At 49.5% G+C, this 142599-nt stretch overlaps 2 protein-coding genes, 1 long non-coding RNA gene and 1 pseudogene across 9 annotated transcripts; all 4 read right to left on the minus strand.

Annotated features, from left to right (window-relative positions):
* Positions 1-41124: 41124 nt before the first annotated feature.
* On the minus strand, positions 41125-50028 carry LOC144262301 (uncharacterized). Of its 3 annotated transcripts, XR_013345513.1 has the most exons (8): positions 49804-50028; positions 48955-48996; positions 48427-48532; positions 46499-46663; positions 43996-44098; positions 43513-43635; positions 42313-42718; positions 41125-41760 (listed from the first exon to the last, which is right to left on the minus strand). It is a non-coding gene; the product is annotated as an uncharacterized LOC144262301 (long non-coding RNA). The 3 variants fall into 3 exon arrangements; XR_013345512.1 differs by lacking the exon at positions 49804-50028 and having other exon boundaries at positions 42613-42718; positions 48955-49220; XR_013345511.1 differs by lacking the exon at positions 49804-50028 and having other exon boundaries at positions 48955-49220.
* Positions 50029-50723: 695 nt separating this feature from the next.
* Positions 50724-56588, minus strand: LOC144262302 (uncharacterized). 2 transcript variants are annotated; one of them, XR_013345514.1, is made up of 4 exons: positions 56330-56588; positions 55329-55457; positions 51512-51673; positions 50724-50816 (listed from the first exon to the last, which is right to left on the minus strand). XR_013345514.1 is itself a non-coding variant. In XM_077812033.1 (4 exons), exons 1-4 carry the CDS (start codon positions 55848-55850, stop codon positions 50757-50759), a joined length of 381 nt encoding a protein of 126 aa, XP_077668159.1. In that variant the 5' UTR covers positions 55851-55892; the 3' UTR covers positions 50724-50756. The 2 variants fall into 2 exon arrangements, 1 of the variants encoding a protein (XP_077668159.1); XM_077812033.1 differs by lacking the exon at positions 56330-56588 and adding an exon at positions 55821-55892.
* A 7295-nt stretch (positions 56589-63883) lies between these two features.
* LOC144263205 (butyrophilin subfamily 1 member A1-like) lies at positions 63884-110873 on the minus strand. 4 transcript variants are annotated; one of them, XM_077814004.1, is made up of 13 exons: positions 110032-110873; positions 106690-109203; positions 99531-99628; positions 98876-98975; positions 92149-92496; positions 75735-76016; positions 74777-74893; positions 73203-73223; positions 72530-72550; positions 67335-67355; positions 66627-66647; positions 66495-66521; positions 63884-64606 (listed from the first exon to the last, which is right to left on the minus strand). In XM_077814004.1, the coding sequence occupies exons 4-13, from the start codon at positions 98973-98975 to the stop codon at positions 64101-64103; spliced, it is 1464 nt and encodes a 487-aa protein (XP_077670130.1). In that variant the 5' UTR covers positions 99531-99628; positions 106690-109203; positions 110032-110873; the 3' UTR covers positions 63884-64100. The 4 variants fall into 4 exon arrangements, with proteins under 4 accessions (XP_077670130.1, XP_077670132.1, XP_077670129.1 ...); XM_077814006.1 differs by having other exon boundaries at positions 106690-108196; positions 108988-110873; XM_077814003.1 differs by having other exon boundaries at positions 106690-110873.
* Positions 110874-123994: 13121 nt separating this feature from the next.
* LOC144262303 (S-phase kinase-associated protein 1 pseudogene) lies at positions 123995-124756 on the minus strand (annotated as a pseudogene).
* Between the last annotated feature and the right edge of the window lie 17843 nt (positions 124757-142599).

The following is a 142599-nucleotide window of genomic DNA, read 5'->3' on the forward strand; positions in this document are numbered from 1 at the left end:
ACTTACTCGGTTAGACCTCAGCAAAACCAATATTCCCATTGTTATTACTGCTCGCTCTGCGCTCCACAATATCTGTGAGAGTAAGGGGGAGACGCTTCTGGCGGGGTGGGAGGTTGAGGCAAATCGCCTGGCCGCTGGTTTCGCACAGCCAGACACCAGGGCGGTTAGAAGAGCACAGGAGGGAGCGGTGCACATCAGAGAAGCTTTGAAAACCAGATGCATGACTGGCTAGGCTACGGTGTGACAGTTCTGTTTGTTTCTCCTTGATGAAACCCCCTGCCCCTTGGTTCACTTTACTTCCCTGTAAGCTAACCACCCTCTCCTCCTCCCTTTGATCACCCCTTGCAGAGGCAATAAAGACATTGTTGCTTCACATTCATGCATTCTTTATTCATTCATCACACAAATAGGGGGATAACTGCCAAGGTAGCCCAGGAAGGGTGGTGGAGGAGAGAAGCACCAGGAGGGGTGGTGGAGGAGGGAAGGACAAGGCCACACAGCACTTTAAAAGTTTAAAACTTTAAAACTTATTGAATGCCAGCCTTCTGTTGCTTGGGCAATCCTCTGGGGTGGAGTGGCTGGGTGGCCAGAGGTCCCCCACCGCGTTCTTGGGCGTCTGGGTGTGGAGGCTATGGAACTTGGGGAGGAGGGTGGTTGGTTACACAGGGGCTGTAGCGGCAGTCTGTGCTCCTGATGTCTTTCCTGCAGCTCAACCATATGCTGGAGCATATTAGTTTGATCCTCCAGCAGCCTCAGCATTGAATCCTGCTTCCTCTCATCACGCTGCCGCCACCTTTCAGCTTCAGCCCTCTCTTCAGCCCGCCACTTACTCTCTTCAGCCCGCCACCTCTCCTCCCGGTCATTTTGTGCTTTCCTGCACTCTGACATTGTCTGCCTCCATGCATTCATCTGTGCTCCATCAGTGTGAGAGGACAGCATGAGCTCACAGAACATTTCATCGTGAGTGCGTTTTTTTCGCCTTCTAATCTTCGCTAGCTTCTGGGAAGGAGAAGATCCTGTGATCCTTGAAACACATGCAGCTGGTGGAGAAAAAAAAAGGGACAGTGGTATTCAAAAAGACACATTTTATAGAACAATGGGTACACTCTTTCACGGTAAACCTTACTGTTAACATTATATACATAGCACATGTGCTTTCATTACAAGGTCGCATTTTGCCTCCCCCCAGCGCGTGGCTAACAGTGGGGAACATTTCTGTTCAGCCACAGGCAAACAGCCCAGCAGGAATGGGCACCTCTGAATGTCCCCTTAAGAAAAGCACCCTATTTCAACCAGGTGACCATGAATAAGATCACGCTTCTTAGGATAACACAGAGAGATAAAGAACGGATGTTGTTTGAACGCCAGCAAACATACACTGCAATGCTTTGTTCAACAATGATTCCCGAGTACGTACTACTGGCCTGGACTGGTAAAGTGTCCTACCATGGTGGATGGAATAAGGCTGCCCTCCCCAGAAACCTTTTGCAAAGGCTTTGGGAGTACATCCAGGAGAACCGCGAATGCCAGGGCAAATTTTTCATTCAACATGCTTGCTTTTAAACCATGTATAGTATTTTAAAAGGTACACTCACCAGAGGTCCCTTCTCTGCCTGGTAGGTCCGGGAGGCAGCCTTAGGTGGGTTTCTGGGGGGACTAGCTCCAGGTCCAGGGTGAGAAACAGTTCCTAACTGTCGGGAAAACTGGTTTCTCCGCTTGCTTGCTGTGAGCTATTTACAACCTCATCATCATCATCTTCTTCATCCCCAATACCTGCTTCCGTGTTGCCTCCATCTCCATTGAAGGAGTCAAACAACACGGCTGGGGTAGTGGTGGCTGAAGCCCCTAAAATGGCATGCAGCTCATCATAGAAGCAGCATGTTTTGGGCTCTGACCTGGAGTGGCCATTTGCCTCTCTGGTTTTCTGGTAGGCTTGCCTCAGCTCCTTAAGTTTCACGCGGCACTGCTTCGGGTCCCTGTGATGGCCTCTGTCATTCATGCCCTGGGAGATTTTGAAAAATGTTTTGGCATTTCGAAAACTGGAACATAGTTCTGATAGCACGGATTCCTCTCCCCATACAGCGATCAGATCCTGTACCTCCCGTTCGGTCCATGCTGGGGCTCTTCTGCGATTCTGGGACTCCATCATGGTCACCTCTGCTGATGAGCTCTGCATGGTCACCTGCAGCTTGCCATGCTGGACAAACTGGAAATTGAAATTCAAAACTTCGCAGGCCTTTTCCTGTCTACCTGGCCAGTGCATCTGAATTGAGAGTGCTGTCCAGAACGGTCACAATGGAGCACTCTGGGATACCTCACGGAGAGCAATACTGTCTAATTGTGTCCACAGCACCCCAAATTTGACCCAGCAAGGCCGATTTCAGCGCTAATCCCCTTGTCGGGGGTGGAGTAAGGAAATTGATTTTAAGAGCCCTTTAAGTCGAAAAAAAGAGCTTCGTCGTGTGGACAGTGCAAGTTTAAATCGATCTAACACTGCTAAATTCGACCTCAACTCCTAGGGTAGACCATGGCTTACTGATGCTGTGTCTCCTCCCAATCCCGCTCACGGCTCTGCTCCTACGTCTAATGATGCCTTTAGCCCTGTTCACCACAACATCACACTGGGAGCTCATGTTGACGGGCTTCTCCACTATGGCCCCGAAAACCCTTTCAGAGTCACTGTTTTCCTGGACACACTTCCCCATTCTGGAGGTGTGACCGGCATGCCCTGTTGCTAGCTATTGGACCTTGCATTTGGCTCTGGTCAAATTTCTTTGCTTTGAATGGGTCCAGTTTGCCAAATGAGCCAGATCCCTCTGTATCACTGCCCTCTCCTCATCAGTAATTACCACGCTGCCAGTATTTTCTCACCCATCAATATTATCAGCAGGGATTCTATGTTTGCTCCTAAATCACTGATAAAAATTATTTTAAAAAATTTGTCCTTGAGAGCTTCTTCAGACGCTTAGTACCCAGGACCTGCGCCACACAGCACAGTGAGAAACGGACCCCTGCCCCTCCCCTGTCTCTGTCCTCCCTCCAGCAGCTGGGCGCTGTGTCTCGCTCACCATAATCCTCTCCACCACAGCCGCCTTCCAGCAGTGCAGCTCCAATGTGTCCTGTCTGCTCTGCTATGCAGGGAGACACGCAGGGTGGATGGCATGCAGGAACATGAGTTGCTGGGCCTCATCCTGCACCCACCAGGAGTGGGGTTAGGGGACAGAGAGCCAGTGAGCCAGGGACCTCCCTGCCCCACCCACACCAGCTGCAGGACTCAGGCCTGAATGGGGGACAGTGGGGTCCCGGCCATTGTCCAAATCACCCACAGCTCCTACACAAACAGGGTCAGGAACTGGGACAGTGCATGTTGGGGTAGGAGACTCTGACTGGTCTGTGACAAACACTCCTATTTTGGGGGTCCACGATCATAGTGGAGAAAAGTCCCTGTTAGAGATGGTGGATCATCAGAGACAAGATGCTCTGCAGGGGGTCAGGGTGCTGGGAAGGGGAAGGAAAATCTCAGTTCCAGCACAGCTGGGGAAGGTTTCTACCTTTTCTCGGACTTGGAACTGCTCTCGCATGTTCTTGAGAGCAGCCTCCTCATGGCCATGTCCACGGCTACCTACTCCTCGTCCTCTGGGTCCCTGGCGGTCCCTGCACCAGGGAGAGAAGGGGACAGGGTGACTCCTGTTGCCACGCAGGGGAAGGACAGGAGTATGGTGGGGCAATGTGCCCCCTTCCCACCTGCGGGACCCAGGGCAGATCAGGAACCACACTTCCCCCTCTCAGTGATGCCTTCAGCCCCCAACTCCTTCAGAAGCCCATACCAAAGAGACCCTCCCTCCCCCACAATGTCCTGGACTCCCTGCGTGGTGTCTCACCCACCCCACCTGGAGCATCAAGGACCAAAGTGGCAGCATCTAGTATCAGTGGCGTTCATGTGGCTCAAGCCAGACACCTGGGCTGGGGACCCATCCCCACAGCACTGGTCGAATGCCTGGGCCCAGGGTGTTCACAGCCCCCTCCTCACCCCTCCCTGAGCCCAGCCTGGTTACTCACCTGGAACAAAGCAGCGGCGCACCTCGGCCTCACTGCTTCCTGATTCCCAGGTGCTGCTGCTGTCCCATTGGGAGCGGGCTGAGTTGCTGGTGCTGGGACAGAGATCCTCCACCTTCTGCCCTGGGGAGGCTGGAATCTCCTCAGTGACTGGGCAGGGCAATGCCTCCTGCTGGGAATCAGGGCTGGGCTCCTGGGGCCCGTGCTTCCCACACAACAAACCCCAGAGCCACCCAGCCCGGCTCCCCTCCTTGTCTGAGTCTTGCCTGCCCAACCGCATCCTGGGACAGCTCCGTTTCGGCCTGGCCTCTGCCCCTCCCATCTCAGCGCTTATGCCGGGAGCGGGTTTCCTCCGCCAGAAAGCTGGGCGCTTCCACCTCCTGGCTCGGCCGGGAACTCCTTCCCCGCCAGAGAGGACAAAGGGACAGCTCTGTTCCTGCGGAAGATGGCAGCTGCTTCCCTCAGACTCTGAGGCCACCTGCAGAGCCTTCTTCCTCAACATCATCAGGAGCCTGGCCAGAATGGAACCGAGCGGGGAGCAGGCGTGAGTCTGGGCTCAAGGCAGCCTCTCACTAACCAGCCTTTTTGTCCCTCCCCATCCCTGTCTCTGCCAGAGCAGCTCCTCATCCCCCCACAGGGGTGCAGGGAGTGCAATCTACACACACTGCCAGGAGTTCATTGCATCATCTGCTCCCAAAGTTCCCCTTCCTCATCCCTGGTGAAGCAATACCCTCAAGGGGAGTCTCCTCCTTTTCCAGCACTGGGGTCAGTCACAAAGACCACCTGTCACTTTGGACAAGCAGCTCCCTCCTGCTGTCCCAAGCCACACTCCCGCTCCAGGCTAGAGAAGGAACAGAATCCAGGAGTCCAGACTTCTCCTGGGAAACCATTCCCCATGTCAAAGTCCCTAGGCATAGCAAGCCCAGGGGTTGACGAAGCGGGACTGTTCTTAATGTTTCCTCTGAATATTAAGGGGGTGCCTCAGCTTCCCCTATGCAGTTCTTAAGTATCTAGGTGGTGGGAGAAGGGTGGAAGATCGTTGCAGAGCCCTAGAGGGCAGGTGCGTGCAGGGGTCTGGACACAGAGAATGGCCGACATCCTGTTTCCTGGCAACTGATGGCCTGGCCCTTCCCCCCTGCAAGGTGAGAGCTAAAGGGTTGGAGAACAAAGGAATCAGGTGACCTCCTGACCTGGGAAAGGAACAAAGCCCAGAGGAGGAGGGGCTGGAGAGAGTTTCAGTTTGGGGCTGGCTGGGGACATGGAGTGAAGTGCAGATGGGGTTGTCTGGCTCACTGACCCCCAAAATGGACCCAGCTGAGGGGTCCTGTTCTCTGCACCTACAAGCTCTGGTTTAGACCATGTTCCTCTCATCTAATAAACCTTCTGCTTTACTGGCTGGCTGAGCGTCATGTCTGACTGCGAAGTTGGGGTGCAGGACCCTCTGGCTTCCACAGGACCCCGCTTGGGCGGACTCGCAGTGGGAAGCACATGGAGGGGCAGAGGAGGCTGAATGCTCCGAGATCAGACCCAGCAAGGTGGAAGCTGTGTGAGCTGTGTGTCCTGAAGACAGTCTGCTCACAGAAAGAAGACTTCCCCAGAGTCCTGACTGGCTTCATAGGGAGTAGTTCCAGAGCACCGCCCAGGGACTCCATGACACAGGGTCCCCTTGTTTCCCATTGATTTCCATGCTCAGCAGTTCACAGGGTCTGGCCCAGTTCAGAGACTCTCAGGCTTGGGAACAGTCTCCCAAAAGGGAAGGGCTGGGAGCCCCATTGCTGGGACCTTTCCAAACACACTGGAGATGGCTCTGGAGAGACTCCTGGGGTCGGTTTGCAAACCCAATCTCCTTTGGGAGAAGCCCCTCCCTGGACTGAGAGCAAGGGTCTCCTTGGGTCGGTTTGCAAATCTGGTCTCCTTTCGGAGAGATTCTCTCCCCCTCTTTCTGCCTCTCCCCAGACAGACGGGGGACGCCACAGGGGAACCCTAATGCCACTCACTTCCTCTAGGTGATGGAGCGATGAAGGGCGGATGTTCAGGGTCGCCAGCTATCGCTCGCCCTCCTCCTCATTCTCCAAGCTCAAGGCAGGCTGGAAAGGGTGGTGACCTGAGGAGTTCCCCTGCCCAGCCAGCAGGCAGGGTGATGACACTGGGTGATCGACTGGCTGTGAAAACAAGAGTCTGTCTTATTGCCAAGGACGGAGGAACTCAGCCAGCAGCAGGGGGTGTAAAACACTACCCTAGTGAGGGGGGGACAGCGCCTTCGAGCTCCTGACATCCCAGCACTTTACACACCTTCCTGGAGCCTGCAGCTCTTAACAATTTCAAAATAATAAAATACAAAGAGACTATTTCAGCTCTTCTATTATCTCATAATCTGATTTGAGGAAACGTGATAGGACACCTCTTATTATGCCCTGCTCTGAGTGACACTCTCCAAAGGATCCCCATCCTCTCCCCACCGTGAGGTAGGTAGGAGCGGATTGTTATCCCTACTTGAAAGAGGGAGAAGCTAAGGCTGAGAAAGGAGAATTGACTTGTCTTAGGTCACACAGCCAGTCAGTGGCAGAGTGGGGAATAGGACCCAACAGCCCCGACTTTCAAACTAACCTTCGGACCTTGAATTTCATACATTGAATGACCTGAATAAAGTGCTCTCAAATGACCAACCACAGTTCATAGTAATTATTCAGAAAATATTTTAGAAGAGCTGGAATGTTAGGGAGAATCATGAACTGCTCAGAGACAATTAATGCAGAGAAGCAGCAAAATTTGTCAACCATATGACTGGTTATGACTTATTCCTTGGTCTTAAAAGGGACCAGCAAGGACCTGAGTCTCCTCCCCGTCAATAACGCCCTGCTCAGCCAATCAGGGTAGAGGGGTGGGAGGCTGCAGGTTCTCACCAGAGAGCCCAAAGGATGGCCCTGGTCACCAGTGGGGATCACTGTCCGAGCACTATTTCAGTCCCACATTTTTGGGTGGACTTCCCACAATGGGAGCTGCAGAGCACCCCCCCCCACACACACACACACAGAAACCCCTCTGCTGGTGGTGGGATGGGGAACAGGGGTAAGGACAAAAGTAGTAAGAGATGAAGAGAAAGGAGGGAGGAGGGAGGAAAAGGTAAAACCCAAAGGACAAATCCTAATGTCCCCAGTGATTCTAAGGGACAAAATCCTAGGTGGGGAATAAAATTCTGCCACCTTAAACTAGTGTTTTCCATGCCTAGATTTCAGCTGGCACCAGATGGATCAGACTGAACAGGTTCCAAACCTCTCAGAGGCTCTTACCTTCTCAACAGGAACATCTGTTTTCTCGTAAAATCTGGAAAAGGAAAGGAGGAAACTCCAAGGGGATTTCTCCTCGCGCTCACGAACGTAAACCCTAATACTCTCTCAGTCCTCAAAGAGAGACCTTGAGGAGGAATCTTGCTGAAGCAAAGCCACGGGGATCTCTGACGTTCCCCTGGCCCTGTGCCCCTGTCCTGTCTGGATGATGTCAGCATCTCTCTGTGAGGTCACCACCTCCCCATCACCTTTGACCAATAGGCTGAGCTCCTGCAAAAGGCCTTTGTGATCTCACTGCCACAACCACCCCGCCCCTGCACAGCTAATCTTCTGACGCTGGCCAGACACTTTGGAGGTTTGAATTACTCCCTGTGGAATACCCCACTCAATGAGGGGTCATTCTGGGAAGCAAGCCGGCTCGACAGTAAAACATCAGAGGCTACTTCCAATGCTACACTCAGTTTTTCAGAAATTAGGAGACTTTATGGCCAGAAGAGGCCATTACAGCATCTCAGCTGACCCCCTGCATATCACAGGCCTCCTGTAGACCACAATAGCTCCTTTTGGGACAAACACATTCCAGAAGGGCATCTAGTCTTCATTAAACGACATCAAGAGATGGAGAATCCACCACTTTCCTTGGCAGCTAGTTCCTGTGGTGAATCATCCTCGCTGTTGAATATTTGTTCCTTATTTGAAATATGAATTTCTCTCTTTTCACCTTCCAGCCATTGGGTCTTGTGATGCCGTGCTCTGTTAGATTAACGAGCCACTTCATAGCCAATATTTTCTCTCCATTAAGGCACTTCAACACTTCAATGAAGTCACCTTTCAATCTTCTTTCAATAAGCTAAACAGGTTGAGCTCTTTCAATAGCTCACTAGAAGGCATTTTTCTCCAGCCCTCAGAACATTTCGTGGCTCTTTGATGCCCCAGCTCCAGTGTCTCAACATCTTTTTCAAATGAGGACACCAAAACTGGATGCCGTATTCCAATCTCAGTCTCACTCCTGCTCTGTCACCTCCCTATCCTACTCACCGCTCTGCTCCTACGTCTAATGATGGCTTTAGCCTTGTTTACCACAGCATCACACTGGGAGCTCATGTTGACGAGGTTCTCCACTTTGGCCCCGAAATCCCTTTCAGAGTCACTGCTTTTCTCGACACACTTCCCCATTCTGGAGGTGTGACCGGCATGCCCTGTTGCTAGCTACAGGACCTTGCATTTGGCTCTGGTCAAATTTCTTTGCTTTGAATGGGTCCAGTTTACCAAATGAGCCAGATCCCTCTGTATCATTGTCCTCTCCTCATCAGTAATTACCACGCTGCCAGTATTTTGTCACCCATCAGTCTTCTCAGCAGGGATTGTATGTTCGCTCCCAAATCACTGATAAAAATTATTTTAAAAAATTTGTCCTTGAGAGCTTCTTCAGAGCCTTAGTACCCAGGACCTCCTCCCCACAGCACAGTGAGAAAAGGCCGTCCAGCCCTGCTGGTACATAGTGGAGAAGCACAGAACAAACACACCTTTAAGACCTGTGCTGTCCATAGGCTCTGAAAAACATGTGGGGGTCAGCAGCTTACAAATGCACTACAGGCCTGTGTTGTAGACAGGTCCCAATGGTGTCTCGGTTTCCCACCCTCTAAAATGGGGAGAGCCAACAAAACCTTGATTAGCTCTATTTGATAGTTGGGGAAACCGAGGCACTCAGCATTGAAGAGACTCACTCATAAGCCCAAATGCAGGAATACAAAACAGCAAGTCTTCTGATAGCCAATCCTGGGACCTAGCCCCGCTTATCCTGGCCTCACTACTCTAACTTTGGTCACAGCCTCCTTGGCTTTTCCTCCATGTCCCTTAACCCCACGTCACTGCAGAAGAAAGATTTTCTGTTAGCCAGCTGGCTCTAATACACATGGATGTCATTCCAAAAGACGTGGTCTTGCTCAGTTCCATGTTATGGTTGGCGGAAGGAACCACTTGGTGACATTCTAGGGCCTGAGTTATACGGGCCAAAGGATTTCCTCTTCCATTGTGTCGTCAGCACCTTTGAGAGGAAGAAGTTGCTGTTAGCCCACAGGTTTCCGGTTTCAACCTGTCCCAGGGTGACATGGCCAGGAAAGGGGTTGGAGCTGAACTGCACCTAGCCCAGGTTATGCAGCTCCCTAGGGTGAAGGGAATAAGTGTGCGGGTCACGTGACAAGAAGCAGTATATGATTCAGACTCAGGCCTCTTGAGAGATATAAGGGCAGCCTGTGCTCAGCCAGGAGAGAGACCCCAAGGGGCGTAGGCATGGGAGGGGCTTGGATAGTCCTTGTAAGGTCAGGGACAAGCCAGCTAGGGGACAGGCTGAGAACTTAGGACAAGACCCTAGGAGGGAACGACATGGTAGTTCAGGTGACGGGGCAGACAGTCCACTTGGGTTAGGCTTCCAGGGCCAGATACCCACAGGTGAAGGTGATTGTCAGGGCTCCTGGTCTTCTTCCCCAGGGTAGATTTGACAGGGGAGAAGACTGATGCCGTAAGGGGGAAATGAGTTAACTCCTAGGTCACCCAGTGAGTTTATATCACGAATGCATAATCGGAAGGAGCCAATAGAAACATAGATTGCCCACAGAGGGACAATGGAATGTCCCATGGAGGAAAGAGGCTCTCCCCGCCATTTCTTAACCTCGTGGGCTGTTCTCATGATTCCTTTCCTCCTTGCCTCTTTTGAAAGCAAGGTGCTCCTTGTTCCTCACTGCCCCATCTCCAAAAACTACTGCATGGTTCTCCTCATTCTGGCCCACTGCTAGCCACTTGTAGCACCCGCAGTCCCAGGCAGCAGGCTTGACACAGCAGGTCTGGAAGTGTCTTCCAATGGAATGAAATAGGGGATATTTTCATTATATTGCCATGGGGGGAGGAAGAAAGAATAACCCACTTTCCTTTCTGTCTGTCCACAAGGCCATGATTTCCAACTTTGTGGAATGGGTCGATATCACTCATAAAGTCTCAAGTACACTCCATCTCATTTCTGCCCTTGGAGGATTCACACACGCACACCCTATGCAGGTGTGTGAGTAACATTGATTTTACTTTTAATCAATACCAAAGAAATTAAGAGGCTGGATCTGACTGATGCAGGGGAGGCTCAAGTCGTCTTTTGGGGACTTTTACCAGTACTGACTCTCACTTTGTTTAATACTCCATCAAAAACTTCCAAACATCACCTTCCGGGAGCAGAACAAAATCAGGACCCAAAGTAATATACTTTTGGTTAGAATGCAGCGTTCTGCAGGCAGCAGAGTGGATTCTCACCAACCCTCCTCTCGAATCCAGCAACAGAAAAGCCCGGACGACACAGGGCAAAAGAATGCCTGCTGCACGAAGCATCATCTAAAGTCGCCTTCCAAGGAGTTAAAGAGAAGCCAGGATAAAAAAGGATTCAAAATTTACATTGTCACTGCTTCATGAGATAATAATTCGCTACCCAAAATATGCATCTGCAGCATTAGATCCACGTCTGCAAGATAACAAAAAGCTCTCCTTGGCAAAATACGCCCTCAGGCCTCCTCGGCCTTTTAGCCATTAACAGTATGAAAAGCTGTATCTTCAAGGTTTTTTCCCCTCTGTGTGGACTTGTGATGGGGAATACAAACCCCACATTCGGGAAGAAGGGGTTAAGAAGCTGCTCTGGCCTCAGCCACCCCAGCTCCATCACACCTGCACGGGGTGCACAGACTGGACGAGGACTTGTGGGCAGACCAGGCAAGAGGAAGGACCTCTACCTTGAAGGCTCTGAAGGAAGGCAGGATCTCTCCCTCAGCAACTGCCTGAGGGAAGGGATGACCTGCTCCTGTTGCACCAGGGTTTAGTGTTCTGCCGCATCCACGAGGCAGCCACTGCAGAGGACCCAGCCACTGTCCCCCTCAACTCCCTGAGCTGTCTCATGCCCTGGCAGAGTGTCCTTACCTCCCCGACCCTGGCTGCGTTCCTGTAGCCCAGAAGCCTGCTGTCCTGGTGCCAGGCCCAGCACCACAGGTCTTCGGCCTCATGGATGGTCAGCCCCGGGAAAGAGACACACACCCACATCTGTCATTCTGGTTGCCGTGCTTGTGTCCTTCCAATCCCATTGGTGGCTGCACAGTGGGCAGAGTCCTCGCTGCGTGCCTGGCCCAACAGAATTGCAGGGGGTGGTGAAGAACGGAGATACAGAGAGACTCAACATCCAGACGGGGTCAGTCTGAGAGAAACTGCCTGGGGTCCCAGTCTCACTCTTCTATGGGGTGCCTTTTCCCAGATGGGTTCCTTACCCCTCTGGTGCAGCAGCAGCTGGTAGAGCCGGTAAACCCCCTCCCTGGCCTGCCGGCTCATGTCCTTGGCTGGGTCACTGATGAACAGAGCCAGCTCTGCCACATGGTGACCCATCCTGGGGAATTCTGCTGCGTTCTAATGGAAGGGAGAGGGAGAGGGGACTCCATCAGCATTTTCCTGTCAGCTCCCAGTCCCCCCTGGGACAGGACTCTCCTTCCCCTCAGCCCCTCTGCAGGAAATGCTAGAGATAGAAGCTAGAGCTAGACCCTTAATTTCCTCTGCTCCGAAGGGAGCCTGGAGCACAGGGATGTGGGCAGGGCCCTCCATGAGGACTTGCTTCCCCAGCTGCTCCAGGATGACACGAAGGCATGAGCCTGGAGCATGGTCCCCTTAAAAGCCCAGAGTCACCATTAACCAGAACAAGAAGAACTTGACTCAAGCCAAGCTCATTCTCTGCTCTCACTCTGCCTCCCCAAGAGGAACACTCCTAACCCACAGCCCCTGCAGCACCAGATCCTACAGCCAGTTGGAGCCAGCCCACCTCTGCCTGGAGTCAGGAAGCTGGGGTCACAGGTCACTTACATCTAACTCAGGGAGGGTGATGGTGAATCTGAGGAGGGCTGTGCTGCTCCTATTAGCCCTGACTCTCTCCTGGGACACTCTGGACAGGATCCAGTAGTTCATGGGCTGCGGGGAAAGGAGGCAGCTCAGAATCAATGGGCAGGTGCATGTATTGTGCAAATGCGACCCCCGCGTCCTGCATCCCCAGAGGGCTGAGACATTGTGTGCAGGGTGGAATATCTAATTCTTTGATTGCAGGGCTTTAGAAAGGGATTGTTGCCCCCAGGACTATGCTTGTATCCTGCAGGTCACAACTTGTCATTGTCTCTCTAGATTGGAAGAATGTCTGGTGTCGGGGCTGGTCCCATCCGCCCTAAACTCCCTCCCTGGCTCTCAAATCCTTGGTTGGGTGAAGGGACTGAGTGTGAGCACAATCCTCCTGTTTCTCTCGAAAGGAGCCCATGACTCTTCTCTGAGGACGATCTTCTGGATCTTATAGGAGGGGTTCAGACTCTCACTCTCCAAGCCAGCCAGGAGCCCTGTGGTTACTGCGCAACAGAACCAGGCAGAGCTCTGGCTTGAAGTCCCAGCTCCTTCCTCAGTCCATCAAGGAGGAAGGGCCCGACACTGCATTGCACTGACTGCCCTCACCAAGGACAGACCCTGGGGGCCCAGCTAGGAGGACACACTGGAGAATGAATTGAAGAGTTAAGGTAAAATTGCCCCCACTTCCTCTCATCGGGCTCACCTCCAAGATGTCGTGGAGCCTGTCGATGTCTGGGGACTCTACCAGCAGGTTCCCCAGCAGGGCATCCATGAGGTTTGGCAAGACCCTATGCAGATCCTGCAAAGCAAGGGAGAGCCATGGCTCAGAGCTAGGGAAACTGGGGCTACACCTGTCACAGGGTGGGAAGAAGGGTCTCTGGGAAGTGCTGGTGAGACCCCCAAAACACATATCCTGGCCTCCCTCATTCACATCCCACTGCAGGCAATTAGCCAATTAGGATGACAGCAGGCCCTTCGATCCATGACTTAAGCATGATCTACCTGGAGGTGGGTGGTGTCCTTCTCCGTGCCCAGGGTGAAGACGGCATGCGGGGCAGCTCGAAGGAGGTGGGTCTCTAGCTCTGGCTCCAGGGCATCTGTCGTGGTGCTGGCAGGAGAGAGGAGCTGGTATTAGACCGTGCAGTGCGGAGGCGGCACTGGTACCAACCCCGACGTGAAACTGCAGGGAAATAGGCCCAGACTGGCGAGAATGGAAACTGAGGCACCGAGCCAGGGAATGACAAGGCCAAGGTTTCCCAGACAGACAGTGGCAGGGTAGGAATAGAGCCTGTTCCCTGGACCCTGTGTCACAGCACGCAGGTCCCCCCACCTGCCTGCTGCTCCTCCGATTCCTACGCAGTAGTGACCAATCTCAGAATTTCTCCCATCTCTTCTACCCAATCTTCAGCCCCAGCAATCCCTGCCCTCAGCTACGCCCCCAGCACCAGCCATCCCCCATCCATTAGGCCGGGGTGACCCCTGCCCCTCCCATATCTCTGTCCTCCCTCCAGCGGCTGGGCGCCGTGTCTCTCTCACCACAATAATCTCTACAACAGCCGCCTGGCAGCAGTGCGCCTCCAATGTGTCCTGCTCTCTCTGCTGTGCAGCGAGACACGGAGGGTGGATGGCATGCAGGAACATGAACTGCTGGGCCTCGTCCTGCACCCATCAGGAGTGGGGTTGGGGGAGACAGAGCCAGTTAGCCAGGGACCTCCCTGCCCCACCCACACCAGCTGCAGGACTCAGGCCTGAATGGGGGGTACTCCAAATCACACACGACTCCTACACAAGCAGAGTCAGGAACTGGGACAGTGCCTGTGGGGGGAGGAGACCCTGGCTGGTGTATGACAAACACCCCAATCGTGGGGGTCCCAGATGATGGTAGAGAAAAGTCCCCGTTAGGTATGGTGGATCATCGGAGACAAGACCCTCTGCAGGGGGTCAGGGTGCTGGGAAGGGGCAGGACAATCTCAGTTCCAGAACAGCTGGGGAATGTTTTCACCTTTTCTTGGCCTTGCAATTGCTCTTAGGTGTTCTTGACAGCAGCCTCCTCCATGGCAACGTTCACCCATTCCTCCTCCTCGTCCTCTGAGTCCCTGGCGGTCCCTGCACCAGGGACAGAAGTGGGGAGGGGAACTCCTGTTCCACTCAGAGGAAAGACAGGAGCATGGTGGGGCAATGTGCCCCCTCTCCACCTCTAGGACCCGGGGGGGGATCAGACCCCACACTCCCACCTCTCAGTGATGCCTTCAGCCCCCAACTCCTTCAGGAGCCCAAAGCAAAGAGAGCCCCCCAGACTGTCCTGGACTTCCTGCGTGCTGCTTCACCTGCCCCAACCTGGAGCATCAAGGACCAAAGTGGCAGCATCTAGTATCAGTGGGGTTTATGTGGCTCAGGCCTGACACCTGGGCTGGGGATCTGCCCGCAAAGCACTGGTCGAGTGCCTGGGCCCAGGGTGGCTTCTCACAGTCCCCTCCTCACCCCTCCCTGAGTCCAGCCTGGCTTCTCAGCTGGAACAAAGCAGCAGCGCCCCTCCCTGAGTCCCAGGAGCTGCTGCTGTTCCATGGGGAGTGGGCCAATTTACTGGTGCTGGGACAGAGACCCTTCACCTTCTGACCTGGGGAGGCTGGAATGTCCTCAGTGACCGGGCAGGGCAATGCCTCCTCCTGGGAATCAGGGCTCAGCTCCTGGGACCTGTGCTTCCCACACAACAAACCCCAGAGCCACTCAGCCAGGCTCCCCTCCTGGGTTGGGTCCTGCCTGCCCAGCCGCATCCTGGGACAGCTCCATTTCGGCCTGGCTGGTGCCTCTCCCACCTCGGTGCCTGAGCTGGGAGCGGGTTTCCTCCACCAGAAGGCTGGGCGCTTCCACCTCCTGGCTCGGCCGGGAACACCTTCCCCGCCAGAGGGGACAAAGGGACCGCTCTGCTCCTGGGAAAGATGGCAGCTGCTTCCATCAGGCTCTGGGGCCACCTGCAGAGCCTTCTTCCTCAACATCCTCAGGAGCCTGGCCAGAATGGAACCGAGCGAGGAGCAGCCGTGAGTCTGGGCCCAAAGTAGCCTCTCACTAACCGCCCTGTTTGGTCCCTCCCCATCCCTGTCCCTGGCAGAGCAGCTCCTCCTCTCCACACAGGGGTGCAGGGAGTACAATCTACACACACTGCCAGGAGTTCATTGCATCATCTGCTCCCAACGTTCCCCTTCATCATTCCTGGTGCAGCAATACCCGGGGAGTCTCCTCCTCTTCCAGCACTGGGGTCAGTCACAAAGACCACCTGTCACTTTGGATGAGCAGCTCCCTCCTGCCGTGCCAGGCCACACTCCCTGTCTGGACTACAGAAGGAACAGAATCCAGGAGTCCAGACTTCTCCTGGGAAACCGTTTCCCACGTCAAAGATCCTAGGCATAACAAACCCTGGGTCCCCTTGTTTCCCACTGATTTCCATGCTCAGAAGGTCACAGGGTCTGGCCAAGCTCAGAGACTCTCAGCCTGGGGAACAGGCTCCCACAAGGGAAGGGCTGGGAGCCCCATTGCTGGGATCTTTCCAAACACACTGGAGACAGCTCTGGAGAAGCCGCTCCCTGGACTGAGAGTGAAGGACTCCTGGGGTCGGTTCGCAAATCCGATCTCCTTTTGGAGAGATTCTCTACCCTCTTTCTGCCTCTCCCAAGACAGACAGGGGATGCCACAGAGGAACCCTAATGCCACTCACTTGCTCTAGGTGATGAAGAGATGGATGACAGATCTCCAGGGTGGCCAGCTTTCGCTCGCCCTCCTCCTCATTCTCCAATCCCAAGGCGGGCTGGAAAGGGTGGTGACCTGAGGAACTACCCTGCCGAGACACCAGGCAGGGTGATGACACTGGGCGATAGACTGGCTGTGAAAACAAGAATCTGTCTTATTGCCAAGGGACGGAGTAACTCAGCCAGCAGCAGAGGGTGCAGAAAACTGCCCTAGTGCAGGGGGGTGGGGGAAACTGCGCCTCTCAGCTCCTGACATCCCAGCACTTTACACACCTTCCTGGAGCCTGCTGCTCTTATCAATTTCAAAATAATAAAATACAAATCAAATAGAATATTTCAGCTCTTCGATTAGGTCATAATCTGATCTGAGTAAACGTGATAGGACACCTCATACTATGCACTGCTCCGAGTGACACGCTCCAATGGATCCCCATCTTCCCCCCACCGTGAGTTAGGTAGGAGCGGATTGTTATCCCTACTTGAAAGAGGGAGAAGCTAAGGCTGAGAAAGGAGAATTGACTTGTCTTTGCCACAGACTGGCTGTGTGACCTCAGTTGGGAATAGGACCCAAGAGCCCCGACTTTCAAACTAACCTTCGGACCTGGAATTTCATACATTGAATGATCTCAATAAAGTGCTCTCAAATGACCAACCACAGTTCATAATAATTATTCAGAAAGTATTTTAGGAGAACTAGAATGTTAGAGAGAATCATGAACTGCTCAGAGACAATTAAAGCAGAGAAGCAGCAAAATTTGTCAACCATATGACTGGTTATGACTTATTTCCTTGGTCTTAAAAGAGACCAACAAGACTTGAGTCTCCTCCCTATCAATAACCCCTGCTCAGCCAATCAGGTGAGAGGGATCGGAGGCTGCAGGTTCTCACCAGAGAGCACAAAGGATGGCCCCGGTCACCAGTGGGGATCACTGTCCGAGCACTATTTCAGTCCCACATTTTTGGGTGGACATCCCACAATGGCAGCTGGAGAGCACCCCCCGGGGGACACACAAACACACACACACACACACACACCCCTCTCCTGGTGGTGGGAAGGGAACAGGGGAAAGGACAAAAGATGTAAGAGATGAAGAGAAAGGACGGAGGGATGGAGGGAAAGGTAAAACCACCCAAAGGACAAACCCTAATGTCCCCAGTGATTCTAAGGGACAAAATCCGAGGTGTTTGGCTGAATATTCTGCCATCTCAAACTAGTGTTTTCCATGCCTAGATTTCAGCTGGCACCAGATGGATCAAATGGAACAGGTTCCAAACCTCTCAGAGGCTCTTACCTTCTCAACAGGGACGTATGTTTTCTAGTAAAATCAGTAAAAGGAAAGGAGAAAACTTCAAAGAGGTTCCTCCTCGTGCTCACGTACGTGAACCCTAATACTCTCTCAGTCCTCAAAGAGAGACCTCGAGAAGGAGACTTGCTGAAGCAAAGCCACAGGGATCTCTGACGTTTCCCTGGACCTGCACCCCTGTCCTGCCTGGCTGATGTTAGCATCTCTCTGTGAGGTCACCACCTCCCCATCACCTTTGACCGATAGGCTGAGCTCCTGCAAAAGGCCTTTGTAATCTCACTGCCACACCCACCCCTCCCCTGCACAGCTAATGTCCTGCTTCTGGCCAGACACTTTGGAGGTTTCAGCTACTAGTACCCTGTGGATCATCCCACTCAATGAGGGTTCATTCCAGGAAGGAAGCCGGCTAGACAGTAAAACATCAGAGGCTGCTCCCAATTCTACACTCAGTTTTTCAGAAATTAGGAGACTGTATGCCCAGAAGAGGCCATTAGAGCATCTCATCTGACCCCCCTGCATATCACAGGCCTCCTGTAGACCACAATAGCTCCTGTCGGGGCAAACACATTCCAGAAAGGCATCTAGTCTTCATTAAATGACATCAAGAGATGGAGAATCCACCACTTTCCTTGGTAGCTAGTTCCTGTGGAGAATCATCCTTGCTGTTCAATATTTGTTCCTTATTTGAAATATGAATTTCTCTCTTTTCAGCTTCCAGCCATTGGGTCTTGTGATGCCGTGCTCTGCTAGATTAAGGAGCCCCTTCATACCCAATATTTTCTCTCCATTAAGGCACTTCAACACTTCAATAGCTCACTAGAAGGCATTTTTCTCCAGCCCTCAGAACATTTGGTGGCTCTTTGATGCCCCAGCTCCAATGTCTCAACATCTTTTTCAAATGAGGACACCAAAACTGGATGCCGTATTCCAATCTCAGTCTCACTCATGCTCTGTCACCTCCCTATCCTACTCAACGCTCTGCTTCCATGTCTAATGATGGCTTTAGCCCTGTTCACCACAGAATCACACTGGGAGCTCATGATGACGGGCTTCTCCACTATGGCCCCAAAAACCCTTTCAGAGTCACTGCTTTCCTGGATATACTTCCCATTCTGGAGGTGTGACCGGCATGCCCTGTTGCTAGCTATAGGACCTTGCATTTGGCTCTGGTCAAATTTCTTTGCTTTGAATGGGTCCAGTTTGCCATCCACCAGTCACCCACCAGTGTATTTTGTCACCCACCAGTCTTCTCAGCAGGGATTGTATGTTTGCTCTCAAATCACTGATGAAAATTATTTTAAAGATTACTCCTTGAGAGCTTCTTCAGAGCCTTAGTACCCAGAACCTGCGCCCCGCAGCACAGTGAGGAAAGGACCCCTTCCCCTCCCATGCCTCTGTCCTCCCTCCAGCAGCTGGGCGCTGTGTCTCGCTCACCACAGTCCTCTCCACCACAGCCGCCTTGCAGCAGTGCGACTACAATGTGTCCTGTGCTCTCTTTCGTGTAGCGAATCACGCGGGGTGGATGGCATCCAAGAACATGAGCTGCTGGGCCTTGTCCTGCACAAACCAGTAGTGGGGTTAGGGGAGAGCGAGCCAGTGAGCCAGGGACCTCCCTGCCCCACCCACACCAGCTGCAGGACTCAGGCCTGAATGGGGGATAGTGGGGACCCGGCCATTGTCCAAATCACCCACAACTCCTACATAAACAAGGTCAGGAACTGGGACAGTGCATGCTGGGGGAGGAGACCCTGGCTGGTCTGTGACAAACACCTCTAATTTGGGGGTCCACGATCATAGTGGAGAAAAGTCCCTGTTAGAGCTGGTGGATCATCAGAGACAAGATGATCTGCAGGGGGTCAGGGTGCTGGGAAGGGGAAGGACAATCTCAGTTCCAGCACAGCTGGGAAAGGTTTGTACCTTTTCTCGGCCTTGGAACTGTTCTCGGATGTTCCTGAGAGCAGCCTCCTCATGGCCATGTCCACGGCTACCTCCTCCTCATCCTCTCAGTCCCTGGAAGTCCCTGCACCAGGGAGAGAAGGGGACAGGGTGACTCCTGCTGCCACATGGGGAAAGGACAGGGGCATGGTGGGGTAATGTGCCCCCTTCCCACCTGCGGGACCCAGGGCACTTCAGAACCCACACTTTCCCCTCTCAGTGATGCCTTCAGCCCCCAACTCCTTCAGGAGCCCCTCACCCCTCCCTGAGCCCAGCCTGGTTCCTCACCTGGAACAAAGCAGTGGCGCATCTCGGCCTGGCTGCTGCCTCAGTCCCCGGCACTGCTGCTGTCCCATGGGGAGCGGGCCGAGCTGCTGGTGCTTGGACAGGGATCCTCCACCTCCTGCCTTCGGGAGGCTGGAAGGTCCTCAGTGACCGGGCAGGGCAATGCCTCCCCCTGGGAATCAGGGCTGGGATGCTGGGGCCCGTGCTTCCCACACAACAAGCCCCAGGGCCACCCTCCCCAGCTCCCGTCCTGGGTTGGGTCCTGCCTGCCCAGCTGCATCCTGGGACAGCTCCATTTCGGCCTGGCTGGTGCCTCTCCCACCTCGGTGCCTGCACTGGGAGCGGGTTTCCTCCACCAGAAGGCTGGGCGCTTCCACCTCCTGGCTCGGCCAGGAACTCCTTCCCCGCCAGAGGGGACAAAGGGACCGCTCTGCTCCTGGGGAAGATGGCAGCTGCTTCCCTCAGGCTCTGAGGCCACCTGCAGAGCCTTCTTTCTCAACATCCTCAGGAGCCTGGCCATCCTGGAACCGAGCAAGGAGCAGCCGTGAGTCTGGGCCCAAGGCAGCCTCTCACTACCCGCCCTGTTTGCTCCCTCCCCATCCCTGTCCCTGACAGAGCAGCTCCTCCTCTCCACACAGGGGTGCAGGGAGTGCAATCTACACACACTGCCAGGAGTTCATTGCATCATCTGCTCCCAACGTTCCCCCTCGTCATCCCTGGTGCTGCAATACCCGGGAGTCCCCTCCTTTTCCAGCACTGGGGTCAGTCACAAAGACCACCTGTCACTTTGGACAAGCAGCTCCCTCCTGCTGTCCCAAGCCACACTCCCCCTCCAGGCTAGAGAAGGAACAGAATCCAGGAGTCCAGATTTCTCCTGGGAAACCATTCCCCACGTCAAACTCCCTCGGCATAGCAAGCCCAGGGTCTCCTTGTTTCCCACTGATTTCATGCTCAGCAGCTCACAGGGTCTAGCCCAGTTCAGAGACTCTCAGCCTTCGGAACAGTCTCCCACAAGGGAAGGACTGGGAGCCCCCTTGCTGGGACCTTTCCAAACACACTGGAGATGGCTCTGGAGAAGCCCCTCCCCTGACTGAAAGCGAGGGACTCCTGGGGTCACTTTGCAAATCCGATCTCCTTTCGGAGAGATTCTCTCACCCTCTTTCTGCCTCTCCCCAGACGGACGGGGGATGCCACAGAGGAACCCTAATGCCACTCACTTGCTCTAGGTGATAAAGCGATGCATGGTGGATGTTCAAGGTTGCCAGCTGTTGCTCTCCCACCTCCTCATTCTCCAAGCCCAAGGCAGGCTGGAAAGGGTGGTGACCTGAGGAATTACCCTGCCGAGACACCAGGCAGGGTGGTGACACTGGGTGATCGACTGACTGTGAAGAAAGAGTCTGTCTTATTGCCAGGAGACGGAGTAACTCAGCCTGCAGCAGGGGGTGCAGAACACTGCCCTAGTGCAGGGGAGACAGCGCCTCCCAGATCCTGACATCCCAGCACTTTACACACCTTCCTGGAGCCTGCTGCTCTTATCATTTTCAAAAGAATAAAATACAAATCAAATAGAATATTTCAGCTCTTCGATTAGGTCATACTCTGATCTGAGTAAATGTGATAGGACACCTCTTATTATCTCCTGCTCCAACTGATACTCTCCAATGGATCCCCATCCTCCCCGCACCGTGAGGTAGGTAGGAGCGGATTGTTATCCCTACTTGAAAGAGGGAGAAGCAAAGACTGAGAAAGGAGAATTGACTTGTCTTAGGTCACACAGCCAGTCAGTGGCAGAGCTGGGAATAGGACCCAAGAGCCCAGACTTTCAGACTAACCATTGCATCTTGAATTTCATACATTGAATGACCTGAATAAAGAAAAGGAGTACTTGTGGCACCTTAGAGACTAACCAATTTACTTGAGCATAAGTTTTTGTGAGCTACAGCATCCGATGAAGTCAGCTGTAGATCAAGAAAGCTTATGCTCAAATAAATTGGTTAGTCTCTAAGGTGCCACACGTACTCCTTTTCTTTTTGCGAATACAGACTAACATGGCTGTTACACTGAGACCTGAATAAAGTGTTCTCAAATGAACAACCACAGTTCAAAGTAATTATTCACAAAGTATTTTAGAAGAACTGGAATGTTAGAAAGAATCATGAACAGCTCAGAGACAATTAATGCAGAGAAGCAGCAAAATTTGTCAACCATATGACTGGATAGGTCTTATTTACTTGGTCTTAGAAGAGACCAACAAGGACCTGAGTCAACTTCCTATTAATAATCCCCTGCTCAGCCAATCAGGTGAGAGGGGCGGGAGGCTGCGGGTTCTCACCAGAGAGCACAAAGGATGGCCCCGGTCACCAGTGGGGATCACTGTCCGAGCACTATTTCAGTCCCACATTTTTGGGGGACATCCCACAATGGGAACTGCAGAGCACCCCCGGACACACACATACACACATCCCTCTCCTGGTAGTGGGATGGGAAACAGAGGTAAGGACAAAAGAAGTAAGAGATGAAGAGAAAGGAGGGAGGGATGGAGGAAAAGGTAAAACCACCCAAAGGACAAACCCTAATGTCCCCAGTGATGCTAAGGGACAAAATCCTAGGTGGGGAATAAAATTCTGCCACCTTAAACTAGGGTTTTCCTTGCCTAGATTTCAGCTGGAACCAGATGGATCAGACTGAACAGGTTCCAAACCTCTCAGAGGCTCTTACCTTCTCAACAGGAACATCTGTTTTGTCGTAAAATCTGGAAAAGGAAAGGAGGAAACTCCAAGGGATTCCTCCTCGCGCTCACGAACGTAAACCCTAATACTCTCTCAGTCCTCAGAGAGAGACCTTGAGTAGGAATCTTGCTGAAGCAAAGCCACGGGGATCTCTTGACGTTTCCCTGGCCCTGTGCCCCTGTCCTGTTTGGATGATGTCAGCATCTCTCTGTGAGGTCACCACCTCCCCATCACCTTTGACCAACAGGCTGAGCTCCTGCAAAAGGCCTTTGTGATCTCACTGCCACACCCACCCCTCCCCTCCATAGCTAATGTCCTGCTGCTGGCCAGACTCAAAGAGGGTTCATTCTGGGAAGCAAGCCAGCTAGACACAGGGGTGCAGGGAGGGCAATCTACACACACTGCCAGGAGTTCATTGCATCATCTGCTCCCAACGTTCCCCCTCGTCATCCCTGGTGCAGCAATACCCGGGGAGTCTCCTCCTTTTCCAGCACTGGGGTCAGTCACAAAGACCATCGGTCACTTTGAACAAGCAGCTGCCTCCTGCCATCCCAGGCCACACTCCCAAACCAGGCTAGAGAAGGAACAGAATCCAGGAGTCCAGACTTCTCCTAGGAAACCATTCCCCACGTCAAGGTCCACCTCAGTCAATCGGGGTAGAGGCTGAAGGGCGGGAGGCTGCGGGTTCTCACTAGAGAGCCCAAAGGATGGCCCGGTCACCGGTTGGGATCACTTTCCAAGCACTATTTCAGCCCCACATTTTTGGGTGGACATCCCACAATGGAAGCTGCAGAGCACCCCCCAGGGGACACAAACACACACCCCTCTCCTGGTGGTGGGATGGGGAACAGAGGTAAGGACAAAAGAAGTAAGAGATGAAGAGAAAGGAGGGAGGGATGGACGAAAAGGTAAAACCACCCAAAGGACAAACCCTAATGTCCCCAGTGATCCTAAGGGACAAAATCCTAGGTGGGGAATAAAATTCTGCCACCTTAAACTAGGGTTTTCCATGCTAGAATTCACTTGGCACCAGATGAATCAGATGGAGAAGGCTCTTACCTTCTCAACAGGGACGTCTGTTTTCTCGTAAAATCTGTAATTCCCTGTAGAAGGAAAGGAGAAAACTCCAAAGAGGTTCCTCCTCGTGCTCACGTACGTGAACCCTAATACTCTCTCAGTCCTCAAAGAGAGACCTCGAGAAGGAGACTTGCTGAAGCAAAGCCACGGGGATCTCTTGACGTTCCCCTGCCCTGCACCCCTGTCCTGCCTGGCTGATGTCAGCATCTCTCTGTGAGGTCACCACCTCCCCATCAGCTTTGACCAATAGGCTGAGCTCCTGCAAAAGGCCTTTGTGATCTCACTGCCACATCCACCCCTCCCCTGCAGAGCTGATGTCCTGCCGCTGTCCAGACACTTTGGAGGTTTCAGCTACTAGTACCCTGTGGATCATCCCACTCAATGAAGTTTCATTCCAGGAAGCAAGCCGGCTTGACAGTAAAACATCAGAGGCTGCTCCCAATGCTACACTCAGTTTTTCAGAAATTAGGAGACTGTATGCCCAGAAGAGGCCATTACAGCATTTAATCTGACCCCCTGCATATCACAGGCCTCCTATAGACCACAGTAGCTCTTTTCGGGGCAAACAGATTCCAGGTAGGCATCTAGTCTTCATTAAACGACATCAAGAGATCGAGAATCCACCACTTTCCTTGGTAGCTAGTTCCTGTGGTGAATCATCCTCGCTGTTGAATATTTGTTCCTTATTTGAAATATGAATTTCTCTCTTTTCACCTTCCAGCCATTGGGTCTTGTGATGCCGTGCTCTGCTAGATTAACGACCGCCTTCATACCCAATATTTTCTCTCCATTAAGGCACTTCAACACTTCAATGAAGTCACCTTTCAATCTTCTTTCAATAAGCTAAACAGGTTGAGCTCTTTCAATAGCTCACTAGAAGGCATTTTTCTCCAGCCCTCAGAACATTTCGTGGCTCTTTGCTGCCCTAGCTCCAAGGTCTCAACATCTTTTTCAAATGAGAACACCAAAACCGTATTCCACTACGAAATTAGGTCGAATTTATAGAAGTTGGTTTTGTAGAAAGTGTTTTTATACAGTGGATTGTGTGTGGCCCCACCCAAATGCTCTCAGTGCATGTAGTTGGCGGAGTGTGTCCACAGTACCGAGGCAACCGTCCCCTTCCGGAGCATTGCACTGTGGGTAGCTATCCCACAGTTCCCACAGTTCCCGCTGCCCATTTGAATTCTGGGTAGAAATCCCAGTGCCTGATGGGGTTAAAACATTGTGGCGGGTGGTTCTGGGTACATATCGTCAGGCCCCCCTTCCCTCCCCCCTTCCGTGAAAGCAAGGGCAGACAATCATTTTGTGCCTTTTTCTTGAGTTACCTGTGCAGATGCCATATCACAGCAAGCATGGAGCCCGCTCAGCTAACCTTCACCGTATGTCTCCTGGGTGCTGGCAGACGTGGTAATGCATTGCTACACAGCAGCAGTTTATTGCCTTTTGGCAGCAGACAGTGCAGTATGACTGATAGCCGTCGTCGATGTAGTCCTGGGTGCTCTTTTAACCGACCTCGATGAGGTCGGGGCGCCTGGGCAAACATGGCAGTGACTCAGCCAGGTCATTTCCCTTTTAAGTTTCGTCTCATGGCGATTCAGTCCTACCGGCAGTGCACTTTTAATCTTTTAATCTTTTTAGTCTTTTAATCAGCAGCCAGTAGATGATGGCCAGCAGTCATACTGCACCATCTTTTGCTGAGCAACCAGGAGATGATGATGGCTAGCGGTCGTACTGCACAGTCTGCTGCCAGCAAGATGTATAAAGAGAGATGAAGTGGCTCAGAACAAGAAATAGACCAGATTTGTTTTGTATTCATTTTCTCCTCCCTCCCTCCGTGAAATCAACGGCCTGCTAAACCCAGTTTTGAGTTCTATCCTTGAGGTTTTGAGTTCTATCCTTGAGGGGGTCATTCTGTTTCTCGCAAAGCCACCCCCTTTGTTGATTTTAATTCCTGTAAGACAACACCGTAAGCCATGTCGTCTCATGTGATTCCTCCCTCCGTCAGAGCAATGGCAGACAATCGTTCCGCGCCTTTTTTCTGTGCAGACACCATATCACAGCAAGCATGGAGCCCGCTCAGATCACTTTGGCAATTAGGAGCACATTAAACACCACATGCATTATCCAGCAGTATATGCAGCACCAGAACCTGGCAAAGCGAAACCAGGCAAGTAGGCAACAAGAGCGCGGTGACGAGAGCAATGAGGACATGGACACAGACTTCTCTCAAAGCACGGGCCCTGGCAATGTGGGCATCATGGTGCTAATGGGGCAGGTTCATGCCGTGGAACGCCGATTCTGGGCTCAGGAAACAAGCACAGACTGGTGGGACCACATAGTGTTGCAGCTCTGGGACGATTCCCAGTGGCTGCGAAACTTCTGCATGCATAAGGGCACTTTCATGGAACTTTGTGACTTGCTTTCCCCTGCCCTGAGGCGCACGAATACCAAGATGAGAGGAGCCCTCACAGTTGAGAAGCGAGTGGCAATAGCCCTGTGGAAGCTTGCAATGCCAGACAGCTACCGGTCAGTCGGGAATCAATTTGGAGTGGGCAAATCTACTGTGGGGGCTGCTGTGATGCAAGTAGCCAACGCAATCAAAGATCTGCTGATATCAAGGGTAGTCACCATGGGAAATGTGCAGGTCATAGGCGATGGCTTTGCTGCAATGCGATTCCCTGACTCTTGTGGGGCCATAGATGGAACCCATATCCCTATCTTGGTACCGGAGCACCAAGCCGGCAAGTACATAACCAAAAGGGGTACTTTTCAGTAGTGCTGCAAGCACTGGTGGATCACAAGGGACGTTTCATCAACATAAACGTGGGATGGCCGAGAAAGGTACATGACGCTCGCATCTTCAGGAATTCTGGTCTGTTTCAAAAGCTGCAGGAAGGGACTTTATTCCCAGACCAGAAAATAACCCTTGGGGATGTTGAAATGCCTATTGTTATCCTTGGGGACCCAGCCTACCCCTTAATGCCATGGCTCATGAAGCCGTACACAGGCAGCCTGGACAGTAGTCAGGAGCTGTTCAACTACAGGCTGAGCAAGTGCAGAATGGTGGTAGAATGTGCTTTTGGACTTTTAAAACCGCGCTGGCGCAGTTTACTGACTTGGTTAGACCTCAGCAAAACCAATATTCCCACTGTTATTACTGCTTGCTCTGCGCTCCACAATATCTGTGAGAGTAAGGGGGAGACGTTTCTGGCGGGGTGGGAGGTTGAGGCAAATCGCCTGGCCGCTGGTTTCGCACAGCCAGACACCAGGGCGGTTAGAAGAGCACAGAAGGGAGCAGTGCGCATCAGAGAAGCTTTGAAAACCAGTTGCATGACTGGCCAGGCTACGGTGTGACAGTTCTGTTTGTTTCTCCTTGATGAAACCCCCTGCCCCTTGGTTCACTTTACTTCCCTGTAAGCTAACCACCCTCCCCTCCTCCCTTTGATCACCCCTTGCAGAGGCAATAAAGACATTGTTGCTTCACATTCATGCATTCTTTATTCATTCATCACACAAATAGGGGGATAACTGCCAAGGTAGCGCAGGAGGGGTGGTGGAGGAGAGAAGCACCAGGAGGGGTGGTGGAGGAGGGAAGGACAAGGCCACACAGCACTTTAAAAGTTTAAAACTTTAAAACTTATTGAATGCCAGCCTTCTGTTGCTTGGGCAATCCTCTGGGGTGGAGTGGCTGGGTGGCCAGAGGTCCCCCACCGCGTTCTTGGGCGTCTGGGTGTGGAGGCTATGGAACTTGGGGAGGAGGGCGGTTGGTTACACAGGGGCTGTAGCGGCAGTCTGTGCTCCTGCTGTCTTTCCTGCACCTCACCATATGCTGGAGCATATTAGTTTGATCCTCCAGCAGCCTCAGCATTGAATCCTGCCTCCTCTCATCACGATGCCGCCACCTTTCAGCTTCAGCCCTCTCTTCAGCCCGCCACTTACTCTCTTCAGCCCGCCACCTCTCCTCCCGGTCATTTTGTGCTTTCCGGCACTCTGACACTGTCTGCCTCCACGCATTCATCTGTGCTCTGTCAGTGTGGGAGGACAGCATGAGCTCACAGAACATTTCATCGTGAGTGCGTTTTTTTCACCTTCTAGTCTTCGCTAGCTTCTGGGAAGGAGAAGATCCTGTGATCCTTGAAACACATGCAACTGGTGGAGAAAAAAAAAGGGACAGTGGTATTCAAAAAGACACATTTTATAGAACAATGGGTACACTCTTTCACGGTAAACCTTACTGTTAACATTATATACATAGCACATGTGCTTTCGTTACAAGGTCGCATTTTGCCTCCCCCCAGCGCGTGGCTAACAGTGGGGAACATTTCTGTTCAGCCACAGGCAAACAGCCCAGCAGGAATGGGCACCTCTGAATGTCCCCTTAAGAAAAGCACCCTATTTCAACCAGGTGACCATGAATAAGATCACTCTTCTTAGGATAACACAGAGATAAAGAACGGATGTTGTTTGAATGCCAGCAAACATACACTGCAATGCTTTGTTCTACAATGATTCCCGAGTACGTACTACTGGCTTGGAGTGGAAAAGTGTCCTACCATGGTGGATGGAATAAGGCTGCCCTCCCCAGAAACCTTTTGCAAAGGCTTTGGGAGTACATCCAGGAGAGCCGCGAATGCCAGGGCAAATTTTTCATTCAACATGCTTGCTTTTAAACCATGTATAGTATTTTAAAAGGTACACTCACCAGAGGTCCCTTCTCTGCCTGGTAGGTCCGGGAGGCAGCCTTGGGTGGGTTTGGGGGGGTACTAGCTCCAGGTCCAGGGTGAGAAACAGTTCCTAACTGTCGGGAAAACTGGTTTCTCTGCTTGCTTGCTGTGAGCTATTTACAACCTCATCATCATCATCATCTTCTTCATCCCCAAAACCTGCTTCCGTGTTGCCTCCATCTTCATTGAAGGAGTCAAACAACACGGCTGGGATAGTGGTGGCTGAAGCCCCTAAAATGGCATGCAGCACATCATAGAAGCAGCACGTTTTGGGCTCTGACCTGGAGCGGCCGTTTGCCTCTCTGGTTTTCTGGTAGGCTTGCCTCAGCTCCTTAAGTTTCCGTGGCACTGCTTCGGGTCCCTGTGATGGCCTCTGTCATTCATGCCCTGGGAGATTTTGATAAATGTTTTGGCATTTCGAAAACTGGAACGTAGTTCTCATAGCACGGATTCCTCTCCCCATACAGAGATCAGATCCCGTACCTCCCGTTCGGTCCATGCTGGAGCTCTTCTGCGATTCTGGGACTCCATCATGGTCACCTCAGCTGATGAGCTCTGCATGGTCACCTCTGCTGATGAGCTCTGCATCGTCACCTGCAGCTTGCCATGCTGGACAAACTGGAAATTGAAATTCAAAACTTCGTGGGCCTTTTCCTGTCTACCTGGCCAGTGCATCTGAGTTGAGAGTGCTGTCCAGAACGGTCACAATGGAGCACTCTGGGATACCTCACGGAGAGCAATACTGTCTAATTGTGTCCACAGTATCCCAAATTTCACCCAGCAAGGCCCATTTCAGCGCTAATCCCCTTGTCGGGGGTGGAGTAAGGAAATTGATTTTAAGAGCCCTTTAAGTCGAAGAAAAGGGCTTCGTCGTGTGGACAGGTGCAAGTTTAAATTGATTTAACACTGCTAAATTAGACCTCAACTCCTAGGGTAGACCAGGGCTTACTGATGCTGTGTCACCTCCCTATCCTGCTCACGGCTCTGCTCCTACGTCTAATGATGCCTTTAGCCCTGTTCACCACAACATCACACTGGGAGCTCATGTTGACGGGCTTCTCCACTATGGCCCCGAAAACTGTTTCAGAGTCACTGCTTTCCTCGACACACTTCCCCATTCTGGAGGTATGACCGGCATGCCCTGTTGCTAGCTATAGGACCTTGCATTTGGCTCTGGTCAAATTTCTTTGCTTTGAATGGGTCCAGTTTGCCAAATGAGCCAGATCCCTCTGTATCACTGCCCTCTCCTCATCAGTAATTACCACGCTGCCAGTATTTTGTCACCCATCAATATTATCAGCAGGGATTGTATGGTTGCTCCTAAATCACTGATAAAATTATTTTGAAAAATTTGTCCTTGAGAGATTCTTCAAAGGCTTAGTACCCAGGACCAGCACCCCACCAGCACCCCACAGCACAGTGAGAAACGGACCCCTGCCCTGGAGTGGGGTTAGGGGAGAGAGAGCCAGTGAGCCAGGGACCTCCCTGCCCCACCCACACCAGCTGCGGGACTCAGGCCTGAATGGGGGATAGTGGGGACCCGGCCATTGTCCAAATCAACCACAACTCCTACACAAACAAGGTCAGGAACTGGGACAGTGCATCTTGGGGGAGGAGACCCTGGCTGGTCTGTGACAAACACCCCTATTTTGTGGGTCCCAGATCATGGAGAAAAATCCCTGTTAGAGCTGTTAGAGCTGGTGGATCATCAGAGACAAGACCCTCTGCAGGGGGTCACGGTGCTGAGAAGGGGAAGGACAATCTCAGTCCCAGCACAGCTGGGAAAGGCTTCTACCTTTTCTCAGCCTTGGAACTGCTCTCGGATGTTCTTCAGAGCAGCCTCCTCATGGCCATGTCCACAGCTACCTCCTCCTCGTCCTCTGAGTCTCTGGAGGTCCCTGTACCAGGGAGAGAAGGGGACAGGGTGACTCCTGCTGCCACGCGGGGAAAGGACAGGGGCATAGTGCGGCAATGTGCCCCCTTCCCACCTGCGGGACCCAAGGGAGATCAGGAACCACACTTCCCCCTCTCAGTGATGCCTTCAGCCCCCAACTCCTTCAGTAGCCCATAGCAAAGAGACCCTCCCTTCCCCACAGTGTCCTGGACTCACCTGCCCCGACCTGGAGCATCAAGGACCAAAGTGGCAGCATCTAGTATCAGTGGGGTTCATGTGACTCAAGCCAGACACGTGGGCTGGTGACCCGTCCCCACAACACTGGTCGAGTGCCTGAGCCCAGGGTGTTCACAGCCCCCTCCTCACCCCTCCCTGAGCCCAGCCTGGTTCCTCACCTGGAACAAAGCAGCGGCGCACCTCGGCCTGGCTGCTGCCTCAGTCCCCGGCGCTGCTGCTGTCCCATGGAGAGCGGGCCGAGCTGCTGATGCTTGGACAGGGTTCCTCCACCTCCTGCCTTCGGGAGGCTGGAAGGTCCTCAGTGACTGGGCAGGGCGATGCCTCCTGCTGGGAATCAGGGCTGGGATTCTGGGGCCCGTGCTTCCCACACAACAAACCCCAGAGCCACCCTGCCGGCTCCCCTTCTCGGCTGAATCCTGCCTCCCCAGCCACATCCTGGGACAGCTCCTGGGGAAGATGGCAGCTGCTTCCCTCAGGCTCTGAGGCCACCTGCAGAGCCTTCTTTCTCAACATCCTCAGGAGCCTGGCCATCCTGGAACCGAGCAAGGAGCAGCCGTGAGTCTGGGCCCAAGGCAGCCTCTCACTAACCGCCCTGTTTGCTCCCTCCCCATCCCTGTCCCTGACAGAGCAGCTCCTCCTCCCCACACAGGGGTGCAGGGAGTGCAATCTACACACACTGCCAGGAGTTCATTGCATCATCTGCTCCCAACGTTCCCCCTCGTCATCCCTGGTGCAGCAATACCCGGGAGTCTCCTCCTTTTCCAGCACTGGGGTCAGTCACAAAGACCACCTGTCACTTTGGACGAGCAGCTCCCTCCTCCATCCCAGGCCACACCCCCCCTCCAGGCTAGAGAAGGAACAGAATCTAGGAGTCCAGATTTCTCCTGGGAAACCATTCCCCACGTCATAGTCCCTAGACATGGCAAGCCCTGGGTCTCCTTGTTTCCCATTGATTTCCATGCTCAGCAGCTCACAGGGTCTAGCCCAGTTCAGAGACTCTCAGCCTTCGGAACAGTCTCCCACAAGGGAAGGGCTGGGAGCCCCATTGCTGGGACCTTTCCAAACACACTGGAGATGGCTCTGGAGAAGCCCCTCCCCTGACTGAAAGCGAGGGACTCCTGGGGTCGCTTTGCAAATCCGATCTCCTTTCGGAGAGATTCTCTCCTCCTCTTTCTGCCTCTCCCCACACAGACGGGGGATGCCACAGAGGAACCCTAATGCCACTCACTTGCTCTAGGTGATGGAGAGATGGATGGCGGATGTTCAGGGTGGCAAGCTTTCGCTTGCCCTCCTCCTCATTCTCCAAGCCAAAGGCAGGCTGGAAAGGGTGGTGACCTGAGGAATTACCCTGCCAAGCACCAGGCAGGGTGATGACACTGGGCGATCGACTGGCTGTGAAGAAAGAGTCTGTCTTATTGCTAAGGGATGGAGTAACTCAGCCAGCAGCAGAGGGTGCAGAACACTGCCCTAGTGCAGGAGAGACAGCGCCTCCCAGATCCTGACTTCCGAGCACTTTACACACCTTCCTGGAGCCTGCTGCTCTTAACAATTTCAAAATAATAAAATACAAATCAAATAGAATATTTCAGCTCTTCGATTAGGTCATAATCTGATCTGAGTAAACGTGATAGGACACCTCATACTATGCACTGCTCCAAGTGACTCGCTCCAATGGATCCCCATCTTCCCCCCACCGTGAGTTAGGTAGGAGCGGATTGTTATCCCTACTTGAAAGAGAGAGAAGCTAAGGCTGAGAAAGGAGAATTGACTTGTCTTTGCCTCAGACTGGCTGTGTGACCTCAGTTGGGAATAGGACCCAAGAGCCCTGACTTTCAATCTAACCTTCGGACCTGGAATTTCATACATTGAATGACCTGAATAAAGTGCTCTCAAATGACCAACCACAGTTCATAATAATTATTCAGAAAGTATTTTAGGAGAACTAGAATGTCAGAGAGAATCATGAACTGCTCAGAGACAATTAAAGCAGAGAAGCAGCAAAATTTGTCAACCATATGACTGGTTATGACTTATTTCCTTGGTCTTAAAAGAGACCAACAAGGACCTGAGTCAACTCCCTGTCAGTAACGCCCTGCTCAGCCAATCAGGGTTGAGGGGTGGGAGGTTGCAGGTTCTTACCAGAGAGCCCAAAGGATGGCCCCGGTCACCGGTGGGGATCACTGTCCGAGCCTTATTTCAGTCCCACATTTTTGGGTGGACATCCCACAATGGGAGCTGCAGAGCACCCCCCCAGGACACACACACACAGACACACACACACACATACACACACACAGACACCCCTCTCCTGGTGGTGGGAGGGGAACAGGGGAAAGGACAAAAGAAGTAAGAGATGAAGAGAAAGGACGGAGGGATGGAGGGAAAGGTAAAACCACAAAAGGGCAAACCCTAATGTCCCCAGTGATTCTAAGGGACAAAATCCTAGGTGTTTGGCTGAATATTCTGCCATCTTAAACTAGTGTTTTCCATGCCTAGATTTCAGCTGGCACCAGATGGATCAAATGGAACAGGTTCCAAACCTCTCAGAGGCTCTTACCTTCTCAACAGGGACGTATGTTTTCTAGTAAAATCAGTAAAAGGAAAGGAGAAAACTTCAAAGAGGTTCCTCCTCGTGCTCACTTACGTGAACCCTAATACTCTCTCAGTCCTCAAAGAGAGAACTCGAGAAGGAGATTTGCTGAAGCAAAGCCACAGGGATCTCTGACGTTTCCCTGGACCTGCACCCCTGTCCTGCCTGGTTGATGTCAGCATCTCTCTGTGAGGTCACCACCTCCCCATCACCTTTGACCAATAGGCTGAGCTCCTGCAAAAGGCCTTTGTGATCTCACTGCCACACCCACCCCTCCCCTGCACAGCTAATGTCCTGCTGCTGGCCAGACACTTTGGAGGTTTCAGCTACTAGTACCCCGTGGATCATCCCACTCAATGAGGGTTCATTCCAGGAAGGAAGCCGGCTAGACAGTAAAACATCAGAGGCTGCTCCCAATGCTACACTCAGTTTTTCAGAAATTAGGAGACTGTATGGCCAGAAGAGGCCATTAGAGCATCTCATCTGACCCCCTGCATATCACAGGCCTCCTGTAGACCACAATAGCTCCTGTCGGGGCAAACACATTCCAGAAAGGCATCTAGTCTTCATTAAATGACATCAAGAGATGGAGAATCCACCACTTTCCTTGGTAGCTAGTTCCTGTGGTGAATCATCCTCACTGTTGAATATTTGTTCCTTATTTGAAATATGAATTTCTCTCTTTTCACCTTCCAGCCATTGGGTCTTGTGATGCCTTGCTCTGCTTGATGAACGAGCCCCTTCACACCCAATATTTTCTCTCCCTTAAGGCACTTCAACACTTCAATAGCTCACTAGAAGGCATTTTTCTCCAGCCCTCAGAACATTTGGTGGCTCTTTGATGCCCCAGCTCCAATGTCTCAACATCTTTTTCAAATGAGGACAGCAAAACCGGATGCCGTATTCCAATCTCAGTCTCACTCATGCTCTGTCACCTCCCTATCCTACTCACCGCTCTGCTCCTACGTCTAATGATGGCTTTAGCTCTGTTCACAACAGAATCACACTGGGAGCTCATGATGACGGGCTTCTCCACTATGGCCCCGAAAATCCTTTCAAAGTCACTGCTTTCCTGGATATACTTCCCCATTCTGCAGGTGTGACCGGCATGCCCTGTTGCTAGCTATAGGACCTTGCATTTGGCTCTGGTCAAATTTCTTTGCTTTGAATGGGTCCAGTTTGCCACCCACCAGTCACCCACCAGTGTATTTTGTCACCCACAAGTCTTCTCAGCAGGGATTGTATGTTTGCTCCCAAATCACTGATAAAAATTATTTTAAAAATTACTCCTTGAGAGCTTCTTCAGAGCCTTAGTACCCAGAACCTGCGCCCCCCAGCACAGTGAGAAAAGGACCCCTGCACCTCCATGCCTCTGTCCTCCCTCCAGCGGCTGGGCGCTGTGTCTCACTCACCACAGTCCTCTCCACCACAGCCGCCTTGCAGCAGTGCAACTCCCATGTGTCCTGTGCTCTCTTCCGTGTAGCGAATCACGCGGGGTGGATGGCATCCAGGAATATGAGCTGCTGGGCCTCGTCCTGCACAAACCAGGAGTGGGGTTAGGGGAGAGAGAGCCAGTGAGCCAGGGATCTCCCTGCCCCACCCACACCAGCTGCGGGACTCAGGCCTGAATGGAGGATAGTGGGGACCCGGCCATTGTCCAAATCAACCACAACTCCTACACAAACAAGGTCAGGAACTGGGACAGTGCATGTTGGGGGAGGAGACCCTGGCTGGTCTGTGACAAACACCTCTATTTTGGGGGTCCACGATCATAGTGAAGAAAAGTCCCTGTTAGAGCTGTTAGAGCTCTGCAGGGGGTCAGGGTGCTGGGAAGGGGCAGGACAATCTCAGTTCCAGCACAGCTGGGAAAGGTTTCTACCTTTTCTCGGCCTTGGAACTGCTCTCGGATGTTCCTGAGAGCAGCCTCCTCATGGCCATGTCCACGGCTACCTTCTCCTCGTCCTCTGAGTCCCTGGAGGTCCCTGCACCAGGAAGAGAAGGGGACAGGGTGACTCCTGCTGCCACGCGGGGAAAGGAGAGGGGCATGGTGGGGCAATGTGCCCCCTTCCCACCTGCGGGACCCAGGGCAGATCAGGACCCACACTTCCCCCTCTCAGTGATGCCTTCAGCCCCCAACTCCTTCAGGAGCCCATAGCAAAGAGACCCTCCCTCCCCCACAGTGTCCTGGACTCACCCGCCCCCACCTGGAGTATCAAGGACAAAAGTGGCAGCATCTAGTATCAGTGGGGTTCATGTGGCTCAAGCCAGACACGTGGGCTGGGGACCCGTCCAAAGAGCACTGGTTGAGTGCCTGGGCCCAGGGTGTTCACAGCCCCCTCCTCACCCCTCCCTGAGCCCAGCCTGGTTCCTCACCTGGAACAAAGCAGCGGGACACCTCGGCCTGGCTGCTGCCTCAGTCCCCGGCACTGCTGCTTTCCCATGGGGAGCGGGCCGAGCTGCTGGTGCTTGGACAGGGTTCCTCCACCTCCTGCCTTCGGGAGGCTGGAAGAACCTCAGTGACTGGGCAGGGCGATGCCTCCTGCTGGGAATCAGGGCTGGGATTCTGGGGCCCGTGCTTCCCACACAACAAGCCCCAGAGCCACCCTGCCCGGCTCCCCTCCTCGGCTGAATCCTGCCTGCCCAGACACATCCTGGGACAGCTCTATTTCAGCCTAGCTGGTGCCCGTCCCACCTCACCACCTGCATCCGGAGCAGGTTTCCTCCTCCAGAAGGCTGGGCGCTTCCACCTCCTGGTTCTGGCGGGAACTCCTTCCCCGCCAGAGGGGACAAAGGGACCACTCTGCTCCAGGGGAAGATGGCAGCTGCTTCCCTCAGGCTCTGAGGCCACCTGCAGAGCCTTCTTTCTCAACATCCTCAGGAGCCTGGCCAGAATGGAACCGAGCGAGGAGCAGCCGTGAGTCTGGGCCCAAGGCAGCCTCTCACTAACCGCCCTGTTTGGTCCCTCCCCATCCCAGTCCCTGCCAGAGCAGCTCCTCATCCCCACACAGGAGTGCAGGGAGTGCAATATACACACACTGCCAGGAGTTCATTGCATCATCTGCTCCCAACGTTCCCCCTCGTCATCCCTGGTGGAGCAATACCCGGGAGTCTCCTCCTTTTCCAGCACTGGGGTCAGTCACAAAGACCACCTGTCACTTAGGACAAGCGGCTCCCTCCTGCTGTCCCAAGCCACACTCCCGCTCCAGGCTAGAGAAGGAACAGAATCCAGGAGTCCAGACTTCTCCTGGGAAACCATTCCCCACGTCAAAGTCCCTAGGCATAGCAAGCCCAGGGTCTCCTTGTTTCCCATTGATTTCCATGCTCAGCAGCTCACAGGGTCTAGCCCAGTTCAGAGACTCTCAGCCTTCGGAACAGTCTCCCACAAGGGAAGGGCTGGGAGCCCCATTGCTGAGATCTTTCCAAACACACTGGAAACAGCTCTGGAGAAGTCCCTCCCTGGACTGAGAGCGAAGGACTCCTGGGGTCGGTTTGCAAATCCGATCTCCTTTCGGAGAGATTCTCTCCCCTCTTTCTGCCTCTCCCCAGACAGACAGGGGATGCCACAGAGGAACGCTAATGCCACTCACTTGCTCTAGGTGATGAAGAGATGGATGACAGATGTCCAGGGTGGCCAGCTTTCGCTCGCCCTCCTCCTCATTCTCCAAGCCCAAGGCAGGCTGGAAAGGGTGGTGTCCTGAGGAATTACCCTGCCGAGCCACCAGGCAGGGTGATGACACTGGGCGATCGACTGGCTGTGAAAACAAGAATCTGTCTTATTGCCGAGGGACGGAGTAACTCAGCCAGCAGCAGAGGGTGCAGAACACTGCCCTAGTGCAGGGGAGACAGCGCCTCCCAGATCCTGACATCCCAGCACTTTACACACCTTCCTGGAGCCTGCTGCTCTTATCAATTTCAAAATAATAAAATACAAATCAAATAGAATATTTCAGCTCTTCGATTAGGTCATAATCTGATCTGAGTAAACGTGATAGGACACCTCTTATTATCTCCTGCTCCAACTGATAGCAAAGACTGAGAAAGGAGAATTGACTTGTCTTAGGTCACACATCCAGTCAGTGGCAGAGCTGGGAATAGGACCCAAGAGTCCAGACTTTCAGACTAACCATCGCATCTTGAATTTCATACATTGAATGACCTGAATAAAGAAAAGGAGTACTTGTGGCACCTTAGCGACTAACCAATTTATTTGAGCATAAGTTTTAGTGAGCTACAGCATCCGATGAAGTCAGCTGTAGATCACGAAAGCTTATGCTCAAATAAATTGGTTAGTCTCTAAGGTGCCACAAGTACTCCTTTTCTTTTTGCGAATACAGACTAACACGGTTGTTACTCTGAGACCTGAATAAAGTGTTCTCAAATGAACAACCACAGTTCAAAGTAATTATTCACAAAGTATCTTAGAAGAACTGGAATGTTAGAGAGAATCATGAACTGCTCAGAGACAATTAATGCAGAGAAGCAGCAAAATTTGTCAACCATATGACTGGTTAGGTCTTATTTACTTGGTCTTAGAAGAGACCAACAAGGACCTGAGTCAACTCCCTGTTAATAATCCCCTGCTCAGCCAATCAGGGGAGAGGGGCGGGAGGCTGCGGGTTCTCACCAGAGAGCACAAAGGATGGCCCCGGTCACCAGTGGGGATCACTGTCCGAGCACTATTTCAGTCCCACATTTTGGGGGGACATCCCACAATGGGAACTGCAGAGCACCCCCGGACACACACATATACACATCCCTCTCCTGGTGGTGGGATGGGGAACAGGGGTAAGGACAAAAGAAGTAAGAGATGAAGGGAAAGGAGGGAGGGATGGAGGAAAGGTAAAACCAAAAGGACACACACTAATCTCCCCAGTGATTCTAAGGGACAAAATCCTATGGGGAATAAAATTCTGCCACCTTAAACTAGTGTTTTCCATGCCTAGATTTCAGCTGGCACCAGATGGATCAGACTGAACAGGTTCCAAACCTCTCAGAGGCTCTTACCTTCTCAAAAGGAACATCTGTTTTCTCGTAAAATCTGGAAAAGGAAAGGAGGAAACTCCAAGGGGATTCCTCCTCACGCTCACGAACGTAAACCCTAATACTCTCTCAGTCCTCAGAGAGAGACCTTGAGTAGGAATCTTGCTGAAGCAAAGCCACAGGGATCTCTTGACGTTTCCCTGGCCCTGTGCCCCTGTCCTGTCTGGATGATGTCAGCATCTCTCTGTGAGGTCACCACCTCCCCATCACTTTTGACCAACAGGCTGAGCTCCTGCAAAAGGCCTTTGTGATCTCACTGCCACACCCACCCCTCCCCTCCACAGCTAATATCCTGCTGTTGGCCAGACTCAATGAGGGTTCATTCTGGGAAGCAAGCCAGCTAGACACAGGGGTGCAGGGAGTGCAATCTACACACACTGCCAGGAGTTCATTGCATCATCTGCTCCCAACGTTCCCCCTCGTCATCCCTGGTGCAGCAATACCCGGGGAGTCTCCTCCTTTTCCAGCACTGGGGTCAGTCACAAAGACCATCGGTCACTTTGGACAAGCAGCTGCCTCCTGCCGTCCCAGGCCACACTCCCAAACCAGGATAGAGAAGGAACAGAATCCAGGAGTCCAGACTTCTCCTGGGAAACCATTCCCCACGTCAAGGTCCACCTCAGCCAATCGGGGTAGAGGCTGAAGGGCGGGAGGCTGCGGGTTCTCACCAGAGAGCACAAAGGATGGCCCCGGTCACTGGTGGGGATCACTTTCCGAGCACTATTTCAGCCCCACATTTTTGGGTGGACATCCCACAATGGAAGCTGCAGAGCACCCCCCGGGGGACACAAACACACACCCCTCTCCTGGTGGTGGGATGGGGACCTGGGGAAAGGACAAAAGAAGTAAGAGATGAAGAGAAAGGAGGGAGGAATGGAGGAAAAGGTAAAACCACCCAAAGGACAAACCCTAATGTCCCCAGTGATGCTAAGGGACAAAATCCTAGGTGGGGAATAAAATTCTGCCACCTTAAACTAGGGTTTTCCATGCCTAGAATTCACTTGGCACCAGATGGATCAGATGGAACAGGTTCCAAACCTCCCAGAGGCTCTTACCTTCTCAACAGGGACGTCTGTTTTCTCGTAAAATCTGTAATTCCCTGTAGAAGGAAAGGAGAAAACTCCAAAGAGGTTCCTCCTCGTGCTCACATACGTGAACACTAATATTCTCTCAGTCCTCAAGGAGAGACCTCGAGAAGGAGACTTGCTGAAGCAAAGCCACAGGGATCTCTTGACGTTCCCCTGGCCCTGCACCCCTGTCCTGCCTGGCTGATGTTAGCATCTCTCTGTGAGGTCACCACCTCCCCATCACCTTTGACCAATAGGATGAGCTCCTGCAAAAGGCCTTTGTGATCTCTCTGCCACACCCACCCCTCCCCTGCACAGCTAATGTCCTGCTTCTGGCCAGACACTTTGGAGGTTTCAGCTACTCGTACCCTGTGGATCATCCCACTCAATGAGGGTTCATTCCAGGAAGGAAGCCGGCTAGACAGTAAAACATCAGAGGCTGCTCCCAATTCTACACTCAGTTTTTCAGAAATTAGGAGACTGTATGGTCAGAAGGGGCCATTAGAGCATTTCATCTGACCCCCTGCATATCACAGGCCTCCTATAGACCACAGTAGCTCCTTTCGGGGCAAACAGATTCCAGGTAGGCATCTAGTCTTCATTAAACGACATCAAGAGATGGAGAATCCACCACTTTCCTTGGTGGCTAGTTCCTGTGGTGAATCATCCTCGCTGTTGAATATTTGTTCCTTATTTTAGTTCCCTGTAAGCCAACCCCGTAAGCCATGTCATCTCATGTGATCCCTCCCTCCGTCAGAGCAATGGAAGACAATCGTTCCGCGCCTTTTTTTCTGTGCAGACACCATATCACGGCAAGCATGGAGCTCGCTCAGATCACTTTGGCAGTTAGGAGCACATTAAACACCACATGCATTTTCCAGCAGTATATGCAGCACCAGAACCTGGCAAAGCGAAACCAGGCAAGTAGGCAACATCAGCGCGGTGACGAGAGCAATGAGGACATGGACACAGACTGCTCTCAAAGCACGGGCCCTGGCAATGTGGGCATCATGGTGCTAATGGGGCAGGTTCATGCCGATTCTGGCCTCAGGAAACAAGCACAGACTGGTGGGACCACATAGTGTTGCCGCTCTGGAACGATTCCCAGTGGCTGCAAAACTTCTGTATGCATAAGGGCACTTTCATGGAAATTTGTGACTTGCTTTCCCCTGCCCTGAGGCGCACGAATACCAAGATGAGAGGAGCCCTCACAGTTGAGAAGCGAGTGGCAATAGCCCTGTGGAAGCTTGCAACGCCAGACAGCTACCGGTCAGTCGGGAATCAATTTGGAGTGGGCAAATCTACTGTGGGGGCTGCTGTGATGCAAGTAGCCAATGCAATCAAAGATCTGCTGATATCAAGAGTAGTGACCCTGGGAAATGTGCAGGTCATAGGTGATGGCTTTGCTGCAATGCGATTCCCTAACTCTGGTGGGGCCATAGATGGAACCATATCCTATCTTGGCACCGGAGCACCAAGCCGGCGAGTACATAACCAAAAGGGGTACTTTTCACTAGTGCTGCAAGCACTGGTGGATCACAAGGGACGTTTCACCAACATAAATGTGGGATGGCCGAGAAAGGAATATGACGCTCGCATCTTCAGGAACTACGGTCTGTTTCAAAAGCTGCAGGAAGGGACTTTATTCCCAGACCAGAAAATAACCCTTGGGGATGTTGAAATGCCTATTGTTATCCTTGGGGACCCAGCCTACCCCTTAATGCCATGGCTCATGAAGCTGTACACAGGCAGCCTGGACAGTAGTCAGGAGCTGTTCAACTACAGGCTGAGCAAGTGCAGAATGGTGGTAGAATGTGCTTTTGGACTTTTAAAAGCGCGCTGGCGCAGTTTACTGACTCGGTTAGACCTCAGCAAAGCCAATATTCCCATTGTTAGTACTGCTTGCTCTGCGCTCCACAATATCTGTGAGAGTAAGGGGGAGACGTTTCTGGCGGGGTGGGAGGTTGAGGCAAATCGCCTGGCCGCTGGTTTCGCACAGCCAGACACCAGGGCGGTTAGAAGAGCACAGAAGGGAGCAGTGCGCATCAGAGAAGCTTTGAAAACCAGTTGCATGACTGGCTAGGCTACGGTGTGACAGTTCTGTTTGTTTCTCCTTGATGAAACCCCCTGCCCCTTGGTTCACTTTACTTCCCTGTAAGCTAACCACCCTCCCCTCCTCCCTTTGATCACCCCTTGCAGAGGCAATAAAGACATTGTTGCTTCACATTCATGCATTCTTTATTCATTCATCACACAAATAGGGGGATAACTGCCAAGGTAGCCCAGGAGGGGTGGTGGAGGAGAGAAGCACCAGGAGGGGTGGTGGAGGAGGGAAGGACAAGGCCACACAGCACTTTAAAAGTTTAAAACTTTAAAACTTATTGAATGCCAGCCTTCTGTTGCTTGGGCAATCCTCTGGGGTGGAGTGGCTGGGTGGCCAGAGGTCCCCCACTGAATTCTTGGGCGTCTGGGTGTGGAGGCTATGGAACTTGGGGAGGAGGCGGTTGGTTACACAGGGGCTGTAGCGGCAGTCTGTGCTCCTGCTGTCTTTCCTGCAGCTCAACCATATGCTGGAGCATATTAGTTTGATCCTCCAGCAGCCTCAGCATTGAATCCTGCCTCCTCTCATCACGCTGCCGCCACCTTTCAGCTTCAGCCCTCTCTTCAGCCCGCCACTTACTCTCTTCAGCCCGCCACCTCTCCTCCCGGTCATTTTGTGCTTTCCTGCACTCTGACATTGTCTGCCTCCACGCATTCGTTTGTGCTCCGTCAGTGTGGGCGGACAGCATGAGCTCACAGAACATTTCATCCTCAGTGCGTTTTTTTCACCTTCTAATCTTCGCTAGCTTCTGGGAAGGAGAAGATCCTGTGATCCTTGAAACACATGCAGCTGGTGGAGAAATAAAAGGGACAGTGGTATTTAAAAAGACACATTTTATAGAACAATGGGTACACTCTTTCACGGTAAACCTTACTGTTAACATTATATACATAGCACATGTGCTTTCGTTACAAGGTCGCATTTTGCCTCCCCGCAGTTCGTGGCTAACAGTGGGGAACATTTCTGTTCAGCCACAGACAAACAGCCCAGCAGGAATGGGCACCTCTGAATGTCCTCTTAAGAAAAGCACCCTATTTCAACCAGGTGACCATGAATAAGATCACTCTTCTTAGGATAACACAGAGATAAAGAACGGATGTTGTTTGAATGCCAGCAAACATACACTGCAATGCTTTGTTCTACAATGATTCCCGAGTACGTGCTACTGGCCTGAAGTGGTAAAGTGTCCTACCATGGTGGATGGAATAAGGCTGCCCTCCCCAGAAACCTTTTGCAAAGGCTTTGGGAGTACATCCAGGAGAGCCGCGAATGCCAGGGCAAATTTTTCATTCAACATGCTTGCTTTTAAACCATGTATAGTATTTTAAAAGGTACACTCACCAGAGGTCCCTTCTCTGCCTGGTAGGTCCGGGAGGCAGCCTTGGGTGGGTTTGGGGGGGTACTAGCTCCAGGTCCAGGGTGAGAAACAGTTCCTAACTGTTGGGAAAACTGGTTTCTCCGCTTGCTTGCTGTGAGCTATTTACAACCTCATCATCATCATCTTCTTCATCCCCAAAACCTGCTTCCGTGTTGCCTCCATCTCCATTGAAGGAGTCAAACAACACGGCTGGGGTAGTGGTGGCTGAACCCCCTAAAATGGCATGCAGCTCATCATAGAAGCAGCACGTTTTGGGCTCTGACCTGGAGCGGCCGTTTGCCTCTCTGGTTTTCTGGTAGGCTTGCCTCAGCTCCTTAAGTTTCCGTGGCACTGCTTCGGGTCCCTGTGATGGCCTCTGTCATTCATGCCCTGGGAGATTTTGAAAAATGTTTTGGCATTTCGAAAACTGGAACATAGTTCTGATAGCACGGATTCCTCTACCCATACAGAGATCCGTGACCCAGCAAGGCCGATTTCAGCGCTAATCCCCTTGTCGGGGGTGGAGTAAGGAAATTGATTTTAAGAGCCCTTTAAGTCGAAAAAAAGGGCTTCGTCGTGTGGACAGGTGCAAGTTTAAATCGATTTAACACTGCTAAATTCGACATCAACTCCTAGGTAGACCAGGGCTTACTGATGCTGTGTCACCTCCCCATCCCGCTCACGGCTCTGCTCCTACGTCTAATGATGCCTTTAGCCCTGTTCACCACAACATCACACTGGGAGCTCATGTTGACGGGCTTCTCCACTATGGCCCCGAAAACCCTTTCAGAGTCACTGCTTTCCTGGACACACTTCCCCATTCTGGAGGTGTGACCGGCATGCCCTGTTGCTAGCTATAGGACCTTGCATTTAGCTCTGGTCAAATTTCTTTGCTTTGAATGGGTCCAGTTTGCCAAATAAGCCAGATCTCTCTGTATCACTGCCCTCTCCTCATCAGTAATTACCACGCTGCCAGTATTTTGTCACCCATCAATATTATCAGCAGGGATTGTATGTTTGCTCCTAAATCAATGATAAAAATTATTTTAAAAAATTTCTCTTTGAGAGCTTCTTCAGAGGCTTAGTACCCAGGACCAGCGCCCCACAGCACAGTGAGAAACGGACCCCTGCCCCTCCCCTGTCTCTGTCCTCCCTCCAGCGGCTGGGCGCTGTGACTCGCTCACCATAATTCTCTCCACCACAGCCACCTTGCAGCAGTGCAGCTCCAATGTGTCTTGTGCTCTCTGCTGTGCAGGGAGACACGCAGGGTGGATGGCATGCAGGAACATGAGTTGCTGGGCCTCATTCTGCACCCACCAGGAGTGGGGTTAGGGGAGAGAGAGCCAGTTAGTCAGGGACCTCCCTGCCCCACCCACACCAGCTGCAGGACTCAGGCCTGAATGGGGGACAGTGGGGTCCCGGCCATTATCCAAATCAACCACACCTCCTACACAAACAGGGTCAGGAACTGGGAAGGTGCATGTTGGGGGAGGAGACTCTGGCTGGTCTGTGACAAACACCCCTATTTAGGGGGTCCCAGATCATAGTGGAGAAAAACCCCTGTTAGAGCTGGTGGATCATCAGAGACAAGACGCTCTGCAGGGGGTCAGGGTGCTGGGAAGGGGAAGGACAATCTCAGTTCCAGCACAGCTGGGAAAGGTTTCTACCTTTTCTCAGCCTTGGAGCTGCTCTCGGATGTTCTTCAGAGCAGCCTCCTCATGGCCATGTCCACGGCTACCTCCTCCTCGTCCTCTGGGTCCCTGGCGGTCCCTGAACCAGGGAGAGAAGGGGACAGGGTGACTCCTTTTGCCACGCAGGGGAAGGACAGGGGTATGGTGCAGCAATGTGCCCCCTTCCCACCTGCGGGACCCAGGGCAGATCAGGACCCACACTTCCCCCTCTCAGTGATGCCTTCAGCCCCCAACTCCTTCAGAAGCCCATAGCAAAGAGACCCTCCCTCCCCCACAGTGTCCTGGACTCCCTGCGTGGTGTCTCACCCACCCTCAACTGGAGCATCAAGGACCAAAGTGGAAGCATCTAGTATCAGTGGCGTTCATGTGGCTCAAGCCAGACACCTGGGCTGGGGACCCGTCCCCACAGCACTGGACGAGTGCCTGGGCCCAGGGTGTTCACAGTCCCCTCCTCACCCCTCCCTGAGCCCAGCCTGATTCCTCACCTGGAACAAAGCAGCGGCGCACCTCGGCCTCGCTGCTTCCTGATTCCCAGGTGCTGCTGCTGTCCCATTGGGAGCGGGCTGAGTTGCTGGTGCTGGGACAGAGATCCTCCACCTTCTGCCCTGGGGAGGCTGGAATCTCCTCAGTGACTGGGCAGGGCAATGCCTCCTGCTGGGAATCAGGGCTGGGCTCCTGGGGCCCGTGCTTCCCACACAACAAACCCCAGAGCCACCCAGCCCGGCTCCCCTCCTTGTCTGAGTCTTGCCTGCCCAACCGCACCCTGGGACAGCTCCATTTCGGCCTGGCCTCTGCCCCTCCCATCTCGGCGCTTATGCCGGGAGCGGGTTTCCTCCGCCAGAAAGCTGGGCGCTTCCACCTCCTGGCTCGGCCGGGAACTCCTTCCCCGCCAGAGGGGACAAAGGGACAGCTCTGTTCCTGGGGAAGATGGCAGCTGCTTCCCTCAGGCTCTCAGGCCACCTGCAGAGCCTTCTTCCTCAACATCATCAGGAGCCTGGCCAGAATGGAACCGAGCAGGGAGCAGGCGTGAGTCTGGGCTCAAGGCAGCCTCTCACTAACCAGCCTTTTTGTCCCTCCCCATCCCTGTCTCTGCCAGAGCAGCTCCTCATCCCCCCACAGGGGTGCAGGGAGTGCAATCTACACACACTGCCAGGAGTTCATTGCATCATCTGCTCCCAACGTTCCCCTTCGTCATCCCTGGTGAAGCAATACCCTCAAGGGGAGTCTCTTCCTTTTCCAGCACTGGGGTCAGTCACAAAGACCACCTGTCACTTTGGACAAGCAGCTCCCTCCTGCTGTCCCAAGCCACACTCCCGCTCCAGGCTAGAGAAGGAACAGAATCCAGGAGTCCAGATTTCTCCTGGGAAACCATTCCCCATGTCAAAGTCCCTAGGCATAGCAAGCCCAGGGGTTGACGAAGCGGGACTGTTCTTAATGTTTCCTCTGAATATTAAGGGGGTGCCTCAGCTTCCCCTATGCAGTTCTTAAGTATCTAGGTGGTGGGAGAAGGGTGTAAGATCGTTGCAGAGCCCTAGAGGGCAAGTGTGTGCAGGGGTCTGGACACAGAGAATGGCCGACATCCTGTTTCCTGGCAACTGATGGCCTGGCCCTTCCCCCCTGCAAGGTGAGAGCTAAAGGGTTGGAGAACAAAGGAATCAGGTGACCTCCTGACCTGGGAAAGGAACAAAGCCCAGAGGAGGAGGGGCTGGAGAGAGTTTCAGTTTGGGGCTGGCTGGGGACATGGAGTGAAGTGCAGACGGGGTTTTCTGGCTCACTGACCCCCAAAATGGACCCAGCTGAGGGGTCCTGTTCTCTGCACCTACAAGCTCTGGTTTAGACCATGTTCCTCTCATCTAATAAACCTTCTGCTTTACTGGCTGGCTGAGAGTCATGTCTGACTGCGAAGTTGGGGTGCAGGACCCTCTGGCTTCCACAGGACCCCGCTTGGGCGGACTCGCAGTGGGAAGCACATGGAGGGGCAGAGAAGGCTGAATGCTCCGAGATCAGACCCAGCAAGGTGGAAGCTGTGTGAGCTGTGTGTCCTGAAGACAGTCTGCTCACAGAAAGGAGACTTCCCCACAGTCCTGACTGGCTTCATAGGGAATAGTTCCAGAGCATCGCCCAGGGACTCCGTGACACAGGGTCCCCTTGTTTCCCATTGATTTCCATGCTCAGCAGTTCACAGGGTCTGGCCCAGTTCAGAGACTCTCAGGCTTGGGAACAGTCTCCCACAAGGGAAGGGCTGGGAGCCCCATTGCTGGGACCTTTCCAAACACACTGGAGATGGCTCTGGAGAGACTCCTGGGGTCGGTTTGCAAACCCAATCTCCTTTAGGAGAAGCCCCTCCCTGGACTGAGAGCAAGGGGCTCCTTGGGTCGGTTTGCAAATCCGGTCTCCTTTCGGAGAGATTCTCTCCCCCTCTTTCTGCCTCTCCCCAGACAGACGGGGGATGCCACAGGGGAACCCTAATGCCACTCACTTCCTCCAGGTGATGGAGCGATGAAGGGCGGATGTTCAGGGTCACCAGCTATCGCTCGCCCTCCTCCTCATTCTCCAAGCTCAAGGCAGGCTGGAAAGGGTGGTGACCTGAGGAGTTCCCCTGCCCAGCCAGCAGGCAGGGTGATGACACTGGGTGATCGACTGGCTGTGAAAACAAGAGTCTGTCTTATTGCCAAGGACGGAGGAACTCAGCCAGCAGCAGGGGGTGTAAAACACTTCCCTAGTGAGGGGGGGACAGCGCCTCCGAGCTCCTGACATCCCAGCACTTTACACACCTTCCTGGAGCCTGCTGCTCTTAACAATTTCAAAATAATAAAATACAAATAAAATAGAATATTTCAGCTCTTCTATTATCTCATAATCTGATTTGAGGAAACGTGATAGGACACCTCTTATTATGCCCTGCTCTGAGTGACACTCTCCAAAGGATCCCCATCCTCTCCCCACCGTGAGGTAGATAGGAGCGGATTGTTATCCCTACTTGAAAGAGGGAGAAGCTAAGGCTGAGAAAGGAGAATTGACTTGTCTTAGGTCACACAGCCAGTCAGTGGCAGAGTGGGGAATAGGACCCAAGAGCCCCGACTTTCAAACTAACCTTCGGACCTTGAATTTCATACATTGAATGACCTGAATAAAGTGCTCTCAAATGATCAACCACAGTTCATAGTAATTATTCAGAAAGTATTTTAGAAGAGCTGGAATGTTAGGGAGAATCATGAACTGCTCAGAGACAATTAATGCAGAGAAGCAGCAAAATTTGTCAACCATATGACTGGTTATGACTTATTTCCTTGGTCTTAAAAGGGACCAACAAGGACCTGAGTCTCCTCCCCGTCAATAACGCCCTGCTCAGCCAATCAGGGTAGAGGGGTGGGAGGCTGCGGGTTCTCACCAGAGAGCCCAAAGGATGGCCCTGGTCACCAGTGGGGATCACTGTCCGAGCACTATTTCAGTCCCACATTTTTGGGTGGACATCCCACAATGGGAGCTGCAGAGCACCCCCCCCACACACACACACACACACACAGACACCCCTCTCCTGGTGGTGCGAGAGGAACAGGGGTAAGGACAAAAGAAGTAAGAGATGAAGAGAAAGGAGGGAGGGATGGAGGAAAAGGTAAAACCCAAAGGACAAATCCTAATGTCCCCAGTGATTCTAAGGGACAAAATCCTAGGTGTTTGGCCGAAAATTCTGCCACTTTAAACTAGTGTTTTCCATGCCTAGATTTCAGCTGGCACCAGATGGATCAGACTGAACAGGTTCCAAACCTCTCAGATTTCAGAGTAACAGCCGTGTTAGTCTGTATTCGCAAAAAGAAAAGGAGTACTTGTGGCACCTTAGAGACTAGCCAATTTATTTGAGCATGAGCTTTCGTGAGCTACAGCTCACTTCAGCTGTAGCTCACGAAAGCTCATGCTCAAATAAATTGGTTAGTCTCTAAGGTGCCACAAGTACTCCTTTTCTTTTTGCGAAACCTCTCAGAGGCTCTTACCTTCTCAACAGGGATGTCTGTTTTCTCGTAAAATAAGTAAAAGGAAAAGTGAAAACTCCAAAGAGGTTCCTCCTCGTGCTCACGTACGTCATCTCTAATACTCTCTCAGTCCTCAAAGAAAGACCTCGAGAAGGAGACTTGCTGAAGCAAAGCCACAGGGTTCTCTTGACGTTCCCTGGCCCTGCGCAAGACCCTATGTAGATCCTGCAAAGCAAGGGAGAGCCATGGCTCAGAGCTAGGGAAACTGGGGCTCCACCTGCCACAGGATGGGAAGAAGGGTCTCTGGGATGCCCTGATGAGACTCTCAAAACACATATCCTGACTTCACTCATTCACATCCCACTGCAGGCAATTAGCCAGGATTCATGGCAGGATGACAGCAGGCTCTTCAATCCATGAGTTAAGCATGATCCACCTGGAGGTGGGTGGTGTCCTTCTCCGTGCCCAGGGTGAAGACAGCATGCGGGGCAGCTCGAAGGAGGTGGGTCTCTCGCTCTGGCTCCAGGGCAGCTGTCGTGGTGCTGGCAGGAGAGAGGAGCTGGTATTAGACCGTGCAGTGCGGAGGCGGCACTGGTACCAACCCGGACGTGAAACTGCAGGGAAATAAGCCCAGACTGGCGAGAATGGAAACTGAGGCACCGAGCCAGGGAATGACAAGGCCAAGGTTTCCCAGACAGACAGTGGCAGGGTAGGAATAGAGCCTGTTCCCTGGACCCTGCTGCCCCCTCCTCTATCTGATCCTGGGAGTGAGCCTCTCCCCAAAGCCACTGCAAAGTTACTGGAGGGAAAAGAACGGCCCAGCCAGGAGACTGTGAACCTTCCCAGCACCTCTGCCACAGGAGTCACCCTTGGGAGGTGAGCGGGGAGTGGGAGGGGCAGTGACTCTTAGCCAGGGGCCTCAGCAGCACCGGGATTCGGGGAACCGGGGGGAGGGTCTCGGTACCTGAGGTTGCCCACAGCAATCAGGGAGTTAGCGAGGATGGCGCTGGGTGGAGAGATATCAGGCAGCTCGTCAATGAGACCCAAAGGAGACAAAGGAGCGTGAGATTTGGGCCTGACTGACGCTTCTCAGTGAGGAGATAACACAGCCAGCACCCCACACAGCCCGCAGGTCCCCCCACCTGCCTCCTGCTCCTCCAATTCCTACGCAGTAGTGACCAATCTCAGAATTTCTCCCATCTCTTCTCCCCAATCTTCAGCCCCAGCAATCCCTGCCCTCAGCTGCCCCTCCAGCACCAACCATGCCCCATCCATTAGGCCAGGGTGACCCCTGCCCCTCCCATATCTCTGTCCTCCCTCAGCGGCTGGGCGCCGTGTCTCTCTCACCACAATAATCTCTACAACAGCCGCCTGGCAGCAGTGCGGCTCCAATGTGTCCTGCTCTCTCTGCTGTGCCGCGAGATATGCAGGGTGGATGGCATGCAGGAACATGAGCTGCTGGGCCTCGTCCTGCACCCATCAGGAGTGGGGTTAGGGGAGACAGAGCCAGTTAGCCAGGGACCTCCCTGCCCCACCCACACCAGCTGCAGGACTCAGGCCTGAATGGGGGGTACTCCAAATCACCCACGACTCCTACACAAGCAGAGTCAGGAACTGGGACAGTGCCTGTGCGGGGAGGAGACCCTGGCTGGTGTATGACAAATACCCCAATCGTGGGGGTCCCAGATGATGGTAGAGAAAAGTCCCCGTTAGGGATGGTGGATCATCGGAGACAAGACGCTCTGCAGGGGGTCAGGGTGCTGGGAAGGGGCAAGACAATCTCAGTTCCAGCACAGCTGGGGAATGTTTTCACCTTTTCTTGGCCTTGCAATTGCTCTTGGGTGTTCTTGACAGCAGCCTCCTCCATGGCAACGTTCACGCATTCCTCCTCCTCGTCCTCTGAGTCCCTGGCGGTCCCTGCACCAGGGACAGAAGTGGGGAGGGGAACTCCTGTTCCACTCGGAGGAAAGACAGGGGCATGGTGGGGCAATGTGCCCCCTCTCCACCTCTAGGACCCGGGGGGGAATCAGACACCACACTCCCACCTCTCAGTGATGCCTTCAGCCCCCAACTCTTTCAGGAGCCCAAAGCAAAGAGAGCCCCCCAGACTGTCCTGGACTTCCTGCGTGCTGCTTCACCCGCCCCAACCTGGAGCATCAAGGACCAAAGTGGCAGCATCTAGTATCAGTGGGGTTTATGTGACTCAGGCCTGACACCTGGGCTGGGGATCTGCCCGCAAAGCACTGGTCGAGTGCCTGGGCCCAGGGTGGCTTCTCACAGTCCCCTCCTCACCCCTCCCTGAGTCCAGCCTGGCTTCTCACCTGGAACAAAGCAGCAGCGCCCCTCCCTGAGTCCCAGGAGCTGCTGCTGTTCCATGGGGAGTGGGCCAAGTTGCTGGTGCTGGGACAGAGACCCTTCACCTTCTGACCTGGGGAGGCTGGAATGTCCTCAGTGACCGGGCAGGGCAATGCCTCCTCCTGGGAATCAGGGCTCAGCTCCTGGGACCTGTGCTTCCCACACAACAAACCCCAGAGCCACCCAGCCCGGCTCCCCTCCTGGGTTGGGTCCTGCCTGCCCAGCCGCATCCTGGGACAGCTCCATTTCGGCCTGGCTGGTGCCTCTCCCACCTCGGTGCCTGCGCTGGGAGCGGGTTTCCTCCGCCAGAAGGCTGGGCGCTTCCACCTCCTGGCTCGGCCGGGAACTCCTTCCCCGCCAGAGGGGACAAAGGGACCGCTCTGCTCCTCGGGAAGATGGCAGCTGCTTCCCTCAGGCTCTGGGGCCAGCTGCGGAGCCTTCTTCCTCAACATCCTCAGGAGCCTGGCCATCCTGGAACCGAGTAGGGAGCAGGCATGAATCTGGGCTCAAGGCAGCCTCTCACTAACCAGCCTTTATGTCCCTCCCCATCCCTGTCCCTGCCAGAGCAGCTCCTCCTCCCCAAGCTGGGTGCAGAGAGTGCAATCTACACACACTGCCAGGAGTTCATTGCATCATCTGCTCCCAACGTTCCCCTTCGCCATCCCTGGTACAGCAATACCCGGGGAGTCTCCTCCTTTTCCAGCACTGGGGTCAGTCACAAAGACCACCTGTCACTTTGGATGAGCAGCTCCCTCCTGCCGTCCCAGGCCACACTCCCTGTCCGGACTACAGAAGGAACAGAATCCAGGAGTCCAGACTTCTCCTAGGAAACCATTTCCCACATCAAAGTCCCTAGGCTTAAAAAGCCCTGGGTCCCCTTGTTTCCCACTGATTTCCATACTCAGAAGGTCACAGGGTCTGGCCCAGCTCAGAGACTCTCCGCCTGGGGAACAGTCTCCCACAAGGGAAAGGCTTGGAGCCCCATTGCTGGGATCTTTCCAAACACACTGGAGACGGCTCTGGAGAAGCCCCTCCCTGGACTGAGAGCGAAGGACTCCTGGGCTCGGTTCGCAAATCCGATCTCCTTTCGGAGAGATTCTCTCCCCTCTTTCTGCCTCTCCCCAGACAGACGGGGGACGCCACAGAGGAACCCTAATGCCTCTCACTTGCTCTAGGTGATGGAGAGATGGATGTCGGATGTTCAGGGTGGCCAGCTTTGGCTCGCCCTCCTCATTCTCCAAGCTCAAGGCAGGCTGGAAAGGGTAGTGACCTGAGGAATTACTCTGCCGAGACACCAGGCAGGGTGATGACACTGGGCAATCGACTGGCTGTGAAAACAAGAATCTGTCATATTACCAAGGGACGGAGTAACTCAGCCAGCAGTAGGGGGTGCAGAACACTGACCCAGTGCCGGAGGGTGGGGGGGGAACTGCGCCTCCCAGCTCCTGACATCCCAGCACTTTACACAGCTTCCTGGAGCCTGCTGCTCTTATCAATTTCAATATAATAAAATACAAATAAAATGGAATATTTCAGCTCTTCGATTAGGTCATAATCTGATCTGAGTAAACGTGATAGGACACCTCATACTATGCACTGCTCCGAGTGACATGCTCCAATGGATCCCCATCTTCCCCCCACCGTGAGTTAGGCAGGAGCGGATTGTTGTCCCTACTTGAAAGAGGGAGAAGCTAAGGCTGAGAAAGGAGAATTGACTTGTCTTTGCCACAGACCGGCTGTGTGACCTCAGTTGGGAATTGGACCCAAGAGCCCCGACTTTCAAACTAACCTTCGGACCTTGAATTTCATACGTTGAATGACCTGAATAAAGTGCTCTCAAATGACCAACCACAGTTCATAGTAATTATTCAGAAAGTATTTAAGGAGAACTAGAATGTTAGAGAGAATCATGAACTGCTCAGAGGCAATTAATGCAGAGAAGCAGCAAAATTTGTCAACCATGACTGGTTATGACTTATTTATGTAAGCAGTGTCAGGATGAGCTCCACCCTGACATCTGGTGGTGAGGTGTGGCAAGTTGTGGAAAAGAACTTCAGGGGCCGAGCTCATTTGCATAGGCACACCCACCCCGCCTAGAACAGCTGCCCAAATGGTCACTTTGGCTGCTGTGGGATCCCCAGTGTCTCTGTTATTGGGGCAGGAAGAATAAATTGTTATTACCCTGATTATGGGAACTGTGCTTGGAACTGTACTTGGCCTTTTGTTATGATGGAGGGACTCACCATCAACTAAGTAGCACTCGCTAGGCAAGGGTCATAGGTTCCAAAACTCTGTAAATTGAGAGAGGTTTGGGGACAAGTATTAATATTTGGTGGTATGGGCCCCTTGGTGAGGGCTTTTCATGCTAATTGCACTTTCTTTTCTCTCTACTGCAGAATGTCAGAGCTAATTTGATTTCATTAGGAGTCTAGTTACAGGCAGCTGAGCTCACTTTGGGCTAATAGTGCACCAGTACTGAGGCTCCCCTACTACAAGCTGAATTCACCAAAGAGCTGAACTGACTAAAAGCTGAAATCACTGAGCGTTGTGTTAAGTAGTGGGGGAGCCTGAAGATATACTGTGGAGAAGTTTGCGGGATAGCTGGAGTGCCTTGTGGACAGGCTGGTGGAGCAGTTCATAGGACGGTGGGAGCTGCTGGTGGGACGCGGAGCAGTTCGTGGGACGGCGGGAGCTGCTTGTGGGCCGTGGAGCGAAGCTGAGCAAAGCAGCGCATGGGGTGGCTGGTGGAGTGGAGCAGAGAGGAGTGAAGGCCTATGGAGCTGTGGGGCAGTCAGCTTCAGATCATGTAAGGTGCCTTTTACCCCCGCCCCCATCTCCACCCAGGTTGGGAGGTAAAGCTCTGCAGATAAACTTTTGAACTCTGGGGCTGCCCTGACCAGGGACAGAGACTTTTGGGTCATTGGACTTTTGGGACTTTGGGTGATTTGGGGTTGCTGGACTCAAGAACCCAAGGGAAAGGGCATGCCCCAATTTGCTTGGGGTGGGTTTTTTGCTCATGGGTTGTGTTACGAATCCTGTTGGTGGTGTTTCCGCAACATAATGCCACATTGTTTCTCTCTGTTATTAAAAGACTTTTTGCTACACTCAGGCTAGGTGCTTGCGAGAGGGGAAGTATTGCCTCTTGGAGGCGCCCAGCGGGGGTGGTATATACTTGTCCCAGGTCACTGGGTGGGGGCTCGAGCCGGTTTGCATTGTGTTATTGGAATGGATCCCCTAGATATTGAACCCGGACCTTGTTGCTGCCACCTCTGACGGGCAGAAGGGTTACATTTACTTGGTCTTAAAAGAGACCAACAAGGACCTGAGTCTCCTCCCTGTCAATAACCCCCTGCTCAGCCAATCAGGGTAGAGGCGTGGGAGGCTGCAGGTTCTCACCAGAGAGCCCAAAGGATGGCCTCGGTCACCGGTGGGGATCACTTTCCGAGCACTATCTCAGTCCCACATTTTTGGGTGGACATCCCACAATGGGAGCTACAGAGCACCCCCCCAGGACACACACAACAAACACACACACACACACACACAACCCTCTCCTGGTGGTGGGATGCGGAACAGGGGAAAGGACAAAAGAAGTAAGAGATGAAGAGAAAGGAGGGAGGGATGAAGGGAAAGGTAAAACCAAAAGGACACACCCTAATGTCCCCAGTGATTCTAAGGGACAAAATTCTAGGTGTTTGGCTGAAAATTCTGCCATCTTAAACTAGTGTTTTCCATGCCTAGATTTCAGCTGGCAGCAGATGGATCAGACTGAACAGGTTCCAAACCTCTCAGAGGCTCTTACCTTCTCAACAGGGATGTCTGTTTTCTAGTAAAATCAGTAAAAGGAACTTCAAAGAGGTTCCTCCTCATACTCACGTACGTGAACCCTAATACTCTCTCAGTCCTCAAAGAGAGACCTCAAGAAGGAGACTTGCTGAAGCAAAGCCACAGGGATCTCTGACATCTCCCTGGACCTGCACCCCTGTCCTGCCTGGCTGATGTCAGCATCTCTCCGTGAGGTCACCACCTCCCCATCACCTTTGACCAATAGGCTGAGCTCCTGCAAAAGGTCTTTGTGATCTCACTGCCACAACCACCCCTCCCCTGCACAGCTAATCTCCTGACGCTGGCCAGACACTTTGGAGGTTTGAATTACTCCCTGTGGATCACCCCACTCAATGACGGTTCATTCTGGGAAGCAAGCCGGCTAGACAGTAAAACATGAGAGACTGCTTCCAATGCTACACTCAGCAACACTTCAATGAAGTCACCTCTCAATCTTCTTTCAATAAGCTAAACAGGTTGAGCTCTTTCAATAGCTCACTAGAAGGCATTTTTCTCCAGCCCTCAGAACATTTGGTGGCTCTTTGATGCCCCAGCTCCAATGTCTCAACATCTTTTTCAAATGAAGACACCAAAACCGGATGCCGTATTCCAATCTCAGTCTCACTGATGCTCTGTCACCTCCCTATCCTACTCACAGCTCTGCTCCTATGTCTAATCATGGCTTTAGACCTGTTCACCACAGCATCACACTGGGAGCTCATGTTGACGGGCTTCTCCACTATGGCCCCGAAAACCCTTTCAGAGTCACTGCTTTCCTGGATATACTTCCCCATTCTGGAGGTGTGACCCGGCATGCCCTGTTGCTAGCTATAGGACCTTGCATTTGGCTCTGGTCAAATTTCTTTGCTTTGAATGGGTCCAGTTTGCCAAATGAGCCAGATCCCTCTGTATCACTGCCCTCTCCTCATCAGAAATTACCACTCTGCCAGTATTTTGTCACCCAACAGTATTATCAGCAGGGATTGTATGTTTGCTCCCAAATCACTGATAAAAATTATTTTAAAAAATTTGTCCTTGAGAGCTTCTTCAGAGCCTTAGTACCCAGGACCTGCGCCCCAAAGCACAGTGAGAAACGGACCCCTGCCCTTCCCCTGTCTCTGTCCTCCCTCCAGTGGCTGGGCGCTGTGTCTCACTCACCACAATAATCTCTACAACTGCCGCCCTGCAGCAGTGCGGCTCCAATGTGTCCTGCTCTCTCTGCTGTGCTGCGAGACACGCAGGGTGGATGGCATGCAGGAACATGAGTTGCTGGGCCTCATCCTGCACCTACCAGGAGTGGGGTTAGGGGAGAGAGAGCCAGTTAGCCAGGGACCTCCCTGCCCCACCCACACCAGCTGCAGGACTCGGGCCTGAATGGGGGATAGTGGGGACCCGGCCATTGTCCAAATCACACACCTCCTACACACCTCCTACACAAACAGGGTCAGGAACTGGGACAGTGCATGTTAGGGGAGGAGACTCTGGCTGGTCTGTGACAAACAACCCTATTTTGGGGGTCCCAGATCATAGTGGAGAAAAGTCCCTGTTAGAGCTGGTGGATCATCAGAGGCAAGACCCTCTGCAGGGGGTCAGGGTGCTGGGAAGGAGAAGGACAATCTCAGTCCCAGCACAGCTGGGGAAGGTTTCTACCTTTTCTCGGCCTTGGAACTGCTCTCGCATGTTCTTGAGAGCAGCCTCCTCATGGCCATGTCCACGGCTGCCTCCTCCTCATCCTCCCTATCCCTGGTGGTCCCTGCACCAGGGAGAGAAGGGGACAGGGTGACTCCTGCTGCCACGCGGGGAAAGTACAGGGGCATTGTGGGGCAATGTGCCCCCTTCCCACCTGCGGGACCCAGGGCAGATCAGGACCCACACTTCCCCCTCTCAGTGATGCCTTCAGCCCCCAACTCCTTCAGAAGCCCATAGCAAAGAGACCCTCCCTCCCCCACAGTGTCCTGGACTCCCTCCGTGGTGTCTCACCCACCCCCACCTGGAGCATCAAGGACCAAAGTGGCAGCATCTAGTATCAGTGGGGTTCATGTGGCTCAAGCCAGACACCTGGGCTGGGGACCCATCCCCACAGCACTGGTCAAGTGCCTGGGCCCAGGGTGTTCACAGCCCCCTCCTCACCCCTCCCTGAGCCCAGCCTGGTTACTCACCTGGAACAAAGCAGCGGCGCACCTCGGCCTCGCTGCTTCCTGATTCCCAGGTGCTGCTGCTGTCCCATGGGGAGCGGGCTGAGTTGCTGGTGCTGGGACAGAGATCCTCCACCTTCTGCCCTGGGGAGGCTGGAATCTCCTCAGTGACTGGGCAGGGCAATGCCTCCTGCTGGGAATCAGGGCTGAGCTCCTGGGGGCCGTGCTTCCCACACAACAAGCCCCACAGCCATCCTGCCCGGCTCCCCTCCTTGTCTGAGTCCTGCCTGCCCAACCGCATCCTGGGACAGCTCCATTTCGGCCTGGCCTCTGCCCCTCCCATCTCGGCGCTTATGCCGGGAGCGGGTTTCCTCCGCCAGAAGGCTGGGCGCTTCCACCTCCTGGTTCGGCCAGGAACTCCTTCCCCACCAGAGGGGACAAAGGGACCGCTCTGCTCCTGGGGAAGATGGCAGCTGCTTCCCTCAGGCTCTGGCGCCACCTGCAGAGCCTTCTTCCTCAACATCCTCAGGAGCCTGGCCAGAATGGAACCGAGCAGGGAGCAGGCGTGAGTCTGGGCTCAAGGCAGTCTCTCACTAACCAGCCTTTTTGTCCCTCCCCATCCCTGTCTCTGCCAGAGCAGCTCCTCATCCCCCCACAGGGGTGCTGGGAGTGCAATCTCCACACACTGCCAGGAGTTCATTGCATCATCTGCTCCCAACGTTCCCCCTCGTCATCCCTGGTGCAGCAATACCCTCAAGGGGAGTCTCCTCCTTTTCCAGCACTGGGGTCAGTCACAAAGACCACCTGTCACTTTGGACAAGCAGCTCCCTCCTCCATCCCAGGACACACTCCCGCTCCAGGCTAGAGAAGGAACAGAATCCAGGAGTCCAGACTTCTCCTGGGAAACCATTCCCCACGTCAAGGTCCACCTCAGCCAATCGGGGTAGAGGCTGAAGGGCGGGAGGCTGCGGGTTCTCACCAGAGAGCCCAAAGGATGGCCCCGGTCACCGGTGGGGATCATTTTCCGAGCACTATTTCAGCCCCACGTTTTTGGGTGGACATCCCACAATGAGAGCTGCAGAGAACCCCCCGACACACACACACACACCCCTCTCCTGGTGGTGGGATGGGGAACTGGGGAAAGGACAAAAGAAGTAAGAGATGAAGAGAAAGGAGAGAGGGATGGAGGAAAAGGTAAAACCAAAAGGACACACCCTAATCTCCCCAGTAATTCTAAGGGACAAAATCCTAGGTGGGAAATAAAATTCTGCCACCTTAAACTAGTGTTTTCCATGCCTAGAATTAACCTGGCACCAGATGGATCAGATTGAACAGGTTCCAAACCTTTCAGAGGCTCTTACCTTCTCAACAGGGACATCAGTTTTCTCGTAAAATCTGTAAAAGGAAAGGAGAAAACTCCAAAGAGGTTCCTCCTCACGCTCACGAACGTGAACCCTAATACTCTCTCAGTCCTCAAAGAGAGACCTTGAGTAGGAAACTTGCTGAAACAAAGCCACGGGGATCTCTTGACTTTTCCCTGGACCTGCACCCCTGTCCTGTCTGGATGATGTCAGCATCTCTCTGTGAGGTCATCACCTCCCCATCACCTTTGACCAATAGCCTGAGCCCCTGCAAAAGGCCTTTGTGATCTCACTGCCACACCCACCCCTCCCCTGCACAGCTAATGTCCTGACGCAGGCCAGACACTTTGGAGGTTTGAGATACTAGTACCCTGTGGATCACCCCACTCAATGAGGGTTCATTCCAGGAAGGAAGCCGACTAGACAGTAAAACATCAGAGGCTGCTCCCAATGCTACTCTCAGTTTTTCAGAGATTAGGAGACTGTATGGCCAGAAGAGGCCATTACAGCATCTCAGCTGACCCCCTGCATATCACAGGCCTCCTGTAGACCACAATAGCTCCTGTCGGGGCAAACACATTACAGAAAGGCATCTAGTCTTCATTAAATGACATCAAGAGATGGAGAATCCACCACTTTCCTTGGTAGCTAGTTCCTGAGGTGAATCATCCTCGCTGTTGAATATTTGTTCCTTATTTGTAATATGAATTTCTCTCTTTTCACCTTCCAGCCATTGGGTCTTGTGATGCCGTGCTCTGCTAGATTAACGAACCCCTTCATACTCTTCTTTCAATAATCTAAATAGGTTGAGCTCTTTCAATAGCTCACTAGAAGGCATTTTTCTCCAGCACTCAAAACATTTGGTGGCTCTTTGCTGCCCCAGCTCCAAGGTCTCAACATCTTTTTCAAATGAGAACACCAAAACCGTATTCCAGGGTATGTCTACACTACGAAATTAGGTCGAATTTATAGAAGTTGGTTTTGTAGAAAGCGTTTTTATACAGTTGATTGTGTGTGTCCCCACACAAATCTTCTAAGTGCATGTAAGCGGCGGAGTGTGTCCACAGTACCGAGGCAACCGTCCCCTTCCGGAGCATTGCACTGTGGGTTGCTATCCCACAGTTCCCGCAGTCTCCGCTGCCCATTTGAATTCTGGGTAGAAATCCCAATGCCTGATGGGGCTAAAACATTGTGGCGGGTGGTTCTGGGTACATATCACCAGGCCCCCCTTCCCTCCCTCCTTCCATGAAAGCAAGGGCAGACAATCGTTTTATGTCTTTTTTCTTGAGTTACCTGTGCAGATGCCAGATCACAGCAAGCATGGAGCCCGCTCAGCTAACTGTCACCGTATGTCTCCTGGATGCTGGCAAACGTGGTACTGCATTGCTACACAGCAGCAGTTTATTGTCTTTTGGCAGCAGACAGTGCAGTATGACTGATAGCCGTCGTCAACGTAGTCCTGGGTGCTCTTTTAACCGACCTCGATGAGGTCAGGGGCGCCTAGGCAAACATGGGAGTGACTCAGCCAGGTCATTTCCCTTTTAAGTTTCGTTTCATGGCGATTCAGTCCTACCGGCAGTGCACTGTCTTTTAATCAGCAGCCAGTAGATGATGGCCAGCAGTCATACTGCACCATCTTCTGCCGAGTACCCAGGAGATGATGATGGCTAGCGGTCGTACTGCACAGTCTGCTGCCAGCAAGATGTATAAAGAGAGATGAAGTGGCTCAAAACAAGAAATAGACCAGATTTGCTTTGTATTCATTTTCTCCTCCCTCCCTCCGTGAAATCAACGGCCTGCTAAACCCAGTTTTGAGTTCTATCCTTGAGGGGGCCATTCTGTTTCTTGCAAAGCCACCCCCTTTGTTGATTTTAATTCCCAGAGGTCCCTTCTCTGCCTGGTAGGTCCAGGAGGCAGCCTTGGGTGGGTTTGGGGGGGTACTAGCTCCAGGTCCAGGGTGAGAAACAGTTCCTGGCTGTCGGGAAAACTGGTTTCTCCGCTTGCTTGCTGTAAGCTATCTACAACCTCATCATCATCATCTTCTTCGTCCCCAAAACCTGCTTCCGTGTTGCCTCCATCTCCATTGAACGAGTCAGACAACACGGCTGGGGTAGTGGTGGCTGAACCCCCTAGAATGGCATGCAGCTCATCATAGAAGTAGCATGTTCGGGGCTCTGACCCGGAGCGGCCGTTCGCCTCTCTCGTTTTCTGGTAGGCTTGCCTCAGCTCCTTAAGTTTCACGCGGCACTGCTTCGGGTCCCTGTGATGGCCTCTGTCATTCATGCCCTGGGAGATTTTGAAAAATGTTTTGGCATTTCGAAAACCGGAACGTAGTTCTGATAGCATGGATTCCTCTCCCCATACAGCGATCAGATCCCGTACCTCCCGTTCGGTCCATGCTGGAGCTCTTCTGCAATTCTGGGACTCCATCATGGTCACCTCTGCTGATGAGCTCTGCATGGTCACCTGCAGCTTGCCAAGCTGGCCAAACAGGAAACTGAAATTCAAAAGTTCGCGGGCCTTTTCCTGTCTACCTGGCCAGTGCAACTGAGTTGAGAGTGCTGTCCAGAACGGTCACAATGGAGCACTCTGGGATACCTCACAGAGGCCAGTACTGTCTAATTGTGTCCACAGTACCCCAAATTTGACCCAGCAAGGCCGATTTGAGCACTAATGCCCTTGTCAGGGGTGGAGTAAGGAAATCGATTTTAAGAGCCCTTTAAGTTGAAAAAAAGGGCTTCGTCGTGTGGACAGGTGCAGGGTTAAATCGATTTAACGCTGCTAAATTTGACCTCAACTCCTAGTGTAGACCAGGGCTTACTGATGCTGTGTCACCTCCCTATCCTGCTCACGGCTCTGCTCCTACGTCTAATGATGGCTTTAGCCCTGTTCACCACAGCATCACATTGGGAGCTCATGTTGACGGGCTTCTCCACTATGGCCCCGAAAACCCTTTCAGAGTCACTGCTTTCCTGGACACACTTCCCCATTCTGGAGGTGTGACCGGCATGCCCTGTTGCTAGCTACAGGACCTTGCATTTGGCTCTGGTCAAATTTCTTTGCTTTGAATGTGTCCAGTTTACCAAATGAGCCAGATCGCTCTGTATCACTGTCCTCTCCTCATCAGTAATTACCACTCTGCCAGTATTTTGTCACCCACCAGTCTTATCAGCAGGGATTGTATGTTTGCTCCCAAATCACTGATAAAAATTATTTTAAAAAATTTGTCCTTGAGAGCTTCTTCAGAGCCTTAGTACCCAGGACCTGCTCCCCACAGCACAGTGAGAAAAGGCCGTCCAGCCCTGCTGGTACTTAGGGGAGAAGCACAGAACAAACACACCTTTAAGACCTGTGTTGTCCATTGGCTCTGAAAAACATGTGGGGGTCAACAGCTTACAAATGCACTACAGGCCTGTAGTGTAGACAGGTCCCAATGGTGTCTCGGTTTCCCACCCTCTAACATAGGGAGAACCAACAAAACCTTGATTAGCTCTATTTGATAGTTGGGGAAACCGAGGCACCTAGCAGTGAAGAGACTCACTCATAAGCCCAAAAGCAGGAATAGAAAATGGCAGGTCTTCTGATAGCCAGTCCTGGGACCTAGCCCCGCTTATCCTGGCCTCGCTGCTCTAACTTTGGTCACAGCCTCCTTGTCTTTTCCTCCATGTCCCTTAACCCCACGTCACTGCAGAAGAAAGATTTTCTGTTAGCCAGCTGGCTCTAATGCACGTGGATGTCATTCCAAAAGACGTGGTCTTGCTCAGTCCCATGTTATGGTTGGCGGAAGGAACCACTTGGTGACATTCTAGGGCCAGAGTTATACAGGAGGTGCCACTAGATGCACATAATGGTCCTTTCTGACCTTAACATCTGTCAATCTCTACATTTTCTGCTGCTAGGAAGATAACTCTGGACCTATTTTCTCTCATTTACTTTCAGTTGGAATGATTTAAATCCAGGCCAAAGGATTTCCTCTTCCATTGTGTCGTCAGCACCTTTGAGAGCAAACAGTTGCTGTTAGCCCACAGGTTTCCAGTTCCAACCTGACCCAGGGTGACATGGCCAGGAAAGGGGTTGGAGCTGAACTGCACCTAGCCCAGGTTATGCAGCTCCCTAGGGTGAAGGGAATAATTGTGGGGGTCACGTGACAAGAAGCAGCATATGACTAGGACCCAGGCCTCCTGAGAGATATAAGGGCAACCTGTGCTCAGCCAGAAGAAAGACCCCAAGGGGAGCAGGCATGGGACGGGCTTGGATAGTCCTTTAAAGGTCAGGGACAATTTGTGTGCAGGTGGTTCCCAAGCTGGATTGGGGAAACTGCCTCCTATTTGCACCCCCCGCTTCCCCTCTCCCACAGAGTCGAATTCAGAGTTTAGAAACAGAAAGGGGTATTTCTCCAAGGTGCTCCAAGGGCTCTTTGAACACCATAGCTTGTTTACAAATATAAATGCACGGTGCTCTGAAAGGGTCCATGATGATAGGATCTGCCAGAACTCAGCTCTATTCATTTTAAAGAATAAAGGACATTTGCCCCCAGGATCACTATGGACGTTAAAGGTTTGAAGATTGCTCCAGTTATCCTGGGAGACCCATCTTATTCCCGGCTTCCCTGGCTCATGAGGCCATTCACAAGCCACATGGACAAAAGGAAAGAACTGTTTAACTGTTGCCTCAGTAATTGCAGAGTGACAGTGGAATGTGTGTCTGTCCGTTTTAAAGGAAGATGGTGCTGTTTGCAGAATAGGTTGGAGGCAGGAGAAAAAAGTACGTCAAAGATTATAGTGGCATTTGGTATTTTGCCGAATATTGGGGAGAGTAAGGGAGAAAATATTAGCAGTGGGTGGGAGGCTGAGGTGCAGAGACATGCTCATTGGGTCCTACCAGCAGCATGTGCTGCAACAGGGCACTTTGGCTTTGAATTGCCTCCAGGAGCTGCCTGTGCCTCTCCCTATATTTTTCCATGCTGTCCTTGGCTATGGAGACACTGTCCCTGGCAATTGCCACCTTGCCTTTGGCAACTGTAACGATCTCCCTGGAAAGATCCCTGTCTGTTTCCCTGTCGGTCTCCAAATTCCACCTCCACTTCTCCACTGTTTTCAGGTATTCGTGGTAGGCGGGTAGGGAACTCTGCAATGAGGTCCACAAACATTTCAACTTTTTTTTCCCACTCAGGCTAGACAGCCAGTCAGCACTGATAGAGGCCTGTCCTTGAGAGTGTGGCCACTGAGCTTGCTGTGACTCAGGGACTAGGAAAAAACTGACAAGTTGTTATTGTTCTTATTCCCAAGAGGGTGGTATCATTTTTACATGCATTTCAGACTTACCCTCCTGGAGATTCTTCAGAGACGGTAAGTGCTGTGTGCATGAGGAAGGCTAGATCGGGATATTTGACTGTGCAGTATCTGCTCTTTGAGTTTGCCATTTGCATCCGAGACTGCAGAAGGCTGGGAATTGTGTAATTGGCATTGTAGTTGTGCTGTGCCTTCGAGGTGCTTATATAATGTCAGAGGGCTAAGTGGAAGGCATCTGGGAGCAAGCTGGATTGCAAACCCCTCGACATCTCTGAAGGAGGCCACATATCCACTTTTATACTGGATTGTCCCCTTTTTTGGTCCGATACACAACAGAGGACGTCATTTTGAAGAGCATGCCACTCTGCCCCCGCTGGCATGCAAGGTCACACTGGCAAGTGCAGGGTAGTGCACTCTTCCAAATGACATCCCCCAGGTAGCTTGACCTTACATGCACCATGCGTATGAGGTCGCACAGGCAGGGGCAGGCTCATGCCATTCCTGGAAGTGCCAGAATGTATGGTATTTCAGGAACATGTGAGTGGCCCCTGTGACAGGTTTAGTCACAGAGATCCCCTTGGGACTGTCACCTGAGGTGCTGCAATTACCTCTGAGCCCGTTTTCCCTGCCAGCCTGGGACTCCAGAACCCTGCCTTGTTGAGCCAGACATGCTAGCCTGCTGCAACCCAGACTCAGGGTCTGGGCCACCACCCAAAGCTGCAGACTTTAACCAAAAACAGCTCAGCGGGTTACTTCTCCAGCACCCAGACACCCAGTTCCCAATGGGATCCAAACCCCAAATAAATCCGTTTTACTCTGTATAAAGCTGATACAGGGTAAATTTGTAAATTGTTCACCCTCCATGTCACTGATAGAGAGATATGCACAGCTCTTTGCTCCCCCAGGTATTAATCACTTACTCTGGGTTTATTGATAATCAAAAGTGATTTTATTAAGTATAAAAAGTAGGATTTAAGTGGTTTCAAGGAATAACAGACACAACAAAGTAAGTAGCTAAGTTGCTACTAGATCTCTCAAAGTCCCTTCCAGATCTATGATTCTATGAAAAGTAGCACTAGAAACCAACCCCCCCCCAACCCCCGCCGCTCACACACACACCTACCCACCTGATCTCCAAATGTCTCAGGTGGCTAGTGTGAGGTGGGAATAGACCCAGAAGAAGGGGAATATTTTCTCCCCAGTGAAAGAAGCTGTAAGTCTGGCAATCAGATCACCATTATCTGGGTTGAAAAATGTCACTTGCTCAGTTTCATAGTTTACATAGATCCGTACCTTCTTGGGTGGCTCACTCAGTGGCAGGGGGCTCTCAGGGGCGGTGAGAAGTGAGTAGTGATGCCTGGTCTGTTCTAGCCCCCAGATCCCCTCCTCAGGGGTAAATTTGATTTGTTCTTTCCTCCTCACAGACTCTCTGGCGACCCCTATGACCCAGATTCTCCCCATCTCCTCCACTTCCCAGTAAATTCTCCCTGAAGTGAATCCCTCAGAGCCCAGCACACAGGAAACTTGGTCAAATCTCTTGAGATTCTCACACAGAACCTGAGGTTTGGATTGCCATGTCACAGTCTTCAGGTCCTTAGACAGCTTCAGCCCAGGATTAGCTGTGGATGGATCCAGAGTCACCTTCACTTCTGGAAGAGAGAATCAGAGCATCAGAGGCAGAGCTCAGCTCTGGGGGAGGACTGAGCAGCCCTGCTCTGGCCAGGACAGCCCCTAATTTTCTGTCTTGCTGCCAGGAGCTGACACTACTAGAGCTGGCCAAGGATTAACTGCAGCTCCCTCCGCCCCAGTACCTGGATCTGCTGCTGTGCTGTTTGCAGGTCTGGGATGGCCGGGTCTAGGCCCACCCAGGACTAAGGCCCATCCACTCAACTAACGGAGAGGAACCACTAAGCCCAGGCCACAGTTGAGTACCTGGGACAACAAAGGGGAAACCAGGAGCAGGAGTGAGCTAAAATATGAGGGATCTGGAGGGGGACACCAAGCAGAGAACCCCTGCCCGCACCCCCCAGCCCCCACCCGCCACAGGCCTCTCAGAAGTCAGTGGACACTGGCCAGAGGTGTGATCAGACAAGGGAGAGTAAATAGGCCACACAGTCACAGAGCACCACCCCCGTCCAGCTTCCGCCTCCTGGCGTGATGGATGCTGTCTTGGCCAGCACCAGGAGGAGGCTGAAGAGGAGGTCCTGTGACTTAGCTGCCTCTGCCTCTCTCCTCCCTTGCTGTCTCTTCTCCTTTGGTACTCTGCTGACACTGGTCCTGGCATTTGCTCACGGGCAGCAAACGAGGAGTGGGCGTATCACTACACTCCTGCCAGGACCCTTTGGCCTGCGCAGAGGTAAAGGGATCCCTGCCCGGCTTTGGGGGAAGAATGGGGTTTCTGTGGCACTAAAACCCCATTCAAAAAAAAGGGCCTGAATGCCACTCTGGAGTGTTCTGGCACCATTCCAGAGCTGCCTACCGCTGCCATTTTTTGGGGAAGATTGTATTGACCAGGTGCACATTATTTGTAAATACGCAAATTAGCACAAGAAATAATTTGTAGACATTTCACACATGAAGCTTCACAAAATATTGCAGCTATGGTTGTAACAGCTCTGGCATTCTTCGTGGGCATACACACACAGATTTGCATCAAAATAACTAAGGATGTGATATCAAACTGACTGAGTTATTTTGGTTCCAGTTACCAGGTCGGCAAACTCAAAAATCTACTAGGCCCAGAGAATGAAGTTAAGATCCCAGGAGGTTTCAAAATGCTTAAGTGACTTAGTCAAAACACTTAGTACCTCAGGGCTCAGTTCTGCTTGGGGGCAGATGGCATGGTATGGTATTGCCACTCTTACTTCTGCGCTGCTGTCTGCAGAGCTGGGCCCTCAGTTAGCAGTTGCCACTCTCTGGCCACCCAGATCTGAAGGCACAGGAGAAGTAAGGGTGGCAATACCGCAATCCCCCTAAAATAATCTTGTGACCCCTCTGCAACTCCCTTTTCGGTCAGGACCCCCAATTTGAGAAACACTGGTCTCCACCATGAAAGCTGTAGAGTATAGGGTAAAAGCACACAAAAGACCAGTTTTCACAGGGAAAGACGAGATTTCACAGTCTGTGGTGTGTTTTTCATGGGCGTGAATTTGGTAGGGCCATAACTATAGTTATAGATATCTTGCTACTAGGAAGAGAATATTCAGCAACTTAATGATTAGATAATGTCAATACAGGGTCAATATTCGGCATAAAACAAGGACTAACCCGAAAATGCATGGCTAAATTCAGTGGAGAATTAGGTCCATAATGCCTAGGGGAAAATATCCCCTCACTACTCACCGCTTTAGCAAAAGGGCACATCCCTAGTCTATAAAAAACCTAGGGAACCATCTGTCTCTTCCCATCCCCACTGAAACTACTATTTTTAATCCTTTACTTTTCACGTGAGACTCATTCATTGTAAAAGAGGGGGAAGCAGAGAACTATTGGGGTCAGGTCAGATTTTGACATTGGTAAAACATCAGCTTTATTTACCTCGATATACTTGAGTTTTTCTCCAACCTGAAAACAAGCACAAGCATAGAGATGAGAACTCCCCTGAACACAGATAGTCTGAGTATGACAACAATTCTTACAGAGTTTAGACTAAAGATAAAAGGAACTTACAAAGATCAGCCTTGAGCTCGTCTAAAAAACAAATAAAAAGAAATTAATATCTAATAAATTACAAAGAAGCTCTTGTTCAAGTAAGTCCGTATTTTGATAATGGTTTTGCTCATAAAGAATTCCTTTACTTAGAAACTGAAACCGAAAACTTAGTTAACTTTAAGTTAAGGTTAATATTATCAAAACAAACTGTATAGTCTAGTATAGAGACAGACAGACAGACAGACAGATAGATAAGAGGATGCGTAGAACTCCTCCAATAGCTGTTTCACTGGAGGAATAGAGATGAGAACTCTACTGAACACAGACAGATTCATTGATTCATAGATATTTAGGTCAGAAGGGACCATTATGATCATCTGGTCTGACCTCCTGCACAACGCAAGCCACAGAATTTCACCCACCACTCCTACAAAAAAAACCTCACACCTATATCTGTGCTATTGAAGTCCTCAAATCGTAGTTTAAAGACTTCAAGGAGCAGAGAATCCTCCAGCAAGTGACCCGTGCCCCATGCTACAGAGGGAGGCGAAAAACCTCCAGGGCCTCTTCCAATCTGCCCTGGAGGAAAATTCCTTCCCGACCCCAAATATGGCGATCAGCTAAACCCTGAGCATATGGGCAAGATTCATCAGCCAGATACTACAGAAAATTCTGAGTATGATAACATTTCTTGCAGAGTTTATACTAAAGATAAAAGGAACTTACCAAGCTCAAACTGGAGCTTTACTAAAAAAACAAATAAAAATAAATTAATACATAACAAATTACAAAAGAGCTCTTGTTCGATGAATACACATTTACCTAGCTACTGAAACTGAAAACTTAGTTAACTTTAAGGGAAGGTTAATATTTTCAAAACAAACTATAGAAGTATATCTCTATATCTATATAGATATATAGATCAGGAGGATGTGTAGGACTGGTCGAATAGCTATTCCATGGGTGGAATAGCAGCTTACACCTGCTGTCATCTAATGTAAGTAGTCCTTTAGCTCAAATGGTAGCGGGACATACTACAATATTAAAGGGCTGGGATGCAAAATTTAATGATGTGAGCTGAAGACATCTTAATTACAGATTTTTTTAAAACTAAAAACCTATGAACCTATTGACAAACTATGTTGATATAATGAAGTGAGCTGTAGCTCACGAAAGCTTATGCTCAAATAAATTGGTTAGTCTCTAAGGTGCCACAAGTACTCCTTTTCTTTTTATGTTGAAATAATGTTATTTAGGTTGCCAGGTCAAGCACTCAAAATTAGAAAATGCCAGAATTAAGTTTCCTTGTACAACTTTAATTCAGGCCCCTTTTGCATACGCATACAGTCTTTAATGAAATGATCACATAGTAGTTTTTTCACAGGACCCTTGTCTCATTCCATACACAGGCCTATTCAATCCCCATGTAAACCAAAAGGGCCTCCAGGACCAGAAAAAAAAACATGGATCAATTGATTCTGTGGAACAACAACTGAAAAAACAGGAATGGAAGTGCGGGTCAAAGGTTTACAATCAGGGTTCCAGAGGGAAGACATGGAGCAGAGAACATTGGAAAGTGCACACTGCTCCTCAAGAGTCCAGGAAGCTAGCTGATACCGTGCAGAGGAACTCTGCCGAGAGATGTGAATTGACAAGTGCACAAAATTGAGTCCCACAGTCTTAGTCGCAGGGAACTCCTCCATCTAACCCCTCCTCCCTGATTGATATATGGCCAACAGGAGGTTGAGGAGGAGGTTCCACAACTTCATGGAGCCAAGGATAGGAAATGCATAAATAAAAAGGTACAGGGAAAAGTGCAACCAGAACCTCAACAAGAGGTTCTGGAGGAGGCAGAAAAGGGACTGCAACCTGATGCACTGTAGGTATGCATGTGCCAGGGCCTCCATCTCACCACAATAAAAAACATCAGGGGAGTCTGAAAACCACATCAGCAACATGTCCATGAACTGGGGTTCAGCAAGGAGGCCTACGCACTCGGTGACTACAATGGACCTGGCTGCAGAGATTAACTTCCAGGTCCTGAGGAGGTTCTTGTGAAAGACCAGCAGCCTTGAGAGATCTTGAAGGAGACCTCTTGGATGGAGATAAAACAGCAGCCAGTCATATCAGAGCCTTTGGAGGTGGCTGAGGAAGGTGTGCTCCATGTCAGACTATGCTCAGTATAAAGGAGATTCTACAGGGCCTCAAGTGGAAAGCATGGACTTTGTTGTGAATGCAACCTATGCCGTGCCCTCCCTCTTCCAGAGGGAGGCTCACAATACCTTCAGAGACCTAGTGCTTCCCCAGCCAGAAGAAACTCCAGGACTTCCCTCTGGAGGTTGGCCAGAGTATCCAGGGGTGGGTTCAGGCTGTTGAACTGGTGTCCAAATGACTGGAGGATAGCTAATGTGATGCCAATTTTTGAAAAGGCCTCCAGAGGTGACCCCAGCAATTGCAGGCTGGTAAGTCTGACTTCAGTATAGGGCAAACTGGTTGAAGCTATAGTAAAGAACAAAATTGTCAGACACACAGATGAACATAATTTGTTGGGGAAGAGTCAACATGGTTTTTGTAAAGGGAAATCATGCCTCACCAATCTACTAGAATTCTTTGAGGGGGTCAACAAGCATGTAGACAAGGAGGATCCAGTAGATAAGTGTATTTAGATTTTCAGAAAGCCTTTGACAAGGTCCCTCACCAAAGGCTCTTAATCAAAGTAAGCAGTCATGGGATAAGAGGGAAGGTCCTCTCATGGATTGGTAACTGGTTAAAAGATAGGAAACAAAGGATAGGAATAAATGGTCAGTTTTCAGAATGGAGAGAGGTAAATAGTGGTGTCCCCCATGGGGGTGTACTGGAAAAAGGGGTAAACACTGGGTTATCTGTAGCACAAGAACAGGAGGCAAAAGAATGTTGTAGATGGTACTGCAGACTTGAAGTATCCTTTCTTTCACATATAGTGCCACTCCCTCACCAGCATGACCTGCTCTGTCCTTCCGATATATTTTGTACCCTGGTATTACAGTGTCCCATTCATTATCTTCATTCCACCAAGCTTCTGTGATGCCTATTATATCAATATCCTCATTTAATATGAGGCACTCTAGTTCACCCATCTTATTATTTAGACAGCTAGCACTGGTATATAAGTACTTGAAAAACTTGTCACTTTTTATTTGTCTCCCATTACATGATGTAATTGAACGGAACTTTTTTTCATTTGACTGTTTCTCATCAGATCCTACCTGTATTTTATCATCTTCCATCCTCTCCTCCTTACTAGGACATAGAGAATCTCCATTAAAAGATTCTCCCCTAAGGGATGTTGCTGTCCGAAGGACGTGCTCCTCCGCACCTGTCAGCTTCCCCCCAGCCCTTAGTTTAAAAACTGCTTAACGACCTTTTTAATTTTAAGTGCCAGCAATCTGGTTCCATTTTGGTTTAGATAAGTTCATGGAGGACAGGTCCATCAATGTCTATTAGCCAAGATGGTCAGGCACACAACCCCATGCTTTGGGTGTCCCTTAATCTCTGACTGCTAGAAGCTGGGACCAGATGACAGGGGCTGTATCACTCAATATATTGCCCTGTTCTCTTCACTTCCTCGGAAGCATCTGGAACTAGCCACAGTTGAAAGACAGGATATGGGGCTTGGTCTGGATCATTGGTCTGACACAGTATAGGCTGTTCTTATGTTCTTATTAGGAGCATCAAAACATTTTGGTTCAACAGTATAGACACGTTTTGTTTCATAGTGTTAAAATGTTTGATTTCAAGTTGCTTGTGTTCAGTTATTTCATTTATACCTGTATATTACATTAAAATATTAAATATGGAGCACAGACATAATACTATACATATTATATAAATACAATATAATTTAAAAATAATATTTTAATATAATATAAAAGTCAAAACAAAATGAATTAAAACGATGATGTCAAAACAAAAAACATTTTGACGTTGTTTGACGTCACATTTCATCTTTTTCCTATTGAAAATTTCATCAAAACATTTAAATGAAACTTCATCTTTTGTTGGAAAACTCTTCAGTTACAAATTCTTTGACCAGCCCTAATTGTTGCAGGACTGTGTGTCCATAATCTCTTTCATTGTCCTAAACTCAAGGTTTAACTCAGGAAATAGCTATGTCTAGGAATCACTGGGCTACTAGTAGTCTGTCGACAGACTCCAGGAGGAAAAGGTTCAGCCCAGACCATTCATGGTGCCTTTGCTGACAGAGTCAGGGAGGAGTATGACTGGGCTTCAACCGTGGAGAAGGGCATCACCAAGATGGCCCAGCCCCTCTCCTCCCAATGAGGTTGGCAGCCTTGCTGGCTGTGTTTAGAAAATCCTCCACGTCATCTTCCAGGCCAGTTTGGGCCTCAAACACCCAAGAGACACCCCCCCCGGTGGTCTTTAAATTTCCATCCAGGACAGATCTGTGAACTGCCACAGGAGACCTTCTCTCCGCTGGTGAGTCCTTTCTTGCTTAGCCAATTGCACCTCTATCTGCCAGCCCATGAACTGTTCCTGCTGCTGACAGAGCTGGGTTTGCAGCAGCTGCAGCCGTGCAGTGGGCTCTGCTGCTATAGCTAGGCAGGATCATGAGGTTGTTGCATCAGTAGAAGAGATCTTCCATGATCCCTCATCCCCGTAACCACATCATCCAGAGAAAAAGAGACAAACTCTCATTTTCCCCCCTCCTTTGGAGACATTTACATACAATTGCTAACACATTGTCACTGGCCCGAAACGTTTACCTCTCTCGCTCTCCATTTCTGATTTAAAGAAAAAAAAGGGAAAAATATGCAATCTCATGCTGTCAGGTACCTGAGGATAATTCAGACTGTAATTTAATGTAGCTGCGCTGTGATTATTAAAGAGATTGACTGACAGTGTGACATGGATAGACCTCACTCTGGAGGCCAGAATACAATCAATCAGAAGCTAGAATATCTTAATGTAGATTTAGTTGTTGCTTTATTTTATGTCTTTGTAAGTAGATGAATTTTGATGCGTTCTTTCAAAATTATGATGAGAGCATCACCCTATGAGCTTGCTTTTCTCTAATTTGTCAAAAAATGCAAATATGCCCTTCCTTATATCTTGCATACCATTCTGTAGGGCACATTTCAAAGAACATTACAACAAACACAAAACTTCCCCAAACTCTTTTTAAGCCTGAACTCCATGCTGAGCAGATGTGCCACCAGCCTTCCCACCCCCACAAAAAAAGTCAAAAAAGAAAGTATTTTAAACTCTCAAACTTTTATAATTGTGGCAATTAAAACTTATGGTTCCACTTTTAAAAATACTAAAAAATAAAACTACTGAAAACCATACTTAGTCACCCAAACAAATTGAACTCTAGCAAGAAGTCAATATAGGAGTAAAGCTTGTGAGTAGAGAACTGAAATCTTGGCACTGGTTCTCCAGCATACTTGTCTCTGATACTAAATGTGATCCTTCAACGTGACCCTGATCTCATTCTGTGTTAGTGCCAGAATGTTATGATCTCAGCTTTGGAATTTATATAGAAATGCTCAAGCTTAACTGGAAACAAATGGTTTTGTGTTGGAATATCCTTGTTTTGTGTAAGTGTAGGGACGTGGGTGTGCATGGAGTTGGCAAGGGTCAATGTTGGTGAGGTGGTGGGAAATGATTGTGGGGGTCATGGCAATGTGGAAAGGCAAGTAAGAGTCATGGGCCAGGATGCGACTCACGAGTGAGAGTGTAGAGGCAGAGTCAGGCAGCTGGCGGAGACCATCTGAAAGTTGAAGGGCAGAGGGAGACTTGGGCAAGGAAGACAGAGGGAGTTGGGGGATGTGTAATGTCAGGTCAGGTGGGTATGTGGATCAGGGAAGTTGCATCCCCCCGTGGAACAAGGTTTATAACAGGGAGAGGGTTATGACACTTACCAAGATCATCAACGAGTTTCCCTAAAAACAAGAACAGAATGTATTGTAGGTTTCTCAATAGCACATCACATAAATAATTCCATAAGAGTTCAGGCTCAGGGCCTACCTCAGTCCCATAAAAGTCAATGGAAAGACAATTATCCCAAATGGAAAATGCTGTTAACTTTAAGAACTTGAGTCTGTGGTTAAAACAAACCATAAAATAATGTTCTAGTGAAGAAATTTACCAAAACACAAGTTTAAGATGTCAGAAAGGCTGGAAATTCACAGTTCTGCTTCTGATACTGACCTTTTCCCAGTTACTCTGCCCCAGCCACCATCTACATAAAGGTTATGTTATAAACTTAGGAGGATGTGAAAAACACCTTCACCTCATTGACATCCCAGTGAGTGACAGAGTGAAGGGTCACTGTAACGTACACTTGCCTCCACCCTATGCCTGTCCATGTGGGGCAAACTCCTGCCATCCTTGGGGCTCTCTGGGGTGCACTGCAGAGACTTGCAGGGTAGGAGCAGGGCGGGCAGCAACTCTGCTTTGCATGTAATAACCACCGAGCTGACCATTCGTTCATCAGAACCCCTAACAGAGGCCCGGAAGGCACCAGCAACTTGTTCCAAAGCTCGAGATGCCCCCCCCCCCCCCCCGACTGCAGTTCCCATAGAAGAGCCTTACCTTTCTCTGCAACATGCGCCGCTATGAGAGAAGGGAAGAGACTTGTTAAAAAGGGGGAGAGTCCAGTACAAATGCTGCACGGTCTACAGACCACTGGTTGGCTGGTAATGAACTGTATCAACAGACTTCCACTACAACCACTCCCACTGACCCCCTTGTATTGTGTCTCACAGGGGCCTGCGCTTGCCTGTCGTAGCGATCCTCCCACCTGTGGTTAAAGTTCTCCTGTTCAACTGGAACCCAAACCCTGTAACATATTTGTGCAGCCTCCTCAACTGACTTGGGGAATAAAGATCAGCTTGGCTGGATTGGACTGGTTCTGAGCTAGGCCCAACAGCATGAAACTAACCAAATCTCCTCAGCTACCCAGGCTTCAGTCACAGCCCATTTCAATACTCCTGTGGAGAACAGCCTCCTGTGCCTGACTGGGAGCCAGCCCCTGAGAATGGCTATCCACGCTGAACTTGGGAGTACAGAAAAATACAGAATTGCTGGAAAGGAGATAGTGAATCTGCAGCCCCATAGGATTGGGCACCATTGCTTCACCCCTGTGCAGGATAAAAGATTCTTTGAAAAACCGGGCTACAAGAGAGGAAATGGGACTGACACTACCAGAGCTAGCAGGCAATTTGTGAGTCTCAGACACTGCAGTGATGAACATCATGGGAAAGCCAATGAGGAAATGAATAGCTCCATATTCAGAGCAGGGTTTGGGTGGTGACAGTCAATAATGCCACGCTGCAGGAAGGGAAATAATAATTGCAGGTGTTATTTTTAAAGTGGTCTCTATTTAGCTAATCATTGGTCCTCTGCCTTAGATCTTGATAAGCTAAAGGAAGGGGGCGGCCACCTTCATAGACAGGGCCCTGAGAGGCAGGGGTTAGAACCCTAGCCTGGGACTCGCACCATGGCTCAATTCCTGGCTCTACCACAGACTCTCTGTGTGAGTGAGGGCACGTCACCAAGGGCTTGTCTCCACCTAAAAGTTGGGCTGCTTTAACCTTGCTGCTGTACAATACCTGGCTGTGCTCTCTGCTAAGGGTTTTAAAGTGCACAAAACCAATCAGAGGCATATGTAAGCCCAGAACTCTCATTTCCAAGCCCACTGCAGTGTTCTTAGGCTAAGGGCATTTTGACAGGTGAGCATCTCTCTACTGTGCTGCGCAGGTGCTGTATTAGCACTCTGTTTTTCCAAAGGGAAGGGCTCATCATTTCAAATTGTAAATCATGGACATTGGTTTTGGTATTTGGTTTCATCCATTAGACACTAGCTATGGGAATCCAGTGATATGTTTCATGTGGCTCCTAGGCCCTTCACTTATTTCCCAAGATATGGGCAAAAAAGTAATGGAAGACTTCAGATTTCCCTCACAAATTCCACCCGAGGGCCTGTCCTGAACTCCCAGTTTAGGGTAATCTGACTTTTCTTGAGAAATTTAGAGAGGGTGCAAAATGTGGCTTCACATAAAAATGTAGCTGCATCTTTAACTGTGGAGAAGCCACCTCCACTCTCATCTCATTTATATTTTAAAGCAAATCTCTGAGTACACTGTAGTGCCCTGTTATAACTTCACCTTTTGCCTTGTGTTGCTTCCAGAAGAAGTAGCTTGCTGTGAAAGTGAGAAAACCCACAACAACCAGGAGTATGTACACAGCCACCTTCCAGGGGTAGCCTCTCAGGAAGAATGGATCTGTAAGACAAAACCTCATCCTCATTAACTTGGAAACACTGACAGAACAGATGTGTGCGACCGTTATGGTGATCATGGCATTGTGCCACTGGTTGGAAGCAGAGGTGGTCAGGAATTTTTCAACTAAATTGTTTTGGTTTTTTTGTCAGAAAATGCCACTTCATCATAACCAAATATTTTTACAGGAAAGGGTTCTTGGGTCCAGGATGGGATTTCTGGTCAAAACCAGAGAAGGAGTGAAACCCCTGAATATCCACTAGCCTAGTGGCTAGGACACTCACAGAGGATATCCAGGGTCAAATTCCTGCTGATTTGGAGCAGGGATTTGACCTAGCAGACTATTGTGACTCTTCTTTCTCTTGTTTTTAATGAAAACTTTTGAAAAGTGTCAGTTTTGTCCCCATGGGGAAAAGGAATTTGTTTTGAAAACTAGAAAATCTTCATGGGACAGGAAACCATTTCCTTCCCAGCTCCAGTTTGTGAGAGCCCATTCTGGCTGCACAAAGGGGCCTTTTCTACACTACAGAAATTTTCCAAGCCTCCCTCTCCATTGTGAATGCCAATTCAACTCCAGGCATGTTAACTGTGTTAACAATAATAAGACACACTATTAAACACTCCTCCCCCCAAAATTAGCCATGTTTCATTATACTTCATCTGCAGCTTGGAAGGCCGGTTCATGAAGTCTAACCTCCCCTAAATTCACCACACATGGTGTTTAATGAATAGCCTCTGAGCAGCTCTATTCACATGCACGTTGTAAATCCAATATTTAAATTAGCCCTAAACATACCCCCTTTTTGGTGAGTGGCTGAACTGTGTGGCTTTGATGAACACCAACCTGCAATGTAGACCACAGACTCTTTCCATGGGTTGAGGTGGGAGTTCCTGACAGAGCAGGACAGATCCTGAATGGAAGTTTCTGTTGCAATAATGGAAATTTGTGCTTCAAACAGGCCGTTATCACGTTGAGTTATTTTTTCTGTCAGGGATGGTAAGTGCTTCCCACTGAGGTCTCTCCACTGCACCTGGGGCTCCGGGTACCATCCAGCAGACTCACACACCATGTGGATCCCTCCGCTCTGGTAGCTGTCAATAGAGATGCGAGGCGTAGAACCCAGACCTGGAGGGAAATGGAGTGAACCTGTGTGAACCCTACACAAGCATTATGCATCTCTTCAGCCTGGAAGGTAAGCATTTAATTCTTCAGGAGAAGGGAAAAGTGGATCATTGTCCCTCCTGCAGAAGGGCAAGAGCCTTTCGCTGTGTCACTGCTGGGCTCTGGCTGTGAGAAGTGTTTCATTATTGCCTGAGTCCTAAAGCTGGAAGCCTATCTCAATGTGAATAGCATATTTCAGCTCCAGGATAAAATGATAGGCCGTATCATTGAACAGAGAGAGCAGCCCAACTAAACTGGCTGTCAGCTCCAGGAAATAACAATTCCAGTGGCAGGCAGTTGAAGCCAGACAAAATATGGTGCAAATTTTTCACAATGTGTGTACTTAATCACTGGAACAAAGGACATGGTGGATTCTCCATCTCCGGTAGTCCTTCAATCAGAATTGTAAGTCTCTTCCTTAAAAATAAATTAATTAATAAATAATTGCTCTAGCTCACCCATAAGTTACTGGGCTGGATGTAGGAATCACTGGGTGAAATTCTCTGGCCTGTGTCATACAGAGGATCAGATTAGATGATCATAAAAGTGCTTTCTGGCTTTAACATCTATGACTCTATGGAATGTTTGAGGGGCTGAGGATTAGAAACCTTAAGTACCAAGCTGCAGTAGCAGGTGAGCAGTTACTGCACAGCCTTAGTACAGAGTAAGGGAGAAGAACATATATGGCCTGTTGCCTCTCCCCGGCCCCCACTCTCTCTCTCACATGCACACACACATTTGCGACCAGGACTCGTATGACAATTGTCTACAGAGATGACATGCAGAAGCAGATTGAGCCAGTGGTAAAAATTAAGTGCCAGCAGGTTAAGAGTTAACAATCTCAGATCCACCCGGGTGAAGATTTAACAGCAATCAGTGCTGTAATTCTCTACTCATGCCTCAGGCCTGTTTGTTTGAGAAGTTCAGTTATTTATTGGGACAAGTTTAAAGAATGAAGAAAGGGTGATGCAGCAGTATATTGTATTTACAGTCTCTTTAAAATTAGTTGTTTAATCACCAGAAGGCCTCCCATTTTCAGGGGTCTCTCACATGAAGCAGATACATGCACGGGCTGTATGCTGAAAGTTTGTAGGAGTCATCTTGTCATGTCATAACGAGAGCTCTGGTTTAAACTTTATATCCCTGGTCCTGCTCTGTTTCCTGAAGTCTGTAGCACACTCATAAGGAAGATACTCTCAGAAGCGTGACAATGCTAGAAAGCAAGACAAACCTAGTGTAGACACCGTTATACTGGCAAAGATGCGACCATTCCCCGTAAAACTTGATTTGCTCAGTGTGGGTGAAATAAGGTGGTACAAAGTCACTTTGCCAGTATAAGCCACCAGGAACACTTTGCCGGTATAGTGTATGTAGTACAAACAGGGCCTGAAACATAAGCCCTTGTATCAGAGGCCTGGTGTGAGGCCTGAGGCCTGAACTAAAGTAGTTTTGTTGATATAAAACAAAGAAGCAAAGTCGGGTTTTGCCTGCTTGGAAGCAGACAGAATCTGGCAAGAATAGGGCTGATATTGCAGAAACACGCATTCCTAAGTAGTATTAGGCACAAATCTATGCAAGCACATTCCAGAAAGGTGGCACCAGAACACCTCGATAGCAAACACGTTCCCCAAAGAGAACAGGAACACACTGAGCCATCTTAAGGAAAAGGTCAAGATGACAGCATGATGGATAGCCATTTTGTGATCCAACCAACATGTACAAGCTAATGGGTATCTGCTCGATACGTCGATGGGTGGCACCCTAATACGTCAGAGGGTGGCACCGTGGTACATCCTGAGTAAAGTGTAACTTGTTTGTATCTGTGTATAAAGATGTATCTCAGAAGGCGTGTCTTTGTCTGGCCAAGGGGAGAATGGAAAGTCCCGCCATTCACTGAGCTGGTCCATTTTCACGGGCATACATGTGTTAGTGTACCTGTAACGACTGAGCTGGTGCATTAGCACCATGTCTCGTCAGCAATAAACCTGACCAAGTACCTTTGCTGAAAACCGAGTCTGTAGATTTATCGGGTGGTTCAATAAAGTCTGCTGTCTCTGCTATCTGCGCAGAGCTGAATGCATGCTGAAAGAACACACACACAGCCAAGTATCTATCAACATCTGACAGACAGGAGGGAACAAACTCCTCGGGTAGACCTGGGCTGTGGCACCATGGGCTGCTGCAGGTTTTAGTGACTAAGTTGCTAAACATAGGCCTTGTGAAGCAGCAGTGATTTCACACAAGGTGTAAGTTTAAAACCATCTAGTTAAACAAATATGGAACTGATTTTTCCATAAGAAAGGCCCTTTAGAATATAGAATATCATAGAATATCAGGGTTGGAAGGGACCTCAGGAGGTCATCTAGTCCAACCCCCTGCTCAAACGAGGACCGATCCCCAATTAAATCATCCCAGCCAGGGCTTTGTCAATCCTGACCTTAAAAACCTCTAAGGAAGGAGATTCTACCACCTCCCTAGGTAACCCATTCCAGTACTTCACCACCCTCCTAAGTGAAAAAGTTTTTCCTAATATCCAACTGTAGCGGGGTAGTCACCCCGCTCCAGCCCTGAAGGGGTTAAAACAGTCCCGGGAGAGGGCTTCCCTGGGGAGCCAATAGTAAAAGCAGCCCTGGAGAGGGCTGTGGCTGAGAACAGCTAGGCTGATTGGGGGAAGCAGCCACAGCTGGGGCCACGCCCCAATCAGGGCCCAGCTGGCCCTTGTAAGAGGGCTGTGGGCCAGAAGTTGGAGGAGTCTCACTCTAGCCCTGGAGTGGGAAGGGCTAGTTGCCTGGGAGTAAGGTACCTGAGGTAGAGCAGTGCTGGGGAACGGCAAAGGAGCTGAGGAGCTCCAGCCTGGCAACTCTCCAGGCTGAGGCCTTGTTGCAGGCCTACAAAAGGTACTGGGGCTACAGAGGTGCAAGCCTGGGATTAGGCAGAGGCAGCAGGTCCTAACCCCTTGCCAATGATGAGTGGCCATTACAGTCTGCAGTCTGCCCCAGTGAGTGGGGGCTAGTTGATGACTGGCAGTCACCACTGAGGCAACGTGGGGATAGAGCACTGGGGATTCCCCGGGATGGGATACCCAGACTGCAGGGGCACTGCTGGGGCAGCACCCCAAGGTAAAGGGGCACTGGGGTCTGGGAGGGACACAGTGGCAAGTGAGACATCAGCCTGCAGAGGGCACTCTGTAAACTGGAAAAGAGCTAATTCCCAGATGACCAGCAGGAGGTGCCATGCCGGTGAGTCTCACCCTCACTACACCAACCTAAATCTCCCCCACTGCAACTTGAGACCATTACTCCTCGTTCTGTCATCGGCTACCACTGAGAACAGCCTAGATCCATCTTCTTTGGAACCCCCTTTCAAGTAGTTGAAAGCAGCTATCAAATCCTGCCTCATTCTTCTCTTCTGCAGACTAAATAACCCCAGTTCCCTCAGCCTCTCCTCAGAAGTCATGTGCTCCAGCCCGCTAATCATTTTTGTTGCCCTCTGCTGGACTCTCTCCAATTTTTCCACATCCTTCTTGTAGTGTGGGGCCCAAAACTGGACACAGTACTCCAGATGAGGCCTCACCAATGCCGAATAGAGGGGAATGATTACGTCCCTCAATCTGCCAGCAATGCTCCTACTTATACATCTCAAAATGCTGTCAGCCTTCTTGGCATCAAGGGCACACTGTTGACTCATATCCAGCTTCTCATCCACTGTAACCCCTAGTCCTTTTCTGCAGAACTGCTGCCTAGCCACTCAGTCCCTAGTCTGTAGCAGTGCATGGGATTCTTCCATCCTAAGTGCAGGACTCTGCACTTGTCCTTGTTGAACCTCATCAGATTTCTTTTGGCCCAATCCTCCAATTTGTCTAGGTCCCTCTGTATCTTATTCCTACCCTCCAGCTCCAGCTTATTCCTTACCACTGCTCCCAGTTTAGTGTCATCTGCAAACTTGCTGAGGGTGCAATCCACGCCATCCTCGAGATCATTAATGAAGATATTGAACAAAACCAGTCCCAGGATCGACCCTTGGGGCACTCCGCTTGATACCAGCTGCCAACTAGATGTGGAGCCATTAATCACTATCTGTTGAGCCCGATGATCTAGCCAGCTTTCTATCCACCTTATAGTCCATTCATCCAGCCCATACTTCTTTAACTTGCTGGCAAGAATACTGTGGGAGACTGCATCAAAAGCTTTGCTAAAGTCAAGGAAAAACACGTCCACTGCTTTCCTCTCATCCATAGAGCCAGTTATCTCGTCATAGAAAGCAATTAGGTTAGTCAGGCATGATTTGACCTTGGTGAATCCATGCTGACTGTTCCTGATCACTTTCCTCTCCTTGAAGTGCTTCAAAATTGACTTGAAGACGTGCTCCATGATTTTTCCAGGGACTTCTGTTTTGTTTGTTTTTAACTCGGTTTGGAACAGGTTTAATTAAACCAGTGATAGCTGCCTTTAAACAAGGGGTCTCAAAGTCCCATCCTGCAGGCCAGGGCCATCCCTAGACATTTTTGTGCCCTACACAGCCCCCCTGGGGGGAGGCCTGGCCCCAGACCTCCACAGGAGGAGGAGGGGGGCGTCCCCAGGCCTCCACAGGGGGGCTGGTCCCAGGCCTCTGTGGGGGAGCAGGAGGAGGCTTGGAGGGCAAGGGGGAAATCACCCCTCAGCATGAGTCAGTGGAGCGGAGCGGGTTGGGGCTGGCTCACTCCACTTCCCGCCGCCCTGAGAGTGCAGGGCACGCCTGACCCCTGCTGCAGTCCCCCAGGATGTAGCTCAGGGGAAGGGGTGGAGTGGGGGCGGTGCAGGGGCTATGGGGAAAAGGCGGGGTGGGGGCGGAGCCGGGGGCTTTGGGAAAGGGGCGGAGCAGGGGCAGCTTTCCTGGCTGGCTCAGCAGGCCGGGGGATTGACCTAATTTGGTGCCCCAAATTTCCTGGTGCCCTACGCAGCTGCACAGTTTGTGTATGGCTAAGGACGGCCCTGCCACTGGCCATCTGCAGCCCTAGAACCTCCCCACTGCAGCCCATGGAGGAAAGACGCATGCAGACACGCTGCCGGCAATGTCTGCTGCAGGCGTCGCCCCCCCCGTCACTCCCCCTCCCCCGCAGCTCCCATTGGCTGAGGGAGAGGGACAGAGATACCATCACTAGTAGCTGGGCAGAGTGAGCCATGGAGGCAGCATCACTTTTTTCCACAACGAATATAAACAAGTCTAAATACCGAACACAACTATCTGACGCGCACCTTGATGCAATCCTGAAGGTTTCAACTGCTCAGTCACTGAGGCCAAACATCAACAAACTGACAGAACTGAAGCATTGCCAGGTGTCTGGCAAACACTAAAAACTCTCTGACAGGCGAATAATTGTATAAAGTTGTATGACAGTTTTATTATTTCTAAGAAATTTGAAATAAAGAATACACTATAAACATTTTCTGAACACCATCTTCAGTGACATTATTGGCCCGCTGGGAGGATTTGAGGACTGGCACCGGCCCTGAGGTAAATTGAGTTTGAAACCCCTGCTTTAAATGGATATAGGAGCGTCCACACAGGAGTTTGCACTCATCTAAATAAACTGGATTAAAAACCAATTTAATTCCAACTGATAAAACTTTCCCATACTGTGAAGGCCAGAGGCTCTAAGGCCTGGTCTACACTTAAAATGTAGATTGACACAGCTGTGTCACTCAGGGGTGTGAAGAATTACAATAGAGTGTTTCTATTGCTAGCTCCTGTTGCTTGGGAAGGTGGATTACCTACAGCAATGGGAAAACCCTGCCATTGCTTTAGTCTAGGTCTGCACTCTGGGGTTGCAGCGGCATAGCTGGGGTGCCATGGCTGTGCCACTGTAGCCCACATAGTGTAGGAGAGCCCCAAGTCACATTTTGGCAGTCTCGTTGTGAAGAGGCACCAGGAGCTGCTTGGCAGCTCTGCCTGGGGAGCTCATGGTGTATTTATTGCCTCAGTGAATATTCTCTCACTGTGCTGAGCAGTGGAAGTTGAGACCAAAAGGGTGAAATCCAACAAGGTTTATTAAGAGAACAATGAAGCAACACCCATACTTACAATTCCTGTTTCCTGTTGGTTTCTAAATAAAGACTACAGCTCCCAGCAATCAATGCTGGATCTAGCAACACCACATATCCCTTGTCTTAGAACAAACTCAATCTTACAGCAGTAATAATAATCCAATAACCTGCTACTATAATAATAAACAAATTATGTAATTAACAAATAAACAATAACTAAGAAGTAGTTATGTAACTGTAATTAGAATTCAAGTTATAATAGAAGACTGTTCCTTTAATAATTACAGAACACAGTCTCTAGCCAATACAGTTGGCTGTCAGACTCTAACAGCATGTTCATCAGGCCCAATATCCTGTCAGTTATCCTGTATTGTCAGCAGCAAAGTAAAATAATTGGGGCTAATTAGGTAGTATGAACATTGCACTTTGTCTTAGTAAGCAGGGACAAGATGAACAGTGCTCCAGACTGACCATCTGACAGCTTGTAAGTGTGAGGTCCTTGTGACGGGGTCCCTGGGGTGCAACATGGACTGTGGGACCACTGAGCCCTCTGTCCCTCCAACACAAGGTGCCCCTCACACTGTGATGCTGTGTCAAGCCACAAACCCCTGGCAGGCACTACACTTACACAGCCATCCATAGACAGCAACACACCCAGCTGAGTTACATGAACGCTTCTCCCAGTCACTCATGAACCGACAATAGAGAGGCCCCAGCCAATTCCCCCCAGCTCCACAGCCATGCACACCATGTACCATCTTGCCCTGGTCAGAAGCCTAACCAGTATAAGTTCATTATCCAAACTGCCCCTTCTTTGATGTTGTCATAAATATAAAGGGAAGGGTAAACCCCTTTGAAATCCCTCCTGGCCAGGGGAAAGCTCCTCTCACCTGTAAAGGGTTAAGAAGCAAAAGGTAACCTCGCTGGCACCTGACCAAAATGACCAATGAGGACACAAGATACTTTCAAAAGCTGGGAGGAGGGAGAGAAACAAAGGGTCTGTGTGTCTGTCTATATGCTGGTTTCTGCCGGGTATAGACCAGGAATGGAGTCTTAGAACTTTTAGTAAGTAATCTAGCTAGGTATGCGTTAGATTATGATTTCTTTAAATGGCTGAGAAAAGAATTGTGCTGAATAGAATAACTATTTCTGTCTGTGTATCTTTTTTGTAACTTAAGGTTTTGCCTAGAGGGGTTCTCTATGTTTTTGAATCTAATTACCCTGTAAGATATCTACCATCCTGATTTTACAGGGGGGATTTCTTTATTTCTATTTACTTCTATTTTTATTAAAAGTCTTCTTGTAAGAAACTGAATGCTTGTTCATTGTTCTCAGATCCAAGGGTTTGGGTCTGTGGTCACCTATGCAAATTGGTGAGGCTTTTTATCCAACATTTCCCAGGAAAGGGGGGGTGCAAGTGTTGGGAGGATTGTTCATTGTTCTTAAGATCCAAGGGTCTGGGTCTGTAGTCACCTAGGCAAATTGGTGAGGCTTTTTACCAAACCTTGTCCAGGAAGTGGGGTGTAGGGTTTTGGGAAGTATTTTGGGGGGAAGGACGCGTCCAAACAGCTCTTCCCCAGTAACCAGTATTAGTTTGGTGGTGGTAGCGGCCAGTCCAAGGACAACGGGTGGAATATTTTGTACCTTGGGGAAGTTTTGACCTAAGCTGGTAAAGATAAGCTTAGGAGGTTTTTCATGCAGGTCCCCACATCTGTACCCTAGAGTTCAGAGTGGGGGAGGAACCTTGACAGATGTAAACTGAGCTGAGATTTCCCAAGCACTTCTACCAAACCACACTGTTTGAGGTAAAATATAAACTATAGAAAGATAGATTTTAAGTCATTATAGGTAGCAAGCGTAGAGATCAAAGTTGGTTACCTAAGAAATAAAAGTAAATTCACAATCTGAGTTCTATAAACTAGACAGGATTTCAATCAAGCAGTGTCTCACCCTGACAAATAGTATAGTTCCTCAATACACAGACTGGGATTCTTCTTCCAGCCTGGAACTGCCCACCACGTACAAAGTCTTTGTCCTCCAAACCTGTTTCCAGGTGTTGAGTTGTGGGGGGAGTGAGGTCAGGTGATGATGTCACTTCCCCTCTTTTACAGTTTCTTCCAGCTTGCTGGAAAAATCCTTTGCTGTGGTGGGGGATCAGGTAGTCTCCATTGGTCAAGCAGTCTCCATTATCTACATGTTCTCTCTAAGAAGTTTCCATTGTATACAGTTTCTGAGATCCCTTCCTGGATGGGTGTTGATGAGCCAATAACTACTGTCTGCCTCCTCCATTGTTGCACCTGAAAGGTTGGTTGTTGGTGTTCCCAACCTCACAACATATTTCAGTAACACATACATAGCAAAACTTCATAACTTCTCACACCATGATAGCACATACAGTCCAACAGGATATTAATGTTCAACAGATCAAGACTTTTAAAATGATACCTCTCAGGGCAGACTTTGTTCAAAACATATCATAATTATATGACAGTGATGAATATGGGAGGTCCAGGGTGCTACTCTGAGGTACAGAGTGTCAGTCCTTTTTAGAAACAATTTTCGGTTGAGAAGTGAACCTGGGTTCTCCTTTTCCTAACATTCAAGGTTTTCATACTTTTATAAATAAACCACATTTGAATTTCAATTCCCTGGCCCCACAACATTTATCTGCATCTTTTATTTTTGTAGTTTCCACTGAACTTTTTGTCGGATATCCGGCAGCAATGATATATGAGATATAGGCCGGTGTAATCCAGTAGTGTTTAATTTAGTATGCACCTCTCTACCGTGCAATAATTCAGCAGGTGACTTTTGCATTGTGGCATGGCGTGTAGCCCTGTAGATTTATAAGTAATTGTTATGAAGCTTGTCCACACTTTCCTTTCCAGCACAGGTGTCTGCAGACTGTCTTTCAAACTTCTATGGAATTGTTCAATTTCTCCATCAATTTGAGGGTAATACATGATGATTTTCTACATCTAAAGTTAAAGTGTCATAGAATCATAGAAGATTAGAGTTGGAAGAGACTTCAGGAGGTCATCTAGTCCAACCCCCTGCTCAAAGCAGGACCAACCCCAACTAAATCATCCCAGCCAGGGCTTTCTCAATTCAGGCTTTAAAAACCTCTAAGGATGGAAATTCCAACACTTCCCTAGGTAACCCATTCCAGTGCTTCACCACCCTCCTAGTGAAATCATTTTTCCTAATATCCAACCTAAACCTCCCCCACTGCAACTTGAGACCATTACTCCTTGTTTTGTCATCTGCCACCACTGAGAACAGCCAAGCTCCATCTTATTTGGAACCCTCCTTCAGGTAGTTGAAGGCTGCTATCAAATCCCCCCTCACTCTTCTCTTCTGCAGACTAAATAACCGCAGTTCCCTCAACCTCTCCTCATAAGTCATGTGCCCCAGCCACTAATCATTTTTGTTGCATGCCACTGTACTCTCTTCAATTTGTCCACATCCCTTCTGTAGTGGGGGAGCCCAAAACTGGATACAATACTCCAGATGTGGCCTCACCAGTGCTGAATACAGGGGAATAATCATGTCCCTCAATCTGCTGGTAATGTTTCTACTTATGCAGCCCAGTATGCCTCCTTCTTGGCAACAAGGGCACACAGTTGACTCATATCCAGCTTCTCGTCCACTGTAATCCCCAGGTCCTTTTCTGCAGAACTGCTGCTTAGCCAGTTGGTCCCCAGCTCTAGCGGTGCATGGGATTCTTCCGTCCTAAGTGCAGGACTCTGCACTTGTCCTTGTTGAACCTCATCAGTTTTCTTTTGGCCCAATCCTCCAATTTATCTAGGTCACTCTGGACCCTATCCCTACCCTCCAGCATATCTACCTCTCCCACCAGCTTAGTGTCATCCACGAACTTGCTGAGGGTGCAATCCATCCCATCATCCAGATCATTAATGAAGGTGTTGAACAGGACTGACCCCTGGGGCACGCCGCTTGTTGCTGGCTGCCAACTAGACATCAAGCCATAGCTCACTACCCGATGAGCCTGATGATCTAGCCAGCGTTCTGTCCACCTTATAGTCCATTCATCCAATCCATACTTCTTTAACTTGCTGGCAAGAATACTGTGGGAGACCGTATCAAAAGCTTTACTAAAGTCAAGGTATATCACGTCCACCACTTTCCCCATATCCACAGAGCCAGTTATGTTCCCTTCTGCCAGAAAGGTTTCAAATTCCAGTGAGGAAAATTGAGTTCCATTGCCCAACACAAATTTTTCGGGTTCCCTTCCCTGCTACAGTCGACACGAACTTGATGAGTGTAGCAGAGGTGACATATAATAATAATGGACATATAATATCAATGGCAAGCTTCTCCCATGCGGCATCTGGAAGAAGAACAGCCTGAAATGGTGCCACATGCATCACCACCATCTTGTCATGTAACTGGCTAGTAATGCTTGTTTTTACAGCTGCTTCAACCTGAGCATGCATTCTCGGCCCCAATACAGGTCAGATAGACACTGTTTCATTCTTTCAGCCTCTTGATGTGTATCATGTGCCAGATGTATGAATTTTGTCTACAGTGTGTCTAGTATAATCAACCAGTCAGTACCTCATAATACCCATCCATCTTGTACAAAAATTTTTTGAGTACTCTACAGTAAAGTGGCAAAGCTAGATCAAGCATTTGGGGTTGTGTGGCCATTTTGTTATCAGCTGTTCCTGCAATCTTTGTTGAATGGGGCATGCTAAGCAAGCAGCTTTGAATTATTCTTGTGTAACAGCTGTGGGGGTGCCTGCTATAAGTGCAACTATATTGTCATCATCTGTCTGTTCGTCAAGTGAAGGCAAGGGCAGGCAGGACAAACAATCAGCCATCACATTTTGAATTCCAGCCTTTATTCTGTGACATACATGAAAGACAGTAGTCTTGCTGACCATCTAGCAATTTTGCCTCCCACTCATCCAAATCCTTTAGAAATTAACAGTGTCATCAAAGAGCTATGATCTGTATGCCACTTGAAAGTCTGGCCCCAGAGCTAAGTTCTCCATTTTTCCACAGTCCATAGCAAGCAAGTGCTTTCTTTTCAACAGATGAATACTTCCTATCAGCTTCTGTAAGCGTTCAAATGCAACAGTCTCCTCCGTGTTGTCATCATGGATTTGAGTAAGTGTTGCTCCCAGTCCATAGTCTGAGGCAGGGTCAAACAATGCAAGTGCTGGACTATTTTCAATCAAATCTTTCACTGTTTCAAAACAACTCATGCAACAGTCATCCAGGCCAAGCTTGAGATTCCCTGGCGTATGTCTGTAATGATGACTGAAGTGTTGTTCAGAATAAACTTGGCATACCATGACGTAAAAGCTAAGAAAGCATGTAAGATTTATGTGTCTTGGAGGTGGTGCTTTTATAACCACCATGACATGGTCCAGGTCAGGTTTCGGTCCAGGTCAGGTTTCAGTCCAGTTTCCAAAATTATGTGCCCCAGAAATAACAACTCTGTTTGTCAGAATTGGCATTTGGCCAAATTCAGTTTCAGCCCTGCTGTTTTGATGTGGTGTAGTACTGCATGGAAATGTTTTTCATGTTCTCCACAAGTCTTCTCAAACACAATAATTTCATCCAAATAATGCTGGACTCCAGGCTGATTCTTCAGAATCACTGACATCTTTCTTTGGAAAGTGCTGGGTGCCAATACAAGTCCGTATGGTGCACGTTTCAAATGGAACAGATCCTCAAGCATAATAAATGCTGGGAGATCTCTCTGTCCTCCTGTAGTATAACTTGGTGATATGCATTCTGTAGATCAAGAGTAGAAAATATCTTTGTGCCACAAAGATCCACCAATGCTGCTTCTATGTGTGAGTGGATAGCTGTCAATCATAATGGCTTTATTAGCCTCCCTTAAGTCTATGCTAAGACAAATACCTCCAGTCTTTCTTTTTGTCACCACTATTGGTGAGACCCGTTCAGATGATGCAATCTTTTCAATAACACCATTCTATACTGATTTTTTAACCTCTTCTGCTACAGCATCCCTGGCTGAGAACGGTAGAGAGGTAAATTCTGTCCTACAGCTGTCACTTGAGGTCAAAATTTAGTTTTGTGAGCAAATCCAAATGCACAGCCACGGGGCTCCTCTGTGCCATCCTCCTTAAGAGCAGAGACCAGAGTTTGCTTTTGCCCCACCTGGCACCACTATAGCACAATGTGCCCATTGACTGCCTACATGTTTGGTGAGGGAAATTAATCGCTGTTTAGGATAGCAGTACCCCAGGCATAAGACAGAATTCTGCCGGTATGCGTTATGTATCAAAAGTCTCGGTTGCAGGTAGTCAACCAAGCACAGGGATGCGGTTCATCAAGTAGCATGCCAGGTGTAAGCTCAGCGCAGTAACTGACACATGTCCAAAGTATTGCAGGCAAATCAATTCAGGTAGTATAGAAACTGCTGAGCCCGTGTTCAACATTCATTCCACCACCTGGGGCTTCACTCCTGCTGCAGCAGAGACATGGACAGCACATGTTATTTTATCCACAATGTATGCGGTACTGCTTCCATCCACACTCAGTGCAGTAACTTCAGGCATGGTAACTGCACATACCTGTTGATTAGGCTGGGTTGCTTCAGCATCCCTTAGAGAAATGTCCGCTCTTTTTGAAGGCCACTGAGCTCCCTCTGCAAGCCTTCCTGTGTAGTCTGAAGTGTGGTGTGTACATTCAGAGTGGTGACATTCTTTTCCTTGTACGTTTTGAAATCATTGGGCATGTTACTTCTTATTTACATTGCCATTGTCATTTTTAAACTGCCTTGTTGTAGTCCAGATGCAGTGGTTCCCTGGTTTGCATCGGACCCGCTGTACCTGAGCTCATTATTTTCACCTCCACCATCTCTGGCTCGATGGGATTAACAATAGTTATGGCTTTCTGTAATGTCAATTCCGATTCAAGCAGTAGGTGCTGTTATAACTATAAAGGGAAGGGTAAACCCCTTTAAAATCCCTCCTGGCCAGAGGAAAAATCCTCTCACCTGTAAAGGGTTAAGAAGCTAAAGGTAACCTCGCTGGCACCTGACCAAAATGACCAGTGAGGAGACAAGACACTTTCAAAAGCTGGGAGGAGGGAGAAAAACAAAGGGTCTGTGTCTATCTGTGTGATGCTTTTGCCGGAGACAGAACAGGAATGGAGTCTTAGAATTTAGTAAGTAATCTAGCTAGGTATGTGTTAGATTATGATTTCTTTAAATGGCTGAGAAAATAGCTGTGCTGAATAGAATGAATATTCCTGTCTGTGTGTCTTTTTTGTAACTTAAGGTTTTGCCTAGAGGGATTCTCTATGTTTTGAATCTAATTACCCTGTAAGGTATTTGCCATCCTGATTTTACAGAGGTGATTCCTTTTTACTTCTATTAAAAGTCTTCTTGTAAGAAAACTGAATGCTTTTTCATTGTTCTAAGATCCAAGGGTTTGGGTCTGTGGTCACCAATGCAAATTGGTGAGGATTTTTACCAAACCTTCCCCAGAAAGTGGGGTGCAAGGGTTGGGAGGATTTGGGGGGGAAAGACGTGTCCAAACTATATTTTTTCAGGAACCCGGATAAAGTTTGGTGGTGGCAGTGGAAGTCCAGGGGCAAAGGGTAAAATAGTTTGTACTTGGGGAAGTTTTAACCTAAGCTGATAAAAGTAAGCTTAGGAGGTTTTCATGCAGGTCCCCACATCTGTACCCTAGAGTTCAGAGTGGGGAAGGAACCTTGACAGGTGCTCTCTAATATGAGGCACAGCTGTTTTTCTCTATGAGCCGATCTCGAATAATTTCATCTGCCCTGTTGCCAAAATCACATGTGACAATCAGTTCCCTTAAAGCAGCAATATACCGATCTGTCAATTCCCCTGGTTTCCACGCTCGTGGAATTTATAGCATGCAGCTACCACATTCACTTTAGACACACACACAAAAATTAATGCAGTAAGTGCTGTATCATATTTATTATTCAGAAGGGAAGAGTGTAAAATATACGCTGCCCTTCTGCTCCAAGGCACTAAATAAGCAAAGCACATTTTCTTGCTTCAGAGAGTTCTCTGTCATTAATTGCAAGGACATAGTACTCAGATACTCTTATACAAGCATTAAAGGCAACTGCAAGCTCTCCTAGGCTTTGAAGAAAGGGTGCAGGTGGATTCAGGGGCAGGAGAGCCATCCTAGTCACCAATTTGTTGAGCAGTGGAGGCTGAAACCAAAAGAGTGAAATCCAACATCAAGCAGCTCCAGAAGCAGCTGCTGCAGCAGCCGCTGGCCTCAGCACATACATATGCACTTCCCCTTCCTGCTAGTTTTCTAACCTCAAAGACTGCAGCTCCCAGAAATCAATACTGTATCTAGCAATATCACACTGTGCTCCGCTAGGCCTTGTTTGCACACTGTGGGGAGTTGGGTTGGGGACTCTCAAGTATTCACAGAATATCCCCACAAAGCATGGCAGGGAGGCAATTGACTGCATTGCCTTCGTTGTAATAACCTGGAGCTATCCCCTCTCTGAGCACTGAGTATTTTTCCAGGGGAACCCCCTCACTTCACACGAGAGTCCCAAAGTGGATTTGGATCTCAGTCAGTGTAAGTCAAAGACAAAGAAACATAATCAAAATAAGAAATAAAAGATCTGGTCCTGCTGATGTAGATACTGCTCTCTCTGTAGCTTCCAGCCCTTTCTAGGATGGACACTTCAAGCCATCAGAAAAGGATGTTTCTCTTTCTCCTGCACACACTCTTAGAAGTTGTGTGGCAAGAAACAAGAGCCGATTTTAAAGTATTTTTCTTCACCTTTTTATCTCCTCTTGCTGTTTTCTCCAAAATTAAAGGTCTAATAGTCTTTAAAAGGCTTTCATAGGTTCATTCATAGATTCCAAGGCCAGAAGCGACCATTGTGATTCTGACAGCAGACCTTTTAGAAAAACAGCCAATCTTGATTTTAAAATTGCCAATGAAGGAGACGCCACCACAACCCTTGGTAAGTTGTTCCAATAGATCAGTGGTTCTCAAACTTTTTTTTTCACGGATCACTTGAAAATTGCTGAGGGTCTCAGCGGACCACATAATGATCTTTCCAAATGTTGTTTGTATCATTAACTGACTATTGTAAAGCACTTTGGATAACAGCGATATATAAAAAACCACCTTAATAATAATTAACTTTTTTTTGTTCTACAAATAAAAACACACAATTCATATTTTAATATAAGTATTCTTACCTTTCTAATGCGATGGATGTACCTCTCTCCCCTGCCGTGGCAGCCCCCAAGCTGGGGCTGGGAAGGAGAGGGGGCTCTCCCCCACCACAGCAGCCACAGAGCTGGGGCTGGGAAGGAGAGCCTTCTCTCCCCAGCAGCCGCAGCCTTGGAGCTGGGGAAAGTCGCCTCTTTCTCTGGCCGCTGCAGCCCTGCACGTCCCAAATTCCCCCCACCCCCTCTTCTCACTCCACTGCCCTCTCCCACCTAACCTCTAGTCCCCCCAAGGCCACCACCTCACCTTACATGCACATCTTCTCCAGGGTCCAGGCACCTAATTAGTGGAGCCACGCCCGCGCAGCTTCACTAATTAGGTGAGTGGCCCTTCATTCTCTCATGTGCGGCCGCCCAGGCGCGGACCTTAGAACTATCCGCGGACCCCCTGAATGGAGCTCGCGGAGCACTGGTGGTCCACGGACCACAGTTCGAGAACCACTAATTAATTACTCTCACAATTAAAAAAAGTATGCCTTATTTTCAATCTGAATTTCTCTAGCTTCAACTTCCTGCCATTAGCTTGTGTTACACCTTTCTCTACTAGACTGAAGAGCCATTATCAAATATTTGTTCCCGTGTAGGTATGTATAGACTTTCTCACAGTTCTTGCACAACAAAGTTGTGAAAAAAACATCCAGAGTGTGGAGAGACACACATTGAAATCTGTCAGCTTATGCCCAGGGCATAGGCTCCTGAACAACTGATGGGAAATAACTGGTAGAGAGAAGGGAATTCTGGATACTGGCATGAAAATAAGACACATCTAGTTCCACCTCAAAATAAATTATTATTCTGCTGAGAATTCAAATTAGCAGCCCAAGTTACTGACCTGACACCTTCAGTTCCAGAACGGCTTCTGCATAAAAGCTGTGTGATTGGAAGGAACAGATAAACTGCCCATGGTCAAAGGGGGTGATGTTGCGTATATGCAGGACAACGCTTCCATCCACAATACCATCCTTCAGAAGCTCTGTTCTGCCCCGATAATTTGGTATTTGCTGCTCAGGCTGATCTTTTCCATCCTGATACAGATGGACAGGTTCAGATGACGTGAATTGGTACCAGCGCACCTCCATCTTCTGAGCACTCATGCTGGGGGAGAGGTAACAGGGTAAAAGGGCATCTTCACCTGCAGAGGCCATGATGGGATGATCAGGTCCAATCACCTTGAAATTCACTATTAAAGGAACCAAGACAAACAGAAAATTAGACCAGAGGGGAGCTGGATTGTTTTCATAGGTAATAAATGCTGATCTCTCACAATTGCCTAGGCTGCAACTTGACCAACTAAAAGTGAGCTAATGGTGTCTCAGTGTATCTGCACTGGAAAACAGGTCAAGTTAGGACAGGCTTAGCTAGCACATTAGCTGACCGTTGAGCTAAACTCACAGCCACTTTTCCTAGTCAATACCAATCCAGAGAGGATTAAAAAATGGGTGACCTCTGTTTCTAAATTTTGTGAGCTGGTTAATGTCTGCAACCAGAACAATTAACCTGTGGAAGACTGGTTTCAGAGTAGCAGCCGTGTTAGTCTGTATTCGCCAAAAGAAAAGGAGTACTTGTGGCACCTTAGAGACTAACAAATTTATTTGAGCATAAGCTTTCGTGAGCTACAGCTCACTTCATTGGAGGCAGACTGTTTGCTAGACTGGAACCAAGGCAGGTGGCCTCTAGAGAGAAGGATGATACAGAACACCTGAAAGGAGAGGCTGTCTGTGACATGCTGTGGAGCTTAAGGCCTGGTGTACATGGGAAAGTTTTACTAGTTATGCAGGTGTAATTATACTGGTATAACTCCTATGTGGACATCCTTATTCTGGTATAATAGTGACCTTTTTCAGATTGCCTTAAACCCTTTCCCCAGTGACATAAGCTAAACTGAAAAAAAAAAACAGTATTTTGTTTTATATTTGTAACTTGCTATGTATCCTTTCAAATATAGGTATTTGAAAAACAAGAAAAAATAGTACAAAATCCTTCTTTACCCCTTCCACTTTTGACATTCTCTACTTGGTAGCACATCACACAAAATGAATTTACAGCATGTGTCAGTTACATTCAGCAGCACAAGATCCAGCAAACAGAGCTGTAAACAGGGGAGTCTGAGCAGGAGTTTACAATGGGAGTTTGCGGGGAAGACTAAGAGAGCCAGGGAGAGGAACAGACAGGCTAGTGACGGGAGTGTGTGGTGGTCTGGCAGTGTTTTGGTGCTCATTGAGGGTTTGTTTTGCTGTGGGTGGTGGTGTTTTGATTTGGTTTGTGTTTCCCGGACTAACAGGACGTAGGTAAGAAGGCTATGACAGATACAGAGGCAGTAGTGGTAGTGACCCAAGCAGTGGAAGACATAATGAAGACGACTGGATGTGGAAGCTGCGGTATGTACATGATCCTGGAAGGGGGTTCCTGAAAAGAGTATCGTCTGCATGAACTGCCGCCTGATAGAGCTGATGGAAGAAAAGATCCGAGGACTGGAGAAGCAGGTGGAAACTCCGGCTGAGTTCAGAAGGGGGTTCGAGCAGATGATGGAGCAAAGACATGAGGAGGCTGAAGGGAAAAGCTCAGACTTGCAGATGGAAGCAGGACCAAAGAACTCTTAGGGGCGACTGCTGGGTGAGGAAAGTAGACAGTGGAAGCATAAGAGACTAACAGACCAAGAGAACCAGGCAGAGGAAAAGATGGGCTAATGAAGGAGAAATAGAGCTCAGGAACAGGTTTGCCGAGTTGGAAAATGAAGAAGGGGCACAGCAGGTGGTCACAGAAGGTGGAAGGGCAAGGAAGAAGAGAAGAGCAGCTATTCCTATAGGAAGAGGGTAAGAGTCAATGGAGATAACACCACCAAATATGAACTCCAGGAGGATACGGGATGGGTTGCAGAGGATTGCAAGGGACAATAGGAATCGAGAGGACTTGCAGCCAGAGGGAACAGGGGATAGACCGGAGAATCGCACCATCATCAGGAAAAGGCAGGTCTACATGACTGGGGACTCCTTACTGAGAAGAATAGACAGGCCTCTAACCAGACCTGATCCAGAGAACAGAAGGGTGTGCTGTCTGCCGGGTGCTAAGATATGGGATGAAGAGGGTCCTAACAGGAGCAGGAAAGAATCCACTAACTGTCCTTCATGTGGGAACAAATGATATGGCTAGATTCTTGCTGGAACGTATCAAGGGAGACTATGCCAGACTGGGGAAGACGCTTAAGGAAATTGAGGATCAAGTGATCTTCAGTGGGATTCTTCCTGTTCCTAGAGAAGGGCAACAAAGATGTGACAAGATTATGATGATCAACAGATGGCTCAGGCAGTGGTGCTATAAGGAGGGCTTTGGGATGTATGGCCACTGGGAAGCATTCATGGACAGAGGACTGTTCTCTGGGGATGGATTTCACTTGAGTAGGGAGGGAAATAGACTTCTAGGATGGAGGCTGGCGCAACTGATTAAGAGAGCTTTAAACTAGGAATTTGGGGGAGATGGTTGGGAGATGTCCAGGTAATCTCCACGCTGGATTTTAACATTGAGAGGGAAGAAAACGAAGTAAGAAAGGATACTGCTATGGATAAGAGAATGGACATAAGGAGGAAGGGTAGTGTAGATGCCAGTCTAATAGGTGATACTGGTGGTAGAATGTCTGTGCCTAATTGGGTAAAGAATGTGAGAGAAGCCAAACAGCAAAAATTAAGAAGTTTGTACACTAATGCGAGGAGCCTAGGTAACAAAATGGAGGAACTAGAGCTATTGGTGCAGGAAGTGAAACCAGATATTATAGGGATAACAGAAATGGTGGAATAGTAGTCATGACTGGAGTATAGGTATTGTAGGGTATGTGCTGTTTAGGAAGACACAAATAAAGGCAAAGGTGGTGGAGTAGCATTGTATATCAATGATGAGGTAGACTGTAAAGAAATAAGAAGTTACGGAATGGATAAGACAGAGTCTGTCTGGGCAAAAATCACACTGGGGAAGAAAGCTACTAGAGCCTCCCCTGGGATAGTGCTTGGGGTGTGCTATAGACCACCAGGATCCGATTTGGATAAGGATAGAGACCTCTTTAATGTTTTCAATGAAGTAAATACTAATGGGAATTGTGTGATCATGGGAGACTTTAACTTCCCAGATATAGACTGGAGGACAAGTGCTAGTAATAATAATAGGGCTCAGATTTTCCTGGATGCGATAGCTGATGGACTCCTTCACCAAGTAGTTGCTGAACCAACAAGAGGGGATGCCATTTTAGATTTGGTTTTGGTGAGTAGTGAGGACCTCATAGAAGAAATGGTTGTAGGGGACAACCTTGGTTCGAGCAATCATGACCTAATTCAGTTCAAACTAAATGGAAAAATAAACAAAAATAGATCTGTGACTAGGGTTTTTGATTTCAAAAGGGCTAACTTTAAAAAAATAAGGAAATTAGTTAGGGAAGTGGATTGGACTGAAGAACTTGTGGATCTAAAGGTGGAGGAGGCCTGGAATTACTTCAAGTCAAGTTTGCAGAAACTATCAGAAGCCTGCATCCCAAGAAAGGGGAAAAAACTCATAGGCAGGAGTTGTAGACCAAGCTGGATGAGCAAGCATCTCAGAGAGTTGATTAAGAAAAAGCAGAAAGCCTACAAGGAATGGATGATGGGAGGGATCAGCAAGGAAAGCTACCTTATTGAGGTCAGACCATGTAGGGATAAAGTGAGAAAGGCCAAAAGCCATGTAGAGTTGGACCTTGCAAAGGGAATTAAAACCAATAGTAAAAGGTTCTATAGCCATATAAATAAGAAGAAAACAAAGAAAGAAGAAGTGGGACTGCTAAACACTGAGGATGGAGTGAAGGTTAAGGATAATTTAGGCATGGCCCAATATCTAAACAAATACTTTGCCTCAGTCTTTAATGAGGCTAATGAGGAGCTTAGGGACAATGGTAGGATGACAAATGGGAATGAGGATATGGAGGTAGATATTACCACATCCGAGGTAGAAGCCAAACTTGAACAGCTTAACGGGACTAAATCGGGGGGCCCGGATAATCTTCATCCAAGAATATTAAAGGAACTGGCACATGAAATTGAATGCCCATTAGCAAGAATTTTTAATGAATCTGTAAACTCAGGGGTTGTACCGTATGACTGGAGAATTGCTAACATAGTTCCTATTTTTAAGAAAGGGCAAAAAATGGTGATCTGGGTAACTACAGGCCTGTTAGTTTGATATCTATAGTATGCAAGGTCTTGGAAAAAAATTTGAAGGAGAAAGTAATTAAGGACATTGAGGTCAATGGTAACTGGGACAAAATACAACATGGTTTTACAAAAGGTAGATCATGCCAAACCAATCTGATCTCCTTCTTTGAGAAGGTAACAGATTTTTTAGACAAAGGAAATGCAGTGGATCTAATTTACCTCGATTTCAGTAAGGCATTTGATATGGTTCCACATGGAGAATTATTACCTAAATTGGAAAAGATGGGGATCAATATGAAAATTGAAAGGTGGATAAGGGACTGGTTAAAGGGGAGATTACAACTGGTCATACTGAAAGGTGAACTGTCAGGCTGGAAGGAGGTTACTAGTGGAGTTCTTCAGGGATCGGTTTTGGGACCAATCTTATTTACTCTTTTTATTACTGACCTTGGCACAAAAAGTGGGAATGTGCTAATACAGTTTGCAGATGACTCGAAGCTGGGAGGCATTGCCAATACAGAGAGGGACCGGGATATCATACAGGAAGATCTGGATAACCTTGTAAAATGAAGTAATGGTAATAGGATGACATTTAATAGTGAAACGTGCAAGGTCATGCATTTAGGGATGAATAACAAGAATTAATAAACTGGGGACACATCACTTGGAAGAAACAGAGGAGGAGAAGGACCTCGGAATATTGGTTGATCACAGGATGACTATGAGCCACCAATGTGATATGGCTGTGAAAAAGGCTAATGCGGTCTTGGGATGCATCAGGCGAGGTATTTCCAGTAGAGATAAGGAGGTTTTAGTACCGTTATAGAAGGCACTGGTGAGACCTCATCTGGAATACTGTATGCAGTTCTGGTCTCCCATGTTTAAGAAGGATGAGTTCAAACTGGAACAGGTACAGAAAAGGGCTACTAGGATGATCCGAGGAATGGAAAACCTGTATTATGAAAGGAGACTCAAAGAGCTTGGCATGTTTAGCCTAACGAAAAGAAGGCAGAGGGGAGATATGATTGCTCTCAATAAATATATCAGAGGGATAAATACCAGGGAGAGAGAGGAATTATTTAAGCTCAGTACCAATCAATCCCCTCCATAAGCTTCAAGTCTAAACTTCCTGATGGCCAGTTTCTATCCATTTGTTCTTGTGTCTTCTTGGAGAAGGCACATATGCAATGGGGCAGCCTAGCCCACGTCACAGCAAGGATCTTTCTAGCAGCTAGAAGAAAGCATAAAAGAGAGATCGTGACATCATCTCTTGGCCTCTCTCCCCGTCACCTCCATCTCAACACTTGGAAGATCGTCTAGAAGACAAAGATTTTTAACTATGGAGATTGGTCCCAGGCTGGAAGGATGTCCATCCGTGTATTAAGGAACTGTAAGCTACCTGTAACATCTGTTAGGGTGAGAGACTACTTGATTCAAATCTTACCTAGTCTTTTAAAATTAAAATTTAGACTGCATTTCTATATTTATTACTTAGGTAACCAACTTTGATTTCTATGCCTGCTACTTATAATCACTTAAAATCTTAGTTAGCCTTTTTTGCATCTCCATCACATTGTTGACTTGTATTTAAGGCAAAGATTTTGGTATGGATATTTTTAATAAAAGTCAGGGGCAGGCGGTGGGCAATAAACAATAAATCATGGAAGCCCAAGCTCCGCCATATGGGGCTGGAGCCTGAGCGCCACCTCCCCGGACTGAAGCCTTAGCTCTGCCGCCCAGAACTGAATCATAATTTTCAGGAAGTCACGGATTTCCCATAAAATCATGGAATCCGTGACCTCCATGACTGACTCGTAGCCTTATTCATATTCAATCGGTGATCCACCATAAGCCCTGGATCCTTTTCAGTAGTGTTACCACCTAGTCATTTATTCGCCATTTTGTAACTGTGCATTTGCTTTTTCCTTCCTTCCAAATTGAACAGCTTTGAACTTGTCTTTATTGAATTCCATCCTGTTGATTTCGGACCAATTCTCCAATTTGTCCAGGTCATTTGGAATTCTCATCCTGTTTTCCAGAATTCTAGTAACCTCTCCCAGCTTGGTGTCATCTGCAAATTTTATCAGCATACTCTCCAGTTCATTATCCAAGTCATTAATGAAAATATTCAATAGTGATAGGTAGAGTGGCACAAGTTTAAGGTGAAACATGATGTAAAAGTCCACTGAGTACAGGTTACACTGAGACCAAGGGGAATAAAAAGGAAGAAAAATCAATATCTTCCCCTGCCTCCCCTCCAAAAAAAGGATTTTATTTCTCAAATTTACATAAAATGCTCTTCTTATGAATTGTTTCAAAATAACAAAAGATCAATGGTATTAAAACTGTTGAGAGAAAGTAGAATACACTCTGTGACAAGAGGCTTCCTACCTGGTTCCAGTGTAGAAACACGGACAGCAAAAAAGAAAATGAGGTAACTGGACCGAGAGGGGTTGCCCATGGCACAGTGCGAGTGGAAGGAAATCCTCATCTTCATTGTAACGTGATCCAGACATCAGAAAGGAAAAGAAAAAACAAATGCCAAGTGAGCAACATGCTGTAATTCAAATTCATTGAGCACAAATACAAATTCATTGAGCACAATATGAACCCTAGGACATGTGCTAGTTAATAATTGCATCAAAATGTGCATGCTTGCTACTGTTTTTGTCAAAAGACATGTTACAAGACATAGCAAAACTCAGCTTCACCGTTCACCATCTCAAATTACAGTCCAATATTCTAGACAAAGGCCTTAATACTAGCATTTGCAAAATTCATTGAAAAATATTATCACAAAAATCACTAACTTTTGTAGAGTAATAGTCTGGTTGTAGAATTACAAAGAGAAAGTCACCAAGAAGAAAAAACCCTTAATGTATTTTGTATCTGTTTTTATAATGCAGTGTGAGAAAAGGCATTGCAATTTCTAGGTCTGGGTCACTTGGATAAATACAGATCATCTAAAGTCATTAATGAACCTTTTCAAGTAGAAAAAGAAGCATTTTAAAAACAAATTAAAGGATGAGAACTTCCTGCCACCTACCTCATGAACCCAGGAGAAACTTCCCAGCAGTTACAGGATCACTGGGACATTTCCAGCTTCTCACAGTCAGTGAAATGGACCCTTGGTCCGGGAGGTGCCTTACAATGAAAGAATTCATATTACAGTATAAAGCAAAAATAATTTAGGAAAAGAGAATCGGTTCAGTATCATCTGTCCTTGTGCAATTTTATGATAATGTTTTGTAAATAGCAGCAGAATTTACTCTTTTCTCCTGCATGTTGCAAGGTTGAAGATGCAAGTTAAATTGTAAAGCAGAAAGCCACCATTATCATTTAGATGGTGATATGAAATTAAAGAGTCCTTATGGAAATCTGCACGCAGCAATGTGCTTATCCTCTCAAACCCAGCAGGTTTAGCCTCACACACATCCCGGTTGGATCAGAGTCTGCTTCATCCCAGTATGATGGAATGATGATAGTCACTCCATAGTTTAAGACTCTAATAGTTTCCTTTATAACCCTGATTTTTGACCCTACATCTATAAACTACAGGAAGATCCTATCACCTTCAAAACTGGAATGTTAGATCTGGGGCTGAAGTAAACTGTATCTACTAAATTTGATGTGAATTGGACAAGTGGTTGCTGAATTATAACATCCTGTAAAAGAGGGTTCACCAAAATTAAAAAAATCTTTTTTTGCTGCTTTATAGCATAAAAAACAAATACAACCACGCATTTTATTATGGTTCCCTGGTCCCTCTGCTCCCTGTACCCTCTACAGCAGAGGTTCAGGGGCTGCCCCACATATCTGATCCCTGGCACAGCACCCTAACCCTCTGAACATTCTGCTTTACGAGACTTGCCCAATGCTTGGCTCTTCCTGCAGCCTCTTGCCTCGTTCACGTGGCTGGGCAGGGTAGCTCCATTGCACAGACAGCATAGCTAAGCACATAGATTCGGCACACTCATTGCAAAAGGCAGTGGCTAGCTAGGAGTGACTTGGGTCTGCCCCAGGAGAGACTGACGTTCTGTTCCTAACTCTGCTAGAAGTCACCTTGGGCAATGTCTCAGGTCCTCAGTTAATGCCTCTGTTAGAAGGGGGAGGCCTCCTAGAATAGGGACATAGGGTGGTATTCACAAAGGTACTTACGTGCTCGAGTCCAATTTTTAGGCATTGCTGAGACCCACAAAACCACTGTTTGGCTGCTCCCCAACTCTGTAGGTGCCTTAGCTCACTTGGCTGCTCAGTGCCAAAGTTTCTGCAGCACATATTCCCTATGTGCCTAAGTTTCTGCCTCCGTGCATGTGCACTGCTGCCTCCTTCTAGGGTTCCAGATTCCTATCCCCTACCTAACCCCCAAAACAAACCACACCACTGGGAGATAGCAGCACCATGTTCAATCCCCGCTCCTTCCTCAGCAGAGAGGGGGATGTAAACCATGGGTTCCCATATTCCAGGTGAGTCTCTCCAGCCCCTGAGCTAACCATTATTTTGTAAAAAGAAAAGGAGTCCTTGTGGCACCTTAGAGACTAACCAATTTATTTGAGCATGAGCTTTCGTGAGCTACAGCTCACTTCATGCTCAAATAAATTGGTTAGTCTCTAAGGTGCCACAAGGACTCCTTTTCTTTTTGCGAATACAGACTAACACGGCTGTTACTCTGAAACCCATTATTTTGTGTGACACTAGGCAGCCCGAGCCCAGATTGGGCCCCACACCCAAGTTGGGCAGAGGAGCACTTATCCTCCCTCGGCTCCGGAATCACCAGCAGACCTAAGCACATTCCTGCAGTCTGTCTCTGAGGGAGGGGCAGGGCTTAGCACACACTCCTTTTGCTTTGCTCCCTCTGGTTATTCACATAGCTGGAGTAGTGTAACTTAGGTCAACTTACCCTGGTAGTGAAGACAAGCCCAAAGACTGTGAAGTGCAGAGGAACGTTAACACTAGAGGTGAGACTAAACCACATGATCTCCTGGCTCCCAGCCCACTACACCTCTCTCTAGCCTCAGGGTGTTAAACTCATTCTGTGCATGGGGCCAAATTCCATTTTTATTATGATCTCTGTGCCAGGGCATCCATTTAGGGCTCACCACTCTCCTCATTCCAAAGTGGTGCCCCCATCAACCCCAATGGTAGACTGAGAGCAGAATGCAGCCTTTATAGAGTAAATTCACTGTTCATTATCATCAGTGTGTTACTTCTTCAAGACCTTTGTTATCACGCTCACCATCACTCAGTGGGGAAAATGCTCACCACCATTCTCTCTGTCCTATCTTCCTTTTTCTCTATTTCTTCCCTTACTTTGTGGGTCTCCTCCCGTCGTCCCTCAGCATTCCTTCCCTTCCGCTACCACCACTTCACCTTCAGGACTTCCCACCCACCCCCTTCCCTATCCCAGTGGCTAAAATGGGTGAAATAGTTAATGCTAAGGTACTGACAGAAAACAACCCCACGTGCACACCCTACACACCATTGCAATAATGTTTGTACAAGGTATGCCTTCTGAGGTGTCATTTAAAAACTTATCGTTTGCTGATCAATCATATCATGGCAAAATGTGTGTAGGAGTGTTTTATGTTAAATTATCAACATAAACTAAAATCATAACTAAAAATATGTTTTCTAGGTAAATCTGGGGAGTGGCCAAACTACTTCCTCAGAGACAAAGGGCAAGCTGACACCTCAGCCAGGTGAAAACAAGGATGATGGACCAATACCTGCTAAGTGGCCACTCTTTGGCACGGAAGGGGGAGAGACAAAAATCTACATCCTGGCAAAGAAAAAGCATGGAGTTTCCATCCACACAGACTGCCTGTCACCTTGCTCCCAGCTGGAAATGCTTCTCAAAGGGCGGACGGGATTATAAAAAGGAGGGGTAGACAACTCTAGGGTCCCTCCTCTCTCTCTCTCTCCCTGCCAATCACATTTTCTCCACCTGAAAAGACATAGGAAGCAACTGTTGGACTATAGGAAAGGGGTCCTGACTTAAAGAATTTGGTCTATAAGACTGCTGACAGCATAGGTGAAAAACTTGGCTTGAATCTAACATAGTTTGTTAAACTAGACGTTAGTTAGTTTTCTGTCTTTATTTTTCTTGTAACCATTTCTGACTTTAATGCCTCATTACTTGTACTCACTTAAAATCTATTTCATTGTAGTTAATAAACTTGTTTTAATGTTTTACCAATCACAGCCCTGGAGCACCCATGGAGTCAGTGCCTATGTACAAAAGGGTCCTGTTTGAACTTCACTGAGAGCAGTTCCAGAGCACTGACCCTGTGCACACCATGAAAAATGGCACGGGGTCTTAGTTGGGGAAAGAAAACTGAGCCTCCTTCTGAATACAGTGAAGCGGAGACACAGATCCAGCTCTTGGTCTGCAAACAAAGGGTGGCAATGTATCTATTGCTTTCTGTATTCTGTATAGTGCTGTACTAATCTCTGGTTGATAATCTTAGATTAAATAATTCCAATTGAGCCTGATATTCAACAATCTTGAGTCACTAACTCAGACATGCAACACTACTTTGTAAATAGAGATAACCACACATTCCTTTGTTTAAGATGGACCTCTTTAACAACTTTTGCCTAGGCAGGTCTCTGTGGTTTTGAACGTGCTAATAACATAATACAGGGGGATGTCATAACTTTACATGTAATGTTGCTACAAACATTTCACCAGGATATTACTGACCAGTGAGATTTTTTCAGAAGATACCTCACAAGGCATATTTTGTACAAAGATTATTACAATGGTGTGTAGGATGTGACCACAGGGTGCATTCCCTCACACCGACACAGTAGATCTCAGCAGAGGGAGTCCAATGGCGTGATTTATGTGTCTCCTCTCCTTCAGCGTGTAGCACACTTGCCAGACAAACCAAGGGGGAACCCCAAGAAAACATGAGACAATATTGGCCAACATGCATCCAGACACTAGATGGATTCACCACGTTCTGGTTTTTAAAACGCAGGAAGGAGTGTGGGGAAACATACTGCTTCATTACCGCATAGTTTCTCTCCTTCATGCAGTTACTCAATCCTTCATGCTGCCACATGGCTTTTGTCTTTTCAAACATTATTTTTTATTGAAACACACATGAAAATATAGCGTATCTGGAGTGACATTTCCCTCAGTGCTTTACCTAAAATTTTATTGTAAACCCTCAGTTGAAGAGTGTCATGTTCAGGGTCTCAAAAGTGTGTGCGTGGGGGGGGGGTGTTAACGGCAGAAACCCATCTCAGTGGCTCCTTGGGAGGAAAAGGAGCCAAAGGGGCCAGCTAGGCCCTGGCAGAGAGCCCAGGGCTGGGGTTACCTGGACAGACCCCTCAGATCGCCTCCTGTTGCAGCAAGCAGGGGTCTAGACGGAGACACCGCATGCAACAAGCTCAGAGCCCATTGGTCCTAGCTTGAATTACTGAGCCCCTACCACAGGGATCAGGCTGTCCCTCCCTTGCAGATCAGGGGAGTCACAGGAGGGGACTCCTTTTATTCCTATGATGCGAGTAAAAAAGCATTTGAAGGCTAGTGGGTGTTGAAATCAACTCATTTGTCAGGTGCTCCAGCTCTGCAATGCCTTGTCCAAATAACTCCAGATTTCCCCACAAACACAATCTCACCCCGACCTTCGGCAGAGCTGACTTATCTTTTGGAATTTAGAGAAGATGCAAAAGCTGTCTTTAAACAAAAACTTTGCTGCAGACTTAACTCTGGAGAGGCTGCTGCCTATGTCTCCAGCTCTCCTCCAAGGCCCACGCTGATTTCTGCCAGCCGCTACCCTGGTCAGGGTTTCCAATGGCAGAGGGTTTACCAGGAATGCAGGTTACGGTGGCACTTGTTGTGTTCACAGCACACACAGAGAGAAGTTAAATAGCAATAACTTTTCTTCTAGGAATTCAGAACACACAAGAACGCAACACTTAGAGAGACAGACAAAGCTGGCTGCTCCCTAAAACAGGGATGGGGCGGAGAGGAGATGGGGCATGGGATGGGGAAGAGAAGGGATTAGGGGAAGCGGGGGCAAGGGGAAGAGGCAGAGGTCGGATGGGAACGAGATGGAGTGGTGGGGAAGGGGCATGGGATGGGGAAGAGAAGGGGATGGGGAAGCAGGGGTGGGGGGAAGAGGCAGTGGGGACAAAGAGGATGAGGTGGGAAGGAGATAGAGTGGTGGGAAAGGGGCATGGGATGGAGAAGAGGTAGTGGGGATGAAGGGAGTGGGGTGGAGAGGAGATGGGGCAGTGGGGAAGGGGCATGGGAGGAGAGAGGAGGGGATGGGGGAAGCGGGGGTGTGGGGAAAAGAGGCAGTGGGAACAAAGAGGATGAGGTGGGAAGGAGATAGAGTGGTGGGAAAGGGGCATGGGATGGAGAAGAGGTAGTGGGGATGAAGGGGGTGGGGTGGAGAGGAGATGGGGCAGTGGGGAAGGGGCATAGGAGGAGAGAGGAGGGGATGGGGGAAGCGGGGGTGTGGGGAAAAGACGCAGTGGGGACAAAGGGGGTGGGGTGGAGAGGAGATGTCACAGTGGTGAAGGGGCATGGGATGGGGAAGAGGAGGAGATAGGGGAAGCGGGGGCAGGGGTCAGATGGGAATGAGATCGAGTGGTGGGGAAGGGGCATGGGATGGGGAAGAGAAGGGGATGGGGGAAGCGGGGGTGCAGCATGCGGAGCCCCTTGGCAGCAGCTGGGGCTCCCCTGTTAAGCAGGCCCATCAAACCCTTACCCTGACAAGCCCCACCTCCCCTGCATCTGTACCACACCGATGAACCCCCCCAGACACTCTCCCCACTGAGCCCCAACCACCTACACCTGGACCCCCACCTTCCCTGCACCCAGACACACACACACACACCCTGCTGAGCTCCAACCACTTTCACTTGGCCCCCCCTGCAGACTCCCATTGCTCCTGCACCTGGAACCTCCCTGTGCATCCAGATCCACTGAGCTGCCTGCACTCAGACTGCCCCACACAGAACCCTCTTACCCCCATCTGGATCCCCCCACACTAAAGTCCCTCTGCACTTGGATCCTGCTGCCAGGCTGAGCCTCCCTGCCCACATCTGGTGTGCCTAGCGCAAAAGGGGCAGGGCCCCAGGGTGTTTCTGTGGCAGGCGTGGCCCTTGTGCTGGGTCAGGGTCAGGTTCAGCCTCACTGCCAAGTCCTGTCCCGGGGGAGGCTGCAGGGTATTCTCCCAACTCCATGCAGCCAGTGGTCTGTGTTCCCCACTGCCATGGTGGAGCTTCCACATTTATTTATTGTAAAAAAAAAAAAAAATGCAGAATTTTGAAATATTATGCACAGAATTTGATGTAGAATTCACTCAGGAATAAGGGGCACTGTACAGCTGTGATGGTGGGAATGCGAAGGGGGTGCTGGACAGTAGGGGATCTGTAGGTGGGGGAGCTGGGCAGGGGGTATGGCATGTAGGGTGCTGTGCAGTTGTGGTGGGAGGTCAGCAGGAGTCGTCTCTGGGCAGGGGGTGCTGGGCATAGGAGGTCCGGGGGCATTGGGATCTGTGGGGGAAGTCTCTGGGTGAGGGGGTGCTGGGTATAAGGGCAGGGCACTGGGCAGGGGTTCAGTGTGGAAGGGGCACACTGGCAGCGCAGGGCTGGGTGTGCCAGTGTGTGTTTAACAGTTGTGAATTTGTAAACAGTGCTGTCGTGCTGGACTGAGTGGGGCCACTCCCACTGCACCTCATTGCCCCCAACTGGCCCCTCGCTCTGCAGACCGTCCCCCATCACATGCCCTATTCCCCAGTGGGGGCCCACAAATATGTTTGGTGCCGGGCCCACAAAAAGTTAATCCGGCCCTGGGCCCAACGTGCTGGAATTGACCCCTCCCTGCACCAGCCTTATTGAATCTGGCCTACGGCATTTCCCTTCTTCTAGTCTCTTAGAGCAGAACTTCAGTGGAGTGAGCTGATGGCAAATACACACAGTCACCAGAGAAGGAGAAAGCACACACTCCTCTGCAGTCTCTAATTCCAGGAAATCATGCAGAAGAGCAAATAAACAGACACTATTTCAGTCTATGTTACAGAGTAATGGAAAAGGGCCCCAAAGGTCTCTGAGCGTTTTAAACATTTCTGCAGCAATACTGAAAGTAGGTAACTGAGAGCCCCAGATGGACTGCCGCCCATAGGAATAGCTTCTACGAAGAATAACAGAGCCATCACCCACAGCAATTGAGGGCTGACACTCACCTGCCTGCTGGATCTTACAGGGATGGGCTTCCAGCTATAGCTGCATTGCCCCCGGGCATGTCTGACTCCAGTCTGTTCAGACAACTATTGCTGGATAAAGTACAGCAATTTTATGGGAACTGAAACATTCTCCGTGCACCCAGCAGCTCTCAACTGAAAGTGAAAGTGAAAACACACACACAGTCCTAGGGCAGTGACAGTTTTAGTTTTTAAGGCTTTTCCCTGCTTGCTCAGAGTCACAGTCACAACAATCAGTTGTATTTCTGTCGTACACACACACACACACACCCTCCCCCCAAGGCTGTCTGCCCCTACGAGCACTACACTTTTCAGACCGAAGCAGTGTGCCAGAGGGGTGCAGAACTAATCAGACCTCAGCAGTAGTCCTTGGCTAAGGCAGGAAAGGCCTCCCTATGGTTGCAGGTAATTCACAAGTTTTCTGGTGCAAAATAAAACAAACTCTCTGAGACACAGGCCACATTCTCCTTCCACAGTGGGGAACAAACAACAAGAGCCATACGCTGCCTGGCCTTCACGCAGGTGGGTAGCGTGAGTTTAGAGAGGCTTTCCCTCCCTGCTTGCATGGCCTAGATAAAGTCCCCCCAACCCTGTGCCAGCAGGACTAGAGCAGGGCAGGCAACCCTACGAAGTGGTGCAGCAGTTGGCATGCTCCCACTGCATGTGCTCTAACCCAACCAATCTCCACCTACCTCCAGATCTCTTTGTCCTGGTTTCTAATCAGAAAGGCCCTGTCTCGCTCCCCGGTACAGGAGAAGGGACCAGCCCCTTCACCAGAGCCTAATGGGTCTTTCTTTATTTGATAGAGTTATGGGGGAGGGTTGAGGGTTGTTCCTGGGTGGCTAGCAGGGCTGTTTTGCAGCTTTGATTTATTGCCTGAGTTCATTCATTGTGTGTGGGATGATGCTTTCCTGCTGGGTGGGCACCATTAGCTGTTCACAGAATATCAGGGTTGGAAGGGATCTCAGGAGGTCATCTAGTCCAATCCCCTGCTCAAAGCAGCGCCAGTCCCCAATTTTTGCCCCAGATCCCTAAATGGCCCCCTCAAGGATTGAACTCACAACCCTGGGTTTAGCAGGCCAATGCTCAAACCACTGAGCTATCCCTCCTGTTGGAACCCTAACGAATTGGTCAGGCACCCGGAGCTCTTTGCAGGTGTATTTTGGTTGGTATTTCATGCTAAGAAAGGCTAATAGTAAATAACAGAACTGGTTTTCCATGCTTTCCGCCAGGGGAGGTGTCAGAATGCAGCAGTGTCCCACAACTCAGCCAGCCTGCCCAGGAGACTGGGCTCCCCCACGGAGGCTCCCCCACTCATGTTCACACCAGGGCTGTCCGGCTCTGATCCAAACATTCTATGCGAACTGCTGCTGGAGGCTGAAGGACGCAGGTAGAACTGGTAGCTGCAGGGCGGTGAGGTCCCAGCTCCATGCAGCCTGCCGCTGCCCCATCCACCTGCGTTGGCATGTGAGTACACAAATGAAGGATGCTGCACAAAGCAAACAAGGTGTGGCCAGTACCCACAGACAGTATTTGCACAGAAAGAGCCTGATTGGCTCAGTGCCAAGTGGGATAGCTGGTCTGTGCGGGTCTCTCACACCAAAAGAAGCTGGGCCAATAAAAGATATTACCTCACCCACCTTGTAAAACAATAACTGGAAATCCAGGCTCAGAGCTCAGGGTCCTTCCAGCGTCTCTCTGCTCTTCCCCATCCCACCCCCCAATACACAAGGGACCCCAGGCTTCCAGCCCTACCTGCAGGGTCTCAAAAGTGTGTGTGTGGCGGTGGTGGGGGGGAGGGGGAGGGTAATGGCAGAAACCCATCTCAGTGTCTCCTTGGGAGGAAGAGGAGCCAAAGGGGCCAGCTAAGCCATGGCAGAGAGCCCAGGGCTGGGGTTACCTGGACAGACCCCTCAGATCGCCTCCTGTTGCAGCAAGCAAGGGTCACTGCACAGATCTGCCCTGATGTCACCTCCCCTACTGCCATGGATCCATATGATTGGTGCTACACTCTGGCTTTGGAACAGTCTCTCAGGAAGCCCTTTGATGTGCCAGACCCCTCCCCAGAGGTCTCACTCCTTCCTCCAGGGTCATCACACGGCTTCACTGCCTGCTGTGACTGGACCTCTGGGCCTTCAGCACTCCTGCTTCGCACCAGGAGCTGCGTTCAGCGAATCCAGCTGAGAGACTCCTGATATGGACTTGTCCACACTTCAGGGATTAAGGCACCTCACCAAGCATTTGGAGTGACATTCAGAGCATTGACAACAGAGTGACCACCTGTTCCGAATTGGGCAGGACAGTCTCGAAAGGCAGAGATCAAGCCCCGGTCCCAGGCTGAATGACTCCAGGACAGCTTCTCCCTCTGGGTCATTTGTTGCTAGGTGTCAATGCCTGAGCAATTCGGTTTGCCATCTTCTTCTCAACTGCTCCATTGGTATGGGGAATAAGGCCCAGAAAGCTAGGTGACATCCACATTTGTGTCTCTTAGCCTGCCTTGAGAGCAAAAAGTCATTTTTCATACCACTGGGTAACAATGCAGCATATGGGGTAAACTGAGGCACACACAGAATTCATAAAATTATTACCAAAAAATCCCCACTTCATCATAGCTCTTCCCCCTTTGAGACTGAACTGAGCAGGGTCACATTAACCAAGGACCTGGGGAACTCTGAATCCCAAATGTTATCCATAGATGTCAGCATCTTTCCAGTCTCCTTGGTAGGTGTCCTACCAGGAACTTCCAAGATTCTTATAGCTTAGTTGCTAATCAATCAAGGTCACGGTTTTCAAGACACAATTCAGCACAGTGTCATGTCCTCCCTTAGGTCTGGTCTGGTCGATGACACTAGCAGGGTGTACATGGGGAGTTTTCATTGGGCCCCATCCCCTTTTGCCACCCCAAAATCTTTGGGTTTGGAGCTGGACTGCCACTCCCTCCTCCCCATCTGCCAGGGAGTAAGGAGGGCAGTGACCCCACATTCTTCCATGTGTCAGCCATCTTGGCTGCAGCCTGGAGTGCCCTGACCTCTAGGCTGGTGTAGAAAGTGACCCCTTAATCATTTGGTCTTAACCCAGCCATATGTCTGGGGTTCTGGTTTCCAAGGATCTGGTGAGGCAGGTGTGCAGGGTGGTCCTGCACATTGACTGGCCCCCTCTGGAGTCATGTCCCAACTCCAGGGCTGTGCATATGCAGGGAGCCCATTTCCCCTCTTGGAGTTAACCTGTTGCCCTCACCCCCAGGACAGTCCTCTCTCAGCTTCCCTTCCTCCACCCCCTGCCTGGAGGGCTGTGGTTCAGTTTCTCTTGGTTAAGAGAACCTACCATGGCCATGGCCACACTCCAACTCAGTGTCTTTGTTACCAGCAGTGACCTTCCAGCTGCTTTACCTTCTCTGGGGCTTCTCCCACTCCTGGAGAGGGCAAACATGTCTGGCAGTCATCCTTCCCTTCCCTTGTCTCTCCATGCTCAGCTGGGGTTTCAGCTACCACCATGATCAGCTCTGCCTCTACTTCCCCAGTAAGAGTAGGCTGTGTGTCCTGAGCTTAACAGCCTTTCTTGTGTGCTGAAAGCAAGGGGGAAAAAAACCCTCCTTCTCCCTGCCAACCAAGCTATTTGCATTGTCATCCCCACCTCCTTTCTGAGCCTTCTGGTTTGCTTGGTTCGAATCCTCAGCTGGTACAGAAACTGGGACTGAATTTTGTCTCAGAGTGATAGTCATTCCCCAGAATGATATCCTGGAGAACCCCAACTACCCCCACACCCTATCCCTCCTGGGTCTGCACAGGGACCTGAGCCATCACTAGGGCAAATAGCTCCACACCTGGGACTTTAGCCCAGGTCACAGTCCTTCATCACTTGATGGAGTTGCACCACACAGGGTGTGACAAGGGGTCTCTCTGTCCCAGAATCTTTCCATCCCGGATGTCTTTCCATTATCCACCACTTCCACTCCCACTGGGGGTCAGCTGAGTAAACTAGCACATGTATACTGGTGCCTGGAGTGGGAACCCACCCATCCCTGCCCCGAGAAGCTGAAGGGGTGACTGCTTTCCTCCAAATGTTCAGTCACGTAATTCACTCTCTGAGCGTGAGCTACAGGTTGCCTAAGAATACCTAAAAGCAGCATATAGATAAATCACTGATCACACCTCCAGCTGCACCTGGAGGAGCAGTGACACCCGGTGGCCAGATGGGGAAATGCACAAAGTGTTTCCCAGAGAGGAGTAGTGACAAGCTGTGGCCAGCAGGGGCAGCGCCAGCCTCTTCCCAATGGGGGGCTGAGGTGGAATAGACAGAAAATTGTGGCAGCTGCGCCCTCCTCTCGCCATGAGTCCCTGCTGCTCTCTGTGGCCCCACTCCCTCCAGCTCCACAGTGAAATGTCAGCCCCGCCTCCTCCCTGCCAAGGCCACGCCCCCTGCCCAGGTCAGAGGCCAGAAGCCAGAGCCGGACGGGACAGCTGCTGCACCAGCTGGTGCCATGGTGCGGGCAGCCACAGTGCTGCCCCGTCTTGTCTTCCTGCTGCTTGGGGCTTTGACTGCTCCTCAGCTCCCGGCTGCCACCCTTCGACTGCTCGCAGCCCATAAGAGCCACCTGGGCAGAACCAGGCCCCGGTGCCAGCAAAGTCCCTGGGGAACAGTGACCATGGCCAACAGGACCCAGGACCTGGGCTGCAGCAGCTCAGTCCAGCATACTGTACAGAGCCATGGACCCTTCACCTGCCCTCGGTTGTGCTCCCTGGTTAGTGGAGACATGGGCCAGGGCCTACTCTTGGGCACCCCCTGATGATCTCTGAAGCAGGCCACAGTTAGTAGAGGGGAGGACTAAAGTGCTGTGACCAGGGAATCTCACCCAGTGATGTAGAAGGAAGAGACTTGGGCATCTCTGGTTACAGGCAAGTGGCTCTCCACAAAGTTACTGTCGTTCAGGAAGACTCTATAGCAGCTGACATCTCCTTGAGAGGGCACAAAGGGCTTCCCCAAGCTTACTGGGCCGCATTTAGAGGAAGAGGCCCCACCCCAGGGACCCACCCCAGGCTTACATAACAAATTCTCTTCACAGACAAGAATCTTTGCAGCCCTCTATACTTAACTTAAGCAAATTTCTGCAGATCACTATCTGATTTCCATCTTAGGGATGGGCTCAGGTGGCCGCTCCTTCTTTTGGTCTCTGCAACAGGTTGGCAATTCTGTCATCTACCCAATGTCATTAGGAACTGAAAAGAGAAAGCGAGAACACTTGTAAGCTAGGCCAGAACTGGTGCATGGCAACTGACAAACACACACGTGTCATCTGGCTGCTGCTTATTGGAACCCCCTTCTCTATTCCCCTCCAGCCTACCCAGGGCCTAAAATGCTCATCATCTGTAGGGTAACTACAGCCCCCCAGGTCTCTCCACACCCTCAGCCCATGCCTGCACAGAAAGCTCTGGTCCTCTAAAGAAAGGGATGATTGTTCTCCAGTTTCATACTCAATGTGGTGCCCAGTCACTCAGGATCGCCAAGCTAGCAGTGTGAATTACCGGAACCCAGCTCAGCTGTATTTGTTCACACGAAGTGACTGCCTTAAAACAAACCCAAACCTTTATGGAAGTAGCCACAACTACTCATTCAAAACATACCCACACACCCTCTCCCCTCTCCCGTTAGAAGAGCAGAAAAGTGGCATCACAAAACACCAGGGAAGATAATGTGACCCACGTGTCGGGCGTTAGAGGGATGATGTTGCACTGCCCAAGTGTGAGGCTGTCAATGTCATCCCCCAGGCCCTGCTGTGCTGAACATTGCTCACTCACCCTCACTATGTGATCCCTTAAGCTCCTAATCTCCAGGTTCCTGTGGAGCCAGTTTCAGATTCCACATCCTCCACCGAGCGTCTCTCCAAGATGGCTGAGCATGTTATCTCATCCAGCACCTGACTAGCCCCCTATCCTGAGAATGATGCTTCCAGCTTGCTCTCTGCACTGGGCAGAGAAATCCTGCGAACACCACAGTTTTGACATGATGATTGTTTACACGGCTCTCATGCCAGCCCTTCCCTCCTGCAGACTGGGTACGGGATGGGGGTAAGGGGAAGTCTTTAACCAGCAACCCAAACCCATTCCTTACCTAGGCCTGCAGCAGAGCCAAGGTGACATGAGAGGTATCCATGGAAACAGCAGAGCCCTCCCTTTTAAAACTGATGGAGCCATGGCCCCTTCATTGCTGTGCCCCTGGGCCCCACAAGCATTGCCCCGCCTGCTGGCTAGTCAAGGTAATACATAGAGTGGGTTTCCTATAGAAGAGCAGTGACACCCAGTGGCCAGCAGGGGCAGTGCCAGCCCCTCCCTAGTGCAGGGGGTGGGCTGAAGTGGGCTAGAGTTGTGGGGGCTGTGCCTGCCCCCTGCCCCCCCCACCTGTCTCCATGGCCCTGGTCCCTGCTCCTCAGTTTAGTGCCAGCACCACCTCCTTCCCCCCAACCCCTGTCCACGTCGGAGGCCGGAAGCTGGAGTTGGACAGTGCGGGGCAGCTGCTGTGCTGGCTGGTACTCACACCACCTTCCCCCCAGCACTCTGACTCCCAGGACCCAGCATGATTCTCTTCCACCCCTCCCCATCCTCCCATATCGTAAGCTCCTAAGACCAAGCAAAATTAGCAGATGATACAAAACTACTCAAGATAGTTAAGTCCCAGGCAGACTGTGAAAAGCTACAAAAGGATCTCACAAATCTAGGTGACTGGACAACAAAATGGCCGATGAAATTCAATGTTGATAAATGCAAAGTAATGCACATTGGAAAACATAACCCCAACTATACATATAAAACGATGGGGTCTAAATTAGCTCTTACCACTCAAGAAAGAGATCTTGGAGTCATTGTGGAGAGTTCTCTGAAAACATCCACTCAATGTGCAGCGGCAATCAAAAAAGTGAACAAAATGTTAGGCATCATTAAGAAAGGGATAGATAATAAGACAGAAAATATCATATTGCCTCTATATAGCTCCATGGTATGCCCACATCTTGAATACTGCGTGCAGATGGGGTCACCCCATCTCAAAAAAAGATATATTGGAATTGGAAAAGGTTCAGAAAAGGGCAACAAAAGGATTAGGGGTATGTAATGGTTTCCGTATGAGGAGAAATTAACTTTTCAGTTTGGAAAAGAGACAACTAAGGGGGAATATGATTGAGGTCTATAAAATAATGACGTGCGTGGAGAAAGTAAATAAGAAGGATTATTTACTCCTTCTCATAACACAGGAACTAGGGGTTACCAAATGAAATTAATAGGCAGCAGGTTTAAAACAAGCAAAAGGAAGTATTTCTTCATACAACGCACAGTCAACCTGCGGAACTCTTTACCAGAGGATGTCGTGAAGGCCAAGACTATAACAGAGTTCAAAAAATAACTAGATAAGTTCATGGAGGATAGGTCCATCAATGGCTATTAGCCAGAATGGGCAGGGATGGCATCCGTAGCCTCTGTTTGCCAGAAGCTGGGAATGAGCGACAGGGAATGGATCACTTCATAGAATCATAGAACTGGAAGGGACCTCAAAAAGTCATCTAGTCCAGTCCCCTGCACTCAAGGCAGGACTAAGTATTATCTAGATCATCCCTGACAGGTGTTTATCCATCTTGCTCTTAAAAATCCCTAGTGATGGAGATTCTACAACCTCCCAAGGCAATTTATTCCAGTGCTTAACCACTCTGACAGTTAGGAAGTTTTTCCTAATATCCAACCTAAACCACCCTTGCTGCAATTTAAGCCCATTGCTTCTTGTCCTATCCTCAGAGGTTAAGAACAACAATTTTTCTCCCTCCTCCTTGTAACAACCTTTTATGTACTTGAAAACTGTTCTCATGTTCCCTCTCAGTCTTCTCTTCTCCACAATAAACAAACCCATTTTTTTCAGGTCTTCCCTCATAGATCATGTTTTCTAGACCTTTAATCATTTTTGTTGCTCTTCTCTGGATTTTCTCCAATTTGTCCACATCTGTCCTGAAATGTGGCGCCCAAAACTGGACACAATACTCCAGTTGAGGCCTAATCAGCGCGGAGTAGAGAGGAAGAATTACTTCTTGTGTCTTGCCTACAATACTCCTGCTAATACATCCCAGAATGATGTTTGCTTTTTTTGCAACAGCATTACACTGTAGACTCATATTTAGCTTGTGATCTACTTTGACCCCCAGATCCCTTTCTGCAGTACTCCTTCCTTGGCAGTCATTTCCCATTTTGTATGTGTGCAACTGATGGTTCCTTCCTAAGTAGAGTACTTTGCATTCGTCCTTATTGAATTTCATCCTGTTTACTTGAGACCATTTCTCCAGTTTGTCCAGATCATTTTGAATTTTAATCCTATCCTCCAATGAACTTGCAACCCCTCCTAGCTTGGCATCAGTTGCAAACTTTATGAGTGTGCTCTCTATGCCATTATCTAAATCATTGATGAAGATATTGAACAGAACCAGAACCGATCCCTGTAGGACCCCACTCATTATGCCCATCCCACATGACCGTGAACCACAGATGATTACTCTCTGGAAACAATTTTCCAACCAGTTATGCACCCACCTTATAGTAGCTTCATCTAGGTTGTATTTCCCAAGTTTGTTTTTGAGAAGGTCATGCGAGACAGTATCAAAAGCCTTATTAAAGTCAAGATATACCACATCTACCACTTCCCCCCCATCCACAAGGCTTCTTACCCTGTCAGAGAAAGCTGGTTTGACACGATTTGTTCTTGACAAGTTTATGCTGACTTATTTTTCACCTTATCATCTTCTAGATGTTTGTAAATTGATTAATTATTTGCTCCATTTTCTTTCCGGGTACAGAAGCTAAGCTGACTGGTCTTTAATTCTTCAGGTTGTCCTTATTTCCCTTTTTATAGATGGGCACTATATTTGCCCTTTTCCAGTCTTCTGAAACGTCTCCTGTGTTCCATGACTTTTCAAAGATAATTGCTAATGGCTCTGACATCTCCTCAGTCAGCTCCTTGAGTATTCTAGGATGCATTTCATCAGGCCCTGGTGATTTGAAGACATCTAATTTGTCTAAATAATTTTTGACTTGTTCTTTCCCTATTTTAGACTCTGATCCTACCTCATTTTCACTGGCATTCAATATGTTATACGTCCAATCACCACCAACCTTCTTGGTGAAAACTGAAGTCATTAAGCATCTCTGCCATTTCCACATTTTCTGTTATGGTCTTTCCCCCCTCATTAACAGGCCTACTCTGTCCTTGGTCTTCCTCTGTCTTCTAATGTATTGGTAGAATGTTTTCTTGTTTCCTTTTATGTCCCTCATTAGTTTGATCTCATTTTGTGCCCTGACTTTTCTAATTTTGTCCCTACATATTTATGTTATTTGTTTATATTCATCCTTTATAATTTGACTGAGTTTCCACTTTTTGTGGGATGCTTTTTTGAGTTTTAGATCATTGAAGTTCTCCTGGCTAAGCCAGGGTCGTCTCTTGCCATACTTCCTATCTTTCCTACACAGTGGGATAATTTGCTTTTGTGCCCTTAATAATGTCTCTTTGAAAAACTGCCAACTGTCTTCAATTGTTTTTCCCCTTAGACTTGCTTCCCATGGGATTTTACCTACCAACTCCCTGAGTTTGCTAATGTCTGCCTTCTTGAAATCCACTGTCTTTATTGTGTTGTTCTCCCTCCTACCATTCCTTAGAATCATGAACGCTACCATTTCATGATCACTTTCACCCAAGTTGCCTTCCACTTTCAAATTCTCAACCAGTTCCTCCCTATTTGTCAAAATCAAATCTAAAACAGCCTCCCGCTAGTAGCTTTCTCCATCTTCTGAAATAAAAAAAATGTCTCCAATACATTCCAAGAACTTGTTGGATAATCTGTGCCCTGCTGTGTTATTTTCCCAACAGATGTCTGGGTAGTTGAAGTCCCCCATCACCACCAAGTCCTGTGCTTTGGATGATTTTGTTGTTTAAAAAAAGCCTCATTCACCCCTTCTTCCTGGTTTGGTGGTCTGTAGTAGACCACTACCATGACATCACCCTTGTTTTTTACCCCTTTTATCCTTACCCAGAGACTTTCAACAAGTCTCTCTTATTTCTACCTCAACCTCACTCCAAGTGTATACATTTTTAATATATAAGGCAACATCTCCTCCCTTTTTTCCCTGCCTGTTCTTCCTAAGCAAGCAGTATCCTTCTATACCAATATTGCAGTCATGCATATTATCCCACCAAGTCTCCATAATTACCTGGATGATTACCTGTTGTGTTCATTCCCTCTGGGGCACCTGGCATTGGCCACTGTTGGAAGACAGGATACTGGGCTAGATGGACCTTTGGTCTGACCCAGTATGGCCATTCTTATGTTCTTAAGCCTGTCGGGATGCACACCTGCCCACGTCCTATGAAGGGAGACAGGACAAGGGCAGACAGGGAGAGTGTGTGTTGACCAACACAATAGAGAAGAGACGGTGGGGGGAAATAGGAAATTAACTCAGAGCTGGTAGATACTTTCCTGGATCCAGACCTCTGCTGGGGAAGACACATTACTACTATCTGTCTCCATTGGGAAGTTATCTCCATCTGCACCTCAGCTGATCAGGAACCATTTCCTAGAAACCCAGGCTGTAGCAGGGTTATTGGCCTCCAAAGCACCCTCTTGTGACCTGGGGTAAATCTGCACAGCACTGCCTCAGTTTCCCTTTTTTGCTCAGGGCCCTTTACAAGTCCTCACAAATTAGATAAATAATAAAAGCATTCCCCTTCTGGGGTCCATTTTAATAAATCCTGCAACTTCTCCACCTCAGTACCAAGCTGAGCACAGACCTTCAGCCCTGACTGCATGCCTTTCCTGCAGAACTGAAACACACTCCTCTTTCCTTGAGTCAAGAGTCCCCAGCCCTCCTTCCCGGAGCTGGCTTCAGTTCAGTCTCTGTCCTGGTATCTGGAGCCTCAGCTCTCCTGAGAGAGGGCTTCTCTTCCTTCCCTCCCTGCAAGAGCCAGTTTTGCTCCTTACAGCACACTCCTGCAGCTACTTCCTCGCTACAGCTTCTCAGGCATGTGCCCTGCCTGAGGCCCACTTAGCTAAAGTTAGGCTCCCACCTGAGTTCCCTTCCCCAGGGTCAGTTTCCATATGATTCCACATAAGGAGGATTATTGGCCACATATTTTCAGATTTACTATGAAACAAGGGCTTTTCTGTCCTTAGGGAGCACCTCTATGCTTTGCCCGAGGGAGAAGGCTCTGGAAAAAGAAAAGCAAACAGGGTGAGGCAGCAAAGTAGCTTCCTACTCCGTAAAGCCTGCATCACACACACACGCCCCCCCCCGCTAGTAAAGGGTAACCCGGGGATGACAACACACTCCTGCCTTTGAGCCGATGAAGGCAAAGCCCCGCAGAGCAGCCAGGCATGCTGATGGTGCCGACACTGGACCCCAATCCCCCGCCCGCCTCTGATGGCTGCTTGTCGTGGTGCCCTTAGGAGCCCCAACCCCTAACACAAGCGCCGGGACGCTGGTTTGTGCCGCCGACTTTGTGGTGGGAGATTCCCCGGGGCTCTGGCTCGGAGGGCAGCCGCGTGGCCTTCACGTGCCCGGGCCCCCCGAGGGCCTGGCCGGGCTCGTGCAAACCCTGGTGCACGCGAGCAGGCCAGCCCCTGGGGAACGGGCAGTACAGCCACACGGGGCCGGGCCGCAGCTGGGCGGGGGGGAGTCTAGGGCGACCCTCGGGCCCCGCCTGGACGACGCCGACCCCACAAGAGCGGCAAACGCAGCTCGCAGTGGGGCGTGGGGCTGGAGGTGATGTTGCCCCAGTGCTCTCGCTATTAGAGTCCAACCTGCAACTGGGACCGGAAGCTATGTTGCCCCGGTGCGCCAATATTAGAGTCCCACTGTGCCCGGGGACCGGAAGTGACGTCTCTCAGTCACCCCCCCGCCCCAAGGGATTCCCAACGGGAACAGTGGGCGGAGGTTGCCCCGCTTTCATAGAGGGGAGATGGGGAGCTAGTGGAGAAGGGCGGGGCTGGCGGCATTGAGACTGGGGGCACTGAGGAGGGGCAGCGGTGTGGGGGTCCCGGCTGCAGTGCAGCCAGCTGGAGCCTGCACCCGCGCGGCGCCCTGGGGCTGGTGCAGAGCGGCCCGGGGGGGGGGCGGGTTCCCAGCGTCACGGCAGCTTCCGCGTTCGGCCTCGCACCACCGGCGCCTCGCTCTAGAAATGGGAAGGCGGGGCGGGCCGGGCAGCTGCTGATGGGAGTTGGAGGCAGGGGAGACACTACATCTCCCATGGTGCTACGGGGCCCGCAGTGGCTGATGGGAGATGGAGGCAAGGGAGACACTACATCTCCCATGGTGCTACGGGGCCCGCAGTGGTTGATGGGAGATGGAGGCAAGGGAGACACTACATCTCCCATGATGCATTGCCTCACTCCCCTCTCCCCGCCCCCTCCCCGCCACTGCTTCTTATTGCAGGGGCAGCCTCACCCAGTTACTGAGCTTATGGCCCCTCCCCGGCCCGGAGCCCCCCGCCCCCCTAGGGTTTGCAGGTGGGGTGCCCTGGGAGGTTGGGGTCAGGGGAAGATGGGAGGGTTGGCAGGTGGAAGGGGGCTGGGGAGCAACCCAGGCGGTGAAGGTGGCCACTCACATGGTCCCAGAATGCCGAGAGACGGGGCGGGGGGGTAATACCTGCTATTGGAACAACTTCTCTTGGGGCGAGAGACAAGCTTTTGAGCCAGGCAGGGCGGGGAAAGGTGCTCGGAGCATCGCAGCTAAATACAAGGTGGAGTCCTCTGCCCAGAACAGCAGCCATTCCAGAGCTTCTGGGGACAGCGTGGGCCCATCCACACCCGAATGACCAGCCCTAGTGCCTAACCCAGAGGTGGTGCCTCTTAGCACAAGGCCTCCAGTGGTCACTGCTCCACTGGGGGTGGTACACACAGGGCACTGCCTGGCCTAGCCACCAGGGGGCACTGCCGCAGTGGTTGTCGGGGGAGGCAATTCACACAGGCCACTGCCCTACCTGGCCACCAAAGGTCACACAGCATGCACTGTCTTATCTACCAGGGGTCACTACGGCAATGGTGGGGTGGGAATACCTGCAGGACTCTGCCGTTCCTGGCCACCAGGGGGCACTGCCACAAAGGTGTGGGCAGATACATTTAGGGCTCTGCCACGCGATGCCACTTGGGGGAAGGGCTGTCCTCCAATTGATGGAGATACCCAGAGGGCAGTGCCCCAGCTAGCCAGCAGAGGTCACGATCTCTGTGTGTGGGGGGGGGGGGATAACCAGAGGGCACTGCCTCACTTAGCTGCCCCAGGTCACTGTCCAAATGGGGGAGAAACACGCAGTGCCCTGCCCCAGCTGGCCAGCAATGGTCACTGCCTCATTTGGGGACATGTACACAGGGTACTGCCCCATTCTGGCACCAGTGGACAAGTCCCCGTTGCAGAGCAGTGATATGCACTGGGAACAAGGGTCACTGCCACAATGGGGTTGGAATAGACCCAGGGTACTGCCTGACCTGGCCACCAGGGCTCACTGCCACTATGGTGGGGGTGGGTCACACAAGTAATTGCCCTCAGTGGCTACCAGGAGTCGCTGCAGAAATGATGGGGTGTGGGTGGGGGTAATACATACAGGGTATTGCCCCATCTGGCCACCAGGGGTCACTGCTCCAACAGGGAGGCACCTCCAGGGCACTCCCTTGCCTGGCCAGCAGGGGTCACAGTGGTTGTGGTTCTTAGCATATGCGCAACCTGCCGCAAGTGGCATGTGACCAGGATTCATCACCGAATTTGGTCCGGCGGTTGGATCATTAGATTCCCTGGCCTGGGCTGGGCACTCACGGGGTGTGTGACATGCATGCTGATCTATGCCCTGCAGTGGGGGCAGTGGGGATGCACATAGGACACTCCCACACCTGGACACCACATGGAGATATACAAGGGGCACTATCCCACCTGGCCAGCAAGGGTCACTGGCCCAGTGGGAGAGATATTCACCATGCACTGCCCAACCTGGTCACCAGGGGGCACTGCAGCATGACACACGCCTGCTGAGTGTGGTGGAGCATGTCCATGTGTTATTCTGCACTTTAAGAAACAAGCCCAATGTCACAGATTAATTTTATTTACATTTGTGACAAAGAAGTTACAACCTCCACCTTGCCATGCACCTGCCCTAAGCTGGTGCAGTGTCCCTGAGCAAAGTAGCTGCCCCAGAACAGAGAGACTCAAAGGGGAAGGAGCTTTAATGGGCAGCATTGAGACGCTGCTTAGAGACCCTGGTGAGGGGCACACGCAGCATTCATACAAAATTTTATGCAAACTCCCCGCTTCATCACACATATGAGTTAAAAGAAAAGGAGAACTTGTGGCACCTTAGAGACTAACCAATTTATTTGAGCATAAGCTTTCATGAGCCACAGCTCACTGCATCGGGTGCATTCCGATGAAGTGAGCTGTAGCTTACAAAAGCTTATGTTCAAATAAATTGGTTAGTCTCTAAGGTGCCACAAGTCCTCCTTTTCTTTTTGCAAATACAGACTAACACGGCTGCTACTCTGAAACATATGAGTTGTAACCAGAGTCCATGGAGGACAAGTGTGGAAAAAAAGAACACACAGAAAATTGGCATTTCAGCACACACAGGTGAAAAGAAACAGCACAAAGTCTCCTTCCCCCACTCGACTCCCTGCCTCCTTGCTCTCGGCAAGAAAGAACTGGAACTAGGGTTCATGCTCAGGAAAACGGTGCACATCCCTGAAGGCAGCGCCAAAGCAAGCAGCAGTGCAGAAGTATCTGCCTAACATTTGAACTTTGCATTGGAAGGCCTGGCTACAAGGGGGGGCTAAGGCATATTTTGGGGTGGATATAACTCATGTGCGTTTCCCACAGGGCAGCAGTGACACCTGGTGGCCATTTATGGTAATGCACAGAGTGTTTCCCGTGGAGCAGCAGTGACATTTGCACTGGCATGGGTGGGTATGGGGGAGGGGCTAGCCAAATTTGGGGGTATTTATAAGCCACTGCACAACCTCTCCCACCACCATCCCTGATCTTACTGAGAGTATCAGCCCTCTGCTCTCATCTGACATTCCCTGGCATCTGTCTCAAAGACAGGCTGTCCTACGTCTTGGTCTCAGGCCAGAGCTGAAATTATTCTCTATCCATTCTCCCTTGCAGAAAATAAAACCCACAAAGACCAAATTCGTGGCAGAAACTTCAATGGTATGTGTCTCTGGTGCTTGCTATTCCAGAAGGACTTTTCCTACATCTCCCCAAAGCAGTCATGGCTACTCCCCCGCACAAAATCATCACCCCACACAGCATTCTATTGTCCTTTTCCCTCGCCTTCACCCCACAGGGGTTTGCCCTACCGAGAATGCTCATGTCCTCTGAAGCAAGCAAAAGGCAGTAGAGAAGAGGATGAGAATGCCGTGACCAGGGAATATCACCCAGTGATGTGGGAGGAATAAATTTAGGACTGAGCAGCTCTGCTTGCATCCAAGTTGGACAAGTTAACTACTGAGACAGGGCTGCAAAGACTGTTGTCTATGGAGAGAATTTATGTTAGTCTGGGATGGTCTTGAGGAACAGCCTTTGCCTCTAAATGGGGCACCATGACCTTGGGGGAGCCCATTCAGCCCTGTCAAGGAGTTGTAGCCAGTGATGGAGTCTTCTTGAAGTATGGTAGCTTCCTGAAAAGCAAATTTCCATTTGCTCTTACTCCACAGCTCACTGTCTGTCTTCTATCCCCTGGGATGGGCTCAAGATGGCTGCTGCTTCTCTTGATCTCTGCCAGAGGCTAGCCATTCTCTCATCTACACAATGTCATGAGGAACTGAGACGAGAGAGAGAGAACACTTGTACCCTAGGCCACCACTGGTGCAGGGAAGACAGACACACAAAATTGTCTCCTGGCTACTGCTCCTTGGAGCCCCCTTTTCTATTCCCCTCCAGCCTACCCAGTGCCTGAAATGGTCAGAACTGAAAAGGACGTATAGCTCCCACGGGTCTCTCCACACCGTGAAGTGAGAGAGACCCAGGCCTACCCGGGATGCTCTGGTCCTCTGAAGAAAGGGATGATGGAGTATGCACATCAAGAACAATGTGGTGTCCAATGATTCACATCCAGTGATGTGAAGGATAGACCAGCAATAACCAAGCATCTCTAGTTGCGCTCAGGCCTCCCTTCTTCACATTTAGTCCTGGGGAAGCTGGGGTAGGGGACAAGCCCAGACAATTACAAGCCAAAGGCAGAGCTCCTCCTTCCACAGAATGGGTCCTGCGGAAATAAGAAGCATCTCTCTGCTCTCAGGGAGGGACCTTGCTACTCAGACACTGGATAGAGAGACATAATTTTTCCAAAATTGACACCTGCTCTTCCTTTGTCCTTGTCACCACCAGACAGGACTTGAGAGCTACTCAGTGCCAACCCCCACCCCACCTCCACCCTGTTTCTTCCACTATCCATGGCACCAGTTAGTGCAGTAGCCGCCCTGCCCTATCCAGCTCAGCTCTGCCTTCTGGCCTCTGACCTGGGCACTACATTACACAATGTTACTGTTCCCACAATGCCAGGCTCCAGCTGTACTTACCTTTGTGTCCTTGGGACCTTCTAAGTCCTGAAATCAGCCCAGAGAGAAAGAAGTGAAAATTCCTGTGGGAGATTCATACTGAGCCACATTCAATGCAACATTAAGGCCATTAACTACCCTACAGACATCTGCCGCATGGCTGTGTCTGTCGAGGGGCTGACGGGGTGTGATCTCAGACAGACAGAGCTGTGCCAGGAAAAGTGCATAGTGGAGACACAGTTATACCAACAACTCTGTGCTTTTACTGTTTTAGCTTGTTTCACTGGTGGGGGTGGGGATTTACAAAGTGCCTAAATGCCTTTTGAAAATGAGACCTAGGCACTAAGTGGACCTAAATCCACTAGGCATTGCTATGCTGAGCGCAGCAGCACCTAAATACCTTTACAATCTGGGCCCACATGACTTGCCCAATATCCCGATTTTATAGGGACAGTCCCAATTTTGGGGTCTTTTTCTTATATGGGCTCCTATTACCCGCCACCTCCTGACCCAATTTTTCACATTTGCTGTCTGGTCATCCTACCCAAGGGAGTCCTCAGTGGCACAAGGAACTGAACGCAGATCTCCCATATTAGCACCCTACCCCTGGGCCAGCCTTCCTCTGCAAGGCATGCTCTCAGCTCTCTCGAGCTGTGCTGACATCCCCAGTGAGGGCTGTGTGACAGGGTCAGGCCAGATGGCTACAGGAGAGTGGGTTTTTTTGTTTTTTGTTTTTTTTCACGCTTAGTTCAGTTTTATTTATTGCTGAGTAGAGTAAAAAGACATCTGATTACACTGGTAAAAACTCAACCATAGGATTTAAATCTGTACTCAAAAAAACACTACACATGCAAAGGGAACAATATCCTGCTAATACAACTTCATTTGCTGCTGCATTTGTCTAATGTTAACAATTATAAACAGAGCAGTGCAACTAGTATTTGGAATGATCCTTACAGTGTTAGAGTGTCAGGCACAAAACTTCACTTCTCTTCACACCACTGGTTCTCTTTGCGTACCTGTGCTTCTTCCTCTTCAGTGAAGTCATTCTTGATATTGAAGGTCTTGCGAATTTCTTCTGGAGTTTTCCCCTTAATCATATTTGCAACAGTCTTGCATGTGACATCAAGCAAACCTTTAATGTCTAAGTAATTTGCAGCCAGGATAAGTTCAAAAAGTGTTCCTTGGTCTACTTTCAGGAATTCTTGGTCCCATACAGGGAAGTCATCTGTTCATTTTTCCTTGTTCTCATTGTCCTCAGGGGGAGGTGGATCATCCTTGTGGTGGGTGCACATTGGATCACCTTTTTTAATACAGCTGCATTAACATTTGGAAGAGGGGCTGGGTCATCATCTCCTTCATCGTCCATTCCTAGATCTTCCAACATAGTAGTTACAGATTGCTTTGCAATTTCAACGTCAACTTCAAAAATTTCTCCATCTGAACTCCGCAGTTTAATGGAAGGCATCACGAGACGGCGCCTGGCTCCACGTCCTTCCGCGCTGACCGAGACCCGGTGGCGTTAAAAGGCAGATATATTAGTCCCCGATTAAGCAGGTCCATTTTCCCTGGGTAAGGTAATAGGGGCAGTTCCAGAATAAGAAGGAACTTGCTGGAATCAATTAGGGCAGGCTGGCTAATCAGGGCACCTGAGTTTAAAAAGGACCTCACTCCAGTTTGTGGTGTGCGTGCGAGGAGCTGGGAGCAAGAGGCACTAGTTGCTGAGAGTGAGAAGGTGTACTGCTGGAGGACTGAGGAGTACAAGCATTATCAGACACCAGGAGGAAGATCCTGTGGTGAGGATAAAGAAGGTGTTGGGAGGAGGCCATGGGGAAATAGCCCAGGGAGTTGTAGCTGTCACGCAGGAGTTCCAGGAGGCACTCTAGACAGCTGCAGTCCACAGGGCCCTGGGCTGGAACCCGGAGTAGAGGGTGGGCCTGGGTTCCCCCCAAACCTCCCAACTCCTGATCAGACACAGGAGGAGTTGACCTGGGCTGTGGGTTCCACCAGAGGTGAAGGTCTCTAGGCTGTTCCCTGACCCACATGGTGGATCAGCAGAGACTGCGGGGATTGTTCTCCTTTTTTCCCATGCTGGCCAGTGATGAGGTTAGCTGAGTGAATGGCAGGTTTAAGCCACTAACAAAAGTGGCCAAACTGAGGGCTGTCATGAATCTCCGAGGAGAGCAAATCAGCCAATAAGCGCAGGACCCACCAAAGCAGAGGAGGAACTTAGTCACAGCTGGTATTATCTGGACACCACACTGCGCCTCCTGGACGGTGCGGGTGCCACAGACTTCACGCCACCATGACTATGTCACACAGCGTTCAGAATGCTGAGTTGTGTACCAGGAGGCCAGCGGCTCAAAGGGAGCTACAAAACCTCCCAAACAACCTCAAAGAAGTGTTCTAGACACAGAAATGTCACAGCTCTGAAGTCTGATATCCAAAGCCCTTGCTGGGCTAGTCCATTGGCATGTTCCCCTTTCCAGGGCTAGCCAGATCCTCTTGGGTCATGAGATTTTGCACCTTAAACTTGGTTCTTGCCTGTGTCATTAAGGGTGGGAGAGACAGATTCCACATTCCTCTGCAGCCTCCAAGCCCTTCACATTCTCTATCAGCTTTCCCCTCTCACTTCTGGGAGGCGTGCCACAGCTGGGGGATGGAGGCACAGCCTACATTAAGTGACTTGGTTAAGGTCAGTGAGGATGTCTGAGCCTGAGCTGGGACTTAAAGCTGCGATTCCTAAGCACCAGGCCAGTGCTCTGTCTGCTAGCCCATCCTGCCTGTCCCAAGGGGCAGAGGAAGAAATGTTTCCATGGCAGGTTGATTTAACAAATAAATTTTCTCAAAGGGTTAGAAAAGCTGGCCTGGTGATAGATAATGACAATGAATGAGCTCCATCTCCTCACAAGCTGTGTTGCCAAAGTGATGAACTTTAGCTGGTGTTGGGTTACAAATCACTTTAGTACTAAATGCGGGGGCAGTGAAATGTTGCTACTCTTATTGTATGAGTAAAGGGCAGCAGAGCTGTACTTAGCGTGTCCTGACTGACGGGGTCACCCTCAAATGAACAGAACTCACTAAGCCAGGAGCTCAAATGCAAGACTTCTGTGAAGGGAAGAGGTGATGGGGGGCAAGCGTTCCTGCCAGGAGGTGGGGGTGCTACCTGAGAGTCCTGGGCATGGTTTAACCTGCTTCTCCCCCGTGTTCAAAGCTCGAGTTAATTAAAGTTCTAGTCGAAGTCTTTTGTGTTGTTAAGTGATCACTAGAACTGGAGTCACTTGTTGTGGGACAGCATTTCTGTCCAGCCTGCTTCAGCAGGGTGGGGACGTTTACCCCCTGAGAGCTGGGTAGAACCTCAAGAGACTGACCTGCATGGGTTACGGCAGAGCAGCAGGTGGCCGTAGAAGGCGAAAGCGTGCAGCAAGGCAGCCAGGGGAATGAAGCTGATGGAGTGGCCAGCAGAGCAGCGGGCGGGGTGGCGATGCCAGTGTAAGTGCATAGAGCATGGAGCAAGCAAGGTGCCTTCCTCCCTCCCCCCCACCAGGTGGGAGGTGAACTCACACAGATGCACCTCTGAACTCTGGGGCCTCTCTGACCAAGGAAGGACAACCACTGTGGGTGGGGTGTGGTGAGGGAGCAGAGAGGGACATTGTAAAGGATCCTTTGGTTGTTGAACTCAAGAACCTGAGGCAAAAGACACTGCCCAGCATAGTCTGGGGTGGGGCTTTTGCTCATGGTTGAATCCTGCTTGTGGCGTTTTCCCTAATTAATGCTCAGTGACTTCCCTCCTTTCATTAAAAGTTTCTTTTCTACACTCAGACTCTGTGCTTGCAAGTGGGGCAGTATTGCCTCTTAGAGGCACCTAGGGGCGGTGTGTAATTTTCCCAGGTTACTGGGTGGGGATTGAGCTAGTTTTGTGTTGTATAGTTGAAGAGGAACCCCTAGATATTGAACCTGGCCCTGGTTGCTGCCGACTCCACCTGGCAGAAGGGTTACATGATGTTTTACCCAAAGCATTACGCTAATATAATGGGTTATAAAGAGAGCATGTTGCCTAGTGGATAGAGCAGTAGACAGGGAATCAGGGCAGCCTTGGTTCTAGTCCTGTCACTGGACTTTTGCAAGTCACGCCCTATCTGTGCCTTGGTTTCCCCATCTGTAAAATGGCAGTAATGATACTGATCTCCTCTGTTAAGCACATTGAGATCTACTGCTGATAAGCTCTGATCCCGGTAGCTTGTTCCCTTGGTGACAGATAACTGGGTGTTCCTCTGCATCCCCAGTTCCAGGCATCCATTCTCCTCAGCTGTAAAATGGGTACCCTGCTGCTTATGTTTTCCTGTCTAGAAACTCCCCCCCACCCCCGGAGACTAACACTCAATCTAGTGAAAAAATCTAGTGAAGGTGAAAAAACCCCAAGGTCATGTCAATCTGAGCTAGGACAAAATTCCTTCCCAACCCCTAATCTGGTGATCAGTCTGAGCCTGAGCATGTAAGAAGGACCCACCAGCCAGGCATCTAGACAGAGGATTCTCTGTATCACCTCAAAGCACTGGTCAACCCAATCTAGTGTCCCATCTCCAGCTGTTGTCCATCCCTGATACTTCAAAGGAAAGCAAAAAATGAACAAACAAAAAATCCCAGAATACAATTGTGCACTGGGGAAAAAAATTCCTTACTGAGCCCTGCAGGTAACTGGCTGAAAGCCTGAAGCATGAGAGTTGATTACAGTCAATATCTTAGATAGAGGGGGTGTATGGAGATGGATAGATAGATAGATTAGATAGATAATGACAATGAATGAGCTGCATCTCCTCACAAGGTCCCAGCTCTGCGGTGTTTCCCTGGGAGGCCTCCCCACCCTGCTGTTACACTGACCTAATGAACCATGTGGGGAGCGTCTTTTACCCACAAATCCCCTCAGTGCTGCCAGCAGACTGCTCCCTTGAGGAAAAGCCTTGGTCCTCCTGCCCAGCTTGTGGGAAATGAGCACCAAACCCTGCAAAGTCTCCTTCTCAGCCCTGCAAGGGACACGAATGTGTTTGTTTATCTCATGACTACATCCTAAATTCCCAACCCGTACAGCATCTAAAAGGGCCCTCAGGGTGAAAAGCAGCCCCCCAGCCCCATTAATAGTGCCTGGAGCCAGCCTGGCCCCCAGGGAGGGGTTCTGCAGCCTAGAGTTGTGGGGCAATCCCCTCTTTCAGGATGGTTCACAGAGCCACAGCAGCAGCAGCCCCAGGGCGATGGGGACAGAGGGGGTTTGGATCCAGAGCGTGAGACCGTCCTACAGTCGTGGGGCTGGGTCCGTAGCCTGGTCTCTGAACCTCTTCCCAGCACAATGGGGCGCGATGGGCAGATGGAGCCCGGACGTACCTGCTGACAGCATTTCTGACACCCTAGAGGGGAACGAGAGACAGAGCAGAGTCAGTGCCCTGGGACCAGCCCAACCACTTCTGCCCCAGATGGGTCCCTCTGCTCTCTCAGCCCCAGCCCTGCCTGCTGGGGAACTGCTCATTCCCAGGCTTCCAAAGCTTTGGGTTCATGTTTAAACTGAACTGGGAGTCTCTTGGCTTTGTAATGACTGGGGTTTGGCTGGGGTTTCTAGCAGGCATGGGTGGGGGGTAGCATAGGCCGGGGAAGGCTGTGCCTCCCCAAACAGCCTGGCATGGCCCTGTCCACGCTCCACCTCCAGGCTCCCTCCTGCCTGCTTCCAGTTCCCTTCCTGCTCTGTTGTCAGTGGCCGAGAGGCTGGGGGAAGCAGGCTGGGGCCGGTGCACAAGGCCCCAGGGCTGGAGGTGCTGGGGCTGGGGGCGCTCCGGCCACATCGCCTGCCCGTCCGCCCTGCGCTCTGGGACTGGAGCTGGGAGGGTGTGTGGGGGGGGGGGGGCTGGCAGCAGTGTGTGGGGGGGGGGCGTGTTTTGGGCTCTAGTGGGGGAGGGGGAGTGGAAGGGGCGGGGCCTCAGCCAGAGGGGGAGGGACCAGGGGCTAGCTTCCCCCAACAGCTCGTTCACCTGGAGGGCCTATGAGAGTCAGGTGCCCAAGTCCCATGGGAAGTCAGGGGGCACTGGGGGCTCCTTGGTCTCTTTGAAACCCAGCAAACCCAGAGGTAGAGCAGTGTAGTGGCTGTGGACACTGAGCTGGGAATCAGGCGGGGTGAAAGTGAGCGGGTACCGGTAAGAAGCCGGCACCAGCCCGTACGGCACCAGCCACGGCAGCACTTTAACGTCCCTGCCTCTTTTGCCTCCCCCGCCAGCAGGGTCCATGCCGGTAGGGCTGCCGATGGCGGGGGTGGGGTGGGGGGCAAGAGGGCAGCTGCCTCGGGGCCGGCCATTTAATAGGGCCCGGGGCTCCCGGCCACCACTGCTGCTACTACAGCAGCGGCCAGAGCCCCAGGCCCTTTTAAATCACCGCTGGAGTCCCGGGCGATGGGGGCCAAGCAGCAGAGATGGGCTGGCAGGGGAAGGCTGACCCCCCCAACCCCGCCCCTTCCACCGGAGGCCCCTCCCCTTCCGCCCATCAGTCCCCCCATCAGTAAGAATTTATTATTACTTTCACCCCTAGAATTAGAACATCTGGGTTCTGACACCCCCTCTGCCACTGACTGGGGACAAGTCCCTGTTTGCCTCAGTTTCCCCTCCCACCCTGCATCTGCCTGGTCTGTTCAGAGTGTGAGTCCTTCAGGACCAGGCTGGTCTGTGTAGTGCCTGGTACAATGGGGCTCTGATCCCAGCTGAGGCCACCAGATGCCACTGTGATGCGAGTTAATGGAACAACAAACTGAATATCTCCCAGGGGCCAGATCCTCAGAGGAGCTGAGGCACCAACACAAACAGCTGGTTTGTGGAGATGCTCAGCACCGACCCAAACGTGTTGTCATGGCTACAGATCAGCTGCCCTTCTGACCCCGACCCCTTCTATGGGTGCGCTAAGGGAACATCTACACTGTGAAAAAAGACCCGCGGTAGCAAGTCTCAGAGCCTGGGTCCACTCACTCAAGCTCGTTCTGCAGTGTAGACGTTTGGCCCAGGCTCTGAGACCTGGCAAGGGGGGAGGGCTTGAAGCCTGGGCTCCAGCCCAAGCGGGAAAGTTGACATGGCTATTTTTAGCCCAGTAGCACAAGCCTGAGTCAGTGGAGCCAGGCTCAGAGACTCCCAGGTGTAGATCTGTTTTTGCAGTATAGATGTACCCTGAGTGACCCAGACAGCTGTAAAGCCTCATGCCTTTAGTTGCCTGGGTGGGATCACATCGTTCTTCCAAGCTCAGACCAGGTTTTAGGTTCCAGCACCCAGTGGCTCAACAGTGCTTACGCAACAGGTCCAGCTGGGTTTGGTACCCGCAGTTCTGCTCTCGGAAGCTTGGCCAGTGGTGGATACAGCCTTAATTACCAAAATTCTGTCTACAATTATCAATAGCAACAAAGCAGAACATAAGGGGAAAAGTTCCAAAGGCAACAAAAGGCCTAGACACTTCTGTCTTCCCTAACAGCTCAGCCCCCTTGGCAGGGAGCCCGGGCACGGCTGACATGCTCGAGTCCCGCCTCTGTAGTCTGGATTTGCCATGCGTGAGTCTTCCTGAACTCCAGCCAGGGGCCTATTGTTCTTCTGTTTTCTGAGCCTGGTTAAAGCCGTTCGGGCAGCTCAGCAGGAACTAGGACATCATAGTTGCGGATGTGTGAAGTGAGAGGGTGTTGTCCAGGCTATTGTCCTGCCCCTGCCGGCACATAGACAGAGCCTCAATGAGTGAACTCGTTACATGCATTCACCAGCCATTGCAATAGCCCTGTCAGCTCCTGACCCCAGTCAATCCATCTCCCTGGCTGAGCATGTGCCGGGGCTGAGCATGTGCAGCCCTGACACTGGCCTTCTCTGGGAAAAGGGCAGCGTTATCCCTCTCCGGCTCTCTTGCCACAAGGTGGCAAACACCAGTCCAGAGGCCTTAGCCTGTGCCAATCCCTCCTGTAGGTACATGCCCAAATTCAAGAACTGCTCATGTGATTCGTTCCAAGCTCATGTAATTCTCCAATGGCCCACAATGTACCCACTTGGGGATGCCACCCCTTGTGTGGGGGGAGGGGGCAAAACTCTGGCTGATGGTGGATGTTCAGCTGAGGCCTTCACTAGGTTCCCCATGGTTATTGCTGCCCCTTTGCCCCTCATGGCAGGGCCATGCAGTCTGCGCTCCAGCTACCCTGCTCCAGAGCTCACCCCTGCCCCAGAGCTCACATAGGATGTCGCTCGCCTGCCCAACATGGCGCTGCCAGGCACCCACCCCTGGGAAAAGGAGCCTGGCCAAGGCATTGAGCCTTGTGACGTTCCCTGGTGTTATCTGGACCGGTGATCTACTAGGTCACTCCAATCCTTGACTCTGGGAGCCAGCCTTAGTTCTGAGAACCCCCACTCCTGGGCTGTTCCTGCATAGCCTCTGGCATGTCAGCTGCTCCCAGCTACGGGAGTGAGCACTTTTGGCCAGCCGCTGCTTGGATTGTGCAACCGAATGACACTAGCCAATATCTCCGGTCCCAGACACAACCCTAGGAACCTCCATCTTGCAGTTTTTCAGATTTTTCAGGGGAGTTGTTGGACAAAGGGAGGAGGGGTGGTTCAGATTTTGGGGGGGTTCCCTCATTTGCAGAGGCAAGATGAAAAATGAAAGAAGATTGAGAAAAGGGAAGTCAACGTTTTCCCTAAAGACCTCTGAAAATTGAAAAAAGGCAAAGTAAGTGTTCCTCTTTTAAACCCACAAAGTAAAAGCAAAAACTTAGCATTAGCTCAACCTTGACGCCAGTTATTCTGCCGTCCTGATTCTGCAGAGAGCTGTGTGTGCTCTACTCCCAGCAGAGTCACTCAGGGAGGCCACCCTGTCACATCTCCCAGAAGTGTCTACATCTACACGGATTGCTCTGCTGTACCTCCTACACCCACAACTACACCCAGGAGAGCTCCATAGAGCCCACTCTGCAGGTGGCCTCTTAGCTTTCCCTCTCACTACTCCCAGCCAGAAAAGCGGCACACAAAATTGTTGAGGAGGTGGCAACTGGAAGAGCTCCCGTGCTAGAGAAGGTGGCCCCACCAACAGGCATTCCTACACTACCTCCCCAAGGTAGCCTACGCATTTCAACCTGCCATGATCTCAGGCAACCTCAAGCTTCCCTTGGAGCCTTTCACCACCACCCAGGCAACCCTCATGCTTCTCATCACTGAACCCTCCCATCCAAGCACCTTCTACTACCCACCCTAAACATCTCTTCACCTCACTTCCCTAGAGCCTCCACCCAATCATTCAGCCTACCTCACAGCAATGACCCTCACATCTCAGCAGCTGCCCCAGAAAACTCATCCCACCCACCGCTCAGCTATCTTTCCTTCTCACCTACCCTAGGGAAGAGGCTACATGTGTGAGCATAAGGAGGACTTTTTCCACTCTATTTCTGGGGAGGGCAGGGAGAATAGGCTATTACACACACACACACACACACACACACACACACACACACACACACACACACACAGAGCTAGGGTGGGGAAGGAAGTCAGTGAGTTTTCTGTCCTCCGTGAGAAGTATCACACATTTCTGCTCAGAGGTTGGTGAGTTTCTTGTGGTGAATGTATCTGAGTTTTTGCCCTAATTTCCACATTTCCATCTGATGTGTGATGTGCCTCTCCATCTATGACTCCTCTCCTACAGCAGTCTAGTTTCCAAGGGTGGGGCTGCTAGCATGAGTTTGTTTCACAACGAAGCAGAATGTGGGTCTGAAGTCAGTGGTTTCACTTGCCACAGAGGAGAAATACATAGAAGTGACAAGTATGTGGCATTAGGGGTATGAGTATAATTAGCAAATTTATATACTAGTCAGATTCACTGTAGGAAACACAGAAGAAGTGGGCTTTTTAAGAGACAAAGAAATAGATTCCATGTAGAAGTCATGATTCAGTGGATGCTATCTTGTTCCTATTCTGGATTTAGGCCAGCTGTATGCCACATCTTCATCAGATCAAGAGATCTTCCAAGTGGGGTGTTTAGTCAGAAAGGGGCATTTTTAATTAATTGCATCCCAAATGGAGATTCTACAGCCCTGACACTGACTAAAATTAGAGCTGTTTCAAGGTGCAAAGAATATTTCACACCTTTGATGGAATAAGAGATTGAAGAGGCTCCTGCATGATAGAGCACACATCTTTCAGCATATATCCCAATATAAAACAGTGTGAGGACTGCGGTGTGCTTTTGGGGCATGGCCTGCAAATATTGTACCCATTAAAATGCATGGTATCTTGAGGCAGATATAACCCTGCTCCCAAATGTTATGTGCAATTTAAAGGGAAATTGCATTCATGCATCTCAGATTAGCATTGAAATTTCAAAGAATAAGCACATCTCACGGAATAATCTCTGAAATACAATTGAATACACAGAGACATTGATATTTGGTGTCATCTTTTGACAGATCAAGCATTGGGATACCCCAGAAGGGTACAGTTTTCTAACGATATACAATACATTTGACTCAAGACTCAAGTTCACCCATAACCAGCCTTGGTTAGAGGTCCTCCTGCACTCATGCATCAGCAATGTTAACTTCAGGTTTGAACGGTAATCTTCTCAACAAAGCTGGGTAACAAGCTGCTTGGATTTCTCTGGATAGCCATGAAAATGTTGAGGCTACTGTTTGTCAATGCTCTTGGCGTTTGAAAACATCCCTCTAAAAATCATGTGAGAAAGCACCTGGCACAATGGCACCCTCATCTTAATTGGGGCATCTAGGCACTAATGCAATACGTCACAATGTTTTCTAGTAGAGCTACTAGTCCCCCACTTCCAGTACTAGCAAACCAGTAAGCATGAACCTCGTCTATGGGTCTGACCAAAAGCACCCCTGTATCATACCCTACACACTACTGTAATAATCTTTGAACAAAATACACCTTGTGAGGTATCATTTGAAGACTAAACTCGCTGGTCAATGACATCATGGTAAATGTATATAGCAACATATGTAAATTATTAAATTCCCCTCTGATATTCTTAGCATGTGTTCAAAACCACATTCTTCTGCCTGGGCAGGGCTATTCTGGCTGAAGAAATGTGTGTTCACCTCAATTTACATATAAGTAGTTGTGATAAATAAAGTGGAGGGGAGGTCCCTTTTATGGACACCCAGCCAGCCAGTTAGCTATAAAATCCCTCTTGGTAGCTGTTCTCTGCTTGTTTTACCTGTAAAGTGTTAACAAAGTTCCCCGGGGTAAAGGAAAAGGAGTTGGCACCTGACCAAAAGAGCCAATGGGAGGGCCAGAACTTTTTTAAATGGGGAAAGAAACTTTCCCTTTGTCTATTCTCTCTGGGCTGGAGGGACAGAGCAGCCATGCTATAAGCAGCTTTTAGCCAGGTATGATCATAAATCATCAGATCATACCTAGAACTACTTATCTGAACTCCAAATGTGTAAGTAGATCAGAATGTTTAGCTAAACGCAATTAGGTTTATTTTTTAAGGCTTGTGGATCGCCTCTGTGCTAACCCCTGATGCTTTTGCTTGCTTGTAAGCTTTAAGCTGAACCCCCCCCCCCCACCCGCCCCAAGAAAGCTATTTTGGGTGCTTAATTTTTGTAATTGTTTCTTTTAAAATCTAGCAAGAAGCCTAAGTTCCAGATGGATTGTTTTCCTTTTTGTTTTTAATAAAATTTACCTTTAAGAACGGCATTGGATTTTTGGTGTCCTAAGAGGCTTGTGCATGTTGTTTGATTAGCTGATAGAAAACAAAGGAAATTAGCTGTGGCTTTCTCAGCTCTTCCCTGGAGGGGGGTGGTAAAAGGACTTGAGGATACCCCACAGGGAGGAATTCCCCAAGTCCTCCTTCCTAGGTTCAAAGGGGGGGGGGGTTGCATTTGGGTGGTCTGGCAGTGTTTACCAAGCCAAGGTCAGAGAAAAGCTGTGACCTTGGGAGTTTAGTACAAGCCTGGAGTGGCAAGTATTAATTTTTAAAATCCTTGTGGGACCCCACTGCTGCACTTGGAGTGGCAGAGTGCAGATTCAGCCTTAACAGTAGTAAACAGGGACCTCAAGACAGCAGGGAGAAGAAATGGCAGGAGACAAAGCAAATTTGCAAATTTGCACATCTGCAAACACAGGTGAGAAGAACGAACATGGAGCCTACACAGTCAGACTCCATATCACCTTCTTTACTGTTGCTTTGAGGGATAACCCTCAGAAAAATCCATTTAAAAGGTTTAACTGAACTGTAAAAGAAAGGGGTATAAAACCCAAAGTTCTCTCTCTTTCACCTAAGATGACAAAGGAACCAGCCTCTTGACTTCAAGACAAGATCCTGACCTGAGATTTTGGTCAGCCATGTTGCTGGGAATATGTGGTAAGGATTTTACGTTGAAACCAATCTAGCATGTTAAGTTTTAGCTACCAAAAAGCTTCTTTATTTTTCCTCCGCCATTTCTGACTTTAATACCTTATAGTCGTACTCACTAAATTAACTTATTGTAATTTTAATCTAAACTAATCCAGTATTGTTTAAATTAGGGCTGTCGATTAATTGCAGTTAACTCAAAAAAATTAATCGCGATTAATCTCACTGTTAAACAACAGAATACCAGTTGAAATTTATTACATTTTTGGAGGTTTTCTACATTTTCAAATACATCAATTTCAATTACAACACAGAATACAAAGTGTACAGTGCTCACTTTATATTGTTTATTACAAATATTTGCACTGTAAAAATGATAAAGAAATAGTATTTTTCAATTCACTTCATACAAGTACTGTAGTGCAATCTGTTTGTCATGAAAGTTGACCTTACAAATGTAGTTTTTTTGGTTACGTAAATGCACTCAAACAAAACAATGTAAAACTTTAGAGCCTACAAGTCCACTCAGTCCTACTTCTTGTTCAGCCAATTGCTAAAAGAAACAAGTTAGTTTACACTTACGGGAGATAATGCTGCCCACTTCTTAATTACGTCACTTGAAAGTGAGAACAGGCATTTGCATGGCACTTTTGTAGCTGGTGTTGCAAGATATTTACATGCCAGATGTGCTAAAGATTCATATGCCTTTCATGCTTTGGCCATCGTTCCAGAGGACATGTTTCCTCACTGATGACACTCATTTAAAAAAATGCGTTAATTAAATTGGTGACTGAACTCCTTGGAGGAGAATTGTATGTCTCCTGTTCTGTTTTACCCGCATTCTGCCATATATTTCATGCTATAGCAGTCTCAGATGATGACCCAGCACACGTTCATTTTAAAAACACTTTCACTGCAGATTTGACAAAATGCAAAGAAGGTATCAACGTGAGATTTCTAAAGATAGCAACAGCACTCAACACAAGATTTAAGAATCTGAAGTGCTTTCCAAAATCTGAGAGGGACGAGGTGTAGAGCATGCTTTCAGAAGTCTTAAAAGAGCAACACTCTGATGCGGAAACAATCCGAACTGCCAAAAAAGGAAATCAACCTTCTGCTGGTGGCATCTGATTCAGATGATGAAAATGAACATGCCTCGGTCTGCACTGGTTTAGATCATTATCGAGCAGAATCCATCATCAGCATGGAAGCATGTCCTCTGGAATGGTGGAAGCATCAAGGGATATGTGAATCTTTAGTGCATCTGGCATGTAAATATCTTGCAACGCCAGCTACAACAGTGCCATGCAAATGCCTGTTCTCACCTTCAGGTGACATTGTAAACAAGAAACAGGCAGCATTATCTTCTGCAAATGTAAACAAACTTGTTTGTCTGAGTGACTGGCTGAACAAGAAGTAGGACTGATGGGACTTGTGTGCTCTAAATTTTACATAGTTTTGTTTTTGAATGCAGGGGGTTTTTTGGACATAATCCTACATTTGTAAGTTCAGCTTTCATGATCAAGAGATTGCACTACAGTACTTGTATTAGGTGAATTGAAAAATACTATGTCTTTTTTTTTTTTTTGCAGTGCAAATATTTGTAATCAAAAATATAAAGTGAGCACTGTACACTTTGTATTCTGTGTTGTAACTAACTGACATCAATATATTTGAAAATGTAGAAAACATCCAAAAATATTTAAATAAATGGTATTCTATTATTGTTTAATCGCGCGATGTATCGCGCTTACTTCTTTTAATCGCTTGACATCCCTAGTTTAAATTGAATTGTTTGGTAACTCCAGTTAAAGTAACAAACTGTTGAATATTGACCCTTTGCAGGGGCAATGGATCCTTAATATATGAACTGTCCAGGGCTGGACAGTGCACAGCACACATTTTGAGAAAATCCAGGACTCACCCTGCACGTAGTAACCAAGGCTCGTGGGAGCCAGAGTATGACTGGAGTGTTGTGGACAGGCTGCTGACCAGGGCGGTAGCTATACACAGACACACAGGGTGTGATCTGCATGCTGTTGGCTGTTTGTGAACAGCCCACGTTGAGATCTACAACAGCACAGAATTGTGAGGCACAATGGTGACAGCCCCTCATTGGCCTGGATTGTACCCCAGGATGTAACAGTAGCAGGTTGGGAACTACAACAGCAGCAAAGCATTGAGACACCCAGTGTTTCAGAGCATGCAGTGACAACCTGTCACTGGTCTGGAGTGCAGCCCGGAATGTGACAATGGGTTTGCAAAGAAGTTTGACTATGGGACAAATAAGTTCAAAGCACAGAACCTGCAAACCCATGTCATTCAAGTAAAGATTTGTTTTGAACCAAACTTGGAAGTGTTAGTACATTAGAACCACAGAATTGTGCAATTTTTAAACATCATGCATAAGACAACAGAACAGGAAACTGTCCAACATGACAGGTGCATCCGATGAAGTGAGCTGTAGCTCACGAAAGCTTATGCTCAAATAAATTGGTTAGTCTCTAAGGTGCCACAAGTCCTCCTTTTCTTTTTGTCCAACATGAGTATATCTATAGCATTCTCTGACCTATTTTACGGATTCCAGACAAGTAACAAACATGGTGCATGCTGGGAGTTTCTTGGTAACTTCGTAGCATCTAGGATGTTCCATGCCTTGGACGAGTGGTGGTACTACAAGACAGGTGACCTCCTGTATCGAGTGATGTATCGCTGACCGGCATGCCACAGGCCAAAAAACGCTGCTCTCTCCACAGCTTCCTTTTAGGAGCCAAACTTCTTGGTGAAAATTGACAGTTAACGTGTCCTGAGTGGGATGGGGGTGTAAGGAAAGGAGGATGAAATTATATGTAACAATCTTGAGCCATTAACACTGAACTTAAATATAAAATGGCAAGAAAGTCCTCACAGCAGCCCTAACTTGCATTTCACAATCTGCGTATAATACCACATCCTTGCAAGAGTCTACTCACCTATTAAGATACAAACGTATTCTTCTCAGGCAAATGAGTGAGTAAAGTATTACTAGTTTTTTCCATTATGCTAAAGCAGGGAGTAGTTTTTATGCCTTGTCTGGAAAAATGTACATGACCGTTTCGCAACGCTCTATTAAGATATACATTTAACAGCTTAACCAATAATCAAAAATAACACATTCCATCTCGTGCGGTTGACCTAATGGTGGTGAGAGAATATTAATATTTACATTTCCTGGCTGTTGCAGCTTTTAATTCAGACTTAATATGGTGTGTTCACATAGGCTTTTTTCATTAAATTCTAATTAGTCATTACAATGCGTAAGTGCAGGTACATTATTTATATAAAGGGAAGGTACATCAAGGCACTTAGATGAGGTTGCAGAAGTGTTTATAATAAAGGATCAGAGCTGATTATACTTTTTCAAGTAAGATTCTGGCAGGTTTTCATCAATCTGGGAGAAAGTTGGTTGTTGGGTTTTTTTTAAGTTTGAGCCAAAACAGCTCACTCATTTTTGAGATGAAGAAAGTGAAGATACTTTTTCAGTGACATAAAATAAAATGAAAATGGACTTGTTTTTCATATTTCCAGTAGGTTAGTGGTAGACGGTAAAAACCTTTACATTTAGGTTGAGTTAATCACATGTGCAGTGAAGGGACAGTGCTCTGGTGAAAATGTATTGTGATTTGTTAAAGTTATGGGTTACTTTAATATCCCGTGTGCATGCATATTTCATAGGGTTCTGTTACCATCAAGTTCTGCACGGGTGTAACAGCTTAGGAAAATTCTCTAGCACAGCTCCACAGTTACAATGAGGGAGATCGTTGAGGTGCTTCATTCAAGGTGTTGACAGCTGTACTTCTAGATTGTTCAAGACAGCTGCACATAGGACTACATAGAGCCGTTAATAGGGTGCTTGTCAGTGACAAGGCTTCAGTTGTTACCAAGTAGGGGGTGCTCTCATTGGCCAGGCAACAATGATCCAACTCCATCTTTCTCATCCCAGTGGGAGTTGGGAACAACATGCTTAAGAAGCCCTGTGTTGTTCTACATGTTTCGCTGGGTGGTGCAACCTGGTTCCTCTTCTGATGTGGGCCAGTCAGAAAGCAACCACGTTTCTGGCAAAGATTTGAAATGCCCAGCCAGGACAGAAGCAGTGTCCCGTCTCAATGAGAAAATGAGGTGTCTCTCTTACAGCTTCTTGCAGCTCTGTCTGGAAAATTATGTTATCTTAATGCAAAACCTCTTGTGACATCCTAGTTTGTGAGAGACGTGTTGGACCGTACTTTGAACACATGCTGGCTTACCTTCAGTCAGTAACACTTCTGCAAGTTACTGTCCATGGCCCCCTTTACAGTGTGATCCTGTGGCTAACTTTGCACAACTCCATGCTCTTTCCCTCTGCACTCTTGGTCATCTGCAGAAATACCCATCTTGAAGTTAGAATAGAGTCTTTATGTGAAGTCTCTTCAAACTTCTGAATAGTTCTGTCATTGTTATTTAGCTCATTTTTAGTTCGTATAAAGTCATTTGATTCATTTTCTTGGTTCATGTCTAGTAGGATAACAATTAATGAAATACTACAAAATAGCTGTCCACACCTCTGTACCAGTACCTGATATTCCCTACACGTCAGTGATTTTTTGAAGCAGCCCCACTACCTAATCTGAAACTCTCCCTGCAACTGCCAGTCATATAATTGATCAGGCCTTATGACATTTTGGTTGATTCATCTTAAAGAGTTACACTTCACGTTGGCTTCTGTGGTGGGGCGGTGCCCCACCTCCATGCCAGATTGGGCTACAACAGGCCAGAGCGGCTGCGCAAGGCGGCAGCCAATCAGGGAGGGCCTGTTAGAGAGCCAATCAGGGCCAGTATTACAGCCAGCCAATCAGGGCTAGGCTAGGCCCTATATAAAGGCTGCCCAGGAAGGGAGCAGGCAGTCTCTCCTAGGCATTTAGAGGGTGAAGGTCTAGCTCTTGTGTGAGGAGACTAGCACCAGGGACAGCACAGCGGGAGCAGAAGGGAACTCCTACCCGGTACCTGTTGGGTTGTGGGCCCTGAGAAAAAGGGCCTAGCTGGTGCAAAGGCGCTGAAGGGGAAATGCTCCAGGGAGAGAGATGGACAAAGGGAGAGAAGGAGGGCAGGCAGGAAGGCTGCTGCCAAAGGATCCCTGGGTCAGGACCCAGAGTAGAGGGTGGGCCTGGGTCTCCCCCTTGCATTTCTACCTGGCTGTTTGGAGTGGCCATGATAGACTGCACCAGACCACTGCCAAAAGGGGTTAGACTTTAGGGTGTGGTTGGCCATTGTGGCTGGGGTGAAGAGAAGGACTGCTGATAACACCAAACCCCTGGAAGGCGGTGAGACTGGAGCAGTGGGCACTGCTGGAGGGCAGTGTCCTGAAGAGGATGCTGTGAGCTGGGAGCAGTGTGGGTTGAGATGCCAATCTAGGGTGAGAGATGGACAGGATACCACTGGCAGAGGGTGCGCTGCATGAACTGAGCTAATTTCCAGAGTGAACAGCAGGAGGTTCTGTGGTGGTGAGTCCCAACCCCGTCACATCTTCTCAACATAATATTTGAATATATTGACTTATTTTCATATAAAACAAAAATATAAATATAATATAAAATTCCTTGTTAGATTCCTTTTTTAAAGATTAGCTGTACATTTCTTAAAATAGTTGGCATGGTCCAAACTATTTGCAATACTTTATGGTCAGGTTACCAAGACAATGAAGTTTCATCAGACTGAGGGGTCTGTTCGAGTGCCTTTGGATATCATAAAATTTAAGGTATAGTTTATTAAATCTTAATGGACACCTTTTAGGTTTATTTATCAATGTTACACCTTATACTATATCAAACTGCACATCTTGACCTACTGTGTATTTATTACAACTCTATAGGTGTAAAACATATAAAATAGAAAAAAAGGTGTCCTTTTTTTTTAAAAAAGGAAGCGACTTCACAACTCAGCAAGCGTTTGTGGTTAAGCTTTGTTGGTTAGCTGTTGTAGCTACTTGACCTGTGGGGAAAAATTGAAACAGCATCTGCTGCCTGACATCCTTTAAAGTCTTAGGCCAGAACCCTCAGCGTAACTTAAGCCTATGTGTGGCAATTAATAAGCTCCATACTTTCTGTATCATGACTACAAAGAGCAAACTTTTTAAATAGTAAACTAGAGAAGACATGAAACTTGTGCTGTTGACTGATAGTCTATAGACTTGTAAAAGCACTCTGCTCATCAACGGTTATATCTGAAGTGTGTAGTTTTGCCTGTGAACTGTGTGCATTGAACATACATATTGGTGTGTAAGAAGCTAATATGTGCTAGGGAATGAATGAAAACACACTTAAGTACATTGTAGATTGCAATCTGATTAACTTTTTCAAGTAAATATTTCACTTAGTTTTTATTTTAAGTTTGTATTAAAGTATCTGTTACATAAAAAATAATATATTCTATACCAAAATAATACATTAGAACACTAAAATTGCATAATGAAGGACTCAAAAGTCAGGAAATAACAAAATTAGAGCTATCTGCATACCTTTGATTTTTGTTTTCTTTGACTTTTCATTTTGATTTCTCATTGTATATGCATTAGAAATACACGCTACAGCCAATTCTTATTAACTAAACTAAAATGTATTGGAAAAACGAGTGGTTTAAAAGATCAATATACATACAGACATGAGTTCAATTCATTGAGGTGCAGATTCATAGCAGAGATGGTGAGCTTTGTGGTTGCAAAGAGTTATTTCAGAAATAGTTCATAGGTTATAGTCCAATGTCAAAATATCACATTCAGGGTATACCAGCATAACTGGGACCTCAATCTTGTGACTCAAACTTCCCCTGATGAAGCTTAAGCAGATCTGAGATGACAGAATACAGCAAAGATTGGGGCTGTTGATTACATCGTTGACCCTACTCATACATATGTAAATACACAACCACAATTATCATCTCCCCACATGTCTTTTGAGGGTTATTTT

This window comes from Eretmochelys imbricata, chromosome 3 (genome assembly GCF_965152235.1).
Source record: "Eretmochelys imbricata isolate rEreImb1 chromosome 3, rEreImb1.hap1, whole genome shotgun sequence".
NCBI lineage: Eukaryota > Metazoa > Chordata > Testudines > Cheloniidae > Eretmochelys > Eretmochelys imbricata.

Excerpts from the sequence above, each read along its gene's own strand:
- LOC144263205 (XM_077814002.1), bottom strand. The coding sequence starts at position 98,981 with ATGAAGATGAGGATTTCCTTCCACTCGCACTGTGCCATGGGCAACCCC. Across the intron at positions 76,017-92,148 it reads TCTGGAACTGAAGGTGTCAG|GTCTGGGTTCTACGCCTCGC; the intron begins GTCAGTAACTTG and ends ATTTCCCTCCAG. Across the intron at positions 66,522-66,626 it reads CGAGCTCAAGGCTGATCTTT|GTTGGAGAAAAACTCAAGTA; the intron begins GTAAGTTCCTTT and ends GCTTGTTTTCAG.
- LOC144262302 (XM_077812033.1), bottom strand. The coding sequence starts at position 55,850 with ATGCGAGAGCAGTTCCAAGGCCGAGAAAAG. Across the intron at positions 51,674-55,328 it reads CAGTTGTAGAGATTATTGTG|CCAGTCGATTGCCCAGTGTC; the intron begins GTGAGTGAGACA and ends TTGTTTTCACAG. Across the intron at positions 50,817-51,511 it reads CTCTCCATCACCTAGAGCAA|GATGGCCAGGCTCCTGAGGA; the intron begins GTGAGAGGCATT and ends ACTCGGTTCCAG.